The sequence below is a fragment of the Schistocerca cancellata genome, chromosome 2 (assembly GCF_023864275.1).
Source record: "Schistocerca cancellata isolate TAMUIC-IGC-003103 chromosome 2, iqSchCanc2.1, whole genome shotgun sequence".
Lineage (NCBI taxonomy): Eukaryota > Metazoa > Arthropoda > Insecta > Orthoptera > Acrididae > Schistocerca > Schistocerca cancellata.
In genome coordinates, this window is record NC_064627.1 from 284,533,604 (window position 1) to 284,677,782 (window position 144,179).

General features: G+C 40.6%; 1 protein-coding gene across 1 annotated transcript; it reads left to right on the top strand.

Annotated features, from left to right (window-relative positions):
- The first annotated feature begins 8,417 nt into the window (after positions 1-8,417).
- LOC126153279 (uncharacterized) lies at positions 8,418-72,240 on the top strand. The gene is made up of 15 exons (XM_049916061.1): positions 8,418-8,463; positions 11,188-11,304; positions 11,452-11,567; positions 25,821-26,636; positions 43,046-43,627; positions 46,305-46,697; positions 50,841-51,353; positions 52,160-52,570; positions 54,801-57,224; positions 61,332-62,294; positions 64,088-64,297; positions 64,705-64,827; positions 65,299-65,465; positions 68,231-68,445; positions 70,226-72,240. Exons 1-15 carry the CDS (start codon positions 8,418-8,420, stop codon positions 70,639-70,641), a joined length of 7,512 nt encoding a protein of 2,503 aa, XP_049772018.1. The 3' UTR covers positions 70,642-72,240.
- Positions 72,241-144,179: the final 71,939 nt, after the last annotated feature.

Sequence of the window (144,179 nt, forward strand, 5' to 3'; positions counted from 1 at the left end):
AGAAAAGACATGCTAACACTTTAATTTATATTCAGTTTTAACAATTGTATCGCCCGCATCTCGTGGTCGTGCGGTAGCGTTCTCGCTTCCCACGCCCGGGTTCCCGGGTTCGATTCCCGGCGGGGTCAGGGATTTTCTCTGCCTCGTGATGGCTGGGTGTTGTGTGCTGTCCTTAGGTTAGTTAGGTTTAAGTAGTTCTAAGTTCTAGGGGACTGATGACCATAGATGTTAAGTCCCATAGTGCTCAGAGCCATTTGAACCATTTTGAACAATTGTATCTTCTTCAGAGATGCTTTCCTGGCCAATGCCAGTCTACATTTTATATTCGCCTACTTCGGCCGTCATCAGTTATTTTGCTGCTCAAACAGCAAAACTCATCTACTTCTTTAAGTGCCTCGTTTTCTAATTTGATTCCCTCAGCATCACCTAATTTAATTCGACTGCATACCGTTATCCTTGTTTTGCTTTTGTTTATTTTCATTAGATATCATCCTTTAAGGCACTGTCCATTCCGTTCAAGTGCTCTTCCAAGTCGTTTGCTGTGTCATTCAGAATTACAATGTTATCAGCAAAACTCAAAGTTTTCATTTCTTCTCCCTAACCTTTAATTCCTACTTCAGGATTTTCTTTGGTTTCTTTTACTGAGTTTTCAGTGTACTGATTAAACAACAGCTGGGGTAGGCTACAACGCTGTCTTACTCCATTCACAGTCACTGCTTCCCTTTCATGCCCCTCTTCTCTTACAACTGCCGTCTGGTTTCTTTACAAGTTGTAAATTGCCTTTTGTACCCCTGCCACCTTCAGAATTTCAAAGAGAGTATTCCAGTCAACATTGTCAAAAGGATTCTCTAAGTTTGTGGCGTATATTTTTAATATTTCTGCCGCGGAGTACATGAGTCGTAGCGTGCGAGGTCATCTGGCCACGTAATACAGATCATTCCTACTTCTCGTTAATTATCGCCTTTTAGAAGCACACTTTTGCTTTAACTCATTAGATTCAGTGTCGTACAATTTGCATGTAAAACCTGTAATAAAATGCTGTCATGTCTCCACATGTACAAATAACGTCGTCAGTTAGTCATGATGGGGCGAAGTGTGTTTACTGAATAGCTTAGTTTGAAACACAGTTTAAAACCGTTCTCTTTCTTCTAGAATACGCTTCAACTAGACAACTATTTACTGCGACAGCTGAGTGGTTCAAATGCAACGTCGGTGGCGCGCGCAGGAACTCACCCAGCCGGAGGACTGTGGCGCGGGAAAATTTACGCGCTCTTGAGTTCGTGCTGCGTGAGCGGCCGGCGCGGGCTGAAGCGCTGTAGCCTAGCTAGCGGTTGGGACATTGGCCTTGGTGCTGACAAATGCCGTGTGTACGCTAGCGCAGCCGTGGCGGTTTCAACAAGTACGTAGCGTGCGCCTGCTGCCACTTAACTATGCACAGTCGGGCACTGTCTTGGCGTGTGAAGTTTCGTGTCGTCACACCAGCGGGAAGCTACTAGCTCATCTAGAGTGAAGTACTGCCAGAAAAAAAGCTGCGAAATATTCAGTCAGATCTTGATAAGACTTCAAAGTGGTGCAAAGATTTGCAACTCGCTTTAAAAGTTCAGAAATGTGAAATGTTACAAATATTTTAAAGTAATATTCTGTAACTACAATATTAAAGGAAAATCGAAAAACTGGCAGAAGCTGACCTCTGGGTAGTGGAGTGGCCGCGTGGTTTCAGACGCGTATTGCGCGGCCCCTCCCACCGGAGGTTCGAGTCCTCCCTCGGGCTTGGGTGTGTGTGTGTGTTGTTCTTAGCATGAATTAGTTTAAGTAGTGTGTAAGTCTAGGGACCGATGACGTAAGCAGTTTGGTCCCTTAGGAATTCACACGCAATCGAAATTTTTTGTTAGTTTGAATTCCGGAGAAATGTAGAACACGTGAAGCAGTTTTGACGTAACGACGTCTCTAAGAGGGTAGCTTAAAGAAAGGCAAACCTACGTTTATAGCACTTCTAGAGTTAGAGAAAGCTTTTGACAAAGTTAACTGGACTACTCTCTTTAAAATTCTGAAGTTCGCAGGGGTAAACTACAGAGAGCGAAGAGCTATTTAGCCAATCCGCGATTTTCTTCAGTCTGTATATCGAGCAAGCAGCAAACGTAACCATTGAACAATTTGGAATTTAGTCCAGGGAGAAGAAATAAAAAAAAAAAAAAACATTGAGGTTTGCCGATGACATTGTAATTCTGAGACTGGCAATGGCAAGAAAAGCATTTCTGAAGAAGAAACATTTTTTAACATCGAATGTAGGTTAAAGTGTTAGCATGTCTTTTCTGAAGGTATTTCTCTGGAATGTAGCCATTTATTGAAATGAAACATGGGCGATAAAAGCTTAGACGAAAAGAAAACAGAAGCTTGCGAAATTTAGTGCTACAGAAGAATGTTGAGGATAAGATAGGTAGACCACATAACCAATGAGGTGATACTGAATGGAATTGGGGAGACAAGAAATTTGTGGTCCGCACTAACTTGAAGTAGGGATCGGTTGGTAGGACACGTTCTGATACATCAAGGGATCACGAATTTAGTGTTGGAGGGAAGTGTGGGGGCTAAAAATCGTAGAGGGAGACCGAGAGATCAATAGAGTAAGCAGATTCCGAAGGATGTATGTTGCACTAGTTATTCGGAGATGAAGAGGCTTGCACAGGCTAGAAGACAACAAGACAGGACGACGACAAAAACAACAACATTAAAAGAGTCACTGCTGATATTGGTCAACTCATGCACATACCTACGTGTAACAATTTGTAGGGAATGTAGGCTGACTTACCGAGAAGATAACAGCAATCAGCCACATTCTGTAACATTGTTTTATTTTTATTTAAATAGCGCTGTTACTGATTTCGAACCGACCGATTCAATATCAGGCGGTTTGTTCAAGTTAAGATACAGTTTACATTAGTTTTCCTTTTTTGTTCTCTCAAATGATGAAATTTTCTCGCGGTCGTGGTGTCCACAACTAAAACAAGATGTGAGACAGTGTGTATTGAACTTTAATTGTGCCTCACAACGATTTTAAACGACGTAAACAAATTATTAAAGTGATGCTGGTTTGGCTACGTACGTGGAAAAATCCTCGCCGTTATGTTCCAGTACCGACTACTTGTGTTCAAGCAGCAGCGAAGACTATATGAAGCATTTCTTTTATATACATGAATACACATAATCTGAAGCACCACTCACATACCAAGAAGTTTTAACCACGTGGAAGTACGTATACTAAAGATAGCGATATCACAACCATTGATGATGATGATGATGAGTCCCATACTTCTTTACAGAGCGTAGGGGAGCGACGCGGGAGAACCGCGCCGCCTTACTAGGCAAGGTCCTGTGGAGGTGGTTTGCCATTGCCTTCCTCCGACCGTAATGGGGATGAATGATGATGATATATGTGAATACACATAATTTGAAGCACCAAGAAGTTTAACCACGTGGAAATATGTATACTAAAGATAGCGATATCACAACCATCACAATGCCAAAGTCTTTCAGAGATATTTCGATATAGTGAGAGAAGAAATTTGCAAACTACTAAGATTCTATTATTTACTATTTGTATTGAAATAGGACTGATTAGCAATAAAAAACAAATAAAGGGGCAAATTTGTTATAAAGTGCAGTGAATGTATGTAAATATTACTATATACATTGGAAGCAAAGTAAATGATTAGGGGTAGATGAACATAAATATTACAACTGTGGACGTATTACATAAATGTTATGGTATACGATGTCTTTTCAAAAAATTCCGGAACATTCGTGATTTAGCGCAAATGATGTGTTGCGAAGAAATGGGTTTCACATCCCTGCACACGCCTGTGTTTAATGTGTAACTGCCGGAAGTTTCATTGTTGTATGTCTGTTAGTTATTGTTCAGTGCTGATCAAAAATGGCTCTGAGCACTATGGGACTTAACATCTGAAGTCAACAGTTCCCTAGAACTTACAACTACTTAAACCTAGCTAACCTAAGGACATCACACACATCCATGCCCGAAGCAAGATTCGAACCTGCGACCGTAGCGGTCGCGCGATTCCAGACTGAAGCGCCTAGAACCGTTCGGCCACATGGGCCGGCTTTAGTGCTGTATTGAGTAGAACGTTTTGTCGCAGTTTGCGAATTTCGAGATGGCAGAGTGAAGAGGAACAACGCATCTGCATTAAATTTTGCATGAAACTCAATAAGACTTTTACTGAGTGGTTTGAATATGAACGGAGAGAAGTAACGATGACGCCCTTCGACGTCTGCCGACGACCCTCATGTCAGGTACGTCAACGAAAGTGTGCGGGCCAATCGGAGACCGACTGTTCGAGAGACACACTTGTACTCTGCCCAGCATTACAGTATGATGTTAGTTCCGCCGTAGCCGCCTGTCCCGGTTTACCAGTCTGCCCAGCCTACGACGTCCGACATCTGTAATGGGGGGGGGGGGGGGGGGGGGGGGGAGTGGCCTACCAACTTCACGACGTCTGGACATGGTTTCACCTTGGTTTCACCACGTGTTGAAGACACTCACCCAGGCACTCCTCGAACACCAGACTAGTCGTGCGGTTTCCGAAATGCTCGTGCCGAGCCTTCTGGCGATCATAATCTGCCCTTGGCCAAACTCAGGCCCCTTCTCCACTCTACATACAGACAACACACTCACTGATACTACATACATCTTGCGTATGTCTGACCAGCAGTCATTCCTCGCCAGATGACACTGCTATCGCTTGGACGGTTTATATCGACAGTAGTCTGAGGTCGTAATGTTCTGGATGATCAATAAACTCGTATATCCACTTGCAATTGCAGCTTTCATAAGCCGAGTTAAAGAATGTGCCAGGGAAACTTCTTTAATACTGTCAGTCTAAATACGACTACCTATCAAGTACTGCTGTACGAAATACATATGAGTTTGGCATTACATCAGAAAATGCAGGCGCCTAATGAGGGATGTTGCAGGAGGACAAAAAGGAGAAAAAGATACATTTTTTAGACTGGGTGGCGTAGCTGCATGTTTCCTGATGATAATTTAGCGCTAGAAACAGCGAAGTACGAGAGGAAGGCACACCTATTCATTGTTCGGTCTAGTAACTATGTCGAGGACTATAAATATAACAAATATGAGACGGTACAAAAGCTCGATGAAGCCGTAGTATCATTGAAGACCTCAGTTGAAGCATATTTTGATGCGAACTGCAGGGTTCAAAAACGGTTCAAATGGCTCTAAGCACTATGGGACTTAAACTTCTGAGGTCATCAGTCCCCTAGAACTTAGAACTACTTAAACCTAACTAACCTAAGGACATCACACATATCCATGCCCGAGGCAGGATCGAACCTGCGACCGTAGTGGTCGCGCGGTTCCAGACTGTAGCGCCTAGAACCGCTCGACCACTACGGCCGGCTGCAGGGTTCATTTGGATCTGCTACGAGCGACATGTTTTTAATTAAGACCTTTTTTCCGTCACACAGTGCACTTTTACAATTTCGCTGGCAAGATGGAATTTTGAAATCTCAAACCGAACACAACTGTTATCTGATTTAGATGAATCTTTTAGATGCACTTCTGCTGTCGGCAACTGCTACCGGAGGTTTATTTAGACTTGTGAAAGCGATAGCTTTCATTCGTTCATTGACAAATCCTACTCCACAAATCCTAACATAGAACCTTGTGGGATATGGAGCGAATCAGTTTACACATTAACTTCAAGCCAACTCGGTGAAGTATACAAATAACACATTATGACTAGTGATAATCTACTCTTGTTGACCGTTACAAGGATTACTTCACGGAAAATTGTTACTCTCGAAAAAAATTGCTCTTCCTCTTACGAAATTCAGCTGCTGTCTTTATTTAATACTTCATTACCGAAGCATCTATCTAAAATACCGCGTAACACTATCAAGTGTCTATTTACTGGCAAAGTCTAAACCAAATGTAAACATTAATATTAAGTGGAATTTACATCCCAGAGTCTACAAAACTGGACAAATTCTTGCATTATTTCCTTATAAGATATTCTACAAAATCGTCCCACAGAAGAATGGGAGTTGGTTAGATTAGAGTGAACGTAATTACGGTTTTACGTGGCAAGTTAAATCTGTGTACCAGAACGGGTTTCAAACAGCAGCTGTCCTGTCCGCCATTACTTAATTAACACGAGGAAATCACGAAGCTTCCCAACAAAACTTCAAGGTATGTCAGTTGCTGTTAGTTCTTCTATCATAGCCAAAGTCTAAACAAGACGCTGATCACAACCATATAAATGGGTATGTGAAGTGCACCACAGTTGAAGCCACTCCGCCGACTTGATCATCGATGAAGGTAAACTGAAATGATTAGGACAACGCAAACGTTCAGTCCCCGACCGAAGAAAATTGTTTAATGCTCATTTATAACGTCCTTCACTGAATGTTGAAAACGGTTAAATTTAGCGCCATGGTCCTTCCTATAAATATGACTACTTAATGTTATCTTTCGTTCTTCTGTGCCGACTGAATACAAGTTTCCGTCACGTAAACCTCGCTCGTTTCTCATGTCTGGACTGTTATCCCCTGTCTAACGACTGCGCCGCCTATAGAACATTAAGCTCTGAACAACAGTGAACGGGGAAACAGAGAGAGCAGATCGTGTGAGATCCTTCGTCACGTTTAGCAGCTAGTGGAGACCAAACAGAGCTTCGATCAGGTTGCCTAGTTCTATAAACGCCATGTATTACAACAAAACTGGCTCAGAGGCAAGCGGGAAGCAAACAAAGAAACTGTTTCATGAGATACGCATTCGACTCGGAAGAAAATCGAAGACAGGTAACCAGTTATTTTCCACGTAATTAGAGCCAATTCAAGCGAGGCGCGTGAGACACGCAGGCCCGCATAATTGTTCGTCAGATGTCTCGCTACGGATTTATGCATTAAGTTAAAGTCGTTGATTACCTTCCGCGAAATGAGCGAGGAGGCTTACGCTATTCAGCGTGTGAACAAACAGTTATCGTTGTTGGTGTGCAATTATCACAGTCGCAGGAGAACCAGAAGAGGGTGTTATACGCAGCACTGCGTCTTGAAATTCATTGATTCTAATAACTTTCTGGTCATTCTGTCACATACTTGTAATTAACTAACCTGAATACGAGAAATATGGCATAGTCGAGTTGAAAGATACTGGAGTAACTGTGGTTTATTTATTTATTTCACTACCCACAGTTTAGCCTTATTCTTGCACAGAAAAAAATAAACAAAGTCGTATTCACAAAAATATCTGATCACCTCACTTATGAATTAAGGGTGCTAGCAGGTAGTGAAAATTTTAAAAACGAGTTGGGGTTCATGTATAAAATTTTGTTGTAGATTAAAAATACAAAAAAAATGTACATTTATATAAATGGACGACGTTTAGTCATGTTTTTACAGAGACAGTGTATCACAATTGTAAACCGACTGACTCATAGCGAGTTGTCGCGAATATCGTACACGGAATCTTGAAAATCTCGTTCTGGAGACACCGTCCAGGTAATGGCTAAGCCACGTCTCCGCAATATCCTTTCTTCTAGGAGTGCTAGTCTTGCAAGTTTGGCAGGAGAACGTCTATAAAATTTGGAAGGTAGAAGACGTGCTACTGGCGGAAGTGAATCTGTGAGTCGTACTTAGGGAGGTCAGTCAGTAGAGCACTTGCCGGCGAAAGGCAAGTCTCGGTCCGGCACACAGTTTTAATACGCCAGGAAGTTTCTTATTGAACTGAACGGAATTAAATGGTGTAGTACCTGCATGTCAATGCCACCATTCCCAGAATTTGCGATTTCCAATCTATAGTTACAACACAAATGCATACATGAGAAAAAAGGACCTATTTGGTACCTTCGTCAGAACTTCCCATGTTTAAAGATTTAAATACATGTAAAAAATTCATGAAATTGCTGCTACGGAAAAAAGAAAAACCGCGATAAATTAGCTCGTTGGATTCGTTGTGCGATGATAAAACACAAACAGATCGTGAATATGTTCACAAATTGTGCTACGGGTCGATGTGAAAGCCGGCGGGACGTTCCACGCATTTCACAGTTGCCCGTGCGCCTAACATTGGAGTGGTCGAAAGAAGAGGAAGTTCATAGAGAATGAGTCACACACATGTCGTCGTGTGTCAGTAGTTGCAAGTTGTCGGAGCAGATAAGCTGCAGCGTTTGATAAAAACCCGTGTAACAGTGTGCGTTACTTTTTTTTATCTTAGAATTTCTCAAAGTAGTTTCTGAGTTCCGCCATGCTAATTTTAGCGTATCGGTAATCCGGGATAAAAATAAATTCATTTCTTTTGTCTCCCTGTTACAAGTAGCCCGCGGAGACTGAAGAAACACTGTCGCCAAGACGATTACTTCGGTGACTTTGCGGTAAAGAAAATGTACAACTCTCGAAGTATCGACTACTACTACTACTACTACTGCAGTAAGTATCTGCTATAGTGGTCGATTCGAGTCAGATATGTATCAATGTAGTAGATTGGAAAATGTACATAGTGGGAGGATTAACTTTAACGTATCCTTGATGTATGCTGAGATACCTCAAAGGGAATGTAGGAGGGGTATTCCGACAGTATTTTTTTGTGTGGAGTGCCCGAACCAGATTATCTTCCCACTATCCCCTGCTGGTTTTGTTGTTCTCCGACAGGTAGCGGCAGCAGCGCAGAGTGTTCCCCAATTGCATCTTGCCTCGGCGTGCGTATGAAACAGAAGTGTGTCCATGAATTCCTCACTCCACAACAATGGAGGCACGAATTTCCAGCCCCCGCAACAGTTACGCTAGCATGGAGTTCACTTGCAAATTTGATAGGACTTTCGTATCACATCCACCGTACAATACTGCGGTGGTACCTTCAGATTTCCGCATCCTTCTGTGAGAGATGGACTATGTGACCATCCGTTTTCCTTGACTCATACGCTGTCGTTACAACTATAAGACAATGGATGGCTACAGCTAGTTCAGGTTTTTCCAAGCGCGGCATGCGGGCTCTTGTTCATCGTCGATAAAAGTGCGTAACTGGTGGTGATGACTATGTGGAAAAATGACGGAAATCGTACTGTGATTAACTGCGTTAGTGTGCGTTATGTATCCGCTGCAGCGTCCATCGTCGTCTGACATACAGTAATTAGGCGCATACCCGTTCCGCCTTCACGAAGTTTATGTCCGTTGTTTCCTAGGTTGAGATATGGATATCTCTCCGTCCTTTCGGTTGTAGTACAAAATTTTCTTGGATGGTCTTAATGATCTCTTCGCGTGTTATTTCCACCTCTCTCTATGTTCAATTATTTCTTTCTTATTAGCATCTTTGTTCTACTGTGTAAGAGACCAGCGGAAAAATGCTCCTATCGGAGCTAAAAGAAGGCGAATATTCTTCTGTTCGAAAGACCATTACTAAAAAGTGGGGTACCAGCCAGATGCCTTATTCTGCCTTCTTCAGCACCTTTAAAAATTTTCCCAAAAATATTGGCATCGAAAATATTTGCGCTTTTTTTAACATGCAACTCACCTCATATTCCCATAAGCTCCCCTAAGTGTAACTCACACCCATTAGTCTACCGCTGTAAGTCCTTCCACTCCATCTTGCACATTCTCGCTCACTCATTTATCCCAACTCATTTCATTATCTCTTTGTATCTCTCCGTCCATGTCTCCGGTCTCACAGCCACGGCCTCCTTCGTTTCTTTCCTACTACTGTCTCCTCTAGTTGGTGTCTCCCTTTTGCTCTCTCTTATTGCTTCTCATTAACACTAGCTCTCGCCCACTTCCACTTTCTGTTTCCTCTGTATCTGCCCCAGTTACTGTCTGCTCCACTCTCTTCCTAACTCTGTTCTGCTGTTCTTTCATTGTCAACATGTTTCACTGTCGCTGTGTCCCTCTCTTTCCCTCACACTGCTATTATCTCTTTCGCTCCTTCTATACCGCAACCACTGTCTACTATTTTGTAGTGTTTATTACTCTTCCGTCTCTTTGCCACTGCCACTCTGTCAGCATAAAAAAGCGGGAATATGCCAAAATTTTTGGGTAAAGTTTTAAAGATGCTCTGGGAGGTAGATTGAGACAGCTCGTACCACACTCCTCAGTCACAGTCTTGTAAGAAACAGTAGCACAGTCGCCTTTTTTTGTGCTCCGATAGGAGCATTTTTCTGCTGGTCCCCTTCTTTTCCCAGCTACGGCAGGGCGTGTAACTCATATGAAAAGAACTTTATGGGTCAGTACAGTTTTGATAGTTTACTTCTGTGAAACTGAAATAATGCAAAATTAATTTTACACCTCAGACCAGATTTTACGTGCACAAAAATTTTGCTTGTGCTTCAGTACTACAACATGGGGTTCCAATTACCCTTCTGATGATAACGGAGACACTTGACCGCATTGTTTCTGTGCTACATCAGTGTGTTAACTACGTTTCCGCCAGACATGGAATTTATGTATGTATTTTTTGTCTACAAGTAGGGAAACTTCGCACCTTGGAAACGGATAAAGATATCAAGATAATTTTCAAGACTGTTCGATATCGGGATCTTGGGAAAACGTCGTAAAAATTACACCTATTTGCTATACAAAGCAGTCTTGCAATCCGCGCCTCGGTTTTGATACCCAGAAGCAATGTTTTTGGGGTGTTTCTCGATAACGAATGAAGATTATTGAAAATGGGATGATGGCGTTTCTAGATAAATGCTTGGAGAATATACCGTTGGAATCTGAGCAATTTGCTGCGGTTAATTATTTATATATCTGCTGCCGAAGGCGGAAAAAATGGTGGAAAATGCTTTTTTGGGGTTTTGTCAGGAACTGTCCATTAGCTAGATGGTGCCTCAACAAGACCCTTAAGGAGCACCATAGACCACATGTAATGCAAAAAGAACCAACCAATTTGCGTCCTCCATTTGGCCAAGCAACAAGAAGTGCGAAATATTAAAAAATTAACCATGCACTATATGATGGTTACAGTAAGACGATCCTTATGTTGGGCATGCTCAAGGAATATCCAGAACACTTGATCCTACCTATCTATCACCAATAGAACCTGAGGTACGAGCGCCGGAAAAACAGTTTTTTTCGTTTTGTAACATGTTGGTAGCGCTTGCTGTCGCAGGTGTTCAGATTTCCTGCCGTAAAGTAACGCATGTTTCTCGTTTCCTTCCGCAGGCCTGCCTCTGGACATGGACATATCGTTCAGCAACGTGCTGGAGGACGCACGTCAGTACTTCCAGGGGCTGCCGTCTCCCGCGTCGGGCCCGGGCGCTCCGCCCCCGCAGGCGCCGGGCCAGCAGCCGCCTCCGCAGCAGGCACAACCGCCCCCGCAGCAGGTGGGCGGCACCGCCGCCGCCGCGCCAGCGCCGTCTGGCCAGCCTCCGCCGGCGCCGCCCCCGCAGCAGGTGGCACCGCCACCGTCCGCCCCCGCCGCCGCAGAGCCGCCACCCGTGGGTACACAGTACGACGTGGCGCCCGCCTCCACAGCCGCCCCCACCGTGTTGTCCTACTGGCCGCCCCCAGCCTCCACAGCCACCACTTACCCTCGTAAAAATGTGAGTTTTTTCTAACCTAACCACAGAACTTTATGATGTGACAAGTTTCGGCCGATTAAAAGTGAAATAATAAAGAAAGAGGTGAAAAAAGTAATGGGATACCTCCTAACATCGTGCCATGCTGCCTCTGTAGCCGTCCATAATAACAGAAGTGTTGCCGGTGCCGGATTTTGTACATGAACTGACCTGTCGATTACGTCCCATGTCCGGTGGAATTCATGTCGGGCGATGTGGGTGGCTAAATCATTTGCTCGAATTGTCCAGAGTGTTCTTCAAACCAATTGCGAACAATTTTGTCATCCATAAAAATTCCATCGTTGTTTGGGAACATGAAGTTCATGAATGGCTGAACATGATCTCCAGGTAGCCGAACATACCATTTCCAGTCAATGATCCGTACAGTTGGACCAGAGGACCCCGTCCATTCCACGTAAACACAGGCCACACCATTATGGAGCCACCACCAGCTCGCATAGTGCCTTGTTGACAACTTAGGTCCATGGATTCGTGGTTTTTGCGCCACAGTCGATCCCTGCCATCAGCTCTCACCAAATGGGAACGGGGCTCATTTCAGCAGGCCACGGTTTTCCAGTCGTCAAGGGTCCAACCGATATTTTCATGATCTCAAGAGAGGCGCTGCAGGCATGTCGTGCTGTTAGCAAAAGCGCCCGCATCGGTCGTCTACTGCCATAGCCCATTAACGCCAAATTTCCACGCCCTGCCCTAACGGATACTTGCCTCGTACGTACCACATTGCTTTCTTCGGCTGTTCCACGCAGTGTTGATTGTCTGTTAGCACTATTGGAACTCTATGCAAACGCCGCTGCTCTCGGTCATTAAGTGAAGGCCCTCGGGCACTGCGTTGTCCGTGGTGAGAAGTAATGTCTGGAATTTGGTATTTTCGATACACTCTTGTCACTGTGGATCTCGGAACACTGAATTCCCTACCCATTTCCGAAATGGAGTGTCCCATGCGTGTAGCTCCAACTACTGTTCCACGTTCGAAGTCAGTGAATTCCCATCGTGCGGTCATAATCATGTCGGAAACCTTTTCACATGAAACACCCGAATACAAATGGGAATTCCGCCAGTGGATTGTCATTTTATAACACGATACTACCGCCACTTGTATATTTGGATATCGCTGTTCCATGATTTTTGTCACCTCAGTGAGCATAAATATCCAGTGATGTTACGAAAGCTTGCTGAAAAGTAATTTTGTTCTCATTATTCTTTGAGGTATTGCAATGTCACGCGTATTACTCGGCCTACTTCCCCGCTTCGTTGACCCAAGTTGCAACCCTCTGCCGTTACTGCCTTTGGTTCACTCATCGATCATCTTCCACACTGTCCTGATTTGCCCCATTCGATTTTCAGCTATTTCCAAAACTTAAAGAACTTCGACAGTGTGGAAGCGGTGCAAGCAGAAGTGAGGCTGTGGCTCCGTCAACATTCTACAATTACCATATCAAACCACTTACTGGTTTCGCGTTGGAAGAAATATAGGCATGAAGAATACTGATGTAGAATGATACTAATGTTTGTATTACTGAAAAAGCTTTATGAGGTTCAACATAAAAAATTCGGCACGCTCTCGTAAGTGCCGAAATTCAGTACGAATGGCGTAAATGCAGTGCGACGAGGGAAACAACAGAACACACGAGGTATAACAATAGAACGCTCAAATGTTCTGCTGTGTGAAAAAAGCGAACATTTACAGTGTACACAGTTGTTGATCGACTTCTCTCCACCAAAGTCGGCTGTAGAACCAGTGAAAGGAAGTAAGGGGAAGAAAAGGAAAAGAAAGAAAAGACCAGATCACAGAGAAAATCACGAATGACTTATTTTTCGTCTTGCAGCTGTTTTGTTTGTTTTGTGATCATTCAGTTACTTATTCTGTGATAAAGAGTCCCGAACATTGAATTGTATACTGACCTTGACACAAATATGACGTAAGACTGGTTATCTCGAGGTAGTCTGAAGCGACGTTGATCCTCTAGTTCCAGTTACGCACGCGTTAAATGCGATAAGCACTTCTGAGAGCACAGTCAGCTGGAACACGTACACAGTCTCAAGCGGAATTATGTCTTTCCCAAAGTACTGCACGCAAGACACACGTACGCCATTCAGATTGCCTGATCTACTAATCGTGCCGCTGAGCGGATCTCTCGCGCAAGTAGATTGCACGCCATTCATGCAAGGAACTTGAACGTAGGAATGATATTGTTGATGTCTGTGGTAACGATATAGTTTTGGCCGCACAAAGGCGTGGTCTTTCGTTCTCATTTTAGTATTAAGAGACCATCATGAATCAGACGGTTGGGTATGAAAATAATCCCGGGTCGTTATAATTAAAGTGCAGCTACTTAACGGAAGTCCACTGCAGACTGTACTTATCGTATGGCAGCGGAACTTAGTAGATATTCTAATGCGTTAATACGGAACCGATTTACGATGGAAAAAAATTAGATCTAATTTTGGCTACAAGGATCAGATCTGGCGCTGTGAATACAAGAAAGATGTATAGAAATGTTTCCATATGTAAGGGATTAGGAACGTTACGTGGGCAGGAGGTGTCAAACAAGTGAGAAAGGCGTAATGTTGATTTTATTAATAATCACCTCTTACACAGTTCGTTCAATATAAGCACCGGAGACGTCGACGTAACGCTGCATCCGTAAACCGTCGTAATCAACAGTTGTTCGCAGCAGTTCCGATGAAATCTGAGCAAAGTGTTCCTGTATAGGCCGACTGGCCTTCGTATCAGATAGAGATCTAATGTGCCCCTGTTAAAAGCGTTTTTTAGATATCTCCGTAACCAAAAGTCACATGGATGCGGAACAGGGTCTCTTGCAAGCCGTGCATCTGAAAACCTCTGAAGATAGCCGGCCGCGGTGGTCTAGCGGTTCTGGCGCTGCAGTCCGGAACCGCGGGACTGCTACGGTCGCAGGTTCGAATCCTGCCTCGGGCATGGGTGTGTGTGATGTCCTTAGGTTAGTTCGGTTTAAGTAGTTCTAAGTTCTAGGGGACTTATGACCTAAGATGTTGAGTCCCATAGCGCTCAGAGCCATTTTTTTAGCCACCTCTGAAGATAACACGTCCGTGGAAGGTTGCATTTAGCAGTTCTTCCACTGGGCGAGCGCCATGAGGTGCTGCCCCATGTTGCATGAAAACAGTGATTTCCACATAGTTGCGCTCTTCCAAAGCAGGAATCACACAATGAAGGAGATCTCGATAACGTGCAGACGTCACGGTACACCTGACAGGCCCTCTATGTGTATTCCCTTCAAAGAAGAACGGATCGAGAATAAAGGCGCTTGTGAATCCTCACTCCACAGTCACTTACGGCGAGTGCAATGGTTCTTTGTGCACAACACGCGGTTTACAGTACCTCAAATTTGCCGGTTCTGTGTATTCACTGGGCCCTGTAATGTAAAATTTGCCCCTTCACACCATAGAATATCACCTGGCCACATGTCATTAACTTCGATCTGTACCAGAAACCGAAGAGCAAATTTAAAACGTCGCTGCGTATCATGGGGTTTTAGTTGTTGCACGGTCTGGGTCTTGTGGGGATACCAATGTAAAATAACCGCAAAATATTCTGTACTGTTGACCATGGAATGGATAATTCTCGTGACACCGCACGGGCACTATAACTGTCCAGAGAAGGTGTTGAATAGCCAGTTACGCAACAGCAAGCTCGTCATAACTTCCACCGGGATAGGACACTTTCCTCACACCAAGCTCACCCATGTTTTCTTATCTCATCATCATCTTTAAACAATTTAATGACATGCAACCTCTCCTAAGACATTTCAGTCGTCGATACTCTATACAGCACTCTAATTGCTGACGTTCACATAAAGCAGTTTCACTAACTGTGCACGGCCTCTCTTCTCGATAGCCATACTGTTTACTCACGTTATGGCATATCAAATGACAGCTTGGTTCACACACCGTGATACGAACTGTGTAAAGCGCCAGATTTGCACCTGGTGGCCACAATTGCAACTGATTTGTTTTCCAGCGTGAATCGGTTGCGCATTAATGTACTGGCATATCTGCCAAGTGTTGCTGCCATACGATAGTTACAGCCCACAGTGGATCTCTATGAGTAGCTGCACTTTAATAATTATAACCACACGGTACCAACGAAAACTCGCACTTAAACGGAATGAGCTAAAACAAACTTAATATGCAAGATACAGAATGAAAGAATTCAAAAGTGAGAATATAGTATACCCACAGCAATGCAACAAAGAGCACTGTTGCCCACACCCTTCCTAATTTGGGTCGCTTGTGTCATATAAAAGCTAAAAAAAAGTACACGTGACGTTGGGTGTAACAGGTTTCTAGAGTGGTCAATAAAATTAGTTTTTAATTGTTGTTGCTGTTGTTGTTATTGTTGTTGTGGTTGTGACCGTCGTCGTCCTCGACATCGTCAGTCCGAAGAATGGTTTGATGCAGTCATCCTCTGCATAACTGCCGGAACGTACATCTGCTTGAACCTACTTACTGCCTGTAAGGTTTGGTCTCCGTCTTCAATACTTACCCCTCAAACTTCCCCCATTATCAAATTAGCTATTCCTTGATGCTCCAGGATGGGTCCTGTCAACCGATTCAGTGAAGCTGTGCCATGAATTTCTTTTGTCCCCAATTCTGTACGTCTCATTAGTTATCCAACCTCAACATTCTTCTTTAGCACGACATAAAAAAAAACCTTCTGTCCTGTTCTTGCGTGTGCTGCTTATCAACCATGTTTAACTCTCGTACAAGGGTACACTCCAGACAAATACTTTCAGAGACGACTTCCAACCACTTACTTTTATATTAGATGCTAAAATATTTCTTTTTATTTTCCTGTCCTGATAGCAAAAAGACTTTAGCAAACTTATTTGCTTATTCTAATTTCCTCAGCCGTCGCGTGATTTTATTCGACTAAATACCATTACACTTGTTTTATTTTCATCTTATAACTTCTTTTCAAGACACTACCCATTCCGTTCAGCTGCTTTTCCAAGTCCTTCCTCGTCTCAGGTAGAATTACTGGGTCATCGGCAAACATCAAAATCCTAATTCCTTCTCCATTAACTCTGCTTGCAAATTTTTCTTTGGTTTATTTTACTGCTTGGTCACTATATCAATTGAATAACATGTGGAATAGGCTACAATACCACCACATTCTCTTTCCGATCCTTTTTTTGGCCTTTGGCTCTTACTACTGCAACCTGATTCTTGAAAAATTTATAGATGACCTTCCACTCCTTATCTTTTATATTTGCTTATATTCAGAATTTCAAAGAATACATTCTTCGTTGTCAACAGTTATTTCTGAACCTACAAATACTATAAACGAAGATTTGCCTTTCTTGAGTTATCTCTCAAAAAAAGTTGTAGGATCAGTGTTGCCTCACCTGGTTCTACATTTCTTCGGGACCCAAACTGTCTTTCCCAGGGTCGGCTTCTACCAATTTTTCTATTCTTCTGTAAATAATTCGTGTCATTATTTTGCAGCAATGACCTATTCAACTGGTGGTCTGGTAATAGTCACACCTGTAAGCATTTGTTTTCACTGCAGTTGGGATTATTACGTTTTTCTTGAAGCCTTAGGCTATTTCGCAAGTCTGTATATCTGGCACACCAGGTGGAATAGTTCGTCCATTGTATTTTCCCCCAAGGATCTCAATAATTCTGGGTGCATGCTACCTGCCTCAGCTGCCTGATTTGGACTTGGGCACTTGCTTTTGAGGGGGATCGTTTGAGAAAATAAATGGGTACCGATACATGTAAGCTAACGTAACTCTTACTGTTTGGAAAATAATGGAACCAAATTTTGCACATCTTGTCATTATGTTATTGGCTATAATCTGGATTTGGTTTTTTCAGTTTTTTTTTGTCAAGTAATTTAACTAGGACATTGTTGTATACTTTCAGAACACAATCCAAATCCAAAGAAAGCGTGTGCTGATAGGTGTGAATATTACCGAAATTCAGTTTAACAAGTCATGGTTACAAAATACTAACACGAATTGTTTACAGAAGAATGGAAGAAAACTGGGAGATAGCGACCTCAGGGGAAGAAGACTATTTGAGACTCCGGAGAAATATAGGGACATGCGAGGCAGTGTTGTCGCTATGACTTGTTTTGGAAGATGGTTAAAGAAAGGCAAACCTGCGTTTGTAGCATTTATAGACGTAGAGAAATCTTTTGACAAGGTTGACTAGCATACTCCCTTTGAAATTCTAAAGATAGCAGGGCTAGATTACGGGGAGCGAAAGGCTATTTACAACTTGTACAGAAACTAGACGGCAGTTATAGAAGTCGAGGGGTATGGAAGGTAAGCAGTGGTTGAGAAGGGCGTGGACAGGCTTGTCTGTTAGCACTGACAACAACGCAAAAGCCGCTGCTCTCAGTCGTTAAGTGAAGGCCATCGGGGTGGTATTTCTCGGATCAATCTTGACGCTGTGGACCTAAGAGTACTGAATTCACGAACGACTTCCGAAATGAAATGTCCCACGAGTCTAGTTCCAACTGCCGATTCCGGGTGGAAAGTGTGTTAATTTCCGTCGTGCGCCCACGACCAGGTCAGAATCATTTTCACATGAATCACCTGAAAACAAATGACTCGCGTCCGCTAATGCACCGCCCTTCTGTATCTTGTGCAAGCGACACTATCGCCATCTGTATATGTGCATATCGCTTTCCCATGACTTTTGTAACCTGAGTATACATCCCCCCCCCCCCCCTTATCCAAGGTCATTTGCCAACATCGCTGCTCCTCGTTTCCGCAGAGCTGGTAGAGGGTTTTTGTTGAAGCAAAGAGCTGTGGGACATAATGCTCAAGGCCGCCAGATGAGTGTGAAGGCTGGGGGACTGGACGGGCGAACCGTGAAAGCGGCGCTCCTACACCGCGCCAGCCAGGCCGGCCGCCTCGGCTGCAGCGTGCGCACACGTCTCTCGAATTACACGACCTACAAGCCACGAAGGTCCGAGCAGGGGTTGCGAACCTGCCAGTGGGCGTGTGCAGGCGGTGTTCCATTGTTCATTCAAGTTTCGTCTCATCTTTGACAGCTAGCTCGTTTTGTTGACTTGGTGGGCAAGGGCGCCCGTACAGTTTGTATGGGGAGTTGGGGGGGGGGGGGGGGGTTGGACTTGGGCGTATAGTGTATTTTTATTGTTTTGGAAGACGAATGACAATTTGCAAGTAGCCATAGAAATTACCAAATCCGACCATGTTAAAAACATGTGTAACACTGATTTTTAAACCTATTTATTTTCCTTAGATAAATACATCATGTTTTTCCTTTCCCTGAGAGCTAGAGGGAGGGGGCGTGTCCCCTCTGTTGCTCATACCCGTGCCGTTGTTGGTGGCTGTTAACGCTTCTTTCATCGTAAATTCAAAACTAGTGTAAACAAACGCACGCTCGATTGTTCATCGGCCGCAGTGCACACCCAGTGTTGCATCGCTACTAAAAAATAGGGCTCACTTTTTACACAACAAAACGAACTGCGTAGGGCAGTAGCACCATTGTGCTTACGACCAAAAAAAATATTGAGTGAAGGGGTTCGGGGCGGGGAGGGAAGGTAGTAATAGCGTACATTCCGGTATTGTTACAAGTGTAGAGCTGTCGCACGCTTTACGCCAATGCCTTGCGTAACAATCCCAACAAATAATGGACTCTGCTTTTGTTTGACTATATCGTTCGCACACTTTGACAATATTTATTTGCAGGATAATTTGTACGCATTCACGTTTCATGTAATTATACCATTTGCCATTTTAACACTCGCAATACTTTATGCCTACCTTCTGTGGTCTAACAAAATAGCTAGTCAGCTATAATTTTGAAAAAAAAAGTTATTTGTTTTTAATGAATTTAAACGTTCAGTATTTCGACTTTGAGGACCTTACTTACATATCAGTATCTCTTTAAAATGTGTGTTGAGAGTTACATTCAACAGCAATGAACGAAATTTTCATTTTTAAAAGTTTTTCTGTGGTGGTCATGAAGTAGATAGTATCTATTATTGAACATGCTTTATATTAGTAACAGTGTGCAAAACGGTATTTTTAGATTCTGGACCATTCTCACACATCAGTACGTCTTTAAACAGTATGTTGTTAAGATAATTCAAGAACAATTAACGAATTATGCTTTTTCTAAAGAATTTTTTGCAGGTGGGCATAAACTACCCCACCTAGCCTTCTTGGTAATGCACGATATGGAAAATGCCTTGATATTGCTTGGGTTAATTCTGACGTTAAGTTTTTTCGTAAAAATTTAATACGACTTACCTGTTTTGAAAGTACGTCGTTTCGTTGGTACATGACGATTCGTTTATTCTGATTCTTTTTCAAAAACCAAATCTTGAAGTTTCCTTATTATCCTTGGAAGTTCTGTGCGACAAAAGCTATGGAGTTTTCTTTGCAACACTAATTTCAGAAATTGATGCCTAATAACAACATTTGTCGATATCGTCACTGACTCAGTCGCCTTTAACGGTTCATTTCAGCGCTCACTCCTTTCTCCCCCTCGTTTATTTGCAGTGCAAAATAGTAATTTACTTATGTTTAATGACAATTTTTATTGCTATTATAACAGTTTAATTATACTTTTTCTAAAACAAGTTTTCTTTCCGAAGTATGTTAAATTCTCCATGCCCTGTTGTTTGCTCACCCATATTTTCACCCACAACTTAACTGGTAAGGCATGTAAAACAGCTGTTACAGTGAAAGGTGATTTCCTTTTAGCAGTCGACGCTGTGACAGCTCTCTGTAATGGCTGATTCCATCCAGCTTTCTCAGTCGATCATTCTCGTTGCTGCCTCTATATTACATAGCATGGTACTGCAGCCTCCACGCACCATGGGTGCATGCACATGTTATTATATTCAGCGCCATTATACTTTTTGTCTAGGGTGATCTTGGTGGGCGGGATATTGTTCCACCACGTCCAATCCAAGTCGACACATTCCTACTGAGATAACACGACAATTTCACGATCATAATGTGGTGGCACGCCATCTGGTTGTAAAATAAATTCTCTGCCCATATCCTGTCGTAACTGAGGCTTTAGATAATGTTCAACCATGTCCAGATATGATATGCCAGTAACAGTTGCCTCCGCAAAAAGAAAGAACCGTAAATATGGCCGACCTTGAGCCGGCGTCCTACGTAATATACAGCCCAGTATCGGTGGAACGATTGTACCAATTAATAACAGTTTGTTTGAGGTGGTGGCGTGCTATATCCTGAATTCTTTCTGAAATTTAGTAGCGGATTTGGATTCAAGATGTCATAAACAACACCGCACACGCTCTGCACCATTATACGACTCCATGATGATTGATTGAATAACTCATTCGCGCGTGCCACTTACTGGAAACGTCGGGAAGTAACAGTGTTAGGCTGGAATAAAACTTGAACATATACTGCATTCAGTGCTATGTCAAACATTTCTGTAAGATAGTTACCCTTTTCACAATAAAGGTTGCTTTTGTGTAACTAATTCATAAACACGCTGCATAGTAAAACATTGAAACAAAACATAGCATCGCAGCAAGTGTATTTTGTAACTGGGCTCTTCTTAGTTTGATGTCCAAATTGGGGACCCATTCGAGGTAAGACTGTGTGGCGTTGAAGCCAGCTGGGCTGCCCTGATAGGGTCGTAGTTCACCGTCCTGGGGGATGTGTTGGGCCGTTTGATTTGGAGCCCCACAGACGCAGCTAGGGCTGGGTAGCTTTCCCCAAATGTGGTGATTGTGTTTGCATACGAGGATGGTTTCATAAGTCTGGTAAATTTCCATGAAGGAATTTAACGTTTTTGTTGCACCTTCATGGTTGGTAAGCGTGATTACTCCAAGGATCGTACAGAGAATTTTCAACAATATAACAGCGTACAGCTCACAGTGTTGACAGCCGTCTGAATTGGTAAGTGTGTCGACTGCAATTGAAAATGGGGAAGACCAACTTTCCTGCTGTTATTAAACATTTTCATTTGAAGGGTCGGGCTGCTGCACATATCAAAACAGAATAGGATGAAGTTCACGCAGACTCTTCACCATAATTGAAGACCATATACTTCTTGATTAAAGAATTTAAACGTGGTCGGACAGGCACCGAAACGAAGCGCGCTGCAGCATTGTAGGAAAGTCGTCTCAGAGGAACCACTGACAAAATCCATGATATGATAATGCAATAACGCCGAATAAACATTCGTGAGATTGCCGAGATTGTAGGCATCTCAACTGAGCAAGTGTATAATATCCTGCACGGAGACTTGGACGTGCACAATCTCTGGCGATGTTTAATCGCAATCCGCAAGACCTTTGGCGACGATTTGTAACTCGATGAAACCTGGATCCATCATTACACACCAGAGTCAGAACACAGTCACAACAATTGATAATGCCTGGTAAAAGTGCACCGAAGAAGGCAAAGATCATTTTGTCAGCTGGTAAGGTGATGGCCACTGGTTTTTGGGATTCCCAAGGAATTTTCTCATTGGTTACTTGGAAAAGGCAGAAGCATAACTAGACCCTGTTATGCTTCATTGCTGGATCGTTTGAGACTTGCATTGTCTGAAATAAAGACCAAGGTTGTCAAGAGGAAAGTGCTCTTTCACCAGGTTGATGCACCATCCCACAAATCAGTGATAACAATGGCGATGGTGCTTGAATTGGGGTTAGAACTGGTACGTTATCCACTCTATTCACCAGAATTAGCCCCAAATGACTTCTACCTGTTCCCGAAATTGAAATTTTTGGCTCGCTGAGAAGAACTTTTCACCAAATGAGGAAGCGATAGTTGCAGTCAACGATTATTCTGCTGACTGTGACAGAACCTACTTTTTCGATAGGATGAAAAAGCTGGAGAATCGCTGGAGCAAGCGTGCAGACGTGTTCAAATTATTAGACTAAAGACATTTTTTCCAAAACTGTACGTTTATTACACATTTACATCCACATACAGATTAAATTTGTACATTCAATACTTTGTATGCATGTCTTTGTTCTTAATCAACCTTTGTATCCTCTTTGGCGTAGTTTTATCAACTTTTCACATGACATTTTAATATCATTGTCATGGTACCAGATTTCCTCTAGTTTCCCCATGAGATCTTGTTTGGTGGTTACTGTAAATTTCCTTATTCTCTGTTTCACAATAGCCCATAAATTTTCGGTTGGGTTTATATCATGGCTAGTCTCTGGCCAGGGCAACCCTTTCAGTTGTTTTTCTTCCAAGTACTTGGAAGCACTTTTGGCTTTGTGGCAAGGTGCCCCATCATGCATAAAAATGGCATCTTTATTTGGAAACCACTCATTTATTTGGGGGAAAAGTTCCTTTTCAAGGATTTCTGTATATTGTACTTGCCTCAATGTTCCTTCAACGATGTGTAATCTGCCAGGACCTTTCTCGGGCGTCACATTCCAGACCATAACGGAAGTTGGATGCTTCACACATTGCTGCACGTACTCAGTTTTGAACTGTTCTCCGGGTATGCGACGAATATACTGGCTGCTTTCTTCCATCGCAGTGAATACAGATTCATCACTGAAGCATACCTGAAACATGAGTACAAAATTGAAAGTTAGAAAAGATGAGAATCGTAGCATGAGATCTCAACCGTCCCAAAATTCAAATGTGCGTTTCTTCAGTATCAATAAAACATCACAGTTTCAAGCCAAAACTATCTTTAGAGATCAGAGCAACTCAATTTACCATATCATTGCACATACCTTAGCCCAGTCCTCTCTTGTCCACTCCTGAAGTTGTTTAGCCCACTGCAATCTTTTGGTTTTCGTGACAGGTGTGATTTTCTGTTTTTTCCTTGTTCAGTATCCCTTTAAACCGCATTCAGACAGCCTCCTCCTCACTGTCACAGGTGAAACTTCAACACCCAAACCTTTCAGGTGATGGCTCATGCCATGTTTGTAAGTCTTCTCATTATTCTAGGGCTGATTTTTCTTTTACATCCACATTTTCCTTTCCTGTTTGGCTCGTATTCACCACCTATCTGCACTGAACGTTAGATTCTGCTGACAGTTTTCTGCGATACTCTCATTCTGTCAGCAATCTCTTGCTGTGTATAACGATTTTCAGCAAGAAGTGCTACCACAGCCGAAACTTCCCGAGGTGAAACGTCTTTTGTCTTCCCCATAGCCTCACTTTCTTTGGAAACTCCACGATTTATTCCTATAGCTGAAAACATGCTATACAATGTCTTGTTAATGTAGCAAGAAGTTGATAGAATAAATAACAAGCTGAAGTACACCACAGAAACATAAAACATTACTGTAAACACAGTTTTAAAGCATGTACACAAACAACTAACACTAACACTATTTGAAGGGAAAATGACAAATGTTACGAACTGTGACAAATTCTGTGACCTGCGAGTTGCTTGGAATGGAAATATCGTGGCATCAATCAAAACAAATCAATAATTACACTTTTCTCTCCTATTTTTACACCAGAAAACTTAAAGAGTATCGAAAATAATCGTTTAGTGTAATAATTCGAGCACATCTGTATGTATCTCGAAGGAGACTATGTCGAGAAGTGAGGTTAATTGCTTACGACTTATCAAACCACCCTCGCATTCCATGCCCCGTGCGGAGTCTGTTTACGCTTTTCCATATCTGTATTTGAAGTACAAACCTGATAGGTTTTTCAAATTGATTGTTATCGTCACGGTTCTCAGGGAAGGCACTATCGCTCCAGCTGTCGTGCCATTTGATGTCCCTGCTGAAGTTTGTTGCTACGAGTTGTTGGGCCAACTCGGGACGTTTATAGAGCGGAGTGGAATTATTTCGAAAATTTTGGTTATTCGTGGACAGAAAGTGGAGAGACCAAGTTACATCACTGGCCATTAAAACTGCTACACCAAGAAGAAATGCAGATGATAAACGGGTATTCATTGGACAAATATATTATACTAGGACTGACATGTGATTACATTTTCACGCAATTTGGGTGCATAGATCCTGAGAAATCTGTACCCAGAACGACCACCTCTGGCCGTAATAACGGCCTAGATACGCCTGGGCATTGAGTCAAACAGAGCTTGGATGGCGTGCACAGGTACAGCTGCCCATGCAGGTTCAACACGATACCACAGTTCATCAAGAGTAGTGACTGGCGTATTGTGACGAGCCAGTTGCTCGACCACCATTGACCAGACGTTTCAAATTGGTGAGAGATCTGGAGAATGTGCTGGGCAGGGCCCTGTATCCAGAAAGGCCCGTACAGGACCTGCAACATGCGGTCGTGCATTATCCTGCTGAAATGTAGGGTTTCGCAGGGATCGAATGAAGGGTAGAGCCACGGGTCGTAACACATCTGAAATGTAACGTCCACTGTTCAAAGTGACGTCAATGCGAACAATAGGTGACCAAAACGTGTAACCAATGGCACCCCATACCAACACGCCGGGTGATACGCCAGTATGGCGATGACGAATACACGCTTCCAATGTGCGTTCACCGCGATGTCGCCAAATCGGAGCGTCCATCATGATGCTGTAAACAGAACCTTGATTCATTCGAAAAAATGACGTTTTGGCATTCGTGCACCCAGGTTCGAACTGTTCGTGCAGATGGTTGTTGTCTTGCAGACGTTCCCATCTGTTGACTCAGGGATCGAGACGTGGCTGCACGATCCGTTACAGCCATGCGGATAAGATGCCTGTCATCTCGACTGCTAGTGATACGAGGCCGTTGTTATCCAGCAAGGCGTTCCGTATTACCCTCCTGAACCCACCGATTCCATATTCTGCTAACAGTCATTGGATCTCGACCAACGCGAGCAGCATTGTCGCGATACGATAAACCGCAATCGCGATGGGCTACAATCCGACATTTATCAAAGTCGGAAACGTGATGGTACGCGTTTCTCCTCCTTACACGAGGCATGACAACAACGTTTCACCAGGCAACGCCGGTCAATTGCTGTTTGTGTATGAGAAATCGGTTGGAAACTTTCCTCATGTGAGCACGTTGTAGGTGTCGCCACCGGCGCCAACCTTGTGTGAATGCTCTGAAAAACTAATCATTTTCATATCACAGCATCTTCTTCCTGTCGGTTAAATTTGGCGTCTGTAGCAGGTCATCTCCGTGGTGTAGCAATTTTAATGGGCAGTAGTGTATTTTGGGCACACTGTAACAGACGATGCGGAGGAATGCAAAACGCGACATTGACTCGGGACTGAACTTAGGACGGAGAGCGATTGGTTGGGTGTGTGCCGTAGGAACACCGGTACCTGAGCGCGGCGCCGTCCGTGACGACGAGCAAGCAGCAGCCGACTGTGTATAACGGCAGCCGGCTGTCTGCGGAGCACGCCGCCTTCCTGCACCAGAGCCGCCAGCAGCAGCAGCAGCAGCAGCAGCAGGCGGCGGCGACCAGCCACAACCTGCCGCCCATCGCCGCCCTGTCAGGCTACCGCGGCGCCGGCGCGGCCGTGGGCGCAACCTCGCAGCAACAGCAGCAGCAGCACGCTTCCTCCGCAAGGATGACTTCGGGGTCGCAGAAGACGTCGCAACGCAGCCAGCAGCAGCAGCAGCAGCAACAGCAACAGCAGCAGGCGGAGTACGCGGCGCAGCAGAGCCGCTACCTGCAGTACCGCGCCGCCGCCAGCAAGTACCTGCCCGCCGCGGGGGCGGCCACCACGCTGCCTGCGCACACTCCGCAGCAACAGCAGCAGCAGCAGCCGCAGCCCTACATCAACTACCCCACGCCGCCCTCGTCCGGCTCGAGCCTCACTTCCCAGCAACAGTCACAGACCCAGCAGCCGGTCGCGCAGTCCCAGCACCACCCACACCTCCACCAGCAGCAGCAGCAACAGCAGCAGCTGCTGCAACACCACCACCAGCAGCTCATGCAGCAGCAGCAACAGCAGATACAGCAGCAGCAACACCTTCAGCAGCAGCAGCAACAGCAGCAGCACTACGCGTACCTCGCCCAGCACCAGGCGGCTGCCCACCATCAGCAACAACACCACCAGGCGTCCCAAGAGCACCTCAAGGCCGTCGAACAGCAGCAGAGCAAAGCTCGCCAATATTCACAGGTTGGTCATCAGCTTTACTGTCTTCCTCTTCAGTCCCTAGCTGTAGCAAAAGCCGTCGACACTCGGGACGTGCGCGCAGATGAAATATCCAGTGGCAGTTGTCGCCGTTATTTGGCTAGCAGACCCTACATTTTGTTCACGAAAATGGACGCACGTGGAATTCCTATGTTAACCGTATTAAAACGCGCATTTACTTTCTCGACCATACGCTAGTCAGGTTGTTCTGTCTTTGGTGTACATAATTAAAAACATCAATTTCCGTGAACATGTAATAATACAAAAATAAAGATAAATTTCCAGTCAGTATGGTCATCAACTTATAGAAGTTCACCAAATCGAACAAACTCACTCCTGACAGAGAGCACACTTATATTTACATAACGTCAAATATTACAAAAATTGTTACTATTCTCAAGACCTTTCAGAAAATCGCGAAGGTAAAGAAAAGTATACAGAAGGACGCTAAACTTCTACCGCTCCACTCTCGCTTTCGTAACAAGCCGCCACAACAAACTACGCAATACTGACCGTGTATTTTATGTTACAGTCTCCTAAAGGTTTTAACCGCCCTAATGCTACTAATTGACATTTAATTATAACAAACCGTAACAGGACAGACACGTTTTAATGAATCTTCAATGGGTCGTTGCCTTAAAACGGCCTACTCCTATAACACGCGAGTTACAACGCAAAAATAACTAAATACGAAAATTATTTAACCACCAATACTACGTTTTCCGATGTTATATTATAACAAATCGCACCAATAACGATTCGTTCTCGAGACGTTCAATGTGCTGGTGTTTGGAAACAGCATGTATTCTGGGTGTACCGTATAACATAAAACCCATAGAATATGGGCTTCTACTGGACGCGACAAATACAGTATAGCGTCTTGCCTTCTGCTTGGTTCTACTTTATGTGGTACGTTGCCGAAATATTGTAGAACTTGTTTTGTGTTTCAGCGATATAGGGGAAAAGATGCATTGTTACTCACAGTAAACATGACAAAAAGACTGTTACATTTAGCTTTCGGCCAAAGCCTTCTTCAGAAAAGGAAATACACACACACATACACACACACACAAAAGCTTTACTCTTCTCACGTCCTTTCTTTCTCTTCGTTCCTGTGTTTGTTCAACTTCCGGTTTGCTTGCAAGGTAAGTGTAATAGTCTTTTCGTTATGCCTGTCTACAACTCGACGTGTCATCGTTAAGGTACGTAGCAGCCTTATCCTTTTCATTATATTGTTGATATTCCAGTCTGGAGTTTCCATTATTTTATTTTGTGTCTCACGTGACTAAATGCGTGACTAGCGTGAAACAGCAGGAATTGACCTCATATGAGCTTTAGTTAACTTACTCCGTATGCCGACGACTTTTCGTGTCTGAATGAGGATGGGGATTAACATCTAGTGTCTCACGTGAAGTAGTTGTCAGACCATTTCTTTTAACGGAAAAAAAGTTAACAGCTGAGACTCATACGCTGCTAATAGTGAGCGAGCATTATAGTTTGACTTAAATTAGTTTGCAGTTGATGTTTGAGGTCCAAAGTGTCAACATTGTCACTAACGAGTGCTGTGTGCATGCGATAACCACAGCCTCCATGTCCTACAAAAATCACGTACAAAATCCGAAAATTCGGGTATTGTGTACATCTCTATATGCTTTCTAAGTAGTCTGTTCTAAATTTTAAATGAGGCGAGAATTTACTTAATTTTTTTAGTGTATTAAGTTTTCCTTTCCGAGAAACGGTTTTAAACTTATCGTATCTCGAAAACGAAACCACTGAAATACGTTTCTTCATTGATTAACAAAGTAACTCACTCAGCCACGCATCTCTCCAGAGTTGCGTATTGCATCGTATTTACTAGGGTCCAGCTCTTGAAAACGGCATTGTTTGTAATTTTATCAGTATTTTTTTCTGACCAAGTATGAAGTTTGAAATCACTAACTCTCATACAAAAATTATCACTAAATTCCAAAATTTGCATATGATTGATTTCTCCAGCATCTCTCAGCGCACAATAAAATCTGTTCTTAAGTTTCGTCTTTTTTTCTCCCAGATTAGGTGGGATTTTTACACCCGAAAAAATTTCCTACTCGAGAATTGGGAGGCACAGTGCTCTGCATAGCGAAAATTGCAACACAGCCAAAAATGTCATGCTACCATTGTGTAGCCCGCTAGCTGTCAAGTGCCAGCTTCTTCTAATCTGACTGTAGAGCAATGCATCCACTGGGCGAATCCGAGCGAACGGTTCTCGTTGTGCAACACTCGTTTCTCAGCCGGCTCATCTTCACTGAGGCAGTGACATATCCTTCGAGCACGCTTCTGCGACGTTAGGCGACGCACTATCGGCGCGGGTCACGTAATGTGATCTGGGGTATCAGTCACCTTCGGTAACTTCCGTCAAGCTGTGCGAAGTTTATTCGCCTTACACGAAGAATTTCGAACACAAAAGCTAACCTGGGCTACATAATGAGCTGTAAGTCTATGCCGGTCACAAAAAAGACCTAGAATGTTTACAGAAATGCAAGTTCATTTTGAAAGTACAATACGTTAAGGGGTGCTTGAAAATGTTGAAATCTCTCTCGTGAGCACGAAGAGACATAACTTACTGAATTACACCTAGGCACCTTAAATCTTCATAGAAATACACGCTGATTTTGAATGTTCAATACGAAAGGAAGGAAAAAAGGATGAAATTGTTTTCTTTCTGATACTTAACATATCATCTCTGACACTAACCTTTTCCAGTCGTGATAAATTTTATTTACTAATTCTGGTTCCGTCAGAAGAAGTTTATCATAATAATTGTAAATAACTGCTGACACTGATAAGTACGTCCAAATATGGACATTATTTCATATGCGAATTTCTGGTATTTTAATACGATGGTAATTACATATTTATAAGATCTAGGCAGACAGATGATTTTAATACGTTACAAAACAACTCCTCAAAAGGATGCATACAGCACTTCGGTAAAACTTCGACTTTTGTACTTTCGAGTTACGGTATTAGTAACGTGTTCATATCGTCTGATAAAGAATTTCTAAGGAGGAGAGTATGGAGTTATCTATGACTTTGGTGATATGCGTTTTCATTGCCGTGTGTGCAGGCCAATACGTCGACCCACCTGGTGTCATGACGTAAAATTGTAGTTGAGCAGTACACGACACGAACTATGCACATTGTTTATAAAATCCATATATATTTCGTCCGTAAGGCAGTTACGTCACACCAGTTGCGCGTGTGCTGAAGCTCAACGTACACAAGTGAAGGTGTGCTAGCTACCCTGATGCCGAGTTTCACCAAGTCCAGGGGAGCAATGTAGCATAGCGCTGTGGATTTAGTACCGTGTATTTCAGATTACCGCGTCTATATTACTTTTAACAGCTTTCAAAGAAAAATAAACCAATAAATCCGCAAGGTGCCAAAAGTTTTGGTGTTCACGTGCTCTTACACAACAGGCGTTCCTGGTTCAAATGGCTCTGAGCACTATGGGACTTAACTTCTGAGGTCATCAGTCCCCTAGAACTTAGAACTACTTAAACCTAACTAACCTAAGGACATCACAAACATCCATGCCCGAGGCAGGATTCAAACCTGCGACCGTAGCGGTCGCGCGGTTCCAGACTGTAGCGCCTAGAACCGCTCGGCCACCCCGGCCGGCAGCCGATCCTGGATTTAAATTAGTGTGCAGCAGAGAAACCCGCGAAAGAACCCGTTACTGCCCTCCCCACTCTTTCAGGAAAGAAATCCTAGCTGCTTTTAGCATCCTCCCCTAACTCTTAAATGAAATCGATAGGTTTATGATTCAAATTTAATGGAGAATATTTCCGCGACTGAAGTAACAACTTTCACCAGTCGCTCGAGCTACGTTCTTAACGTGTGCTGGCAGTCCATGCGGATTTCCGGACGCTACAGCCTAAACTGCCAACATTTGCCCACTTTTAACCACAGCAGCAGCCGGACTGGGCTAGTCGTGTGGCGCATGCGCACGAGACACTTTCCTTTGACCACGTCTCTCGACCCCGTCACGGCGGTCATCTCATGACGCGACCATATGAAAGATGGACACCTTAAAACATATAGTGTATCATACACATTGGGGAAACACCCGACATCACACCTTTGTGCATCGTTTGGCCCTTACTAACACAGTGGTGAACCTCACCATGACAGTACTCTGTCGTAACGAGTTGTGTCACGTTATGCTTTGACGAACGTAGTGAGTGGAGAAGAGTTTTGAGTCGCTTTGTGCATTCTAGGGTAATGCGTTTCATGCAAACGGGCAAGTAAAGAATAAAGGACGCAGGAGCGACAGCAATAGAAAGTAAATTGAGGTGGGGTGTAGACGTCCTTGGCGGCTGCGTGGTGCTTATGCAACAGCGTGCTCGGCACTCTCTCTGACGGGCGCCGACCCGCCGCCCTTGTTCTGAGACTGTTTCATCTATATGAGCGTCCCCTTCTCCTCAGAGCTCTGGCTTTGGCGGGCGCGCTTCATAGGCACCAACACTTGTTTGACTTCGATGACTGCATCATGTTAAACTGCATATCAATGTATGTCTGTATAAGTCAGCAAGTGACATATTTATATGGAGTGCCCAGACTCACTGCGCTGTGTGGTATCAATTTCTGTTTCTTTCTCTTTCGCGATGGATCTGTCTCGGATGAATTGCTATTATCGAGTGACCTGAGGTATATTTTGGGCTACATTTTTGTTATTATGGAACACTGAGCATGAATTGCTACTTACGTCTATATTTTCTCTAGATCACTGGTTCCCATCCTGCAGTAATTACCCTCCGAGGGTAAAATAAAATTTTCTGAGTGGTAAAAAACAAAAGAGTTCTGTGTTTCGGTCACGAAACTTAATTTTTTCAAAAGGTTGTTACTGTTATCACTGTTTTGTAAGACCCTGCAACGCTCTGGCACTGGGCCAGCGTCCAGTGCCAATGTTCAGACGCACTTCTACTCTGGCTAGTGTTAAAGCCTGATGTTAGTTCCGCCACAGTTCGCCGCCACTCCACTTTTGCCCAGCCTGCGACATCCGACATCTATACGTGTTTTGGCCTTCGTTTCGCCACATGTTGAAGACACTCTCCGCAGTACTCCTCGGACACCCAACAAGTCGTGCAGTTTCCGAAATGCTCGTGCAGAGCCTCCGAGCCATCACAATCTGTCCTCGGTCAAACTCAAATAAATCGCGCGGCTTCCACATCCTGCACATGGACAGCGAGCACACTGATACTACATGCACTGTGCTTGTGTCTGACTAGCAGTCATTTCTCTCCAGGTGACAGCTGGTGTCGCCTGGACGCGTTTGTATCTACATCTACATCTACATCCATACTCCGCAAGCCACCTGACGGTGTGTGGCGGAGGGTACCTTGAGTACCTCTATCGGTTCTCCCTTCTATTCCAGTCTCGTATTGTTCGTGGAAAGAAGGATTGTCGGTATGCCTCTGTGTGGGCTCTAATCTCTCTGATTTTATCCTCATGGTCTCTTCGCGAGATATACGTACGAGGGAGCAGTATACTGCTTGACTCTTCGGTGAAGATATGTTCTCGAAACTTTGACAAAAGCCCGTACCGAGCTACTGAGCGTCTCTCCTGCAGAGTCTTCCACTGGAGTTTATCTATCATCTCCGTAACGCTTTCGCGATTACTAAATGATCCTGTAACGAAGCGCGTTGCTCTCCGTTGGATCTCCTCTATCTCTTCTATCAACCCTGTCTGGTACCGATCCCACACTGCTGAGCAGTATTCAAGTAGTGGGCGAACAAGCGTACTGTAACCTACTTCCTTTGTTTTCGGATTGCATTTCCTTAGGATTCTTCCAATGAATCTCAGTATGGCATCTGCTTTACCGACGATCAACATTATATGATCATTCCATTTTAAATCACTCCTAATGCGTACTCCCAGAAAATTTATGGTATTAACTCCTTCCAGTTGCTGACCTGCTATTTTGTAGCTAAATGATAAAGGATCTATCTTTCTGTGTATTCGCAGCACATTACACTTGTCTATATTGAGATTCAATTGCCATTCCCTGCACCATGCGTCAATTCGCTGCAGATCCTCCTGCATTTCAGTACAATTTTCCATTGTTACAACCTCTCGATACACCACAGCATCATCTGCAAAAAGCCTCAGTGAACTTCCGATGTCATCCACCAGGTCATTTATGTATATTGTGAATAGCAACGGTCCTATGACACTCCCCTGCGGCACACCTGAAATCACTCTTACTTCGGAAGACTTCTCTCCATTGAGAATGACATAGTATCGATAGTAGGTCGGTGGTGATAATGTTCTGCCTGATCAGTGTACAGGGTTGGTGATAAACTCAGAGCAGGGCAGTGCAGGGGACTTGGAATCGAGAAAAAAATTCCAAATAACCGTGCGTCAGAACTGTAGAGCTACGGCCATAAAACGACAGCCCATCATCGACGAGCGCGCCGAAGTTTACCCGGTATTGTCTGTAGTGGAGTCGGCGAAAAATCCCTGACAGCCGGCCGCAGTTGCCAGCTTCCCAGCTGTGAAGCGCAAACTGCCGCAAGCGCTGACAAATCAGCTTCAGAGCTGCAGTAACATTGGGGCATTGTCATAGAGAAGAGTAAAAGTTCGGGTTACGAAATTGGCTGATCTATAAGAGCGAAGCAGCCGCACTATCCGATTGCAGCTGCTAGGAATCTTCTGTCGCTGAGTCTACAGCGGTCGTGCTGATTTGTCCGACTAATACACTGCTATGTTAAGCAGTGATAGTTGTGTTCCAGTACTCTTGCTGTCAATCTTGTAGCTAACAGGCAGAAATATCTTAACATTTGCTGTAATAATGAGTTGAGAAAAAAAGCGTGTTTAAAATTATGTTCTTTTTTTCTTTTTAAACATTGTCGTAGTTTTCACTTATCGATGAGAATGTACTTGTTAGAATAAAAGTTCATTCGAGCTCTCTTCACATCAGCAGCAATAAAGATATGTGGCTTTCAAGAGTGATTAACAACATTTCACTTTACAGCACCACATGTCAAATATCTTACTCCAGCGCGTTTTCGTCAATACAGCATGTTACCTTAATCCTGCTCGGTAGTCCTGTTATTTTATGAAATACAATGTGGCGTGGAATAGCGGGGTACTCCTGTCTTTTACAATATTTTTCGCACAGCTATTTGAATGGAGAAATTTAATGATGGATATACGTAAATTCTACTGCTTTGTGTTCTTTATTTATATCAAAACAAGGAGAGAAACAATATTTACATTAAAAAATCAGAGAAGCGAAACAAAGCACTAAACTGATTAAAAACTAAGGTCTCGAAAATTAAGTACATAGCTTTGGTAATTAACACTAGTGCAATTGTACGCTTTAATGTCTGTAGTACAAAACTGAGTTGAAGTATTGAAGGAAATTTCTATTTCAGTCCATTTCACATACCCTGAACTTTAGTTGATTTTCATTCGTTGACACGCTCTAAGCGGGATGAACAGCTGCAGGCTGCACAAATTTTTTGTTGCAATTTAGACATACAACTTCACTCTTCTTATTAGATAATCGAGTACACAGGGAACATCTCTTCCATTTCGTAGTACCAGCTCGTAGCCCTACAGATGCCACAGTCTTATTCAGACGAGCCTCTTAGTCCTTTAGGCTAAATCTTCCATTTAGATGTGACTCTCACATATGCCTTGAAAGACGTCTCAGGAAATCAAGTCCGTAGAGTGAGCTATTGTCACTGAAGGATGAGTGAAGTAATGTGAATTTACACCAGCAATGTTGAGAATTCCAAAAAACACTGCCATTAGTCAACGACAGGCGCGCCTAATAGTTGAAAAGGTAATACATGTTTTATGTAATCCATCAACGCCTCCTTTTATTTGAGTGTGAAACAATACAATGTGTGGTTTGCCGGTTTCATTGTAATTGCTTTGGCAGTGATGCATGGACAGCCTTACTTTTCCTGAGCACATAAGAAACAAGTATAGTACAATGATTTTCCTCTCGCCGTTAAAATTTTAGCAATTTACATCAAATCAGTACCATTCGTGCCATGTCACTGTAATAGACTCAAGAGTTCAGTCTCGCAGCTATGTGCGGTCAAGGTGCTTTTCGCTTACTTGTAAAGTATTGTTTCGTTCGGAAACAGCTGTGTCGTCGGAAAATCCAGTTTCCTCATTAACACTGGGCGACACCCGTCTGAATAGCCTTTTCTGTCTAGAGTAGTGTGCTGTTAACACAGCCGCTATTCGTTGTGTGTATTTACTTCCGTCGCTGCTACTGAAACAGAACGAGAAACTCAGCTGGACTATTGACGTCGGGCTTCTTGCATTTGCAGACATGCCCGTTCGAGTATTCCAATACGAGGAGCCGTGGTTTGTTGATATTTTCGCAACGAGACAGTTTCGAGGGCATTCAGTGGTCGAGTTGGCCTTCTTCGTCGGACCTTCTTCCTAGTAAAAAGAAGAAAGGAGAAAAAAATGATGAGAAGTTGTAACAAGCTACAGTTTTATAGCACGTGCTGGATGGTGGCAAAGTTTCGCTGTCACAGTGTAAATGCATACATATTGTGGAAAAGTGAATGAAGTGCAGTACCAACAGGCCATCACAATAGAAGCAGACAGGTGGACACTAACAGAAAAAAGCCGCCCATACTGTCGCCCAGCACCCAGCGTTATGCTAGAAATAGATATTTATTTTCCGGAAAACCATATGAAAATAAACCTGAAAAGATTCGAAAACCGATTCATGGAATAATAAATAACTATTCAAAAAAGTGACTGTTTGCAGTTTTTGATATTTACATTCAATTAACAGTCACGGGTTCTACAATATCCATAATGGATAAGCTTAATAAGATGAGAAGTTATTACTGTATCTGACTACCTATGCAGAGGTGCTGGATCCAGTCTCCGACAAGCTTGTGAGATTTTACTGTGAAAGGACTGTCTGCAACAGTGTTTTCTCAGCCTTTTCACACGAAGTGTTTGAGTAAATTAGCAGTGACCTCCAAGCAATTTAAAGGACGTCAATTTAAACGTGTGCTCAATTTAACGCATCTTCTGAATAGAGTCTATAGAAATGACCTTCCATCGTACAATGATTGCTGTTTGCTGACGATGCAAGCATGGTAATCAGACCAAGCAGAAACAACATCTAGGAGCAATAAATGAAATGTTCGCTAGTATTGTTGATTACTTCCCGTATTGAAAATATTATTCACTCAGTTCTGCACAAGGCAAGATCAGTAACAATACGGTACGGGAATAAAAAGGGAATATGTACAACTAATTGTTGAAAATTTTTGCGGGAGCATATCGATCAGAAGTTCAATAGGACATGACATATATATCGTCTCCAGCGCTTGAGTTCAGCAAGATTTCCCCTTTGTGTAATTGCTGATTTTGGCGATGAAAGAATTGTAAAATTACCGTACTTTGCATGCACCCATTCATTGATATCGCTTGGAATAATTTTCTCGTGTTATTGCACACAGGGACACAAATTTTTATGTGGCCGAGCGGTTCTAGGCGCTTCAGGCTGGAACCGCGCGGCCGCTACGGCGCAGGTTCGAATCCTGCCTCGGGCATGAATGTGTGTGATGTCCTTAGGTTAGTTAAGATTAAGTATTTGTAAGTTCTAGGGGACTGATGACCTCAGGTGTTAAGTCCCATAGTGCTCAGAGCCATTTGACACAAGTTTGTTGATATTACGTGGCATAATTTTTTTATGTTATTCTACACAGAGACGCAAGGCAATCATTCAAGGCAGATGTGACGACTTGCAGAACATTGCCAAAATACTGTCTCCAAACTACTCTCAATCTCTTCAGAAAGGGACGGTTTAAAAGCGCAGGCACGCCAATTCCAGCGCCTACTCTCAGCATACATTGCTCTTGACTAACTGTCCAACAAAAAAATGGCTCTGAGCACTATGGGACTGCTGTGGTCATCAGTCCCCTAGAACTTAGAACTACTTAAACCTAACTAACCTAAGGACATCACACACATCCATGCCCGAGGCAGGATTCGAACCTGCGACCGTAGCAGTCGCGCGGTTCCGGACTGCGCGCCTAGAACCGCGAGACCACCCCGGCCGGCTAACTGCCCATCTGTCACTAATTCCCACTACACGGTCAAAGAAGACACGGCACGGCTTGTTGAGACCAAGTTCAGTTTTACAGTTGCTATTCTGAAGAATATGGTCTCACAATGAAATAGGTATGTTCGTTTATATTTCCTGTTGTTGTTGTCTTCAGTCCTGAGACTGGTTTGATGCAGCTCTCCATGCTACTCTATCCTGTGCAAGCTTCTTCGTCTCCCAGTACTTACTGCAACCTACATCCTTCTGAATCTGCTTAGTGTATTCATCTCTTGGTCTCCCTCTATGATTTTTACCGTCCACGCTGCCCTCCAATGCTAAATTTGTGATCCCTTGATGCCTCAGAACATGTCCTACCAACCGGTCCCTTCTTCTTGTCAAGTTGTGCCACAAACTCCTCTTCTCCCCAATTCTATTCAATACCTCCTCATTAGTTATGTGATCTACCCATCTAATCTTCAGCATTCTTCTGTAGCGCCACATTTCGAAAGCTTCTATTCTCTTCTTGTCTAAACTATTTATCGTCCTTGTTTCACTTCCATACATGGCTACACTCCATACAAATACTTTCAGAAACGACGTCCTGACACTTAAATCTATACTCGATGTTAACAAATTTCTCTTCTTCAGAAACGCTTTCCTTGCCATTGACAGTCTACATTTTATATCCTCTCTACTTCGACCATCATCAGGTATTTTGCTCCCCAAATAGCAAAACTCCTTTACTACTTTAAGTGTCTCATTTCCTAATCTAATTCCCTCAGCATCACCCGACTTAATTCGACTACATTCCATTATCCTCGTTTTGCTTTTGTTGATGTTCATCTTATATCCTCCTTTCAAGACACTGTCCATTCCGTTCAACTGCTCTTTCAAGTCCTTCCCTGTATGAACCCAAATGCATCAATTGAAATATAAAAAATTAGTATTTTCTGCGCCAGAAGAGAGGAAAAAGGGTGAAAAATCAAAGTCTGAAAGATCTCCACTCCAAGTAATCCGATCTTCCTAAACCTATGGTTGCAACAAAGCACTAAGTGCAGTCAAAGAATTAAGAATGTAGCAGTCCAGTTGGCATGGCTGCACAGAAGTTTGTCAAACTTCTGGGGCAGGATAAGTTTCGTCTTGGTTTCTAGACTGTTAAGAGTCGATTGTACCCGGCAGTTTTTGATGTTTTGGATGGCTACCAACATTCGTCTTGTCGAATGCTGGGCTGTGTTATACTTGAAGAACTCAAAGAATATAGATTTCAAAACTTTTTATGGATCTTTATAATTACAGCAGTCATTTATTTTCTATAGAATCCATTTACATGATCAGATGCGAAGTTTTGTAAGCAAACGCTGTTACACGTATTATAAGTTGAATAAGCGTTTTTAAAGTTTATTTCCTGTTTCTTCATTTTGAGGAGAATTAATTAATGGCATTTTTGCTGGTTATTTTGGTTTATTATTAACCAGTAATCAACTGGAATTTCTCAAGTTCTCTGACATCAAATATGGCAGTTTTGTATCTTACCCCGCCTAGCATCAGTTTTGCGGACGTCAATGCCTGCTCTAAGGGTAATGTCGTGTGTCCGTCCTCGATCTTCTTGTAGGCAGTTGTTTAAAAAATTGGCGTATTTACAATAGCCTCATAGTTCATTTGCCTTGTAATGAAGTTTGTTGTGTAGAATCAAGGATAGTCTGAAAACAATAGTAACGTTCATAAAATAACTGTAGGAACAAAAATAGCCTCCACTATCCTCAATTCAACCTTATTCTTGCTCAGAAAGGAGGTAAGTACGTCATCATAAAAAAATATGTGACCACCTTTTCTTGCGAATTTAAGATGCGGGCAGAAAATGAAAGTTTCAAAAAGTAATTTAAATCATTTCCTCTTGACAACTCTCTCAACTATAGAAATGAACTTATGAATGGAGGGCTATGTAAGCGGTTAGGTAATACTTAGCATATTTTGTATTATATTAAGATAAAACAAGCAGCTATGGAATTGGCCAGCATGTACCCATGTTTTCGCAGAGAAAATGCAGATTATTTGTAGACCTACTGACACTTGAATTGAGTTACGCCAACTACGCTTTCGCATCTTAGCGAGTTGTCATGAATATGATCCAAGGGGCAGGCAGATATCTGAACTAAACTAAATTCGGCTCGATGACAGCCGCTTCCTTGGTGATTCGCTCTGAGGAATCCAGGTGGCCGCAGAAATCACTAGCTTGTACCCGCTCCCTTCTTTCATCGTAACACAACACAAGCACGATACTACATACGCCCATTAAGATCATCTACACTCAACAGATACACTGAAGGCACAACTCTCAAGAGTTCGCGAAGGAAAGTTTCCTTTGTGCTCAAAGGACGGAAAACACCAGAATTAGGTGTCTGAACTTGTTCCCGGGGTCTCCCAGCCAGTCACGTCTTTTAGCTCTCTGTTTCTGAAGACTGTTGCTGTACTTAAGCTAGTAGTTAGTGATCGGTGTAACAGTGTAGACCTGTAACATTATGCCGTCCATATTCGACTGCGCCTGGGAAGATGACTGTTTATGGTATAAAATAAACAGTTATCTGTACCAGTCACTTTTATTTTCTAACCTTACACTGACATATTCAGATGGATTAGTGAGTTACATTAGGATTCCTTTATTTTGATGTAGCCAGCTGTCCTGTCTTAATCTTCGTTTTGGAGATATTCCAGGAAAAAGAACACTGAGGTCGTTATAAATACACATTTGTACTATGAAATGACACACAAACATTAAGCAAAAAATTGTTTTGTTGAAAACTTGAAATGCAGCTTACTTGTTTCGGGTCTGCGTGCTATTCAGTGACACAAATGTATAATTGTAACAATCCTGAGCGTTCTTACTGTTGGAACATCTCCGAGATGAATTACAGCGGGCTACAACGAGAAAAATAAATTCGACAGTAACCCACTGATCGACGGGGTTTTAAAGCACTCGAAACGCGTTGTGAAAGAAAGTGAAATAACTGTTTATTTTTGTATCAGAGTATGTCTTAATACCGATCCCAACAGATTCTTGTCATGAATACAGAAACTTTCGTTTGCTCAAGATAAAACGGTATTTACTCATGTGAAGAAGAGAAGAACAATAATTGTGAAAACAGACAACAATGCCTTCCGCGTCCCCGTTTTATTTTGTAATTGTGAAATTACACAGTAAGTACTGCGTATTTTATCGACCCAAATTCTTTAAAAAAAATCAGGACAGGCTTTCATATTCTTGCTTACGCGCACTGTAGACTATTTTGTGGTAAGTTCCTCGCGACCAAACTGTGGAGGCCATCGGTCCCTAGGCTTACACACTACTTAAATCTAACTTAAACGAATTTACGCTAGGGACAACATACATACTCATGCCCGAGGGAGGACTCGAACCTCCGACAGAGGGAGCCGCGCGAACAGTGGCAAGGCGCCCTAGACCGCGCGAGGCTGTAGACAATTTCGTTAATGTAGCAGATCCTAGTAAAGCAATATTGTTCGTCTCCTGGAATTAAGGAGACTTTTGATAGAATGCATCGTTCGGGGCATGTACATTCGTCAAGAATGGCTTTAGGACGTTTAGAAAGGAAGTCGGAAAAAAGTGCAAAAAATCTGCGGGCAAAGTATATTCCACACCAACAGTTTATCTCTGTGATTCGACAATAATTTGATGCTACAAAGTGATGTCATATGTTATCGTAAGCAGTTAGTTTCCAAGTTCAGATAATACGATTGATAGGCGAGGTTCTCAGGTGTCAGTAGTATTGTTTGCGAATTGATACTGATCTAGATTAGGTAGCTCCTGTAGGCTGACGTCAAATGTTCCACACCTGTCAGAGAAGAGAATTAGTTGTGTCACAGCTGTGACGCTCAAAATGAACAATATTGTTCGCAGCGACATGATTCTGATAGGGGCAACGGGCGGAAGCCGTTATTATTGGCGCCAATCCCGTACCCCTTTATCATTACGTCATATAGCCGTATAACGAACACAGGCATTGCAGTAATACATAATCATCGTCTTACATTATGGGATTCGACAGCTGCTTGTTCCTCAGAGTAATTAAATCATTAAAAATCGTAAGTCATCCTTTACCTTGTTTACAACAGAGTAAACTGCACAACAATGGAGCCCTTTTCTATACTTGGGATTGTTCGTGACTGCCGAAATGAAACGTTGTTTATGTCAAGCAAGACCTCATCAGTGCTGTACACACAAGAGAGAATTACCAGTACAAATTTTGTACATTTGTAAAAGTTATGCCGGACATTTCAAGGTATGCATTCAGTCCATAAGATGTGGAATCTAGTAGTAATGCCTGCGGACGATATTAGTTGGAAGCCTCGGATCCAGTCTCTTGTATTGTAAGCATTAAGAGATACCGATATTCCAGGAAGCCCAATTTGCAATTTCCATCTTTTGTATAATTTTTTTTCCTGTGTTACAATTTTTTGCAAATGTAGTTTATGATGTCCTAACTGCACAATAATGACCTGGTGGGCAGTAATAGTTCCAACGTAAGTTTTTTTGCAAATCGTACAGTGATCAATAACAAGGTGTTACCAGACAAAAGCTACGCTTATGTTGAGTCAGGTCTTGAGAAGTTTTGAAAATGGTTCATAGTTGCTGCTTTAAATGGTCGGGAATGTAAAGTAGTGCACTTCACAAAATGCAGAAACATATCATTTTCTGACTACAATATCAGTAAAAAGCTATTCGAATCAGTCGACTCGCGTGTACTTGCAGGTGTAACAGTTGGCTCAGTTGTAGTAAATTAGTTGGCAAACTTCGGTTCATTGGAAGGATTTTGAAGAATATTAGTCGATTGTGTGGGACCCATACCAAGTAGGATTAACAGGCAATATTGAATGCATAGAAAGAAGGGCACCACGAATAGTCACAAGTTTGTTAGACTGGTGGAAATGCTGAGAAGCTAGAACTGGCCGCTTCAAGAATCAGTATTAAATGAGGAATTTAAGAATATTCTGCTGACCTGTATCTATTGCTCCTGTAGGGACTGCAGAGATGAAGTTAAGACTAATTAGGCACGAGATGAAGTTAAGACTAATTAGGCACTATATGTGCAGAGATATGTAAGTAGTTATTTTTCCCGTGGTCTATAATTACACAAATGGAACGAGAAGAAAACCTTGTGATATAACGGCAAGTATCCTGTGACAGTGGATGTTGATGGAGATGCATTCTATTCTTTTTGCAGCACCACATTCTCACTGTGCTGTCTCTGTTGTAAGTAAATGCGGAGAGTTATTAGGCAAGCTGCTTGCTGTCTGCCCCCCCCCCCCCCCCCCCCCCACACCACCACCACCACCACCCAAGTTGCAAACTGTTTTCGTGTACAGTAGCTCTTTTTTGAGCAACTACATACGCAACTGATATGTTGACATATTGTTGAACTTATTTTGTGAGTTGATAGCTGTTGGAAATAATGTTAGAAATAACTAATTCCACCCACGTATTTGTTTAAACTCAGTGGACAATAAATTCTAAGTGCTGGAGACAGAAAGTAGTTTAGTGATGATGCCTTACGGGACCGTTAAATTTTGTAAGAATTTGCCATGACTAGTGCCAGCTTCATGCACAAAACTATTTAGTGAATTCATTTTTCCTTTAAGTAGGCTGTATTTATTCACGAAATAGTCTATATATCTACCACAGTCAGCAGATTTTGGACTTTTTTCCCACTTCTCCTTTGTTTGCACTGTGCAAAGTAGTGTGCATTCATCAATGTCTTGTGCATTGTACGTACTACACGGTAAATGCATACTGAAACTAATTTTATTGTGTTCTCTTACCAAAGTGTGTTGTGTGAGACAATGTTTGATCAACATAAAGGCCGAAATAATAATAATAATAATAATAATAATCTCATCAGTAGAGATGTAGACACTCTTAATAAATACGGCCTATCTAAAGAAAAAATATCAGTAAATAAATATAATATGTTTGTATGGCACATCACATTTATTGATGAATTGACTTAAAATCATAGCTGGTGGTGGTGTTGGTGGTGGTGATGATGAAAGTGTTATTTAATCTGTTCAGGTTAAAGATACTGAGATTCATCATACTTTAAAACACTTTTCCCCTTGCATGCTATCACTGACTTTAAATCTTATTACGGTATCTTCAAGTATTTCAAAAATATTTAAGTTAACATCGGCAACTCGGCCTGACCATTGGCTTTATTTACATATGAGGTAGTTAATTTGTATTTTCTGCATTACCATGGTCTGACGTTTTCGACACACTGATGTTAATTGTTGAATGTTGTGCTGACAGGCATACTACGAAGCTACACGTCCGCACACGAGTGCCATCGTGTCAACAGTGCTGACCAATGGCCACCAACACCAGCTTCAGCACCAACACCAGCACCAGCACCAGGTGCAGCCGCAGCGCTCGGCATCTGCATCCTCGTCTTCTTCGTCATCGGCGGGTGGTGCGGTGTCAGCTGCCACACCCACCCCTGTGGTTGCGCCAGTGCCAGCACCTGCACCCCTTATCCCATCCGGCAGTCACCAGGTCGCTCCCTCTCAGCAGGTCCAGCCGGCAACGCACGCGAGCCGTGCCGGTGCAGGAGCCCGCAGCAAGCGTGAGTCACCACTGGACCTGTCAGTGAAGACAGTGCGCCAGTCGGCCGACTCCACTGCCAAGGATGACCCCGACCTGGCAGCGGCTCTGCACGGTGCCAAGGTGCAGCTGCCACCCCTGCAGCTGCCCTCCAGTGTCGCTTACCCCACCATTGACCCTCGTGGGCGACAATCTGCTGCACACAAGGTCGACTTTGTGCCCAACTTTGGTTCTGCTCAACACCCACACCACACTTACGATGCACAGCGTCTCCAGCAAAACCACCTCCAGGTAACAGCAAGTTCTCTCGCTCAATTATTCTCATCTATATCAGAATCGCCTAGGGGTTGGCACTTGCGAGCCAAGGCAGTTAGTGCTTTTGGTGCAGAGATCGTGGATATAAAACAGTCTTGCTTGCTGGGGACCAGATCTGGGGCTTTAAATTGCTTTATGTGACACACAATTTGTCTGTGAGTTTTGGAATAAACCTTACCTAACCACAGTTTGTGCATAACTGTCTCAAACATGGATCGTAACTTTTGTCTTGCCTCATAGCTAAATGAGAATCCTTTCTTATGTAACACTTGCAGTTCCGTACACTTTCCTTTTCTGCAAGCACTTTTATGGGAGCAATGTGTTCACAAATGTTTGTGCAATTAGGATGATGTAATGTACTTAGTAAAGGATGGACTAAACATTTTTTCGCAATTAGGATGATGTAATGTACTTAGTAAAGGATGGAGTAAACATTTTTTTGCTGTTTGTTTATATATTGACCACATATAGGCTACTTAAAATTCAGAATTTAAAATTTGTTGTCTAGCTGTCGATTTACACTTTTTTTTTTTTTTTTTTTTTTTTTGCAAATGTTAGCTGTTCCTAACATGATTATAATACGTTTTATAAATATGTACAAACAAGCATAGTTTGCATATGGTATAAAGAGCATGTTGCTAGAGTATATTTATATTAGCTTGTTCTAGGCCGTATAAAATACTTGGGTTAGCGTACATTCCACGGATTTGCATGATACTGTATTCGATTGTCAATTTTAAGCGTTATATACCAGTTGTGGCTTTGAACATTCAAATAGGGCATTGTATTAAAAATTAGAAAAATATGTGGGATGAAAAATTTCAGGACACTCACTGCGGGGATGTAATTTTGATTCTGTAAAGCTTTCCTTTCTTTACAGGATGTAATAGCTCGCATGTTACTAATGAAAATACGACAATACACAGACTGTTGTAATGACCTGTATTTCTGTTGTTAACATAACAGTGCCTAATAACCTGTTAACGTCTTCAGTTTTCTTACAAAATTTCATTTTCTTGTGCCATAATTTTTAACGTGCATAAATTTTGCATAACATAGCTTTCGTTGCTCCATGTACATTTGCTAGACCCCAAACTGTGAATTTAATCTCTGTCAAGTTTGCATTTTTTCTAATACTGCAATTGGTGTTCACTCTGAGAACACTTCTTGTGAGTGTAAAATGCTGAATTATATTGCATTGCATTTTGTGTTAAACCGTAGAATTGTGGATGAACAGAAGTGACAGAAAGAAATGAGATATCCTCAAGCATTGTGGTATTACTAGCATTTGGGTTGATGAATGCGTCATTGCGTTTCATTTTTCTGTTGCAAACAGAATTGTAATAAAAAACTGTATTGCTTGATGATTGTTCTTGTTTCTGTTCGTTCTTATCTGTGCACATAATGTAATGAGATTGAATAGAGAATCATCAGAATGATGTGGCCGCTGCAGTCTTCAAATTGAAGTCTTGAAATTGCAGTACATTGATCAGTACTGAATGTCTTTCAATCAATATTAGCCTTAGCTAGCTGATGACACCCTGTTTAATGTGTCTCATGTGCGCAGTAAAAGAGATTACGAGTTCCTGTACACCAACATTTCAGTGATCTTTTTTAAATGATTTTGTGATGCCTACAATTGACATTTTCTTTATTGGATGTATGACTAAAATTTTGGCTTAGTGCCATTTTCAAGTATCTAATATGCAAGCATTACTTATTGAACGCATTAATATTGCTTACAGATTAAATGTAACAACACATCATACCCAAACATAGGCTGGGAGGATTATATAACAGAAGATTTTACTCCTCTGTTGTAGTTATTGTATTTATGACTGCATGTAACAGCCATAAAATAAATTGGAAACATTTTTCATTATTATCAGGGCATTTTACTTTTCAGCAGTTTTTGAAAAGCTCTATATAAAGTTAATGTCTTTAACATACATTACTAGGAAATATAGCTTTGCAGCAACTACTGATTAGTAATGTGCTCTCATAACAATGAAAAAAATTTTTGAATTTACTTTATGACTATAACATGCAGTCATAATTACAACATAGTAGCAAAGAGGTATTAACAAATGTTGTATAAAGTTAGTTATATGTCTCCTAGTATATTTTGGGATATGACTTGTTTTTATATTTAACTCATAAGTGATATTAATGCATTCAGTGTACAGAGTTTCAGTTTTTGATACCTGAAAATAGGCTAAAGCCAAAATAGTACAATTTTACATCCATCAAAGAAAATGTCAGCTGAAGGCATCTCAAAATCATCTAAAACGTTCATCATAGCTATGGACCCAGTCAGAATGAAGATACATTTCAATGATTGTTAGTTTCACATGTCACGTTTGGTTTGGTAGACATAGACTTCCTAAATACTGTATTGTCTGCAAACTAACACTGGCAGTGGACATAAAGCGTAACTGTTCACTTTTATGTGATTTCTGTTGATTCATCTACACTGGTCAGCCACCATGCTTAAGAGTCGTCTAAGAGTATTTGACTGGTATGCAATTGTGTTTCATTGTTGATGGATGCAGCATGTGGTTTCCATCAGGAAATCGGTGTATTATTTCTCCTCCATAATTATGTTATTTATTGTAGTGGGTGTTCTTACCGTGTGTGCTTGGTGTTCTTTTAGAGCCGTAACAGTTCCCAGCATCAACTGTACAGTGCACAGCATCAACAACAGCAGCAGCAGCAGCAGCAGCAACAACAACTTCAGCAGCAGCAGCAACAGCAGCAGCAGCAGCAGCAGCAGGGTAGTGGAACCCTTCCTCACATGGGAAGCTTCAAGAAAGCCGCTGCTGCTTCTGTTCTCCAACAAGCCAGTTCTGCTGCTCCATCCTCAGCTTATGAGTTGAACAAACAGTCCCACTACTACGGGGTGCAGGTCCCACAGCAAAGGGCAGTGCCATATTCTACACCTGTTTATCCTGGCTATGATTCCTCTAAGAGGGCAGCTACTTCTGTTGAATCCTACAGTCGCACTGAGTATGGGACTCAGGCAACGGGTGTGGCATCCTATGCACAGGTAATGTGAAGTTTGTTATATCTGTTGAGGTTTGTACTTTGTATGGAGACCACAGGCATAGGCTACTTCATTTGACAGTTGCATCGTAGATCACATTCATGTAATTATTCCTGTAAGGGGCAGTCAAATGAAAATGAGACAGATGGAAAAAAGTTAGTTAACTGTTTGTTATTTCAAAAGAAATTGCATTTATTGTAACACATTTGCCCTCAGTGAGACAAGATGGTCAGTGCCATCATGGAAAATTTTTTGTGGTTGCCTACGGAACCACGGTTGTCCTCAGATGCGCACCTCTTCATCTGAAGCAAATCAACGGCCATGAATGCCTTTCTTCAAGGCTAAAAAATATTGAAATTGGATGGGAAGAGATCAGGACTGTATGGAGGATGCGTAGAGGGCTTCCTAGCAAAACTTTGCACCATACTCGAAACAACCGTGATGTGTGTGAGAGTTGTTTAGAGTATGCTGCAGAAGTTTTGCTGGGAAGCCTGTACACATCCTCTGTACAATCCTGATATCTCCCCATCTAATTTTCATATTTTTGGAGCCCAAAGAAAGACAGTTGTGGCCAACACTTCGCTTCGGATGAAGAGGTGAGTGCCTGTGTACAATCATTGTTCCATAGGTAAATGCAAACATTTTTCCATGAATGCATTGACAGACGTGTCTCACAGTTATAGCAATTACTTTGTAATAATGAACATACTAAATTTTTTCCCATCTATCTCCTTTTTGATTGACTGTCTTTTATAAATTACTACACAGTCTTCATTAAAATAAAACCTCCAACTTCCTTATGACTTGTATTCACATCTTTTTGGCTTCCCATCACATGCTGAACTGTGCAATGGTTACACTGTCTTCATTGTCATTTTTTACTTTGCTTTAAAAGTCTTCATTCCTATTCCTTTCATTGCAGTACTTTCTGATGTGAAATTTACCTTTGTCAACATGCATTCACAATCAGTCAGTAATTAACAAAATCCCGCATTATCAGAGTATAATTTTTTTTATTCCTTAAGAAGTTTAAATCCATTTCTCTTAATATTGTTTTGACATTGCTGAAGAATTCTTCCATACATACAGCACCCCAACTGCCAACTTTTCTCTCCTCTTCTGAGCAAATATGTTGTTCAGTATAGTGGTAAAACTTTTATTTTCTTTAAAAATGGATTAAAAACAGTCTTGACTACAATAAAGTATTTATTTGCAATGGTTACTGGTCTCGATCAGAATGTGACCATCTTCAGCCCAGTTATACCATGATGGTAGGTGGTAGCAGAGAACAGAGCAGGTCTTGTGACTCCATGAACATCAACTGCAGTTGACATTTGTGGAGTCACAACACCTGCTCTGTTCTCCACCGCCACCTACCATAATGTAATAAACAGTTTGAAGATGTTGCATTTTGACTGACACCGATAATCATTGTGTATAAACATTTATTGCAACCAAATTTATTTTTAATCCATTTTTAAAGTATTTAGCCAGACTGGTGTTGTTTGTGACAAGAAATGTTTTCAAAAAATTACTTTTAATTTGCTCTTGCACTAACCTCAGTCCATGGCTTGATTTCCTCAATCACCAGTGCTACACATTCTATCCCAAATGTTCTTTTATGTTGTATAGTTTCGTTTTCTTTGTACAACAAACTCTATTTCATAACTGAGTTCATGTTCGTTTATAGGACATTTGTAAATTATTTTTGTTGCTTTTTTAATGTACTTTGTTCATTTGTTGCTTGATGTTTTCCTCTGTTGTGCAGTTGGCACTGGCTGTAGAACTGAGAGATACAGGACAATTCAAAATGAATATAGCGATTATAAATGGCTATAACCATTTAAAGTGTGGCAGTACACTGATGAGAATGACAGAGAATGCAATATTTTTTGCATGCCTTACAGGTGTGCTATATGATTCCCTTTGATCACACAAACAACATCTAATTGACTATGCATTTCATACCATACAGTCTGAAGCTTAAGTGGAGTAGCCAACTCAAGCACATTAGAAATAAAAGTTTTGAGTTTATAATTGTTTCCACCGAAGGTTGTATCAATATCTGTCTCATACCCCCTTACAAAGACTAATGAGTAGGTGCAAAATATGCATTTGAGCGAATATATATGTGAACTTGGCCTGAAAATGCAAAATTGCTAAATTATTTAATAAAATAGTGAACTGTATCTAGATAAACTATTTTATCAGAGTAATTTAAAATAGCTTTATTTTCTGTGTATAAATATCGCAAATGAAACCAATTTTTGGTTACTGGTATTGCACGTCATCTGGCAAAGCCTAATTTGGAATGTTAATGTGTATAAGAAAGTGTTTGCAGAATAAAAAGTGTGCAAATGCAAAGATGTACCAGTGTTTTCAATGCCTTGCTGATCGTGGGCAGTTGAATGGTCTGTAAGATACATGCCACCCAGTGCAACATGGGACTCAACCGTGGGATCTGGCTCTCAGAACAAAGAAATTCATAAGTTTGCCTGCTAGCTAAATTTATAACTTAGTATAATGTGGACACTTTAACGTGACAGCTGTAGGTGGCATGTATTGCGAATTGTGATTGCATCAATCATTGGGAGAGGCAAGCCTGAATTACCTCTTTTATGACACTGCCAATCTCAGCAAGCAGTTGCGTGGTAGCTGTTACCAAATCTGTGTGTTGTGTGGTGCCCGTTGTTTTCTTCTGTTATTTTGAAATGAATCAAGAGACTAATCCTGTTTCATCACCGAGTTTTTCATCACCAAGTTTGATTACGACCCTCACCACACCACAAGGAATTTGTGATCCCTATGACTGTGTGTTAGTTCTGCATTCGCAGAAACACTGAACATGTGTGTAGGCTATTTATTTGCACTTTGCAGTATAGTGATTGCAAAACAAAACCTGTTGGCATACGTTGACTACACTGAAACTTTTGCGTAATGTACGAACAGAGTTTATTTTTGATTCTACTTCTATGTTACTTACTTTGTTGGTTCTATCTGTAACATTGTCATATATGGATCATATGCCCACGAAGGGTCGAAGTCAATATTCTACAGATTTTGTAATTATTAAATTGGGTGGGAAAAGAAAAATGTTGAGAAAACATCTTAAGTCAGAGAATGACTGAGAGTTCACAAGTGGGACAATGCTGCCGTTTCTCAGTGGAATCAAACATTTGTCGAAAGCTTCAATAGAGCCAAAAGTAGAAAACAGGCAATAACCATTTTGGAAAAAAGCTGTTGAAGTTTTTGCAAAAGTAAACATTCCAGTCGAAAAGCTTGGGGATCACTGCTTCTTCTTCTTCTTTTTCTTTTTCACCAAAAATAGATGCTACATTTTCAGGTTGCCGTTCATGAGTATCAGGTCTATGGATCTGGGTGGCCAAGAGAACAGTGTCATCATTTTCAGTGCGACCAGTGTAACAGTTTGGAAGACATTAATTTAAAAGTATGAACCTTCATACTCTTATGTGGTGGTGCTCTATCTTGTGGAAAGATGTACCCCATGAAAACCATATCAAGCTGTGGCATCAGCCATTGTTCAACCATGTCCATCTGTACGGAATCTGCCTTTTTCATGTATGATATGGAACTATTCACATAAATATCACCACTTGTGCGTGACTTGTGATTCAATGCGCTTTACCAACAATTGAAATTTCAAACTTTTGTTTACATTATCTGTACTTATTATTGATGTATGACTTCACATTAAATAGCTGTATTTGTTTGTAATCGTTATAACCATTTTGAATTGCACTGTACCTGTGCTTGATAGAGATTGAATAGATTTTGACTCAGCTAAATATATCATAGTATAATCCTGGCAAATGTCAGTATGATTCCTGACTTCCTGAGTGTGCTGGATTACAGTATTTTTATTGTTTAAGTTTTGCTTTCGGTATCAGTAGTGTGGAAATATTTTGATAGATGCATGTCCATAAATTCATTGTTTCATCCTTTCCTGCATGTTTGAGAATTGAGTAAGATGAGAAATGATGCTAGATCTCATTAATGTGATGACCAAAATTATTTATTGGCAAATACAGCACTAAAGTTTGTTAGTTCCACTTTTTGTCGTTAGTGTTCTCAAGAGATGTGTTTCAAGTGGTGGGAATAACACTTGTAAATGTTCTTTCTTTTCAGGCCAGAGATCACTCGGCCACTACAGGCCAAAAACGTTCCTCATGTTCATCCGTGTCAGACACGCGGCAGCATACGGTAGCTAAAGTTCCTCGCCTGGACTCTTGGAGGACTGCCATCGAGCAGCAGATAGAGCAGCGTATCCATTCCTACAATGGCCCACGACAGCAGCAGCAGCAACAGCAGCAGCAATCTCAGTCAGAGATCAGTCTGCAACACCAGGTGCAGATGAATGGCAGGCACAACTATCCTCACCACAACCATGTTGTCCAGTCTCAACAGCAGCATCAGCAGGCACAACAGCAGCAGCAAGTGCAGCAACAGCAGGTGCAGCATCAACACCATCAACAGAATGTGCACCAGCAACCTGTCATGCCATATGGCGGTATTGGACCTAACTACCAGTACCAGACAGGCCACTCACTGCAGAAGCTTTTGGCTGGATCACTGCCACAGGCACAGCACCAGCAATCATTGCATCACCATCAGCAGCAGCAGCAACAGCAACAGCAGCAGGTTTGTTGACTCTTGTAATTGAGACAGTTTAATAATGCCCAAACTGGTAGCCTTTGGTGGTATGTATGCCCTTGACTATGTTTGTGTTATGCAGATATGTATGTATTAACATGAGAAACTTGGATCATACTGCTCTCCACAAAAACTTTTTTGGATGCCCACCTCATAATTATCATCAACTTTTAAATGAAAGGGAAAAATTAATTAAAATGTCTGTTTCTGTTTTCTATATCACATTATTATAGGGCTGCCCTCTATTTTATAGTTTAGTGGGACACACACATTGCAAAATGTTCTATGTATATGAAGAGAGAGAGTATTTTGTTATTTGAATTAGTATAGGTGGACATTTTATTTTACCATATTTTAAATATTTTGTCTCAGTATTTTATGCAATGGTTTTAATGACCACCTTATCAAAAACCTAGAAACAGTACACCAGCATACCTAACCAATCACAACACTGTGATTCAAGTTTGTCTTAAATATGTTTTACTGTTTTGTTGTACTTCCAAAGAAATTCCTTCATTTATACCTCTCCATACTTGTTTTTCTCTTTGAGGTGTTGCTGAAATGTTAATTCAGAGACTGTAAGTCCTCACGTACCCACTGAAACAAGTAGTATTTGGTAATTTTAATTCTTGGTGATCCAAAGATTTTGCAGCTTTCTCTAATCATTGATAGATTACTTGAGTACTTCTGAAAATGTGAGATGCAATACTGAGTGGATTACGTAAAATTAAACATACTGTAGCAGTGTTAACTGGTATTTAATTCATTTCACTTAAAAATATTTTTATGAACAGGTGAGAGCTTCGGCTCCTATGACAACTGCCCAGGGCATAGTTGACAAGCACGTGATAAGCATATTGCGCACCAGCCTGGAAGTGAAGGAAGCTCGTATCAGTCAGCTGCAGAATCAACTACAGCAGAATAGTCGCCAGGCACAACAGCTGCCACCACCACCATCACAGCAGCAGCAGCAGCAGCAACAACAGCAGCAGCAGCAACAACAACAGCAGCAGCAGCAGCAGCAGCAGCAGCTCCGGCAACAACAGCAGACTCAGCCATCTGCACAGATGCAAGAACCTCCGGGTACCTACAAACTGCACCTCCCTAAGGCAGTTGATTCGGTCTGTCTTGATCACACTGCAACAGAGGTTGACCACACAGCTGCAAGCCTCGCAAGGATACGCACAAAGGCTGAACTGAAGCAGGTATGGAGTGATAGGATTAGTGCATTTGGAATTTCAACTAGGTGTGTCTTAATACACCTGAGCAAAATGGGGAGTACATTAATGGGCTGAGAAGTGATGTAATTTAATGACATTTGAGTAAGTTTTATTCAGTTTTGATGGATTTCACTTAATTGATTTAAGTCTCTATCTGATTTCTTCATTGAGTCATTTCTGTACGTAAGAAGTATTAGAAAGATGCTATCACTGCTCTGCCTTGTCTGTTCATTCAGACCCTTAATCCTAACATTACTGGTAAAGTTTTTATTGCAATAAATAAATAACTCAGATTGACATTCTGGGACTAACTTCTACCATTGCAAATTTAATGCAATATTTTGTAATCTGTACTACAGTTTTTTGAGCTACGTAGTTCTGCTTTATTTCCAAAAACTGTGGCACAATTTCAGTGTTTGTACATTTGAGCATCATTATTACTTTGCTCAGTGTAGTGGACTACCAGCACACATGCTATATTACTGCTCATAAAAAGAGGAGAAGTGTTTCTGATATACAGAAAGCAATGGCTAATAAGATTTCTGACAAGGCTCTCATTACTTTTGGTACACTAATTTGTCAGCTGATGTTCATGATTGATTGCCACCCAAAAAGGTTTAGAAGTGACTAAATTTTGTTCTATCGCTGCACTGTGAAAAGGGCTGACAATCTCAGCATCCTACCTAAAATGAGTTGTTGTGGGTTTTGTCAAATTGTAGTTGTTAAAAACTATGGAAGGTTCTATATTTAGGCTTGCAGTATGTTTGGGATTAGCTTGGGCAGTTCTAGTTTTTTAACACTGTCCAGGGTTGAAAAAATATCAGGGATTGAGAATTTTATGACTGGTGAGGATAATTTCTTTTTAGACCTATTTGTTCGACATCTCATTTTAGATATTTTGTTATGGTGGTGCCTCTCCACTGATATCAGTGGTGAGGCAGGGTGGTTTCACCACCAACTTCTCACATTTGGCAACACAACAGGGGCAATGTGATGTTGTTTTTGTGTGAAAAGGAACTCGTCTACAGATTTTTGATCACTTTATCTCTATTCCTTTTCTGTCTCACCATTCAAGGATTTGGAAAAGAAAGTGTGTGTATGTTAACCTGCTGGGGTTTAAGAATTGTGGAGGACTTGTTCTGATAAAGTAGTATGTTGCAGCGAATAAATTAATGAACTGAAATTGCCTAATGTGATTTAGAAGAGAGTGAACTAGTTGTGGATAATTCAAAAACACAGTGTAGGTTGTGGTCAAATTCTGAGAAAGTACTAGATACTATTGAAGAGAAGTTGAAAGACATTTTTAAGGTGTTTCAAAAGGTAGATATTTCATGTTGCAATATTTCTAAAATGGTTAAGTTAGTGATTTCTTTGCATGGGACATCTGCTCCAGTTGAGAGAAAGTTTTTTTTCAGTTGTGGGGAATATTTGGTCTGTGGGAATGGGTAGACTTTCTATACTTACTGTTAAAAATGTACAACGGGACTGAAAAATGAAAGGCCTATATTAGAATTTATTTGAGTATCAGTTCAGCTGCTGTTCTCTTGCAACGAATATGGTGACTATAGCGATTTTTTAGTGTGCTTGAATTTCAGTCTGGTGGCTTGATATTACTGAATTTGTCATTTAGGAAATCTCATCTGTCTGCAGTCTTTAATTGGTTTAAGGAAATTAGACATGAAAGAAATTATCTTGTTAATTAAATAAAACCTCTTTCCTTTCTCATGTAAAATAGTCACATCAGTTCATAATCTTGCTTGGAATGCTCTAGGGTAGAGTAATAAAAGATCGATTACTTCCACAGTTCTCACCAGACTTTACATTTATGTGCTCCTTTGAAAGTAAAAGGCATCTTATTGACAATCAGTTATCAATAATATTGAAAATAGTTTGGAAATAATGTTTGATGATGACTGGAATTCTGTTGTATTTTTACGTAAGGAACAGTCATCCGAATATTCAGAAAGTCATTACATCATCCTAAAATAACAGCTAAGTGATTGAGGAGTTACAGTGAATTATAATTGTCTATCTTTATTGGGTGGCTAGTTGTGGCTGGTATGGTGGCTTTTGTGTGAGTGTGAATACCAATGAGTAGTCAGGTTTTACACTCTTTGAGGCAGCTTGAAACTTCTGCAATAAGTGTGCCAGATTCCAATTCTCTTGTAACAATGTGCTTTGCTGTTATATATTGATATAAGTTCTTTGGTTCTAGGTGGGTCAAAACTTGGAGCAGCAACTACAGTTCCGTTCACCAACACCAGGCAGTGCGACCAGCTCAGCAGGCCCTTCTCCTCGCGGCACTCCACAGCTGTTTTCACCTCCACCCCCACAGCAGGGCAGCCCACCGAAGTTAACACGTGAGCGTGTGCCTCCAGCTACCACACCCACTTCGGGTCCACCACGTCGACGGCTGTTCAGTCCTCATGATTCATCTTCCTCGTCAGGTGGACATATGGGAGAAGACAATCATGGAACTTCTCTTGCGAGTGCCCGTAATGATCCATCAGGCTTACGTTCCTCCTCGGAGACTTCTGTGTTTGATTTCCGTGACAGCGACAGTGATAGTGAGATGCCCGTGCTTGAGAGGCAGACTCTGGACGAACTGCGGCGAGACCGTAAATCGATGGCCAATAGTGCAAAAGCAGCAGGGCACCATCTGTATCATCACCAACATTATAGCCAACAGCAGCAACAGCAGCAGCAGCAGCAGCAACAGCAGCAGCAGCAGCAGCAGCAACAACAACAACAACAACAATTACAAGTACTGCAACAACAGCAACAGCAGCAACAACAGCAGTTGCTGCAGCAGCAAGAGCAGACAACAGATGAAAATACTGATAAGGTTAGTGCTGATAACACAGCAGCTGAATCTGCTGATCCAGAGTGGTCAAACACCTGTGAGCAGTTCCTTGAACAACTGCGTTCAGGATCTGGGTCAGACCGTGTGAAACGGAAGGGTCCTTCCAAATCTCGCAGAAGGTATGCTATTGGTCCACTGGCTGGCCTGGGCAATATTATACGTGGTGGGAAGAATGAAGCACCATACTTCCAGATTGATACCCAGCAACCACTTCAGGCATATACCGTGGAACCTGCAACAGCTGCTGTTACTGCTGCTGAAGCAGCAGAGGCTGAGGGGTGCGTTGAGCGTGTGTTGCAGGTTGAGAATATTCTGCAGATACCGCCCGAGGAGCTCGAAAGGGTTGAGCAGTCTGAAGATGCCGACGACAGACCCGATAATGATGAAGAGGGTATAACTGTAGACGTCGAAGGTGAAGATGACTCTGTCGCTCCACCACCGTCACTGCCCCCAGAAAGACCAACTCCTGTGGAAGATCCCATCAGAAGTGAATATAGGATTGTCAATGATGGTGTGATAAGGTTAGTCAAACTGGTAGAGAGGAAAGTACTACGTGAGGAAGGTATAAACATTCCCAGTGATAAGGAATCGAGTGGGAAGTCGGGTAGAGATGGGTTTAGGAAAGGTGGGAAGGACAGAAAATCGATGAGAGATGGTACTAGGAGAAAGGATGAAATGAAGAAAATGAAGGAACCAAGGAAGGTGAAACAGCACTGGAAAGCTGTAATGAAACAGACTTTGCAACAGCCAGAAGACCAGCAACAGGGAGAGCTCAGGAATGACACAAACGAAACAAAGGTAGAGGTAGTAGAAGAGCAGTGTGCACAAGTAGGAAATGAGGAAACTACATCTGTGAAAAAGTGGCAGGAAGGCGACAATAAAATTTCAGGAAAAGAAGCAACAAAGAAGAGAACGAAATCAGACATTTTGAAGATTTCAAAGGTGCCAAAAAGGAAGTCAGAGGAAGGTGATGATGAGGTAGATGTTGAAAGAGATCAGAGTAAAGATGTTAAAAAGAGTTTAGAAGCACTCAGTAGAAGGAAAAGTAGAAGCGAAACATGTGCACTGAAGGAAGATGATGATGTCAAGCCATTGAAAGATAAGGATATAAGACCAGACACAGAAGGGACTGACATGGTAGAACTTAAGACGGTGACAGCAGAGAAGGATTCTAAATTGGCAAATGAGAAGACAGAAAAATCTGATGTTAAGGAGGAGAAGGTGAGGAAACTAATAAATGAGAAAGAAAGCTCACTGACTGGTTTGAATAATCGTGGTACTTTAATAGTGAAACTTGAAAAGGATTTAACAATGATAAAGGTGGAAAAAAGTACAGTGTCTGAACATGAAGAATGTGATTCTGACGAAGATGCACCATTAGTTGCACGGCAGCGAGGTCGACCACGGAAAAGGCAGCTACAGCAGCAGAAGGATTTGTTGAGATTCCACCAACGACCCCGAAGTGCTGGAGCTATTGACGAGAAGGATGGTGAGGACGAGATCAGTCTGGCTGAGATGAAAGCCCGCCTGGGGCTTGGTGGTCAGCGCGATGCCTCTGTTGCGAGTGAGGCTGCCACCAGTGTAGGAGGTAGCATTAGCCACAGCAGTAGCAGTGGCTCAGAGGATGAGACGGCCAGTGAGCCGCCTAGGACACGCCTGCGATCCAAAGATCCCCCTGTTGCTCCAGCACCTCAGCAGCACCAGAAGAGACAAAAGAAACGCAAGAAGAGGAGGAAAGGCCTGCGAGGTGCTCAGAAACGACAGCAGCAGAAATCAGTAAGTAAATTCATCTCAGTTCTCTTATTAAACATTTTTCACACATACACATATTTGACTGAGTAGATATGATGGATGATTCCTGTACTTGATAGATGAATCCTATACTTGGTATATTGAATAGTCATATTTCTGTGGCAAAGTAATATTGTATTTAACAAATTAATTTAGGAACAATGATACAAAAAGTGAATCTCCAACAGAGTTTCATTTTGTAATGCGATGTATCAGACTCAATCTCTCTCTCTCTCTCTCTCTCTCTCTCTCTCTCTCTCTCTCTCTCTCTCTCTCTCTCTCTCTGTGTGTGTGTGTGTGTGTGTGTGTGTGTCTCCCGTAATTCACAATTGCAAATATTTCTTTTAGTCCTTCTTATTGACCAAATAATAGCATTTAAACATATCTTTAGGTTCTTTGCTTTATTTTTTCTTTGAAGAGAAAGATAATCGCTTTGTTTCCAAAAATTAGTAAGTTTCATTAGTTGGAACGCCCTATCTCGACAATGTTAAATTTAGGGACTTGGCTTCCCTGTATTTCAGGAACCACTGTAGCCATTGACATGAAACTTTTACAGGACATTAAACTGTATGTTCTTAGTCTACTGAACTACAATAATTGCATTTCAGCCACTGCTTTTGGAAATACAATTTTTTAATTACTCGGTTAAAATTTTGTTTTATCCTAAATAATTTTAATTATACAAAATATTATGTTCTTCGTTTAGTTCAGTAGACTCAGGATATGTATGTTATTACTCCCTCAAAATTTGAATATGCTACTCAAAGTGGTTTCTGAGATTTAGGGGAAAATGTAACAGAAAAGGTAAATTTTCAGGAACGGCTTCTGAAGTTTCAAAATACTGGCAAGCTGCCTATTGGCTTCTGTCTCGGGTTCTTCGGCCGACGTTCATCTAATGATTTTTCTGACGTTTCGCCAGCACGAGTGAACTGGAGCTGAGCTTGCGGGCGTAGACTATATGTACCTGGCGCACCGGAAATGACCGCGGAGAAGCCCTCGGACGTTGGCGCGCCAGGTACATATAGTCTGCGCCCACGAGCTCGGCTCCAGTTCACCACCGGCAATGGATGGTGAAGCTTTGACAATGCCAGCCACTCGTGCTGGCGAAACGTCAGAAAAATCATTAGATGAACGTCGGCCGAAGAACCCGAGACAGAAGCCAATAGGCAGTTTGTCAACAAGTGGCCACGAAAGCCTTAACAATTTTGTTTCAAAAGACTGTAACTCATTTTTAAATGTGCTTAATTTTTTTATTTTTAGTCACTCACCGTGCACCATAGGCCTACTGTATATCATCCTCTTCATCTTTCTCCAGTTTTTTCTTCTTTCCTTCTTTCTGGACTCCTTAGTGGCCCACTGTGCTGCATACCCTGCTTTATCAATGCGAACCTTGTCCATCTGTTCAAGTTCCCTGGTGCAGTTTGATCCAGGATTAATTCCCATATGCTGTAGCACTTTCACCCTACCAATGTTGTCATAATTAAAAGTAATAACAGCATCACTGACCCCCACTTTAGTGTCTTCATTCCAACAAAAACATTTTTTGGTAAGTGAGTCCATATAAGATTATTGAAAGACTCATTGGGATTTTGAGTCTGACCATGCAGGCACTTCTCCAGTAATTCAGGATTTGCCAGGTCTCTGTCAATAGGTTTTATGATATCTGTGACTGCTGTTGGGTGGAATGTTTATGACTATGAACTGTTTTGAGTAGTGGGCATTGCAGTTATTGTACCATGAATCAGGTCCAGGAGGACAAAGGTGGTGTACTGGTTTTTTGTCAGTTGACAGTCTGTGGAAGAAGATAGCTCATACTGCCTGCTTCATTTTCAACAAATCCTCAGTATTATTTCTAATGGCCACCCAATAATACTGCTATAGTTCATCAGTCATTTTGTCTGTCAGCCTGCCACTTATGGTTTTACCATCAGAAAGTTTCTTGTCTCTCAAACTTTGTTTCAACTTCCTCAAGCTGGTGCCCATTCTCTTCGTGACATGACCAACGCATTCCAGTTTTGTGATAATCTTCTCACCATAAGGCTGAACGGCTACTACAGTGCTAATGTTTTTGATTCTCTATCACCTAAGAACTTAGTGTAACACAAACCCCTTTCGTTCACAGATCAACTAAATATTTCAATAGCTGCAGAGGCCTCCTTACAACCACTTGTTCCTTCATAATTTCTGTCATAGGTGTTTCCTTCTTCATTCCATGATTTACACTTATAACAATGTATGGTTAAAATCTGGAAATCTATTACCTGTCCAGTACCCACACTGGTCATTGTAACAACAGAATCCTTAGAACAGTTGCTGTGCTTCCGCAAAGTGCCATCAAAAGTTACTGGCTTGTCAGTCATATCATCATTTATTTCAACAGCTTCGTTTGCAGCACCCTTCATTGACTCACATACAACAGATTCCACAGCAGTTCCAATAAATCTTGCATACTTGTCGATTTTACAAGGTATGCGTGGCATATACATTACAGCACACATTGTTTCTGCTGCAGTGTGTCCTTTGCCAATAGCTCTCAATCCATAAAACCACCTAACATTTACTACAAAATAATCATCTTTACACTTATCAGAATTCCTAATTGAATGAGTATATTTACAACTGACACAATTAATGATCAAGTTTCCTGGCTAGTACATTTGATACTTCACTGTCTTCATGTAAACTAACTGGCCCTCCACATATTTTACGACACACACATTCACCTAACATCCTCGTTAGGATGTGTAAATCTGTCAGAGTATAACCTAACCTACCATTTTCATAACTTTCATTTTGAGAAAACTGTGTATCACAGTGTTTTATTTTAATCTTCGAAGCACTAATGTGTGTTTCTCTTGATACTGATGAGTTTGCCTGTATTTCATTGTCTGTAACTTCACAAGCCACATGTTGAACACAATGTTGCTCTTCATTTGAAAATCTTTTACCATGAAACCCATGTTTCTTAAAAACACTTCATTTTGGAGTCGTACTTTACTTTTTAAGAGATTTACCAATCTATTCGTCACTTTTCCTCGGAAAAACATTAGCACTTCTACATACAACGCATTTTTATATTATGAAACGATACAATACTGTTTTTGACAGTGCTACCAATACAAACACGTAATTTAACCTTTATAATTCAGCAATCCACAGCCTCCTATATAAAAAATTACTGATTTTATTAGATCTTGAAGTAATGCACATAAAAATTTTAACATTTTCAACCGATGTAGATTATATTTAAAAAAATAAAATAAAATGTGTCCCATGTGAGTTTATAAGGAAAATTGCAAATTTTATAATGAGATAAAAATCCGAATATGTGAAAAAAAAATTCTGTTGTAAGTCCCCTTAAATACTTGTTTCATTAGCCTACACACATTTTTTAAAAAAATGTTGCCATTTACCTTTGGAAGATGTAAAATATATGATACACCAGTCTTCATATCAATAAGCAGTTTGACTTTAGAAATGTCATATAATTCTGATTTCATCATTTTGTTGCACGAACAATATTTCAAAACTGTCTAAATGATGATATTATGCTGATTAGTGGTAATGAACTTTTTTGACTGGACCAGCGCTTAAATATAATGAAAAAGTTTAGCATGAACAACTTTCCCAACAGGAGAGGCTAGAAGACTGATTCATGTTAAAATTGAATGCTGTTGATTCATTTTAGCAGACAGCAAAGTAATTTAAGTAATTTACATACTGTTGGACTATTAGGAAATACCATTAGAAAAATAAGTAAAATACGTGTCACTGATGCCTTCTCTATATCATAGAAAATTGGGAACATAATATTGGAATTTGGGTCTTGTTGACAATAGCTTATAGGCCTCAATTGTTTCAACCTAAGGCATGGTAAGTGGGATGCAGCAGTTTCTGTATCTGAATACTCTGATGACCAGTATTAAAAATATTGTTTCTGGAAAAAAGTGAAACATTTTATTTTAATATCCCGTTGATGTTTAGGTCATTAGGTGAGAGCCATTTTGCAGTGTGATGTTTCTGATTTTGTTGTAAGCAGTTCTAATTGTCTTTACATTTGATTAATTTGCTGCGTATGTTTTGATGTTGCAGGCGACAGGCAGTGAGTTTCGACCTGGTTGGGAACAAGAGGTGTACAGATTTAAGCAGTCCCTGAGAATGCCGCCATCTCTGATCAATATCCCACGGCCACCACGTTCAGCCTCATTGCCTGACCTTGACAAGCAACGTGCAATGTCCCCTTACACTGCAGACAGTTGTTCAGACTTAGACTCGCGCTCCAGTTGGAATCCCCTCCCTTCCAGTGCTGTGTCGACAAAATCCTCACCAGTTAATGCGAGTGCAAACAATAGTGCATGCACTGAATCAGCAGATGTGTCTTCAGCAGTTACACCAACACCACCATCTTCATCAAGAGCTACTGGTTCTGGAAGCTCTATCGCTGATGTTTTGGCAGACCGTTACAAGCTACAGAGAAAGACAAGAAAGAGGGGCGCAGCACAGAAAGTTGGTCCCCGCCTCATACCACGCCCTGCCAGCAGTGGCCCAGAGCTACTACCTTCGCCAACTGTTGTCCTTATTCGGGAAAAGGACCTTTCATGTTCTTCATCGCCATTACCTTCCACTACGTCCGCATCTACAGTGTCCAAGTTTAGCAAAAAGCTCAAGAAAGGTTGTACAGGAGGCAAACAAGAAATAAAGAGCAGTGAAGAAACCCTTGCCAACTGTGTGCTGCCCAAAGCAGCACCTACAGACTTCCATCAGGCATTCCGCCAAAATGGTGGTATTTTGGGTGATCGATATGCCACGCTAGTGTTCAAATCACGTACTCGCACCGAATCACGTGTGATGCGTCGACGTGCTGTCATCCGGGAAGTGTTCGGTGTGGACGAGCAACGACCTGCTTCTGCGCCTCCAGTCCCTGGTGCTGGGCACAACCACGAACGGAGTGCTGCACTCATCCGAAGTAATAAGGCTGTACTCAACTCGAAGCGCCGTCTTGTCCAGGGTCGTGTGCGCAATCATGACTTACTGCGTGTACTGGCTGCCAACAAGGTATTTTTATCACCTGTGTTTTTTCGTGTATTCCTTCAATAATGTTTCGTGACATAATGAGACTTTGTATTTCAGATAAATATAATGTTAGTTTGTAAGTCATGACTTATTGGTGCAAATTTTTATTAAATTGTTCTTCCTTAACAGCAGCACATACTAATTGTTGGGTGGTTGTGAATATTATATCATTGAAGTACTTATGTCTGTTGCAATATTTTAAATTTGCAGACTGTTTACTTCTTGCATCGTATAATTTTCTCATATCTGTGTGAGACAAGTACCTATTCCTATGATGGAAAAAATATTTTCTTCTTTGAATGGAATGATAGCAAAATTTCCCCACCAGTGAAAGTTTCACATTTGTTAAAGACTGTTCTTATTAACCTGGTAAGAAGGAATAATTAAAAATTATGGCCAACTTTCATGACACATTTCTCGTCTTTAAAAAATAATTATGGTGTGTAGAGAATGGGTCTGCGAACACTTTGTTAGCGTGTGAGAAGCCATTTTCTACAAATCTTCATATTGCTTTAATCTTGGAAAAACACAGGAACATATGTAATACAAGAAACTCTCTCTTACATAAAATGTTGAAAATGGCTTCCATTAATATTGATGCATACACCAACATGTTGCTGCATTGAGTCCTATATGTAGCCCAGCAAAGACTGCAACTTGCTTTAAATGTATAGACATGTAAAATTGGGCACAGCACAAAATGCAGAAATGTGATATCCTTTATCCAGAATGTCAGTGAATTACAGTTGGAATCAGTCAACTCTTAGAAATACATGAGTGTAACAGTTTGTGTGATCATGAAATGGAATTATCACAAAAGCTCAGTTGTGACCAAAGCAGGTGTCAGATTTTTAATTGTTGGTTGAATACAGGGGAAATGCAGTCATTCCACAAAGGATGTGGTTGTACAAAACATTCGTGTGACCCATCCTAGAATATTGCTGGTATCAGATGGTACTAACAGGGGATACTGAATGCACACAGGGAAGAGAAGCTCAAATGGTCATAGGTTGTTTGACTTAATGGAGAGCATCATGGAAATACTGAAAAACCTGACATTGCAGATGCTTGAAGATAAGTTCCAGTTATACCATGAAAGCCTACTTACAGAGTTTCAAGATCAGTATTAAGTGGGTAATCTAGGAATATACTGCAATCCCCTGAATATTGCTCTCCTAGGGACTCTAAAGGCAAGATTAGATTAACTGCAGCAAACAAAATAACGATATTTAAGCAGTCATTCTTCCCATACTCCATACATAAATGGATTGTGGACTGCAAAGTGTGCTACAAAGAGAAGTACCTTCTGCTGTGCATCTCACAGTGATTTGCAGGGTAATGGATGTAGGTGTAGATTATTGTATATGTTTTCATTGTGTTCCACAATACAAGTACAGAGTCTGTAGTGTTCACATAAACAATTGATGGTATGTGTATGGTAGTTAACAAAGTGACTCCCATGTCAGCACAAGCAATGAGTTGCATGTAATATTAACTTTAGTGAAATGGAACATGAAACATGGGCATTGAGCATAAGTACTGCATTTTAACCAGTCATAACCAGTATGGCATTATGAATATTACATGTAAGAAAGTGTTTTACGTGGTATATCGATAAGTTTTGTTCTCATGATTAATGTATGACAAATAGTTGCAGAAAATAAGTTCTAACATGAAAGTAAAGTGGCTCTGGATACATGTATATAAAATAAGACACATTCAGATAATTAAGTTCATCCTTTGTTACCATATTTATAAATTCATGTTTCATATAGGTTTCACAGACAGCAAGTGCTGGTAGTGAGCATGACGAACAGGACAAAGACGCAGCTGATGAAACAGCAAGTACCTCAGGCTCACAGAAGCGGCCAAAAATTAGAACTGTACGCAGGAAATTCCGTTCTGGGTTTGATTATATTCGGAAGAAGAAGAAAATTCAGAAGAGGGAAAATACTGAGGCAGAAGCTCCAAAGGATAGGAAAAAGGTAGATAATACTATTGCATTCATGTAATATCCAATTGTATTTATATGTTTAAGCTTGCAATTAAAATAAATGTATTTGATATAATCCTGATCAAAAATTGAAAGCCTTTTTCTGTCGTTCGCATAAACTGTGGTAAAGGACAATATTTTAACAAGTTTTTTTTTTTTTCTGTTTGAGTCAGAATGTTTCATTCTTTTTGGCCTATGAAATTTCAGACCCATTAAAATAGCAAGGGGAAAGAAACAGAGGTAGTAAACTTGGTAACTCCGGATATCACCTTCGTATGACTCGTGAGCAGCCCTCTTCTTGTATTTTCAGCAGCTCTATATAGAGTTTTCAAGTGGTTTTATATTTTAAAAACTTCCATCATATTGTGTCATTAATAACAAAAAAATGTATCTTTTCAGGGCCCTATTCCACGGCCAAGCTGGCAGTCTGTCCAGGACATAATGAATGAGATAAAAAGCTGGGTAATTAACAAAGGTTTGGGAGAGACAGTGCTGCATCGAGCTTCCAAGTTGGGCTACACGGTAAATTCACATTTAATATTAATATACTGAGAAAACAATTTTAAATGTGCATGAAATTCAAAAGTTTTACTTAAAGATGGACTTTAGATTGACTGAAGTTGCCTGCCAGGCAAGTAACTGGAAATTTAGTGCTCGTACACAGATTTCTCAGGAACCAGCTCTCTTAAATTAACTTTTTAACTGTGCAATATCACGTGAACTAAAATAACAGAATACAAGCACAAAGACAAATGGCATTTACTGTTCCAAAGGAGTGGACACCTCAGTTCCCTGTTTAAAAGGTGTAGGCTACTGCTTTTTTGACTTGCACTGTCATCTGTATATGACTGTGCAGACAGTAATAACCAGGTGTGCTTCAACTCAGTGTTAATTATGTTATTGTCAGTTTTAGATTTTGTCATCGTCTACATATTTATTCTGCTTTTTTTATCTGTTTCGCTTTACTTATAATGTGTATTTCATTTTGTGCAGGATATAGTAGCGTTTTGTTTGGAGAAATCTGATAATTCTCCATCTCCTGAAGACAATGCTCGCTACACACCTCTTCATGAAGCTTGTCAAAGAGGTCATTTGGACATTGCACGACTGTTGCTTATGTATGGTGCAGATGTTAGTGCCAGTGCATGGGGGGGCTACAGGTATGTTTATTAACATGATATTCTATCTGTCTGCCTTCCAAAACTTATGAAGTGTCTCACTTTCGTTTTGGTGAAAAATTAGCATCAATGTGTTTCTTAGTAAGTGATAAGATAATGTGGGGGAAGAGGATGAAGTGCAGATAAAATAATTTTTCTATAGAAAAACTTTACAATTTTCTTCTGAAATGGTCTTTGCTTGTTTCCTTCATGTGGGTTTATTTAAGCTTTCAACAAATGATTGTTTCTGTTGAGAAGTAACAGCTATTTCTCACCTCATTCTTTGATTTGAAGCATTTGACTATATTATCTTTTTCCTCCCACTCAGTTTGAAAATTACAAAATCTGCAGAATACAGATTGTGAATTTGTAGTATAGAGGCCCTTATTAATATATTGCAGAGCCCTGTCTTGTGGGCATTCACAGCCATGGTGACCCAATCTTGACAGTGCTACAGATAGAACTGACCGGATAGATGAAGAGCCTAAACCTACTCTATTTGCACTTTCAGGCTCTCAGTATGGTCGAAATCCCTACTGATTTGTTTTTCCAGTTTCTGTAGTTTCGACACCATAATGTGACAATTGGTTGCAGGCTTAAACAAGCAATAACTTAAACCACCCAAGATTTGAGGTATGAAGCAGGGGAACAAGCCCTGCCTCCCTCTTGTAGGGTAGCCAGCTTACATCTGCATTATGTTTCTCTGCAAAATCAGAACTGTCACTAGCCATAGGGATCACTCATACCTTCTGCTAATGTGATAGCCGCACTCGAATTCCGTGATGAACTATGATTAATTTCTTTATTCATTTCAAAATAAGGAAAGAAAACAGTGCACAGCTCAAATCAAAGCAGTGTGCTCAAAGCATTTGGTAAAGGATACTGTGCAATTACTTGATGAGATTGCCTGCATTGTAAATGTGATAGTTCAGGGCTGACTGCTACCAGTATCTTATGCAGCTAAAAGTCAAACATCATTCATCTAAAACTCACACGTGAAGTGTCTCGATAATACTAACATATTTCTCCATTGTGAAATGCTAAGTCCCACTGTAGTGGACTGACAAGACAGCCAGTCCACAGTGACGGGTAACCGAAAGGCACGCGTACACACACGCCGACTGGCGTGAAGTCTGGGACAGGATACGTATGAATGCACTAAAGAAAAGTACGTATCGTCTGTTTACTTAACTTTTAATTCCATCATTGTGGTACATCGCTCTTGACTATACAAATGAGACTCTCTCCAGATATGGTTAATGGCGCCTTGCTAGGTCGTAGTCATGGACTTAGCTGAAGGCTATTCTAACTGTCTCTCGGCAAATGAGAGAAAGGCTTCGTCAGTGTAGTCGCTAGCAAAGTCGTCGTACAACTTGGGCGAGTGCTAGTACGTCTCTCTAGACCTGCCGTCTGGTGGCGCTCGGTCTGCAATGACTGACAGTGGCGACACGCGGGTCCGACATGTACTAATGGACCGCGGCCGATTTAAAGCTACCACCTAGCAAGTGTGGTGTCTGGCGGTGACACCACACCCACACTGCCATAAGCAGTGTATATCTTACAGTGACCATTCAGTCGCCCACAGTTGATGTGACACCAGAGCATAACATAGAAGCTCACTGATAAATCTTGTTATCATGCAGACATGTGTGTCTTATTTTCTAATCCACAATCTCTTTCCAGTTGGGCTTCACCAGAAGTTGTGCAATACGAATAACTCAAAATTGGTTACTTTATTGAATTTCATATGCAGAAAGTAAAGCTGTTTCAAACTATATTAAAATAATTCATCTGGGTATAGTTTTCTAGGAAATAGAATTTATTGGGTAATTTCATGTTTTCTCATTTTGAAGCAGAATTCACACCTAAATTTGTATTTATTGCCAATGCTAATTTTTCGGGTCCATACTTAATTATCTTATCATTCAGATTTGTGTTCGTTACTAGAAGCAACTCGTATTAAACATAATGCCTGTGTGTTGTAGATTATACAAAAAAGAGTGTTACTTTTAATGAATTTGAAATAAAACTGCAAGAGTTGATAGATTTAACAGGAAAAGCTGATTTTGTTAGTATTAATCCTGTATTTATATGTTACTGATGAAGTGAGTGGGAAGAATAACATTCAATTTTTGCAATGTTTCTTGCATTACAATAGTCAGATACTTTTAACATGTATCTGCATTCAAGGAGGGAACACAAGTAGTAGTGTAAGATGTAAGGTATTGATTGCGTTTGTGGGGCTGTAACTCTGTGGAGTTGCCTGGAAAAATATAAGCGCCCTGAGGTAGCTCAACTAAACTCTCTGGACCTGCAGTTAGTTCACTGTGATCGATATTTGTGACAACATGCTTTCTATCTTGTAGGACAATAAAATATATTTGTATGAAATTGTATGACCTGTTAGTTTTATTATATGTAACTACTATCCCAAATACTGAACTTCCAACACATTGATTGATTGTTACTTTCATATCATTACTGTTGTTAATAATTGTTCTGCTGACATTATTGTCTGAACAGAATATGAACATATTGTAAATATTGTCCTGAATTAGTCTTTTGCGGTGAACTTTGCACATTTCCTATCTCGCAAGAAGTTTCATAGCTTTTTGCCTTGAAATATTTTAAAAATTAGCTTATTTACTTCAAGGGGAAACATCGTTTGTTACAATATTTCTCTTGTAAGAGATGTCTCTCTCTCTCTCTCAGCAATCTATAAAATTAGACTTATGCTTGCAAAATATGTATAAAACTCTCTGTTCCAGGCCACTTCATGAAGCTGCAGAAAATGGTCATGTTGAAGTTGTTCGGCTGTTGTTGTCATATGGTGCTGATCCTCTTTTGGCAACATATAAAGGGTTGACTCCTTTACGGCTAACTACTGATGAGCTCTGCAAACGATTGCTTTCTGAATATCTTGCTGATGTTCAAGGAATATCTGCACCAACATGGAACTTTCTAGGAGCTGCCCAATGTACTGGTTAGTACAAGTGTCATCTTGAAGTACTTATATGCCCCCCCTCCCTTTTTTATGTTTTAAATGTCTGTGTGGGGATGAATTATTACTCACACAATAGAAAAGTGTTGAGCAGCATATTGACATAGAGTATAGATAAGGTGATCAGTGTCTGCTGGCTACATGATCTGTTACTTTGTCCAAAAGCTCAGTTAGCTATTTGTCTTTTGTATTTGCCTGTCTGTTGGTCAGTGCCTCTTCTGTTCTCAAATTATTATATTTAGGGTGTATGCACCCCAAAGACAACTGGGAGATCTGGGAAAAATATGGGAATTTTTTCATCCGGGACAAAACTGGAAAATAGTTTGGAATTCTTGAGGACTCCGGTAATTTCTCCTCTTTTAGTTTTCAGTTAAATTTCTGTGAAAGAATTTGACTTGAGCCCCCTACTGTAAAATCATACTGCAACAATAAACCATAAACTTGAACAATAAACCATGAACTAGAGAATAACACCAAAATAAAACTTTAGTTGCAAAGAAAATGCACTGTTTACAATACAAAACACAGTACACATACAAGCGTCTGCCAACAGAAAAACGTGTCAAAGACTTTAAGACAAAGATTATGCAGTACTTTGTAACAGCAAAGTGCTTTCGGTGAGTTTGACACCACAACCGTCTATGTTTCTAACAGGTCATGGGAAAATATTGTGAATGTTGGTTTGAGAAGCATTACTTAGTGAATTTCCTGGTACGCAAAACAAATTATGTTACGTGTGAGAATGTGCGATGAATTTCTTAAATCGTGGGTTGTTTGACTCAAACTTAACACTTTGAGGACCAGTCACGTAGAGAAATTTCAGGCCCAGATGACCAACCACATATGCATTTAAAATTTTACTAGTACACTCATATTTGATGTACCTTAAAAGGTAACACATGCTAAAAAAGACCAATCTTCAAGGTTACTTTCTCATATTTAGTTCTTTCAAAGATTACAAATTATGCAACAGCAATGGCAAAATGTGAGTTCTTGAACAATTTCATACGTAATTGGCTTTGCTATGGAACAGTCTGAAGTGCTCGATGGAATATGTGTTCAGCCTGGTAACCCATGAAGTGTTCAGTGCACAGCAGTGAAATTTACAATCATGTTTGTCAGAAATGTTCAGCTGCTGCAATTTAAGCTGTGCTCTTATAATCCTGCTTAACCACACACACTCAGAAAAACAGCAAAAATATTTTGATGACCAGTATTACATGTGAAAGCTTAAATTTTCTTGAAGAAAAATATCATATAGTAGCCATATTTATCAAAGCAAGAATATATTTTGGTGTTCTGTTTTTGGAAAGTACTGTGCTTTATTGGTGAATCAGTATTTATACTTTTGTAATATCGAAATATGCAGTGTACATGTTGCTGCACATTAAAGATCTTTCCAAACTGTGTTGTTTTTGCTGGGAGTGCCAGAAAGTTCTACACCGGTGTATAAAATCTTTACCATTCTAAGGATTGATACTTTTTACAGTTCTGAGGAAAAGTATATTGTCACTTAACAATGAAAAAATGTACTTTAACCTGTGGTATGGAATAAGTGCATTTTCACCCGGAAAAAATTAACTGGGAAATCTGGGAAATTTTTTTCTTATCCATATATATATTCCACCGGAGATCTTCCATTGTTCTTGTCATTTACATGACAATCTCATTTGTTTCAGATTTTCTTATTTTATTCAAACAGATAATGAATTCATTTTATTTTATATGCTTCTTTTCCACTGTGAAAACTTCTGTTTTGTAGATCCTCTACATGCGGGCTATGATCCATTGGAGGACGTGCCTACTTTCGACCCTTGTTCAGAGGATGAAGCAGAGATTGAATTTGAAGTCAGTGAGCAAGTCCTACCTGCATTGTACAGATTGCACGGGGAACCTGCGTTGGAGCGCTGGGTTTTACTGCAAGATCTGGCTGCTGTTCTGCGCATAAAGTCGAGAGACACACTTCTTAGACAGTTGAGTCCTGATCCTACAAAACCCTCACCTGCTCGTGCTTTGTTGCGTGAATTCAAAATGGCTGACTTCCTAGAACAAGCAAAGTGCTGTCAGCTGGTGGGAGGTGGTGAAAAATTTAATGTGAGGTCATCAAAGGTGGCCCTAGTGAAGTACAATGATAGGGTGCGGCAGTTACTCGGTGTTGAGAAGGTGTTTATTAGGTGACATCAGGAGGAAGCCGGTGAATGTGACATTTAAGTGTTCCTCTAGAACAAGAGTTGTGTGACTGGGATAGCACTGTATTTTTACCTTCAAAAATTGAACTCTTTAAGTCTGCTTAAGGAATCAATGAAATGTGCAATTACTTTCAAAGAGGATTGTTGTGATGATGAGCTTTATAATTTTGGTTCGACTGCATTGTCCAGAATGGTCATGGTCTTTTGCACTTTCATTTTTTGTAGTATATTTATTCTAAGAACTTGTACAGGCCTATTTATTATAAAGATTATGTCAGAGAAATTGAAAATTATTTTATATCAAATAGACGTATAAATTATTTATTATATTGTAAAGCAGTTTGATTTTATGTAAAGTGTACATGACGTTCTATGCTTTGGTGCTATGAAAAAAAAGAGTTATATAGTTTTGTGTGGAAAAAAGAAAACCTTAAAAAATCTTCTATAAATGGTAACCTGGTCCTCTGTGAAAGTACCTTGGTGCAATAGAAGTGAATGTGACATTATGTTCACTGCTGTAAGGAATTTATATTGTTTGTGTACTTAAAATGAGTATCAAAAGTTTTAATTAATGTGAATGTTATAAAAGCTTGTGTGAGTAGTTACATAGAATAAGTATGTAATGGTTGTTGTACATGTTTCAGTAGCATTTCTATCGAAAATTTAATTGATGTAATTGTAAAAAGTAATTTTATGTGAAGTCATCTCAGGGAACATAATAATAAATATGGACGTTGTAAACAATAAAAAGTCACGCTTAGAATAGTATTGTATACATTATAATCATAGAAAATGTTTAAAAAAGAGAAAGCTGATCGAGTTTGTGATTTTAATCATATTTGTCTTTGTAATTATTTTAGGAAAGAGATGTTTTATGTGAGATAATAGCATTCATTTCAAATGTGAAAATGTGGTGACATCTTCACAGTCCATTTACTATGTGTAAAATATTTCAATTATTATCATTGGAAGAATAGTGAGATAGTGCTTAACAAGCAAAGTCATTGGTGCATTATTTCATAACATAAAATGTTTGAATGTGTTTTAAGCCTTGAAACTATTGCTGTTGTGTATACTGTACTCTAGCATTAATTAATTACTTCAAAAGATACGAAGGAGTCATCTGTGATGAAGTTGAACGGGGAGTGCAATGCTTTTTTATGTACATCATGATGGTATATCTCCTTGTTATTTTTTGTTCCAGATTAGGAATTACTGTGATTGTGTGTTTGTCAGAAGCTTGTGAAGATGGTAGTTTGTACTGTAGTGGGAATTATATAACATGTCATTTTTCATAGTATTTTATTAAAGGAATGTATTTTATATATGGATTTCTGTTACTTATAGTAAACCAGAGATGCTAAAGGTTACTGGATCTGTTTCTATCTCTCTGTGTGAAGAGATTTCTTTTACAGAATATGTTGTACACTTATCACTTTTCCTGGAAATGAAGAGAGATATTACAAACAGTGATGTTCTGATTATAACAGTATCCAATTTCACTTTAGTATCTAAAATCCATTAAGTGTCCAAAGAATTTTGAATAAAAGTTTTGCAGACTTGAGATACAATGTCTCCTACATTTTGACCATACTTCACAGTAAAATGTGGCAAATAATACATTGCCGTCATTTTATCATTTTCTGCATCTCTTGAGAAGTCCATGACATACATGGTAATACAACACACTTGAAAGAATAAATTAATTCATTTCAATCTCCTTCTTTTTTCAAGGAAAAAAATGTGTTTTTATGACCCATATGGGATTAAATATTGAAAAATTCTAACTCTGTGTTTCAGAAAAACTTCATATAATTGCAACAATATGGTCATGGTCAGTTTCCTTGAAGCAAGACAAATGACACAGAACCAGTGTGATGGGTACATGTACTTTATTTCCTTGTCCATTATTAGTGTTGTGGCTCAGGACTCAGTAAAAGACATGGTTACAAGAACTCTACAGTTTTATTAGGTCATGGTATGACAGTGTAAACAGAAGTGGAACAATACAGTGAAGTGACAGGTAAAGACTATTTAGTGACATTTACAGGCTGGCGGCCGGAGACAATGCACAACAATATATAAAGTCTATTCACTGAGAGCTTGGACGACTAAGCTCGTTTCCAGAGAAAGCATTCGGTGTTCACGTGATACGTAGGGGTGTGGAAAATCCTTGGCGCACGGTTTGCAGCTGGCGCCGTTCGGCTGGCTGCCAAGCTGTCACAGCGGACCATGAGAAACCTGGGCAACAATGTACGAAATAAATTTAACAATAATGTTAAAATAATGTTAAACAGAGTTCATTCCGTCGAAGCAGATTTATTTTCATTCAGGTTGCTAACAAAACGCTCCATTCAAACACAATTAATTGTTAATTTTAATAACAACACCAGTAATAATAATGACAAAGGACGAAACAAGGTTCACTCTGTCGAACTTGAACTGTTTTCATTGAGGTTTATAACAAACCGCTCCTCTCTCTCTCCTCTATAATGCAGTCTAATTTCCACATTTGAGTTTCCACTTTTTCTATGACATGGAGGACGCACTTGTTTTAATCCTCTGCAGTCACTGTTCTTACTGCTTCATCTAACAGTAGTTTAACTTCGGCATTTTGTATGTTTTGTTTTTCGCTGCAACATAGCCTTTGTATCTGGCCCACACTAACTCGATGGTGTTTAACTCACATTGGTACGGAGGAATTCTGAGAACAGTTTTCCCTGCATTCTTCGCCATTTCATCTATTGCGTATTCGTTGTGCGCTGTTCTGTGATTTTTAACTATTATCTAAAAGTTCTGTCTTCAACACACTGTCTTCAAAATCGAAGTTTTTAGATTTTAGCCACTCTGATATTTCGTGCTTATTGGAATTCGCATTGGGAATTTCTACGGAATGGTACGGCGCGTTATCAAGAACAATAACTGCATTTTCCTGAAGCCGAGGAAGAACAGCTTGAAACCACTCCTCATGATAATCTCCACTTTCCTTGGATTCAAAAGCCCACAAACATCCTTCAACGAACCCTGCTTTGCTGCCAATGTGTGCGATAATCAGACGTTTCCCTTTACCTGATGGGCCATTGCTTCCGGTGGATAATCTGGACAGAAACACTTGTTTTGAGGAATTTATAGTGTCATCTACCCAGACGTAACTTTTGGGTATGTCCTGCGTTCACCCACGTCTCGTCCAAATAGTAAATGGGTCTGCCTTCATCTCTCAACCGTTTAATGGTTCGAAGATAACGCCGCCTCCATAAAATGATGTCATCCCTGTCTATTAGCATGCTATCGCGCCCACGCCAGACATATTTGAAATTCATTTCTCTCAATAACTTATAAAATGTAGTTCTCCGAAAATTGCCCAGATCTGCATCTTCGTTCACGACTGTAAGCACTTTGTCATTTGTTGGCAATTCGTTACGAAAAAAATATCCGTGTACTTTCCTTCGTATCGCATTTCTGTCGAAGTCGTCAACACTTTCAGAAAGTTGCTGTCATAACTTTCCTTTCTTGGGAGACTTCAAAGGGTGTGTGGCCTTGTACTCACTTATCACACAATACACTGAAGAACGTTCAACACCTGTAGCTGCAGCTGTTTTCGAAACAATGTCACTCATCGACTGCTCTGGATGTAACAGTTCCGTTTTATACACATTAAGCACCATGTGCTTCTCAGAACTACTTAATGATTTCTTCTTTGTTCACTTCTTTGGTGGACTCAGAACTGACACGTCTACCTCGCTCGCTGAATCCGTGGATTACATAATGAGGACAGCTGTATGTGATGCTAATGAAATAAGACACCATGCGATGCTATTGGATGCGCACATAAACAGTGACTGCTCAGCGTGACTACAAAAACATATACTTACTCTAATAATCAACAACTAGTCTTTCAAGCATCTTTACAGATGAATTTAAAACTTAAGATATCCTGAAATCGCCGCTGTACAACACCCACTAATGAGCTCACACCTGCAACTGAAACGGCCACACTGACTGAGCGCCGCGCCTGTGAACCGCACAATGCATCGCTCATGAAGGACAAACGGTTGCACCCATCGCATTCAAACAAACTACAAAATTAAATTCAAACCTTTCTGAAACTTTTCTCGCTTACACCCCCACAAAAAAAATTAAAGGGGAAGAGTTTGTCGCTTACTATATTTCGGATGATGATTTGGTAAAAGTTTCGCATCAGACGTGAGATTTTAATTTATTACCTCACTATTACTGACTCTATTGGGCAGAAAATTTGCAGACGTCATCAACATATAGTACTGAAGGCAATTATAAAATTATTTTGCTGTGCGACACACAGTTTAGGAGATATGGCATGATAAATATAGAGTAACGCGAGAAAACAGCTTTTCCTGAAAGCTTAAGTATTTCTCTTTTTCAATGACAATAAATTATAATGTAATGTAAAAAAAAAGGAGTTGGAAGGTAGTTCTCGGATCACTTTATCATGTTCAGGTGCCCAATTGTAAAAAACACGACTTTCATTTTTTAATTTCTGACGCCCGTGCCTTGTACACCCCTCGACGGCAGCGCTGTGGTCACGTGCCCCCGTGTTTACAGTACGTCTCTTGTTTTGGTGAATGGAGTGTAGAGCAATTGCCCATCGGGGCTGCTAGCAATTGGCTGCAGACAACTAAGGTGCTGGACCATGATGGGCGACCTCTGGTGGGCACCTGGAGCAACTGAATAGTGTGCTCACACATACACACACACACACACACACAATGCTTCCACCTGTCTGAGGCAAGAAGCCATCTTGGCTGAGACAAGAAGCCATCTTGCTTCAGTGGCTAGTGTGGAAAGGAAAATGGTAAGGAAAGGAGGAAATGTGATGGAAGGACAGTGCTTGGATGGAACTTCAGGGGTGTGCATTTTTCCACTAGGGAAGACATTGGGATTAAAAGAGACAGTACCGGAGGAAGCAAGACTACAGAAGAGAAGAAAGGAAACAATAATGTGAACAAGCAGGAGTGGAAAATTAAAAGAGGAACTGAGAGGTGTGACACTTCATGTTGTCACACAGAATATATGAGGAGCCTGCACAAAAACCGTGAGCTGCCATCACATTCAAAATGGCTACACCCATCGAATGTGCAGCATGCTGATGTTCATATGCCACAAGCATATAGATTCTTGCTCCCAGAGTAGAAATCCATGCAATATAGGGTAATAGCTGATCTGGAGATGTATGCTCCCATATAGTAGGTTTCATGGGCTTTAACATATTATACATGGTCTTCAACTGCTGCTCTACCAACAGATTTATGACCTCATGACTATGGAGGTCAGCACCCTGTACCATTGTAGACGTTTTGGATGGCTAATTTGTTTCATGTGAATCCCACATGTCTTGGTATCCAGTAGAATGTCGTCTCATTCCATAGACATTTTAGTTGAAGGATGGCCTAGTTTCTCTGTGGGGGAACACTGAACAGATACAGAGGACATGTATACCAGGTACATCACTGTGAGTTTCCACTGCTTGGGGCAGCACATCCATCTCAGCGCAGAGACTGGCTTCAGACATGATCTTGCAGTGTGTACGTACTTTAAGAGGACTCTTGGTAAGGTGGCTGATGGGATAAGTTAACACTTTAATGGCTGATTAAGAACACACCATCCTTGTAAGGATGATGTTTTTGAGAATTGTTTGCCCTCGCCATAAATCCCCCTGTCGGCTTATCATACTTTTGTGGATGATTGATTTCAGAAGTGCCCGCCATGGTATCTTTTCACACTCTGTGATTGATCTGCATGCATCTGACTGGACAATCGCTAGTTTTTCTGCAGATGGAAGACATATGGACTGACACTAAATACAGAGCTTGAAGGGATTTCAGTATCTTTTTGACCACCGTGCAAGAGATTCATCTAGTCACTCTTCATTTTCAGTACCCCCCCTCCCATGGCCAATAAGGTGTCACTTTTAAGGTATTCAATGAAAACAATCAGCAGTTTTTGACAAACTGAGGTAACTGGATCTAAAAAAATCTGCTCACAAAATGGCGGCAGAACACACACATAAAAGATAACAATTAGACAAGCTTTCTCCTTCTTCAGGCAGATTGGTTGAAGGGGAAGGAAGAGGGGTGAAGGGAAGGACTGGAGAGGTCTAGAAAAAGTCATAGATTTTTGGAAAGTCATCCAGAACTGCAGGTCAGGGGAGACTTACTGGACGGGATGAGAAAGAGAGACTGATTGTTGGGGACAGCACTGGACGACATTTCAAAACCTGAGAGCTTAAAGTGGAAGACAGGATAATATGTAAGGCAGAGATTACTGCTTAAACATCGTGCATGAATTAATATGAATGAAAAGCTAAGCGAAATGAATGTAACAGAGGAAAAAAATGCTTTCTGAGAAAACGTTTCACATCAGGAATTTCTGGATCAGCCTGGACTTAATTTCTGTTAACTAGATGCCAAAAGAATTTTATTTCTTGGGTGGCAAAGAGGCACTTTCTCAGATTCAGGTGAAGACTTGTGCCACAGAAACACTTCAGCATATCTGTTAATTGATGCTGATGCTCTTCAAATGTCTTTAAGAAGAAAATACGTAATCTACATAGGAAAGACATCATTCATTTCAGATGTTAACGTAAGTTGTCTATCATGGATTCAAAGGTGTCTGGAAAATTACACAGATCAAACAGTGGAAAACAGAACTGTTGAATCAATCTCTTCCCAGTCAGCTTCGATCTGCTGGTAGCCAGTATGTACACTCATAGTAGAGAAATGAGTCATTCCCATCAGACAGTCCAAGGTTTCATCAGTTTGTGGTAATGAGATGTACATCCTTTTTGATGATTTTGTTCAGTTGCCAGTAATCTACACAAAAACAATGTAAGCCATTTTTCTTCTACATAAGGACCCCAGGATAGGGCCAAAAACTCTTTGACTGCTGAATGATGCAGCGTAATGTCCATTTCCTTCTGAATATGTGCTGTGGAACTGGAGACACACCTATATGAGCTTTGGCTGAGGGGGGGATGACTCCCATGATATGATGTTTCACATTCAGTCATCTGGTATGCCTCACCTCCACTATGGACCTAAATCTGCCCAAAAATGTATGCACAGTGGTTGGCCATAGACACGGGTTCACATGTAGATGCCGTGTTTCTTGACTTCCGCAAGGCGTTCGATACAGTTCCCCACAGTCGTTTATTGAACAAAGTAAGAGCATATGGACTATCAGACCAATTGTGTGATTGGATTGAGGAGTTCCTAGATAACAGGACGCAGCATGTTATTCTCAATGGAGAGAAGTCTTCCGAAGTAAGAGTAATTTCAGGTGTGCCGCAGGGGAGTGTCATAGGACCGTTGCTATTCACAATATACATAAATGACCTGGTGGATGACATCGGAAGTTCACTGAGGGTTTTTGCAGATGATGCTGTGGTGTATCGAGAGGTTGTAACAATGGAAAATTGTACTGAAATGCAGGAAGATCTGCAGCGAATTGACGCATGGTGCAGGGAATGGCAACTGAATCTCAATGTAGACAAGTGTAATGTGCTGCGAATACACAGAAAGATAGATCCTTTATCATTTAGCTACAAAATAGCAGGTCAGCAACTGGAAGCAGTTAATACCATAAATTATCTGGGAGTACGCATTAGGAGTGATTTAAAATGGAATGATCATATAATGTTGATTGTCGGTAAAGCAGATGCCAGACTGAGATTCATTGGAAGAATCCTAAGGAAATGCAATCCGAAAACAAAGGAAGTGGGTTACAGTACGCTTGTTCGCCCACTGCTTGAATACTGCTCAGCAGTGTGGGATCCGTACCAGATAGGGTTGATACAAGACATAGAGAAGATCCAACGGAGAGCAGCGCGCTTCGTTACGGGATCATTTAGTAATCGCGAAAGCGTTACGGAGATGATAGATAAACTCCAGTGGAAGACTCTGCAGGAGAGACGCTCAGTAGCTCGGTACGGGCTTTTGTCAAAGTTTCGAGAACATACCTTCACCGAAGAGTCAAGCAGTATATTGCTCCCTCCTACGTATATCTCGCGAAGAGACCATGAGGATAAAATCAGAGAGATTAGAGCCCACACAGAGGCATACCGACAATCCTTCTTTCCACAAACAATACGAGACTGGAATAGAAGGGAGAACCGATAGAGGTACTGAAGGTACCCTCCGCCACACACCGTCAGGTGGCTTGCGGAGTATGGATGTAGATGTAGATGTAGATATTCTCAGGCATTGTTACTCAGTCAAGATGAGACGTATTGGTGGCTGGATAGTAGAATTATCTGATACATAGTTGGTAATGGAAGTGTAGCATGATTCTCTATCAGTGTCACTGATACGATATTCCTGGACTGGTTTGGCTGATCCTACATACATATCCCTAATGATAAGTTGCAGGTGTTTATAGGAACTGGTGTCCCAGAGTTCTCCTTGTTTACTTCTGATGGTATCATCATTGGTGACCTATAGATTCTCTTGTGTGGCTGAGAACTCTTTCGCACTTGACTAGAACCTCTCTTGCTGATGCATGGCAAATGTATCTTCAACAATAGACAATCATTCAGAGAAACTATTTTTCAACCATCAGCACAATGTCTTTGGTGGTGATAAGCATCTGATGTAACAGAAAATGATGCCCCACATTTGACTAGTGCGTGGACAGGATGGGTGTCAATGACGACATCAATGTGATTTCCCAACACCTTGGAACACCGTGGCAAGTAATGTCTATCGAGGAGCTTCATCTGCAGCAGACTTCCCCTGATGGTCACCTTGTTTGTTTCTCTCGATTCCAGCAGCTAAGAGACTGGAGTCTTTGGTGACAGAAAACAAATGCAGTGAGCAGTAGATAAATACAAGGTGTTATTCAAAATTTTCGGGACTGGTGCTGCTATCTGTTGAAAACCTTACCTTTGGACTAATCACTCTTGAAATACACTGCTGGCCACCGTAAATGCAACACCAAGAAAGACAAGAGGTAGCACAACAAAATTTATTTTGTAGATAACATGTTGACCAAGTATCAAATGATTACGTTTACAGTCGTCTGTGACATGTGGTTCCTGCCAGAATCAGTAGCCAGAGTAGCCGCCATTGTTGGAGATCACCGCTGCCACACGTCTCGGCATTGAGTCAAAGAGACGTTGGATGTGTTCCTGGGGTACAGCAGCCACAGCAGCTTCCACATGTTGCCAAAGATCATCTGGTGTGGCAGCTGGGGATGTAATCTGGGTCACTCGTTGAGCAACCATGGACCACATGTTTTCTATCGGCGAAAGATCCGGAGAGCAAGCCGGCCAGGGAAGCAATTCAATCTGGTTATTGACCAAGAACCTTTGGACAATGCGTGCCACGTGTGGTCGCGCATTATCCTGTTGAAATATGGTTGTGGCCGAGCCCTGAAGGTAAGGAAGGACAACTGGTTCCAGCACCTCGGATATGTAGCGCCGGCTATTTAAAGTACTGGCAATGCGTACTGGAGGCATGCGAGAGTAGTATCGAATACCGCCCCATACCATAATACCCGGTGCAAGACCAGTGTGGCGGTGCATAATGCAGCTGTCCAGCATCCTCTCTCCACGGTGTCTCCACACTCAAATCTGACCATCGTGGTGCTGCAGACAGAAGCGTGCCTCGTCAGTAAAGGCAACGTCATTCCATTCTGCCATCCACATCCGTCTGTCATCACACCATTGGCGATGGAGACGTCTGTGGTTCTGCGTCAATGGTAGACGAAGCAATGGACTTCTTGCGGACAGACCACCCTGCTGTAAACGGCGTTGAATGGTACGCGCAGACACTGGATGATGCGTTACAGACGCAATGTGCTGTGCTAAGGTTTGGGATGTCACTGAGTGATCCGTCACTGCCATATGCACAATTTGCCTATCAGCATGTGCAGTGGTGCACCGAGGTGAATGCAATCGACCACATCGATCCGTCATACCCTCCTGCATCCAACGGTCACATATCCGCATTACAGTTGTTTGGTTTCGTCCAACACGACTAGCGATTTCTCTGTATGATAATCCACAATCTCGGTAAGCCACTATCCTTCCTCTGTCGAACTCGGATACTTGATCAAAAGAAGTTCGCTGTTTCCTACGAGGCATAACTGATCGTCTTGTGAAACAACCACAAGGTAAACACACGTGCCGAATGTACACTCATTGAAATCGCCAAGCCCTAAATGGCGCTATGAGGTGGCACCACAGGCACGCGTGATGTGCGTCTGCGCTGAAATTCTAATCAGTTGCATATCTCATCGCTGCAAACTCATGGTGTAAATTTCACTTGATTCGGATGCTTCCTTCAGGGTGTTGCATTTACGGTGACCAGCAGTGTAGTTCCCATCCGAATGTACACACTGGTCCCTGCACTTCTGCCACTGGTCAAACATTTTCTAGAAGTCCTGTTCTTTGAGGGTATTTATCACCACCAGCAGTGAATCCTCTCTAGAGTGTCGAACCAGAGGTGGATCATCAGAAGTGGTGTGATGAAGGTCCGTGCACACTTCCACACGCTGTGCCTTCTGATCCATCATAAAATCGCCACACACCATACACAGAGTATTACAGAAATCACTGTGAACACGCAACACATCCTCCCAGCAGAATGCCACTCCACACCAAGCGGTGCAAAGATCTACTACTCCTACTTTCCAGGTGGCAGCACCAGTCCTGAAAATTTTGGATTCCGTCTTGTACTGACCGTGGTACAGTGATGGGCTTTGTATCACTATTCAGCTCTAATCACCTGCAGTTGCCTGTTATGTACTGAATTGTTCTGTTGTTTGACTTATTGTAGCAAAGTAATAGTCAAACACTTCTTCTTTCTTTCCAGTAGCATATGACAATCAAAGTGCCTGCAGTGGAAACAGGCTGGTGTGTTATCCTCTATTCTCCAAATGCCCATCTGTCTGTGCAGTGATAAAACTTGTGGGGAGGCCAGTTGTATCTGTCTCACTGAGTACGTTGGCTGTGTCTGATGACTGCTGCATTAACTCCAGCAGGTTCTGTTCTGTTTGTCCATTTGTTCTGACCTGTAGAGATTGGTACAAATGATCAACATACTTCTTCTTAAATTGGCAATGCTACTTCCTCCTGGCTAGATTCAAGATTCAATGCTACTGCTTCCAACCATCTACATTCAGTATTAAAAGATGTCATAAATTTTTATCCAGCATATAGAACAGGGGCCACAAGCTGAAAACAATACCAGCTCCAACTACTATTTTATTTTCAAACACCGTGACTGGTTTCAGAGTCTGTCTGTGAACCTACACAACACTAGGCTCAGAGCCACTTGAAAATGGCCATTGCTACTAAATCTCACTTTGGCATTTGAAAATAAAATTGTAACTGCTGATGTTAGTTGTCTCCAGAATATCATAAACCCTCGTATCTCTTCTTTGACTATTTGTTGCATCAAACAATGGAAGCTCTAGGTTGGAATATCAACAATATAAGAAAAGGGCAGATTGCTGCTCACCACAAAGATGCCATATTGAGTTTCAGGCAGGCACAATGAAAAGGACTGCTACAAGTTTGCTTTCAGCCAAAGCCTTTTCCAGAAGAGAAAAAAAATACACACACACACACACACACACACACACACACACACACACACATTCATACAAGTAAGCACACATCATGCACACATAACCGCCATTTCTGGCAGCTCGGATCGGAATGTGTTGCTTTGATAAGTCTCTGGGCAATGGCTAATGCAGATTGTGGGAACTTAGTTGGCTTTCTCACACTATCTCCCACTGCAGTACTCGCAACTGCTGATTGCGAGATTCGTAATGGCTTACATTTTGGATTTGCTTGAAAAGTCCACTGAGAACATTTCTAAGTGTTACTTGGTATTCACTTGGCTGTGAAGAATTTTCTCACATTATCTCCCACTGCAGTACTCGCAACTGCTGATTGCTAGATTCATAATGGCTTACATTTTGGATTTTCTTGAAAAGTCCACTGAGAACATTTCTAAGTGTTACTTGGTATTCACTTGGCTGTGAAGAATTTTCTCACATTATCTCCCACTGCAGTACTCGCAACTGCTGATTGCTAGATTCATAATGGCTTACATTTTGGATTTTCTTGAAAAGTCCACTGAGAACATTTCTAAGTGTTACTTGGTATTCACTTTGCTGTGAAGAAGGCTGCAGCTTAACAACAGGCCCATTTGTTCATAATGGGGAGGTCTTTAAGCTCTCAGTCAACTTGTCAGTATCCATCAATCTTTAAAAGGGATACTTCTTTCAGAGTGAAAAACAACGCTTGAGAATCATATCAGTCTGCCTTCTATGGCTTTCAGAAAAGTCTCATGATAACTGCATGTGGCTTTAACTGGACCCATTTTGTACAGAGCATTGGGCTGCAAAGTATTACAGTAGCCATTGGTAACTTGACAACCTGTACAATTAGAGGAATGTACTGTTTGTATGTGGTTTCCTGCCTGTGAAAGTGATAGTTATCATGCAGATTTGTTGAAGCCATGGAGATATTGATAACTGAGATATCTGGCATCTCCACGAAACTACAACAAAGAATCTGGAATCAAGTACCAGTTATGAGAGCTGGCTCACTAACAAGAAATAACACTTCATACTGAAAGATTGTTTACTCAGTACACACGAATTACATATGGGAGCTGAATTGCCTGCCTCAATGGAGAGTGCTCCCCTATTTATATATGATGTTCTAGTAAATTCTAAAAATAAGTAGGTTTCAGAACATTTCAGAAGTTAAAAATCATAAAATATAAATAACTGGAGGAGGCTTGAATCAAACTGGTGACACTGAAGGTACCAGCCAGCGTCTAGAGCTGCTACATCATGGCAGGTAATATAAAGCACGGAGCAATACTGTGTGAAGTTGATAACTGAACGCCATGCAGAAGCATTCATTCATTCATCCATTCATTCATCACACATTGTATTCTGCAAATCCCATCATGAAGGAGAACATTCAAAAATCTGTAACAAGTCAAGTTATACATTAATGGGGAGAAGCCATGACTGTTGGCTACTTCTGTAAAGTATACTGACAAATTATGACTAGCACAATTTCCTCAAACTGAAAATTTACTTGTAGGTTACTTTATATATGTATGTTATAAAAACAAGTACTTTGAAAAAGCTGCTGCTCCTTCTCCTGTTCTACAGAGGTGCTGTTAAGTAAAATGAAGCATTTATGTAACTTTACACACACCACAATCAGCTATCTATGTACTGGCAAAATGATGATGTATCTAATACAAAAAGTAGAGGTACAAAGAATTTACACTCTTGAGTCAAAATATTCTGATAAATTGTGGGAGTGTCTAATGAGGCATTCTTTTACTTTGTTTTTAAATATTTGAGGATGTTCTGTTTCCTGCCCAATGCCCACTGGCTACCTGTCTGAGACTTTTACACCAGAATATGAAACTTATTCTGAACTCTAGAACGGGATGCACAGTCTGTATGGACATTATTTCTACTTCTAGTATTGTGCTTACAAATTGCTGAGTTCATTCTAAATTTCTAAATTCACTCTTTCTATCAGCCTCAAATGTCCTTAGAGAGCATTTGAACTGGCATGTAAATATAAGAATTCGTAGATCCCTGAAGAGGCTTCTGCAAGATGTTCAGCTATCAACTCCACACAATACTCTTAATGCACACTTCTGTATGCCCCAGAGAAGATTATGCCACAAGAAAAAATCAAGTGAAAGTATGGTAGCAGTCCTTTAGAGGTCAACATTGCTGTATCCAGTGAATCAGATCTTGATACATGTGATCAAGTTTGCGTGGGCCCACCGCCAGCTGTGTGAAAATCACCATGATTACATCACGAACAGTGCTATATGCCAAGGACAAGTCTTCCAGTGCCACATGGTGCCAATCGGCTTCTTCCATCCCAAAATAAGCATGTGAACATGCCTACTGTCACTTGCATGTCCTCACCATTCAATCCTCAGACTCCGTGATCCAGCTTTTATAACTGTAATCACCACTGTGAGGGACTTAGGCTTTGCAAGGATTACTGTGCTACCTGAATTCTCACCTACAGCTCCTAGCTGACTACACCTGACCTTGATTTCTAGTGTTGTACTCGTGTTCTGCATAACCAGTGTGTTGCACTTAATAAACAAACCTTGAACCACAACTCAACAAACACAGTGGGAGAGATATATGTATGCAAAGCAGGTAGAACTCTGCTTTTAGGGTAACTTATCCACAAGCGGGTGCCACCTCAGTTTATTATGCATTTGGATATTCAGGAACCAAAAACAAAGAAATAGTGGTTGCTGGTGATTTCAATGTAGATTTCCTTAAAGACTCTCCCAATAAGAACTTATTTGAGTTAGTAACACTATCATTCAACTTAATTCCCACTGGAAAGTTCACCACTAGGGTAGCCAATGGCTCACAAACAGCCATTGATAATATCTTTATAGAAAAGTCCAATGAACAAAATTATATTACAAAACCAATATTCAATGGCTTCTCAGACCATGACATGCAGTTGCTTCTGTTAAATGTTAATACTGAACAGGATATAAAATCTGTTAAATCTGAGCTCAAGAGGGTAATCAATAAGCCAAAACTTGATTATTTTAGGACACTCCTCAGAGACATTCACTGCACTGATGTTTACAGTGCTCATGGCATGAATGAAAAAAAAAAAACGCTTTTGCTAATAAGTGCTTACCTTATTTGAACACTGTTTTCCCCCAAAACTTACCAAAGTTAGAGCAAAGTCTACAAACAAGCCATGGATTACTCAGGGAATAGGGGTATCTTGTAAAACAAAAAGAAAACTGTATCTGTCAATCTGAAACAGTTCCGATGTATAGCGCATTACAAGAAATACTGCAAAATATTAAAGACCGTAATACGGACATCAAAGCAAATATATTACAAGGAAAAGATACTCATATCAGATAACAAAATAAAGACAATATGGGATATAGTGAAGGAGACTGGTAGAACCAAACATGAAGAGGAACAAATAGCATTAAGAGTAAATGATACATTGGTGACAGATGTGTATAGTGTTGCAGAACTTTTTAACAAACATTTTATAACTGTTACTGAAGAGATTGGGTTGTCAGGTTCAGTAGATGCTGTTATGGGATACCTCAGACCAGACATTTCAAGTAACTTCCACAATATGAATTTGACCCTCACTACCCCAGCCGGCATAATGTCCATCATAAAATCTTTAAAATCAATAACAAGTTAATTAATCAAGTTAATCAATAATCAAGTTAATTAAAGAATGTGATTCTGAGCTAAGTAACATATTAAGATATCTGTGTAACCAGTCATTTATCAGTGGAATATTTCCTGAATAGCTGAAATATGCTGAAGTTAAGCCACTGTTTAAGAATGGAGATAAAGAAATAGCATCAAATTTCTGTCCAGTTTCACTGTTGCCAGAATTCTCAAAAATTTTAGAAAAAGTAATGTACAATCGGCTTTATAACCATCTTATCTCAAATAACATACTGTCAAAGTCACAGTTTGGATTTCTAAAGGGTTCTGATATTGAGAAGGCTATCTACACTTACAGTGAAAATGTGCTTAAGTCATGAGACAAAAATTGCAGCAGCTGGTATATTTTGTGATCTGTCAAAGGCATTTAACTGTGTAAATCACAATATCCTTTTACATAAATTAGAATATTACAGTGTAACAGGAAATGCTGCAAAATGGTTCAAATCTTATATCTCTGGCAGGAAACAAAGGGTGTTATTAGGAAAGAGACATGTATCAAGCTATCAGGCATCATCCAACTGGGAACTAATTACATGTGGGGTCCCACAAGGTTCCATTTTGGGGCCCTTACTTTTTCTTGTGTATATCAATGACCTTTCATCAGTAACATTACCAGATGCCAAGTTCGTTTTGTTTGCCGATGATACAGACATCACAATAAATAGAAAATCAAGTGTAGTCTTAGAAATATCAGATAATAAAATATTTGTGGACATTAATCACTGGTTCCTAGCCAATTCTTTGTCAGTAAACTTTGAAAAAACACACTACATGCAGTTCAGAACTTGTAAGGGGTGTCCCACGAGTATATGTCTAACATATGATGACAAGCAGATAGTAGAAGTGGACAGTATTAAATTCTTGGGATTACAGCTTGATAGTAAATTCAACTGGGAGGAGCACACCATAGAACTGCTGAAGCATCTTAACAAATCTCTATTTGCAATGCGAATTGTGTCAGACATAGGGGACTTAAAAATGAAAAAGCTGGCATACTATGCTTACTTTCATTCGATGTCATATGGGATTATTTTTTGGGATAATTCATCATGCTAAGCTAAAGTTTTCTGGGCACAAAAACGTGCAGTAACAGTTATATGTGGTGTGAATTCAAGAAAATCCTGCAGAAGCCTGTTTAGGGAACTAGGGATACTAACTACCGCTTCCCAATATATTTATTCCTTAATGAAATTTGTCATTAAAAATATATCACTTTTTCATACCAACAGCTCAATTCATGGAATCAATACTAGAAATAGGAATAATCTTCACAAGGATTTAAAGTCACTTAGTCTTGTACAAAAAGGTGTGCATTATTCAGGAACACACATTTTCAATAACTTGCCAGCAGCCATAAAAAGCTTAACAACCAATGAAATTCAGTTTAAGAGAAGCCTAAAGGATTTATTGGTGGCCAACTCCTTCTACTCCACTGATAAATTTCTCAGTAAAACCACTGATTTGTGTGTGTCTAATTTCAGTGCAGTAATGTGTTCATTGTAAATAAGTATTATAGTAGTTGTATTACATGTTTATTACCTTATAAATAAATAAGAAAAACTTTTTTATTTTAAATTCAGTGCATTGGTGTTTGCAAAATGACTCTTTCTTATAGTGTTCATTAAAAAATGACGATCATTCCACTTGGGACCTGTGGAATGGTACATCAGCTTGTTTGTTTTAGTTGTAAATATTTGTCATGTATTATTGTTTTTCTGACATGTTCCACATCCTGGAGGACCTCCTCACTACGGATCAAATGGAATGAAAGTAAATCTAATCTAATCTAATCTAATCTTCACACATGGGACTTTGTCCAGTGTGTCCCCATTGATCTCTACTTCTGGTAGCTGTAAATAATTTTTTTTTTTAGGAATTTCTAAGACAAGTTTTGTGAGTTAAGGGATAAACTGTTGGTGGCAAAGCAGTTGTAAACTTGTTCCATTATTCTCCTGGCTGTGTCTTGTATGAATGTATTTGGATCCTTGATCAATATACTTGTGCAACCCACTGACTTCCCTGGTAGGGTAGTTAGATTTCTGGTATGCACTTATATGCACAGTCTGCCACAGTCTAGGCAGTGTTATCATTTCCAATATCCGTGCTCACGGTAGTGCTCAGCAAACGATTACAAGAAAAATACACACACAATAACATACATTAGCAAATATATACATATTTCAGTTATACTTGTAATAAAATGTTCCTGATATAATCAGGCAGTTGTTACATATTAGATACACACAGTTACCCTTATATTATAATGAGAAACAGGAAAAACATTTAAAATAAAGGAATAAGAGTATCTCATATTTCCTTACATTAGCATTACATAACATCATTAATAATCAGATTAAACTAAGGGGATGGAAGCTGTTTAATACTACTGCGTACATTTAGTCAAAGTACTCACTTATCAAAGTCAAATTACAAAAAAATTTTCCAAATGTTATTTAGCATTTCCCAGAAGTACCATTTTACTAATGTTAAATCCTGTCAGGACATTCAAATACAATTGATTGAGTAGCAAAACATTTTTCTCTAGCACATCACTATTTGAGATAATCAGCATCAAAACTGTAAAGACCAAATTTGCATAGAATGAAACACCAAACACACAGCCATATATAGTCAATACTTTATCAGTGTATTAGTATTTAAGAACATTTTTCTTCAGTATTGCCATAAGTTATCTTCCTAATACTAAATGTTGCTTCAGTTAACCCATATGCTTCACCATAGCAAAAAAAACCATATTTGTCTGTATCTCATTAATCTTATACCATTTACTGAAGCCTGTTTACTTTACCAACCCAGTTATCTAGAGGAATACATTCACAAAAATTAAGCTACTGTAAAGTTAGGTTCCCTAACTAGCACCACTTCACATAATATTTCTTATTAATTATGATTATTACTTCTCTATTAGCTATACTTCATTTATTCCATTATACTTCATTATACTGTCACTTCCTTAATACTACATACCTCATCAGATAACAAATAAATGCAAGCTTTGCTTAAAGTACAAAAAAGTGACTCTAAGGAATGACAGCCACAGTAACCAACCATAATATTATAGGCAAAACTCCACTTTCCAGTTACTGGAATCATTACCTCATTTGATGCCAACACATTCTAAACTGAGGTCTGAATCAAGACACAGATATGAATGTTTTCTTTATTCCAGAAGCATTACTATAGGCAACTATGCTGGCCTATCAAAAGCCTGATTAAATACCTTTTGCAGCATGGACATGCAGGAAGAGAGTCAGTGAGGTGTTGAAAGGTACTGACAAGGATGTGTTGATAAGTCAGCTGTAGTGTTGTGGGCAGCTGCATCAGGTTTCTCAGTTGAGGATCCATGGTGCCATCAGCCTGATCAAGGTGGTCCCACACATTCTTGATTGTGTTTAAATCTGGCAAGTTTAGTGGCCAGAGGAGTATGGTAAACTCACCTTGGTACTCTTTGAACCATGCACACATGCTGTGAGCTATGTGACATATTACATTGTTCTGCTGGTTGATACAATCGTGACCCAGAGAAACAAACTGCATGCAGGGGTGGACATGGTCCTCAAGGATAGAGGCATACTTGTGTTGATCCATTGCACCTTCCAGAATGATGAGATCACACAGGGAATGACACAAAGACATTCCCAAGACCATAACACTACCTCCTCCAACCTAGACACTTCTGATAGTCGTTGCAGGGTGTTTGCTTTCAGTCAGATGGAGCATACAACTTGATACATCTGTAAAGGCCACCTGTCACCACTCAGTGGATGTCTGATTGTGATATTGGTGCGACAATTCCATTATTTTCATTCATTTCCTTGATGGCCTGCACCAATAGTAACTAATTTCCTCATTTCCTGACTTTTCATGCACTTTGTGATTTTCATCACAGGTTCTTGCCTGATGTTAATTTGTTCCATCAACTTGCAAATGTTTTTCTCTTTCACTTTACAATAATCATAGGTGAAGCCCTCTTCATTTCATCCACTACCTGACTGTCATCTACTTCATTATATAAAGTTGAATCTAAACCTGATGTAAACTCATTACCATCATAAGGTTCACTTTTAATTTTTGTGACTTTCTCCCTGTCTTCAAACACACCTTGTCAGAAGGCTATTTCTTAAAGTTTACCATCTGATCATCACTATCAAATGCTGGCTTGTAGCTCACTTTGGCAAACAGTCATTCACATTCAAATAACAAATACACTTTACTTTCAAATTAACAAATGAAAACTCTAGGATGTAATAATAACAGTTTTATGAGAAGGATACTGCTACTCACCATATTGTGGAGATGTTGAGTGACAGACAGGCACAACAAAAAGACTGATGAACAAGTAAGCTTCTGGCCAACAGGCCTTCTTCTGAATTAGGTGACATACACACACATTCATGCAAATAGAACTAACACACACATGACCACTGTCTCTGATTGCTGAGGCGAGACTGTGAGCAACAGTACAACTTGGGAGAAGCAGTCTGTTTGGTGGGGGCGAGGAGGAGGCTGGTGCAGAGAGGGTCAGGGGGAGGGATAGCAGGGCAGTGGTAGGGGATGGTAAAGTGCTGCCTGTGGGAGCATACAGGGACAAGGTGGAGAGAGGATAGGCAGCTGGGTGCTGGGAAGTTATGTGGAGGGAAGGAGGTGGGGAGTGGAAAAGGATTTGTTGGTGGTATAAAAGGCTGCGTAGTGCTGGAGTGGGGAACAGGGAAGGGGAGTGGAGAACGAAGGACAGTGACTAACAAAAGTTGAGGCCAGGAGGATCACAGGAATGTAGGACATATTGTAGGAAGAGTTTCCACCTTCCTAATTCAGAAAATCTAGGGGTGGTAGGAAGGATCCAGATGGCACAGGCTTTGAAATGAACATCGTGTTGCGCAGCATGCTCAGAAGCTGGGTAGTCCAGCAGTTTATTGCGCACAGTTTGTCGGTGGTCATTCATGTGGACAGGCAGCTTGCTGGATCTGATGCCCCCATAGAATGCAGCACAGTGGTTGCAGCTTAGCTTGTACGAGGTGCATTCAAGTTCTAAGGCCTCCGATTTTTGTTCTAATCAACTACTCACCCGAAATCGACGAAACTGGCGTTACTTCTCGACGTAATCGCCCTGCAGACGTACACATTTTTCACAACGCTGATGCCATGATTCCATGGCAGCGGCGAAGGCTTCATTAGGAGTCTGTTTTGACCACTGGAAAATCGTTGAGGCAATAGCAGCACGGCTGGTGAATGTGCGGCCACGGAGAGTGTCTTTCAATGTTGGAAAAAGCCAAAAGTCACTAGGAGGTGTGTAGGTGAGTAGGGAGCGTGAGGAATCACTTCAAAGTTGTTATCACGAAGAAACTGTTGCGTAACGTTAGCTTGATGTGCGGGTGCGTTGTCTTGGTGAAACAGGCACATGCGCAGCCCTTCCCGGACGTTTTTGTTGCAGTGCAGGAAGGAATTTGTTCTTCAAAACATTTTCGTAGGATGCACCTGTTACTGTAGTGCCCTTTGGAACGCAATGGGTAAGGATTACACCCTCGCTGTCCCAGAACATGGACACCATCATTTTTTCAGCACTTGCGGTTACCCGAAATTCTTTTGGTGGCGGTGAATCTGTGTGCTTCCATTGAGCTGACTGGCGCTTTGTTTCTGGATTGAAAAATGGCATCCACGTCTCATCCATTGTCACAACCAATGAAAAGAAAGTCCCATTCATACTGTCATTGTGCGTCAACATTGCTTGGCAACATGCCACACGGGCAGCCATGTGGTCATCAGTCAGCATTCGTGGCACCCACCTGGATGACACTTTTCGCATTTTCAGGTCATCATGCAGGATTGTGTGCACAGAACCCACAGAAATGCCAACTCTGGAGGCGATCTGTTCAACAGTCATTCGGCGATCCCCCAAAACAATTCTCTCCACTTTCTCGATCATGTCGTCAGACCGGCTTGTGCGAGCCCAAGGTTGTTTCGGTTTGTTGTCACACGATGTTCTGCCTTCATTAAACTGTCGCACCCATGAACGCATTTTTGACACATCCATAACTCCATCACCACATGTCTCCTTCAACTGTCGATGAATTTCAATTGGTTTCACACCACGCAAATTCAGAAAACGAATGATTGCACGCTGTTCAAGTAAGGAAAACGTTGCCATTTTAAGTATTTAAAACAGTTCTCATTCTCGCCCCTGGCGGTAAAATTCCATCTGCCGTACAGTGCTGCCATCTCTGGGACGTATTGACAATGAATGTAGCCTCATTTTAAAACAATGGGCATGTTTCTATCTCTTTCCAGTCCAGAGAAAAAAAATCGGAGGCCTTAGAACTTGAATGCACCTCATAGATCACATGACTGGTTTCACAGGTAGCCCTGCCTTTGGTATAGGTGATGGTTGTTATCAGACTGGAGTAGATGGTGGTGGGAGGATGTATGGGACATGTCTTGCATCTAGGACTATTACAGGGATCTGAGCTATGAGGCAAGGAGATGAGAGCAGGGGTTGTGTAGGGATGGACCTCTGCCACAGTAGTATTCTGCCTCCCACTGAACCTACAGCATATTCTCCTCCATTCCTGCACAACCCCTGCTCCCATCCCCTTGCCTCATGACTCAGATGCCTGTAATAGACCTAGTTGCAAGTCCGTTCCTTTAAACCCTCCTCCCACCATCTACTCCAGTCCAGTCGCAAGCATCACCTATCCCATCAAAGACATGGCCAACAAACTGTGGGCAAGAAACAGTTGGGCCACCCAGTTGCTGGGCATACTGCCCAGTACAACATTCTTAATTTCAGTGACTGCTTCACAGTCTGTGCCATCTGGATTTTTCCTACGAACAACAGCTTTTCTGAATTAGGTAGGTGGGAACTCTACCCACAATATATCCTACATTCCTGTAATTCTCCTAGCCTCAACCTTCCTTCACCCACCTATCCCCTTCCCTGTTCCCACTCCAGGACTACACAGCCCTTTATTCCATCAGCACATCCAGTCTTTTTCCTTCTCTCCTTTTCCAGTCCCCACCCCTTCCCTCCATCAAACTTTACAGCACCTAGCTGCCTATCCTCTCTCCACCTCATCTCTGTATGCCCCCACAGGCAGCACTTTACCATCCCTTACCACTGCCCTGCTGTCCTCCCCCTCCACATCCCTGCCCCAGCCTCCTCCTTACCCCCACCACCCAGACTGCTTCCCCTGCTCCATTTGCATGAACGTGTGTGTGTATGTCATTTGATTCAGAAGAAGGCCTTTTGACCATGAGCTTCCTTGTTCATTAGTCTCTTTGTTCCCTGTCTCTGTCTGTGACTCATCATCTCCACTGTATGGTGAGTATCAATCTATCCTTTCCAGAATATTGTAAATACCTCCAAATTATCTCCACACAGTCACTACTGCTGTCGAAATCCATCTCAATGCTCCTCCTTGTAACTTTCACATTAACCCACTCGTACTTCCAGGGCTTTCACTGCAATATTTACATTCAGCAACACTGTGTTACTGGTTCCTCATTGACTGTCATTGAAAATGGCATTGGTGGTAACATCAGACAGTCATGCCTCCCCCTCCCCCTCTCCCAATTGGTTGAAGTATTCTCTGCGTAATGGCACCTCCTTCTTTCTGTATTTCATGCACTAAAATCTGTGCTGTCCCAGAAATTGTTTATTTATTGCCCTATTTGCCTATTTGCAGTCTAAAAATAATTTTAGTTCATGTATGCAACACAAAAATAAAGGGTGTTTCAAAAAATGTTTACAAACTGGCATGGCACATTGGGCATACAACAAAGATTAGTAATCACATAGGAACTGGGGATTGCAAATGCTATGGGAGGGCACTAATGGTCATGAAAGGGCCTTGCTATACAATTTATTTATTTATTCATTTATTTACATGTCAAGTTCTGTAGGACCAAATTGAGGAGCAAATCTCCAAGGTCAAGGAATGTGTCAGTACATGAAATTACAACATAAAAGTAATAACAGATAAAAATAAATGTTCATGAATCTGAAAAAAAAGTCAGTCCATAAGTTTAAGTAAATGCTATCAGCAATACAGTAAGAATCAGCTTAATTTTTAAAGGAATTCCTTGACAGAATAGAAGGAGTGACCCATGAGGAAACTCTTCAGTTTTGATTTGAAAGTGCATGGATTACTGCTAAGATTTTTGAATTCAAGTGGCAGCTTATTGAAAGTGCAGCAGTATACGGCACACCTTTTTGCACAAGAGTTAAGGAAGTCCGATCCAAATGCAGGTTTGATTTCTGTCGAGTATTAACCGAGTGAAAGCTGCTTATTCTTGGGAATAAACTAATATTGGTAACAAGAAATGACAATAAAATATTCATACTGAGAGACCATTGTCAAAATACCCAGACTCGTGAACAGAGGTCAACAAGAGGTTTGTGAACTCACTCCACTTATTGCCTGAACTGTCCATTTCTGACCAAAAATACCCTTTTAAAATGGGAAGAGTTATCCCAAAATATAATATCATATGACATAAGCGAATGAAAATAAGCAAAGTAGACTAATTTTCGTGTCGAACGATCACTCACTTCTGATACCGTTCGAATAGTAAAAATGGCAGTGTTAAGTCTTTGAACAAGATCCTGAACATGTGATTTCCATGACAGTTTACTATCTATCTCAACACCTAGAAATTTGAACTCTTCAGTTTCACTAATCATATGCCCATTCTGTGATATTAAAACATCAGATTTTGTCGAATTGTGTGTTAGAATCTGTAAAAACTGAGTCTTACTGTGATTTAGCTTTAGTTTATTTTCTACAAACTGTGAACTTAGGTCATGAACTGCACTATTTGAAACCGAGCCAATGTTGCACACAACTTCCTTTACGACCAAACTAGTGTCATCAGCAAACAGAAATATTTTACAGTTACCTATAATACTAGAGGGCATATCATTTATATAAATAAGGAACAGGAGTAGCCCCAACACTGATCCCTAGGTCACCCCCCACTTGACAGTACCCCACTCAGACCCCACATCACAGCTGTTATCAATGTTGTGAATAATGACCTTTTGCTGCCTGTTGCTAAAGTAAGAGGTGAACCAATTGTGAGCTACTCCCCGTTTTCCGTAATGGTCGAACTTCTGGAGCAATAGTTTGTGATCAACACAATCAAATGCCTTAGTTAAATCAAAAAATATGCCAAGCATTCAAAACCTTTTGTTTAACCCATCCAATACCTCACAGAGAAAAGAGAATATAGAATTTTCAGTTGTTAAACGACTTCTAAAGCCAAACTGTACATTTGACAGCAAATCGTGTGATATAAAATGATAATAATAATAATAGCTTTATTCAACATTGAATGGTACACTGCACATGTACAAAGAAACAGTAATGATTAAAGTTATTTGTACAATACACAAGACACATTCTTCTGAATATGTCATTAATTCACAAAAAAATTACAATGAGATGTTTACTGATTTCTATTCACACAATTTCACAAAGCATTTGTTGTTCTTCATATAAGTATGGTACTCTTCTAATGTGTAGAAAGGGTGTTTTACTAAAAATTTCTTAAGCTCAAGTTTCAGTTTAATTGTAGGAAGAGCCATGACTGCTCTAGGCAGTGCATTAGCTAACTTTATACCTGCATACTGAGGCCCCTTTTCGTAAAGTGCTGTTCTGTGGCTACCAATGTAAAATCTTTCTTTATTTCTAGTATTGTACTGGTGGTAATCTGAATAAGTGTTTGAGTGCAGTCCTTTCACAAGCAATATGGCTTTTAGAATGTATGTGTTTATAACAGTTAACACCTCTGTTTTTGGAAACAAGTTGCGACAAGATTCCCTATATTTTGCTCCACGGATTATTCTCACACCCCTTTTTTGAAGAATGAGTAGCTTATCTAGATTAGCTTTGGTTGTTGCTCCCCAAATTTCAATACTGTAGTTACAAGTGAGAGGAGAAAAGAGCATGGTATGCAGTCTTTAGGACTACAGTGTCTTTACAGAACTTGCTAATAGTGCTGATTTCAAATATACTTTTTGACAACTTAGTTGCTAGGGAGTCAATATGTGTGTCCCATTTCAGGTTGCCTTGGATTGTTACACCAAATAATTTTACACTAGACTCTTTCTTTACCAATTCGTTTCCAATGTATAATTTAATTTCATTATTCAAACTATTTTTGTTAAACTCCATCAAACATGTTTTACTGGTGCTTACATTTAAGTGGCTTTCATTAAAAACTGAACAATTGCTTTTGTCACATTATTACACTCAGCCTCTAGTTCATTACATGGTATCTTTTTACACACAATGGACGTGTGATCAGAATACAGAACAATTTTGGAATTTATAGTACAGTATTTAATATCATTTACATAGATCAAGAACAGAAGTAGGCCCAACACCGAGCCCTGGGGCACACCATATTTTATGCAAGTGATCTCTGATTTGTAGACACCACTTTCCATTTTAAGAAGAACAAACTGTTTTCTATTGCTCATATAACACATTATTAGGTCATAAGCAGCGCCTGTAATGCCCATGTTCCATAGCTTGTGTAATAGGATGTCAACATTCACACAATCAAAAGCTTTTTTCAGGTCTAGGTATACACCTGCCACATGTTCCTTGCTTTCGATACCCCCTAACACCTCTTCAATTAATTGAGCAGCTGCAGTGCTAGTTGATTTACCTTTTAGGAATCCATTTTGATTTTCAAACATCAGGTTGTGTTTGTTAAGAAAGTTTATAATCCTGTTGTATATAACTTTCTCAACTATTTTGGAAAAGACAGGAAGGATTGAGACTGGTCTGTAGTATTCTGTTTTGTTGTTGTCACCTTCCTTAAAAATTGGGGTTACCTGTACTATTTTTAGTCTGTCTGGAAAGGTGCCTGATTCTTACTATATTGTTGAGTGCTACAGACAGAGGTACAGAGACATTTTGGCTACAGGCTTTTAAAACATTAATATTTAGGCCATCATTCCCAGCTGAATTAGAGGGTTTTAGAGAGCTAATTATGCCCATTATTTCTGCGCAGTTTGTGGGGGCTAGATATATACTATGGTCACATGTATTACCTTTAAAACTGCAGTGCATGTTTTTATGTTTGTCATTTATGGCTTCCCCTACGGAAGAAAAATATTCATTAAAAATATTTACAATTTCCAGTTAGTCTTTTATGAGCATGCCATTGTCATTAATAGTAAAGTCCATACAGGATTTGTCATTGCAGGTTCTAAAACTGTTTATGACTACCCAGATGCCAGCAGTTACGTTGTGTGAGTTTTGAAGCTTATTTGCAACATAGTTGCTCCTGGTCTGTGTGAGTAAGTCCTTATAGTGTGCTTGATGTATTTTGAAGGCTTCCTTTAGCTCAGGAATCTCCCTATTATCCAGCATTGCACTGCGGAGTAGCATTAATTTTTCTCTAGCTTCAGTGACATTACTATTTACCCAAATATTTTTGTTTATATTTTTTGTTTGTTTCCTTGTATCTTTATATACACAGCCTTTTCAATAACTCTTGCAAACACTGATGGCATAGAAATAGGACTAAAATTATCTACATTATCCCTTTCTCTCTTTTTATAAAGCGGCTTTACTACCAAGTACTTTAATCGCTCAGGAAACTGACCATTCCTAAAGTAAAAATTACAAATATGGCTAAATACAGCGCTAACATGTGCAGGACTGTACTTTAATATTCTGCTAGACACTCCATCATAACTATGAGAGTCCTTAGTCTTCAGTGATTTAATTATTGACCCAATCTCCATCTTGTCTGTATCACAGAGGAGTATTTCAGACATCAATCTCGGAAAGGCATTTGCCAAGAAAGTTATATGATTTCCTGTAGAAACTAAATTTTTATTTGATTCACCAACAATGCTCAGAAAATGATTGTTAAATACTGTACATATATCTGATTTATCAGTAACAGAAATATTTTTCCTGCGCATTGACTTTATATAGTCAACCTTGTGCTGCTGACTAGACACTTCCTTCACAACTGACCATATGGTTTTAATTTTATCTTGTGAATTAGCTATTCTATTTGCATACCACATACTCTTTGCCTTCCTAACAACATTTTTAAGAACCTTACAATACTGCTTGATTGTGACTACTTCTAACATTTTGATATAATTCCTATTTTGTTCTACATGATATCCTTGTCCCCCACTAGTCAGCCACCCGGGCTGCCCATTACTGCTAGTACCCCATTTAGAATGTTCTAATGCAAAGCAACTCTTAAAGAGCATGAGAAATGTGTTAAGGAAAGCATTGTATTTACCATCTATGTTATCGGCACTATAAACATCCTGCCACTCTTGTTCCTTGGCAAGGTTTAAAAAACTCTCTATTACTTTTGGATTAACTTTCCTACATAGTTTGTAATTAAATATGACATTAGTTTGAGTACAAAAGCCTTTTAGTGTTAAAATTTGTGCATCATGGTCTGAAAGTCCATTCAGGCTTTTACTAACAGAATGCCTATCAAGTAATGAAGAATGAATAAAAATATTGTCTAGGGCTGTGCTACTGTTCCCCTGCACCCTAAAAAACACAGTCTGCATCAGATCATATGATTTAGGAGATCTACCAACATCTTTTTTCTTGCAACATCATATACAAAATTTATATTGAAGTCACCACATATAAATAATTTCTGGTACTTCCTACAAAGTGAGTCATGAACCCTCTCTAGCTTGAGCAGAAATGCTCTGAAGTTGGAGTTAGGGGACCTATAAACAACAACAATTAGAAGTTTAGTTTCACTAAATTCAACTACCGCTGCACAACATTCAAATATCTGTTCAGTGCAGTGTTGTGATACATCTATGGACTCAAATGAAATACTGTTTTTTTACGTACATAGCCACTCCCCCACCCCGCATGGAACTCCTTGAAAAACAGCCAGATAATCTGTAGTCTGGTAAAGGAAGTCTCTGAGTTGTCAAATTATTTAAGAGGTGCTCTGATATACCAATAATTTCAGAGTCAACATCTATAAGCAGTTCACTAACTTTATCTCTAATACCTCTTATATTTTGACGAAATATGCTAATTCCTTCTCTACTCGGAAACATTACATCCTCAGAAGGTGAGCCATTAGTTAGAGAGACTTCCTTGAAGCAGGTATACCCATCAGCTGACTTCAGTCTAAAAAAGGTGCAGCCCTAACACCAACTACTGCAGGAATTTTTCCATGAGTGACACCACCACCACCCACTACATTGTTACCTATAAGTTTAGCCAGCCTCCCCTTCCCATACCGATAGAGGTACAGGCCATTCATAGTGAAACCCAATCTACTGATAGATGCAACTGGCACCACTGAGATATGGTCCATGCCCTCTGCCATCAGCACCCTCCCCAGCCCCACATTAACGCACCTAACGGCCGCATTAAGGTGAGGTCGATCATGATCTGAAACAGTTGCACGAAACGCACATTAGTGCCACCAGTTTGAGTAGCTATCTTAACTATGTCACCACCTACATCGTATTCCCTGTCCCTATCATTACCTGATCCTAGTTCGTAAAATTCTTACATAACTCCCCTATGCTGTCAGTCACCTGAGCCAACCCTGCACTAGGCTTCACAATGCTGGTGACCTGGTACTCACTCCCCAACAGTTCCTGCAACTGCTGGCCCACATCTCTACCATAGGAACTACCTGGCAGCAGAACTTTCTTCTTTCTGCTAGACTTTGCTACTAACCTAGGCATCCTAATTGCTGAGGACTGCTGCATGTTCCCTACATCTACAGCTACACGAGGCTCCTCTCCACTCATCTCTGACAATTGGTCATATCTATGTACGCAAAGTAAAAATGTCTGAATACCTCCTCTTCCTAGCTCCCTTCTTGCCAACTGCCAGTTCCCATTCCCCACCACTCTTCACCCTCCTCAACCTATCTAGTTCCTCCTTTACGCATTGTAACTGCACCTGAAGGGCACAGATATTACGCTCCTGCTCCTTTATCAACTAATTTCTACTACAGATTCTGCATTCCCTGGAGAGGATCTCACTAAAATGACCTCTGTCTTCCCCACTGCATTCCCCCCCAATGAAAATACTGTGAACAAATCCCATACCGTATCCCGCTACTCACAAACCTACAACAGAGCCCACACTTCTCACTCATGGTAAAATTTTGCAGTTACTGAAAAAAACTACATATCTATGTTACCAGAGTTCAGTTACACCAGTAGAACTATTTAAGAACTAACAATAATGGTCTCGAAATTCTCTACCTACTAAGAAAGCAACTACTTGTATTAATACTACTACACCACAGCTAATACCAATACCAACAAAACTTCACAAAATTATTAGCTAAAACCAAAAAATTCAAACAGCCACTGGAACACTAAGCAAAGTTAAAACACTGAATGAAAATTTTACTGAAATAGTTCACTAGAAACAATAAGAAACATCAGCTGAAAACTAAGCATGAAATTTACTATACGACTTCAACGCACAGAAAACTCTAAAAAACACAGTGAGCGAATGATTACAAATGTTATTAAGTTGTTATTTCTCCACAAATGGCACACAACACCACTGAAATCTATTAAATTTAATAACTGTATTACAGAGCACAAATAAGTTTGTCAGTACTTTGCTTTATATCTGCTACAGCTGCAGTGCATGCCGCAAAATGTTATGGGCAGAGCACATAGAGACCATCGCCATTCACACCGTGGAAGTGTTGGGTACATATACCACAAAATGACTGAGATGCATTTGATTTGTAGTGCAGCCACCTGCAATGGATGACAAGCTGTGCGCTTGTATCATTTGAAATATGTCGATAGAAAAGTGTCACACCACACATTATTTGCCACCCTGCATTGCTGACTGTGCAAAACTGGTCATTCCACATGCACAAGGTGGATACTGCCCGCCAACTTACAACACAGACAGCTGTGGTGGAAGAAAGTGTTCTCAAAAGGATGCAGCATATGCTGTTAACAAGTACGGAGGTGTATTACATGCCACTGATATCCCCCAACACTCCATCTGGCACACGGTATACAATTAAACACTGCATCCATTTCATTTCCAACATGTCCAGACATCACAACTGGGAGACTACAACAAGTGCATGGATCTGCATGGTGGTTTCTGCAGGAATCCAATGCAGGCTGAAGCTTCACAGTGATGGTCCTCTTCACCGAAGAGGCTTCGTTTTCACTCAAGGGTGTGATGAACGCTTACAGCTTTCATACATGGGTGGATGTGAACTCACATGATACGTGTTTGCATGCCCCACAACGAAAATTTACCCTTAATGTGTGGGCTGGCACTGTTCGATTATTACAGCAGCAGGATGTCTTTGAGAAACACTAGGTATCTTTGAGAGTGTGCACCGCACTGATGTCAGGCATGTCTTGATGCATCTGGACAAAACTCCAAGCATTTCCTGTAGTGGGCATCCACTTATAGCATGTGACTAAGTAACTGAAACACCATTTATTAGTCCCAGAAGGCTTTTGCGACTCCCGGTTCCTATGTGATTACTGATTCTTGTTGTATGCCTGATGTGCCATGTCAGTTTGTAAACATTTTTTTGAGTCACCCTGTATATTTTACTGTTAAATAGTCACTCCATACTTTACATAAATAGTTCACAGTCACTTTTGTTCTATTCACTGTTTCACTGTTTTATGTGAGTTATTTAACACAATGCTTTCACTGCCGAGTGCTCCAAAACCACAGTGCACCAAATGTAGCAGAACAAACCTGACACAATTTATGTCAAAGGCCTTGTGGTACTGATTTCAGTCCACAGATGTTATGAAGCTGCAAAAATGTTAATGGCTATAGGGAGGTTTCCACTCAATAATATACAGAACTCAACAGTTTTAATTTACTGATTGACATTTTTCTTTCCTTTAACAGACTTCATCGAATGGTAACAAGTTCACAGATATAAAAGAATAATTAGTGCACACATCAGGATAACCCTTACTGTACCCAAAACTCTCATTGGAGAAGTTGAATATTCAATTTTGGCACCAAAAACTCAATTCACATTCACATAAAATCAACACAGATTGTATAAAATACTGTCCTATGGTGATTAGATAATTAGTACATTATTAGAAAGTTGAAATACTTAGCTTTAAAATGTTATGTGGTACTACATGGAATGCCAATTTGCTCACCAAATTGTAAACATCTTGAACTAAAATGTTAGTATCAGTTAATTATATTTTATAATTATGAGTGCTCTAATCAAAATTAATTATGACAATAGAATCAAAATGAGAATATAATAATAAATTCCAGTGAAATTAAATCTAAATCAGAACTTGAGATTTGTAATTTAGTTTTAATTACATTTTACATGTAAATTTTCTCTGAATAATGTAACTGAGTCATAGCCATTTTTATTTTCTTAGTTGAATATGACTAATGAGGATGGCTTTATTTCATCCATTTGATCATCATGCTTAGGTAAATAATTTATTATGGAGCTCATATGTGTTCCATTAAAGGCAGATGGATTTAGAAATAAATTATAAATTGCTGTTTAATTATGACCTTATACTTCTGTTGGGAATGTTACTTTGGGTATCAAGCCAAAGCACAGTAATTCTTTGTGCTTTGACCAGAACTATATAAGACAACACCCATACTGAAGCCTCCACACACAATTATCTCCCACTTTTTTCTACTAAGTCTCAGTAGTAACCCCTCTAATTGCTAAATGTAAGTTAAAACATTATCTGAATATAATAGAGGGAAACATTCCACGTGTAAAAAATATATCTAAAAAGAAAGATGATGAGACTTACCAAACAAAAGCGCTGGCAGGTCGATAGACACACAAACAAACACAGACAAACACACAAAATTCTAGCTTTCGCAACCAACGGTTGCCTCGTCAGGAAAGAGGGAAGGAGAGGGAAAGACGAAAGGATTTAGGTTTTAAGGGAGAGGGTAAGGAGTCATTCCAATCCCGGGAGTGGAAAGACTTACATTAGGGGGAAAAAAGGACAGGTATACACTCGCACACACACACATATCCATCTGCATATACACAGACACAAGCAGACATTTATTGACCTCACATTTGCAAGCTAGGATGTCTATTGTCAGGTGGACACCATTTCTTTGATTAACGTTCACACTTATGCTTGTCTTGGTTCCCCTGACTTTTCCCCACCCTACCATATATGTTGGCTGTGCATGGTGACAGTTTGATCCCCACAAATGTCAATTCACAGTCAACATGGCATATAAAATGTTGTATGACTGATAAATCTGTTTGTTGTCGCTAGTGACTCAGGTGGAAACATTTTTGGTTGGATGCCTTCTCACTGTATGGATTCTCCATCCTGAGAGATTCAGGTCATTTCCAACATAGTTCCCTTCCAGGACCTCAATGACTTCAGTACTATCTCCGTGCCTCTATTTGAGCTTGGCCTGGAGTGCAACACCTATTTCCAGGCTCATATCTCCTTATGTTGAGATGAAATGGCCCATTTATGCCAAATGTGGCCTATTTCTGTGGCTCTTAAACAAGAACTCAATTACCTCCATGAATCTGGAGCCACTGAACTTGTTAAAAGTAGTGCTTGGGCCACACCTCTAGTAGTGGCAAAGAAAACCAATGGCTCTCTCCAGCTATGTGGAGGCTTAAATCAACAGTCAATCCCCAGGTACAAGTGGAAACATACACCATACCATGTCCAGGGGACCTCCTCACAAAGTTTGTTGAAGATGAATATTTTTCTAAGATCAATCTGGCCAAAGCATATTTGCAGATGTCAGTGGATGAGGAATTTCAACACATTATGTTCATTGACACCCACTTCGGCTAATACAAATACAAACATTTGCCCTTGTGCTTCTCTTCTGCTCTGGCAATCTTCCAGAGATACCTGGAATAGTTAACCATGTCCATTCACACTTGTGCAAACTATCTTGATGACTTCATTGTCACAGGCTCTACACGTCAGGACTACCTACACAACCTTCATACCCCCTTTATTGCACTGCATGGTGCAAGGTTAGAGGGACCCCCCCTTGGGCGAAACGATAAAATACCTGACGGCTTACCAGAGAGGACATTATCATCGTTGATAAAGAACGTCCGTCCTCAGAGACCAAAAACAGGAAAAGTTAACGTAATATTGGTAAACTGCAGGAGTATCCAGGGCAAGGTTCCTGAATTAGTATCTCTTATTGAAGGAAATAGTGCGCATATAGTATTAGGAACGGAAAGTTGGTTAAAACCGGAAGTGAACAGTAACGAAATCCTAGACACAGAATGGAATATATACCGCAAGGATAGGATAAACGCCAATGGTGGAGGAGTATTTATAGCAGTAAAGAATACAATAATATCCAGTGAAGTTATTAGCGAATGCGAATGTGAAATAATCTGGGTTAAGCTAAGTATCAAAGGTGGGTCAGATATGATAGTCGGATGCTTCTATAGACCACCTGCATCAGCAACCGTAGTAGTTGAAAGAAGTTTCGTGATCATACTATTGTAATAGGGGGAGACTTCAATCTACCAGGTATAGAATGGGATAGTCACACAATCAGAACTGGAGCCAGGGACAGAGACTCTTGTGACATTATCCTGACTGCCTTGTCCGAGAATTACTTCGAGCAGATAGTTAGAGAACCAACTCATGAAGCTAACGTTTTAGACCTCATAGCAACAAATAGACCAGAACTTTTCGACTCCGTGAATGTAGAAGAGGGTATCAGTGATCATAAGTCAGTGGTTGCATCAATGACTACAAGTGTAATAAGAAATGCCAAGAAAGGAAGGAAAATATATTTGCTTAACAAGAGTGATAGGGCACAAATCGCAGAATATCTGAGTGACCACCATCAAACGTTCATTTCTGAGGAAGAGGATGTGGAACAAAAATGGAAAAAATTCAGAAACATCGTCCAGTACGCCTTAGATAAGTTCGTACCGACTAAGGTCCAAAGCGAGGGGAAAGATCCACCGTGGTATAACAATCATGTATGAAAGGTACTACGAAAACAAAGAAAGCTTCATCATAGGTTTAAGAGTAGTCGAATCATAGCTGATAAGGAAAAGCTGAACGAAGCGAAAAAGAGCGTAAAGAGAGCAATGAGAGAAGCATTCAACGAATTCAAACATAAAACATTGGCAAACAATCTAAACAAGAACCCTAAAAAGTTTTGGTCATATGTAAAATCGGTAAGCGGATCTAAATCCCCTATTCAGTCACTCGTTGACCACGATGGCACCGAAACAGAGGACGACCGAAGAAAGGCAGAAATACTGAATTCAGTGTTCCGAAACTGTTTCACTGCGGAAAATCGTAACACGGTCCCTGACTTCAGCCGTCGCACGGACGCCAAAATGGAAAATATTGAAATAAACGATATCGGAATTGAAAAACAACTGCTATCACTTAGTAGCAGAAAAGCATCCGGACCAGACGAGATACCCTTAAGATTCTACAGTGATTATGCTAAAGAACTTGCCCCCTTTCTATCAGCAATTTATCGTAGATCGCTGGAAGAACGTAAAGTACCTAGCGACTGGAAGAAAGCGCAGGTCGTTCCCATTTTCAAGAAGGGTCATAAATCAGATGCGAATAATTATAGGCCTATTTTGCTTACGTCAATCTGTTGTAGAATAATGGAACATGTTTTGTGTTCTCGTATTATGACATTCTTAGATAATACAAATCTCCTTCATCATAACCAACATGGATTCCGCAAACAGAGATCATGTGAAACTCAGCTCGCCCTATTTGCCCAAGAAATTCACAGTGCCGTAGACACTGGCGAGCAGATTGATGCCGTATTCCTGGACTTCAGGAAGGCATTTGATACGGTTCTGCACTTACGTTTAGTGAAAAAAATACAAGCTTACGGAATATCGGACCAGGTTTGTGATTGGATTCAGGATTTCCTAGAAGAAAGAACACAACATGTCATTCTTAACGGTTCAAAATCTGCAGATGTAGAGGTAATTTCGGGAGTACCGCAAGGAAGCGTGATAGGACCTTTATTGTTTACAATATACATAAATGACTTAGTTGACAACATCGGTAGCTCCGTGAGGCTATTTGCAGATGACACGGTTGTCTACAAGAAAGTAGCAACATCAGAAGACTCGTACATACTCCAGGAAGACCTGCAGAGGATTAATGCATGGTGCGACAGCTGGCAGCTTTCCCTAAACGTAGATAAATGTAATATAATGCGCATACATAGGGGCAGAAATCCATTCCAGTACGATTATGCCATAGGTGGTAAATCATTGGAAGCGGTAACGACCGTAAAATACTTAGGAGTTACTATCCGGAGTGATCTGAAGTGGAATGATCACATAAAACAAATAGTGGGAAAAGCAGGCGCCAGGTTGAGATTCATAGGAAGAATTCTAAGAAAATGTGACTCATCGACGAAAGAAGTAGCTTACAAAACGCTTGTTCGTCCGATTCTTGAGTATTGCTCATCAGTATGGGACCCTTACCAGGTTGGATTAATAGAAGAGATAGACATGATCCAGCGAAAAGCAGCGCGATTCGTCATGGGGACATTTAGTCAGCGCGAGAGCGTTACGGAGATGCTGAACAAGCTCCAGTGGCGGACACTTCAAGAAAGGCGTTACGCAATACGGAGAGGTTTATTATCGAAATTACGAGAGAGCACATTCCGGGAAGAGATGGGCAACATATTACTACCGCCCACATATATCTCGCGTAATGATCACAACGAAAAGATCCGAGAAATTAGAGCAAATACGGAGACTTACAAGCAGTCGTTCTTCCCACGCACAATTCGTGAATGGAACAGGGAGGGGGGGATCAGATAGTGGTACAATAAGTACCCTCCGCCACACACCGTAAGGTGGCTCGCTGAGTATAGATGTAGATGTAGATGTAGAAGGCTCAAGTGCTGCTTACAAAAATGCCAGTTTTTTCAGGAGCAAGTGGTATAACTTGGACACTTGCTCAACAAAGAAGGGATCCAGTCCACTGGCCACAATGTTTCTGCCATTGACTCTCTACCCCACCCACATAACTTAGAGGATCTGCAGCCTTTTTTTGGGAAAGGTGAATTTTTATTCTAAGTTCCTTCCCCTGGCAGCCCAGATTACACATCTGCTCAACAAGCTGCAAAAGAACCATGTTCAGTACAGATGGCCAGCTGCCTGTGAGCACGCTTTCTCATGGTTGAAGCATCTTCTGCACACAGCACCCTGCCTTTTGCCCTTTTCACTGTCACATCCACTGGCTTTGGCTGCTGATGCTCCTCCCTATGCCAATGGTACAGTGCTGCTCATAGGAACAATGATGGTACCGGGGAACTGAGTGCCTATGCAGCCAAGATGCTGACACTTGCTGAAAAGAATTATTTGCAGATCTAAAAAGAAGCTGTGGCAGTCATCTTTGCCATTAAGAAGTTCCATGTTTACCTATTTGGGACCAAGTTTACCCTTATTACAGACACAAACCACTGATCGTGCTCTTTGGGCCCCATTCTCAGCTTCTACAGTGGATGGTACAATAGCTCCTGTGTTGGGCACTCTTCCTCTGCTCCTACAATTATACCCATCAATACAAGCCCACAGCACAACACGCTAATGTGGATGACATCATCCCATCTAAATGTACCAGTCATGAATCTTGCTGCTCTTCTTTGGAACTTCTCACTCTCTTGAATCAGATTCAACTGGTAAGGGTCCCAGACAGGTGAACAATACTGTAAGCCTGGACAAAGTAACATATTGTAAGCATTTTCCTTTGTTGAAGGAGTGCATCACTTCAGGATTATACCAATAAACTGCAATCTAGAGTTCGCCTTGCCCGTTACTTGTGTAATATGGTCATTCCATTTGAGATAATTTTGAATAGTGACACCCAGATACTTGATGGATATTACCACTTCCAAAAACTGGGCATTTATTTTACACTCATACATTAATGGAATTTTTGCCTTGTTATATGCAGTAGGTTACACTTACTAATATTGAGAGATAACTGTCAGTCATTACACCGCACATTTATTTTCTGCAAATCCCCACTGATTTGTTCACAACTTTCATGTGATAATACTTTCCTGTAGACTACAGCATCATCAGCAAACAGTCTAATGCTGCTGTCAATATCATCAACCAGATCGTTTATGTAAATTGTAAAAAGCACTGGACCTATTATGCTACCCTAGGGCACACCTGAAGTTACGCTTGTTTCTGTTGAAGTCACCCCATTCAGGATGACATACTGCTCTTTGTTTGTTAGAAAAATTTCTATCCAACCACATATGTCATCAGACAGAGCGTAAGCGCGCACTTTTTGGAGCAAGTGACAGTGCATACTGAGTTGAACACCTTTCGAAAGTCGAGAAATATGGCATCAACCTGGGAGCCAGTATCTAGAGCCTGATGTATATCATGCACAAAGAGGGCCAGCTGTGTGTCACATGACCGCTGTTTCCTAAAACCATGCTGGTTTCTGCAGATAAGCTTCTCAGAGTCTAGAAAGGTCATTATGTCTGAACACAAAACATGTTCCATGATTCGATAACAAATCAATGTCAGTGAAATTGGCCAGTAATTATGTGCAACTGATTTTCTACCCTTTTTATAGATTACCATGACCTGGGCCTTCTTCCAGTCCCGTGGAACTTCCCGCTGTTCCAATGATCTCTGATAGAAGATAAGAATGGTGCTATATTTGTAGCATAGTCAACATACAATCTTACGAGGATACTGTCTGGGCCAGATGCTTTCCTGGTGTCTAAGGATCTTAACTGTTTTACAATCCCAGATACACTAAACACTATGTCAGCCATCCTTGCATTTGTTCGATAATTGGAAGGAGGAATAGTGCTGCAGTCCTCTACCGTAAACGAGTTTTTGAAAGCTAGGTTTAAAATATTGGCCTTCTGTTTATCGTCATCCATTACATTACCCGTACTGTCAGCAAGAGAAGGTATTACATCAGGGAGCAGGGGGGGGGGGGGGGGGTGTTGTCTGGTGGGTGATAAAAGGTTCCAATTACCATTTTATGCCCACACCAACACTGAGACTTGCCCAAACAATCTCACATGCAGCTTCAGTTTCTATCTCAGTGGATTTGAGTTTCTTATTTACTGCAGCAAATACATGACCTCCATTTCCTATAAGCCTATCCTTTTGATATAAATTTAAATTTTTCCCAAAACTCTCACTGCTATCCATTTCAGGTTTCAACCAGATTTTGGTACCTAGTATTATGTGGGTACCACTGCTTTTCATGAGCACTTCAAACTCTAGCATTTTGTTGCGAATGCTTTGGCGATTAACTGGTAGGAAGGGAGGGGGGGGGGGGGGGAGGGGCAACACCTTACACTTATACTTCTGGGTCTCCTACAGCTGTTGCTGGATGGAGAGTCTTTTAATCTAAAAACCCTTGTGTGGATCCCATCCATTGTCAGCTATCTTGGTAGTAGCCTCTGATGTGTAGTGCACATCTTACTTAACGTGTACAGTGACCAGGCAGTAAAGGAAACCAAGGAACACTTGGAGGTGAATTAAAGTTGAGGAAGAAGAAACAAAAACTTTGAGGTTTGCTGGTGATACTGTAAATTTCATCAGAGATGGCCATGAACTTGGAAGATTAGTTGAACAGAATGTATAATCTCTGTTGATCCATTGTGGATATGGGACAGTGGCTGGCGACTTATTAACCATTGAAAAATCACAAAATACCTGTATGTTTCAGAATTTATTTTATTTAGACAACTAGTTTTGCCATCTCATTAATATCATCTTTAGGGTCCTATGAACTCCACAACAGACACGCAGATTTATTGACAACAAAGAAAACACCTCAAAAACAAATTCAGAGAATCTAGATATTGATGGCTCCAGTAATGCAAATATTGATGTATCTGTCTGTATATAGTGCATAGGGGCTTGAAGATGGCATTAATGAGATGCTGAAACTGGTCATCTAAATGAAATAAGTTCTGAAAACATATGGCTGTTGGGCAATTTTTCTATGGTAAAGAAAATATAATGTCTTGAAAAAAATTATGAAAGGAAATCAAAAAGGCACTGCTGAGGGAATTACATTAGGAAATGAGACACTAAAAGTAGAAGAGGGGTGTTGTTATTTGGGTATAGTAACTGATGATGGGCAAAGTTGAGAGGATGAAAAATGCAGACCTCCAATATGAATGATACTTCTCTGAAAAAAAGAGCAAGAAAGAAAAAAAATGTTAACAGTGAATGTAAACTGAAATGACATTAGTCATACCTCCCAATATTATGTTGGACCTCCATTTGGCTGGTGTAGTACAGCAATTCAACATGGCATGAACTTAACAAGTTGTTGGAAGTCCCCTGCAGAAATACTGAGCCATGCTGACCTACAGACATTTGTAACTGTGATAGTGCTGTTGGTGCAGAATTTTGTACATGAACTGACTGCTCAATTATGCCCCATAAATGTTCGATGAGATTAATGTTGGGTGATCTGGATGGCCAAATCATTCACTCGAGCTGTCCAGAATGTTCTTCAAACCAATCATGAACAGTTGTGGCCTGGTGACATGGTGAAACATCATCCATAAAAATTTCATCATTGTTTGTGAAAATGACATCCACAAATGGCTTCAAGTGGTCTCAAAGTAGCCAAACAGAACCATCTCCAGTCAATGATTCTTTCAGTTAGACAAGAGGATCCAGTCCACTCCTTGTAAACACAGCCCACACCATTATAAAGCCACTAACAGCTTGCACAGTGCCTTCTTGACAACTTGTGTCCATGACTTTGTGGGGTCTGTACCACACTCCAACACTACCATCAGCTCTCACCAACTAAAATTGAGACTCATCTGACCAGGCCATGGTTTTCCAATCATCTGGGGTCCAACCAATATGGTCACAAGCCCAGGGGAGGGGCTGCAGTTGATGTTATGCTATTATTAAAGGCCCTGGCATCAGACACCTGCTGCCATATTCCATTAACATCAAATCTTGCCACATTGTTCTAACAGATATGTTCGCCATAGATCCTGCATTGATTTCTGCAGTTATCTCATGCAGTGTTGTTTGTCTGTTAGCACTGAAAACTCTGTGCAAATGCATAGTGGACTTGGGGTAGCATCTTTGCCTAGTAATCAAAATGTCTTGGGGTCTGATCACATCCTTTGTTTAAATTTTGAGTGAAATCTATCAACAATGGCAGCTCAAGACTTCCAGCATAAGTAGTCACCTTTGTTCTGCCAATGGCTCAAAGAGGTGGGAGGACCAGAAAGAGGCTCAGGATCACTCTCTTGTCCTGGAATGGGAAACTGCCCCTAAAAGGCAGAAGAATCAGCAATGATCAATGGCATGAGGATGCAGAAGGCAGTGGAAACCACTGTATTAAAGACACATAATGTGCATCCACAGTACATGGAGACTGCAACTGAAATGGTACGATGCTCTCTCCATTCACAAAAGACTCCAGATTGTTCCCAATTAAACTGTCTAGAAAGGGGACTCCCAACAGAGATGTGGTCTTGAGAAAATGACTGAATAAACATTACATTCCATCCTGGATTTTCCATTGTTTCAATGAAAGAGTAATATTTTATGAGTCAGAGCATGGAAAGTCAATAGTTTCAATGTTGTGAGGAAGCTGGCAAATCTGAAAAGAGAAATACAGAGATTCAAAATAGATATTGTGAAGATCAGTGAAGTGAAATGGAAAGAAGATGGGACTTCTGCCAGATGATTACAGGGTAATATCAATAGCAGCAGAAAATGCTATAACTGAAGTAAGATTCATTCTAAGTAGGAAGGTAGGGCAGGGAGTTAGTCACCTTGAACAATTTAGTGTTAGGATTATTCTCATCAGAACTGCCAGCAAGTTCAAGTATACATGCCAACATCACAAGCAGGAGACGAAGAGACAGAGAAAGTATTTGATGAATGTGTAATTCATTACATAAAGGGCAATGAAAATCTAATGATCCTGGGTGACTGAACTGTGATGGTAGGGAAAGGAATAGAAGGAAGGAAAGAAGATAAGGGTTTAATGTCCTTTTGACATTGAAGTCATTAGAGATGGAGCACAAGCTTGGACTGTTTCAAGGATAGGGAAGGAAGTCAGGCAAGCCCTTTCGAAGAAACCATCTTGGCATTTGCCTAAAGTTATTTAGCAAAGTAATGGCAAACTAAATCTGGATGGCCAGACATGGATTTAGACCATCCATCCTCCTGAATGTGGGTCCAGAGTGCTAACCACTGCACCATCTTGCTTGGTAAGGAACAGAAGACACAGCTACAGGAGAATATGCACTCATTAATAGGAATGAGAGATGAGAAAGACTAATACTGTTCTGCACTAAACTTTAACTGCAGGTATTGGAATGTAAGGCTTACACAAAAGTGGGTAGAGACTCAGACCACAATTCAGTAATGATGAAGAGTAGGCTGATGCATAAGAGACTCGTTTGGAAGGATCAATGTGGAAAGAAGGGGAATACTGAATAATGGGAAATAGTGATGTATGTATGAAGTTCTCTTAGGCTGAAGATACTGCAATCATATGTTGAAGAGAATGAACATTTCTAAAAAGGGCAGTCACAGAAGTTGGGCACACAAATACAGATGCCAGGAAGGCAACTGGGAGGATCCCTTAGGTAACAGAAGAAATACTTCAACTGGTCAATGAAAGAAGGAGGTGCAAAACTGCTCAGGAAAAGACAGGAATTCAGCAATACAAGTCACTTAGGAATGAAATAAACGTGCAGGGTAGCAAAAGTGAAATGGGTGCAGGAAAAATGTGAAGAAATAGAAAGAGACATGGTCATCAGATGGAAAGAAATGGCATATACAAAAGACAAAACAACTTTTGGTAAAACTGAAAATAAAGGAGTCAATGCTGAGAATGCAAGAAAACTCCACAGTTAAACACAGAGGAAAGAGCAGACAGGTGTAAAGAATACCTAGAAGGCAACTCTCTGATGACGACATAAAAGAAGAAGTGGGAATCTATAAAGATGACTTAAGTGATCTAGTATTACAACAGAGCTTTAGAAGACTTGCAGACAAATTAGGCAAAAGGCATAGACAACATTCCTTTTGACTTCCTGAAATAACTGGGGAATGTGACAACCAAATGACTATTCAAGTTAGTGTGTAGAATGTATGAGACTGGAGACTAATGACTCAACTTTCAGGAAAATATAATCCACACAATCCCAAAGATATCAAGGGTGAAAAATTGAGAAAACTATAGTACAATCAGCTTAAGAGTGCATGCATAAAAGTTGCTGAAAAGAATAACATAAAGAAGAATAGAAAAGAAAACTGAGGATATCTTAGATGATGATAAGAAATATAAATAAACATAACTGGTCTGGCCTTGGCAGCCAGAGACTGTGGTCATGTGTGTGGAGCCACATTTGTGTTAGTGTATGTGTATGTTGTCTAATTCTGATGAAGGTCTGTTCAGCTGAAAACTTTGTTTGACAATCTTTTTGTTGTGCAAATCAGTGACTCAGCATCTCTGCTATATGGTGAGTAGCAACTACACTTTTCACAATATTGTCTGTATAATAAATCACCTTGAGATGGAAAAACATCTGTCCATGATTCAGCATAGTTTGAGAAAGTATCACTGAATGCAAAACTTTCTCACACTATGGATGAAGGGCAACAGGCAGGTTCCATATTCCTAGATTTCCAAAAAACATTTAATTTGGTGCTCCACAAAAGACTGTTATCAAAGGTACAAGCATATGGATATGAGTGTGGCTTGAATATTTTTAAGGAATAGAAACCAATATATTATACTTGATGGCAAGGGTTCATCAGAGACAAGGATATCATCAGGAGTGCCCAAGAGAAGTGTGACAGGACTGGTATTACCTTCTATATACATAAATGATATGGTGGACAGGGTGGACACCAATCTGCAGCTGTTTGCTGATGGTGCTGTGGTGTAGAGGAAGGTGTCATTGTTGAGTGACTGTAGGAGGATACATGGTAGCTTAGACAAGATTTCTAGTAGGTGTGATGAATGACAGCTAGCTCTAAAAGCAGAAAAATGTAATTTAATGCAGATGAATAGCAAAAGCATACCCATAATGTTCAAATACAGCATTAGTAGTGTACTGCTTGACACAGTCACATTGTTTGAATATCTGGGCATAATGTTGAAACGCGATATGAACTGGAACAAGCATGTAAGGATTGTAGTAGGGGAGGTGGATGGTCAGCTTCAGTTTATTGGGAGAATTTCAGGAAATTGTTTGTCATCTGTAAAGGAGATTGCATATAGGACACTAGTGTGGCCTATTCTTGAGTGTTGTCTGAGTGTTTGGGATCTGCACCAGGTCAGATTCAAGGAAGACATCAAAGCAATCCAGAGGCAGGTTGCTAGACTCCGATTAAAATTACATTGTGACTAACATTTTGGCAAGTCAAGTGTCAGGGTCCAGCCAAGTTCCAATGTTGTTTCTTTCTCAAGTGCAACTTGCTCACAGTGTCACTGGTTTTCTTGGGATGTGCAGAACCTTGTGTAGCATGGCTGGCTGCATGGCTGCAACACTGCTTCCCTCCACTGGAGTGTGTCAATCACAAAGTAATTTTAATCAGAGTATAGATTTTGTACCTATAGGTTTTAAAAACATGCAAGTATTATGGAGATGCTTCAGGAACTGAAATGGGAATGCCCAGAGGGAAGGTGACATTCTTTTTGAGGAACACTGTTGAAAAAACTTAGACAACTGTCATTTGAAGCTGACTGCAGAATGATTCTACTGCTGCCAATGTACATTTATGTAAGGACCACAAAGATGAGAGAAACTAGAGCTCATATGGAGGCATGTAGATAGCTACTTTTCAATCACTCTGTTTGTGAGTGGAGCAGGAAAGGAAATGACTAGTAGTGGTACAGGGTACCGTCCACCATGCACTGTACTGTGAATTGTGGAATATGTATATGAATGTAGACATAGAGGATGGGTTTGGCTTTAGGAAAGGTAAAGGCACAAGAGAGACAGTTCTGACAGTATGCTTGATAATGGAAGCAAGACTTAAGAAAATCAAGACACCTTCATAATATTTGTTGACCTACAAAAAGCATTTGACAGTGTAAATTGGTGAAAGATGTTCAAAATTCTCAGTAAAGTGGGTGTAAAGTACAAGCAATACAATATGTACACTGTACAAGAACCAAGAGAGAAAAATAAAAATGGAGGACTATGAACAAAGGGCTCAGACTAGGATGGGATGTAGACTTTTGATCCTACTGTTCATTCTATACAATGAGGAAGCCATTGAAGAAATAAAAAATCTGTTCAACTGTGTGATTAAAATTCAGGGTGAAAGAATATGAATGATAAGATTTTCTTATGACATTGCTATCTTCAGTGGAAGTGAGAAAGAATTACATGACATACTGAACTATGGTAAATGAACTGTCTACTGAGCACAGAATGTTGACTGACATTAAACAAAATAAAAGGAATGATACAAAACAAATAATGCACGAAGCACACCAAGAGTCATGGGACTCATTCATAAATGTCTTAGAACATGGTGTACACGGTAGACAGCAATGTGCATACAGAGTCATGAAAGCCCTGAACAAGGAAGAAAAAAACACTGCTTCACTGAACATTATACCAATGAGCAATAGATAAATCATTATACAGGCTCATGGTGTACACAGAAGATGAAAGATGACACTGGGGAGAGTATGTACTATGGAACAGTAGATCCAATTAATGGAGGAGCTACAAGAGGTGTTGAAAGGCATGAAGAACAGGAAAGGTACTGGAATAGATGCAATAACACAGAACTAATTAAATATTTCCTCTAAAATTAAGTATTGTTCAGCCATGGCAGCCTATATGAACACAGGCTAATTGGTGGGTAATTCCCAGTGTTGATACGATATTTTACTAATGGCTGCTTTGTCCTTTCTCCGCTCTGGATTTGGGAGTATCTGAAAACTGTCACAGAATGGCTAATACTCAGAGATAATCCACAGCCAACCAGCAGGTTAGGTTGTAAATGACAAAGTGACAGGCTTTTTTTAAATGCCAACATCTCTCTGCAGTAATTTTTGAAATACATAAGGATATGGCATCACCTGGTGCCATTACATTTTACTTGCCCTCAAAGACTGGGGCTACAGAGAGAGGCTCCCTAACAATTTTTAGTCATCAGTTTTTATTCCACCAGTTGTTCTGGGGTTAAGTGGTACTTCACTTAGTTCTCTGTGGGTCCAAGAGAATGGCATGTCACTGGGCTCTTTTTCAATGCCATCAATAGGCTAGTGGTCTCTGAAGTGCTGCTAGTCACCCCTGCACTGTATGTTGACAATGTCTACATTTGGTACAGCTCTCAGGGTCTAGCCTTGGCTAAATACCAGTTCCAAGGCACCATATTACAGGCCTTTGTGTTACCCCTTCCCATTGTTTCCAGTTCTCTCCTGCCAAAATGCCGGTCATGCACTTTTGTCATTGTACCATGGTCCGTCCTAACCCAGAACTCTACTTGGCTACCCAGCACTTGGATGTCGTTGCATAATCCCAATTTTTGAGACTTCTCTTTGATGAGATGCTGATCTGGTTGTCCCATATTCGGCAAGCTTAACGCTCTCTGCTTGCTTCCCCACTCCCCCTGGGGTGCAGATCCTGTTACCATCCTTCATATCTACCAAGCTCTGACCCACTTCTGCTTGGACTATGGTTGCCAGGTTTATGGCCATGAGTCACATTCGGCTTTGAAATTGTTAGACCCAATACATTATCATGGAGTTCTAACAGCCACTGGAAAATTTTGGACTAGGCCCGTACACAGTATCCTTGCTGATTTGGGGATTATCCCTGTACAGTTTTGATGGTACCAACTATTGCTCAACTATTCAGTCACCATTTGACAATGCTGATCATTCAACATATCCTATTCTTTTTGCATGTGAGGGGAATCAACCCCCTGAAACCTGCCCTTGGATGGGACTACCAGTTGGAATGCATCTCACAGCCCTCTGCCACAACTCCATCTACCCTTTCTTAGAATGTGCTCCTTGTGTTTTCTTGCTCACCCTGTCTTGGTTGGTACCCATGCCATGAATTAAAATCAATATACTGGTATGCAAAACTTAAGGATAAAAGTAACTTTCAAATGTAGCATCATTGCTAAGTAATGTAGCTCCACGAAACATGCACCGTACATAGAAAGAACTGCTACAATATAGCACAGAAATTAACTGAAAGAAATACACAGAGAGATGAACAGAAATGATACTTTTATTCAAAGACAATAAATATACTGAAGTCACTGTAATTTATAATGGTCCAAAGGATATTATGAAAGGTGGGAGATGGTTCTTAATAGTGTGTGTGATCACCACAGATGGCAGTGTATGCTCTGCAACATCCTACCAGGCTGGCTACAAGACCAGTAAGGAGATCTTGTCGTAGGGCATTCCATTCCTCCACCAGGAGGAAAACTGCTGGATGGTGGTTGGTGCAAGTGGTAGTGTTGCAGTATGCCTCCACAACACATCCCACAGATTCTCGATGGTACTTAAAGTAAGGGAATGGACAGGCCAGTTCCTCCACCAAATATCTTCTTGTTCTGAGAGCTCCTCCATCTCACTGTTTGATGTGGTCATGCATTGTCATCCATAAAAATGAAGTCAGGGTTGAATGCATATGAGGAAGGAGTGCAGCATGTTAACAATATTGATGAGTCAGTATACTGTGTTCAAAGATTTGGAAGACCCTTGACCCTGCCTCCTTTGCCTGCTCCCTCCACCATCCCTGTTTTCCTATGTTTTAATTTATTTTGAGAGGTTTACCTCGTTTTCTGCCACATGCTGTTCCCTGTTTTAGGAGTAGCACTTGTTTGATTAGTGGATGCTGTCCTCCTCTTTAATTCTTTAAGTATGATGGATTGAGGGTTGGACAGCTGTTGGATGGTCTGGCCCATTGCATGCAGAGCCCTGGGGCATGCGCAGGCCTTAACTATTTATCTCATTTTGTTTTATTACTAATGGTCCATGTGATGTACATTGTGTTTTCAGCCTTTTCCCTTTCATTTTTCTGGATCTGTTGACTATAAGACATTATTTGCTCTAAAACAGTCTTCATCCTCTAATGCGTTAGTGGGGGTAGGATGCAGAAGGGTTTCTCTCAGCATGGCTGAGCCCTGGGTGACTATCTGTATGCTCCAATCTACATCTGATCCAATCCATATACTTTGACTTCTCCATATATTGGTTTGCAGCTCTGGTATCAATATTGTCTTCAGTGCCTCACATTAACCACTGCTACATACTTTTTTCATCCAAGCGCATTCCTGGTGGATGTCACTGTCTCCAGGCAAATGAATCCTTGACTGAGGACTGAGCCAAGCATTTTATATTTCAGCACCAGACATCAGTTTGCAAAGAACCACATTTTAGACGAGCTGGAGACATGGTGACTAATTGTTTTTAAAATAAGTAATTGCCCAGTACAATCACAACAATTTCAAATGAAATGACAGGTTTTGTCCAGCACTGGCCATTTCTGACCACAAAATACAAACCAAGGTTCAATCACATCACAGTAATGGCATGACTGAATCATGGGAAGTGTTTTATGGTCTGAAGATAGCCACTGCTGTTCGAAACTGATAATTTCATTTGAAGTTATTATGACTGTGCTGGACTATAAATAATTTTCAAGACATCACTTTCACCAAATTGTCTGTTATGGAGTCCATAAAATTTTTTGTTGTTGTTGTTGTTGCTGGTGTTGATTGTTTGAAGCTTTCAACATCTATGTTATTAATGCCCACAAATATTGCCACTAGCTGTGTTGCTAGCAGTGTCACATAATGCAAACACTGACTTATGTTGCACAAAATGACAATCATAGGTACAACCAACTCACACACCAAGAAGAATGTCCTGCAGGAGAACTAGCATTTGAAGGACAGAGGACAACATGTCAGTGTGTTTTCACTGTGAATGTCCAGGATAGATTTTACACCACCCATAAGACATAAGACATCAACCATCACAACACTTCTACTCATGCCAGTCAATAGCAGACTATCATAACTGATCTTTGGGACAAAGCCCATTGCTGTACCCTGGATGAGGTTGTTCCCCAATACTACATCATTACCATTCCCTGTCATCCTACAAAGGTATGACCCACTTGTCTAGCCACCAGAATCAGGAAAGCTAAGTGAAGTGACCATCTATGAATGTGAAGCTGCCACAGATACAAATCCCCCGTGGATGACACTCACTGAGATGTCAGGAAATCTCACTGACATCACCATCAATGGCCAACCTGTCTGTGTGTTAGTCAACTCAGGACTTCCTCTCCTATAATATCAGATACTTATCACATCAGATAAAGACAGCTACATTTCACAATATGAAAGTGATTGTGCTGAAAGTCACAAATGGAAAATATGTTCAGCCAACAGGAAAATGTATAGCAGAAATAACTATCAATCATAGTACACAGCTCTTTCAATTAGTTGTTGTAACACAATGTAATTATAATGTTATTCTAAGATAGGATTTCTTATAGGCATCACCAGCAGTCATAGACTACGGAAGTTCAGATTTCCACAGTGATGAACTTGTTCCAGTAAGCACTCACAACAAAGGTTGTTCTGGCTGGTTGAGTGCCATTGAAGATGTTCTTATCACACCATCATCAATGAGATGTGTTACAGAAATCAATTGAGATGCTTGGTTACACTGTGAAATTTTTGTGGGTTGCATAAATCTACTGGGGCTGACAAGAGAAATTTACATATTAGCAATGATTATAACCGTTACAGCTGGTTGAGGAGAAATTTGGATGGACTATTCAGTTCCATCAATGAAGAATCATGATCTGCTACCACTAAAGACAGACCACCCTGGTAGGGGGTCAAAAGATCCTGAGTTTCGAGAACCCAGCGTAACCAGAGAGCAATCATCCTTTCAAGCAATTTGCAGAGCATTTTGGTGAGGCTAATTGGATGGTAACTATCAACAGAGATTTGATTTTTGCCTGGCTTAAGGATTGGAATGATGATACTATCTCACCATTGTGAAGGAAAGACACTATTGAGCCAAATACAGTTAAATATACTAAAGAGATGGCCAGATGTCCTGTCCATACAGGCCGAGACACTTGCATGTTTGCAAGAAGCTGAGAGGGCTATGCCCATCGTAGCACAAATACTGGCAAGGTCTTCCATACTGAACAAGCCTCAGTGGAAGAACCAGACAAAGTGGGTACCACAATGTTCCATCTCTCTCCTATCTACTCCCATAGTCCTTCCTCAGTTCCCCAAATACCCAACCAAAAGTGAGATTTGACCCATGCTGAGGGATACATGGCACATGGGAAGGAAAATGTGTCATTAATGAAGCCTCAGGGATAGCAGGAGACCTTCAGTAATTAGCCTTGTACCACAGGGGGTTCCATCATGTCAACTGACTAGGTCCCCGACCCTCGAGGGACTAACAAGGAGAACATGGGAAAACAAAAACTGATGGGCTTGATGAGACTTCAAACACCAAAGCATCAGGATTGGAACCAGTGGAAGCTGTTTCTGCTATTGGATTGGGTGACAGACCAGACTAAGAAGTGGAAACAGTTATTGAGCTGTTGAACCAAGTCAAGATCATATCCTTTTCTGGGGTGAGAGGGGGAAACTTCGCAAAGAACAGAAAGAAAAGGAAGGTACAGAATGGCTTCCTAAACATAAATAAAAGGAATTAAAAAGTCTTGATCTCCAAAAAATGTCTGTCTCAGAGTATGTAAATAGAAATGTACCTTGGTGGTGCATTTCTGAATTCAACTGAAGCAGATAAGAAGGCTGTTCAACCTTGCAAGGGAGAAATGACAATGGATAAAATATCAGGAGGCACTCATCAAATACAACCTTGCAATCAAGCATGTGAAGCTAGCTTCCAGGAAAGTATTCTGTGAGCAAATGGAAGCTCCTTGTACTAGATGTCATAAAATCCTCACCAGAACACCAACTAATCCAGGAGGCACTTTAAGGAAGGAGGACAATGCGTATACAATGACAGCGAGTGAGGTGCTGGAAGCGATCCTCAAGACTCGCTTCCAAAATGCACTGTGGCAGTTAACACAGACCAGGAATCAGTCCTTGAGATACACTGGTTTACAGGTAATCAAAAGGAAAACTAGGAACCTAGTGGTGAATGAACTCATTAAAGAATTAAATATTAGAGGCTACTATTGCTGAGGATAAGCGGGTGATTGACTCATAGTAATACTTTGCAAATTTGCTAGTATTGTTAGAAGTATGGCAACATGCACACGACATTGTAGACAATTGGTGCAGAAAATACATTCTAAGGGTTAGCCCCAAGAAAATTGTTGTAGTTTCATTTATGAGGAAGTAAATCCAGCACACATACTGGAAATTCTAGCTGCTTGATTAAATCTACCAGTAGAGGTGGCAGTGAAGTATTCAGGGATATCCCTGGATGCAAAGCTATCACGGACCGATCATACAAAGAATATATGTTCTGAGCCTCTTAAGAGAACTCAAAGTGCCTGTGTAAAACTGGGGTCTGGACCCAAGGGGTTATGTACTGGATATACACTACTGTAATAAGACCCATGATCATTTATGGGGCTACAGTATGGTGGATCTAGATTAGATTAGATTTACTTTCATTCCAATTGATCTCTAGTGAGGAGGTCCTCCAGGATGTAGAACATGTCAGAAAAACAATAATACTTGACAAATATTTATAACTAAAGCAAATAAGCTAATGTACCGTCCACAGCTCCCAAGTGGAATGATCATCACTTTTTTAATGAACACTATATGAAAGAATCATTTTACAAACACTCATTTAGTAATATCACATTAATGCACTGAATTTAAAATTTTAAAAAAATGTATTTTTATTTATAAGTTAATAAACATATAATAGAACTACCACAATACTTATTTAGAAGTTATATAATAGAGGGAAACATTCCACGTGGGAAAAATATATCTAAAAACAAAGATGATGAGACTTACCAAACAAAAGGGCTGGCAGGTCAGTAGACACACAAACAACCACACAAAATTCAAGCTTTCGCAACAAACGGTTGCTTTGTCAGGAAAGAGGGAAGGAGAGGGAAAGACGAAATGATGTGGGTTTTAAGGGAGAGGGTAAGGAGTCATTCCAATCCCGGGAGTGGAAAGACTTACCTTAGGGGGAAAAAAGGACAGGTATACACTCGCACACACACACATATCCATCCGCAAATTGGTGTATGTGCGGATGGATATGTGTGTGTGTGTGCAAGTGTATACCTGTCCTTTTTTCCCCTTAAGGTAAGTCTTTCCACTCCCGGGATTGGAATGACTCCTTAACCTCTCCCTTAAAACCCACATCCTTTCGTCTTTCCCTCTCCTTCCCTCTTTCCTGACAAAGCAACCGTTGGTTGCGAAAGCTTGAATTTTGTGTGTATGTTTGTGTTTGTTTGTGTGTCTATCGACCTGCCAGCACTTTCGTTTGGTAAGTCACATCATCTTTGTTTTTAGATATATTTTTTCCACGTGGAATGTTTCCCTCTATTATAATCATATATATAAACATTCCACGTGGGAAAAATATATCTAAAAACAAAGATGATGTGACTTACCAAACGAAAGTGCTGGCATGTTGATAGACACACAAACAAACACTAACATACACGCAACATTCAAGCTTTCACAACCAACAGTTGCTTCATCAGGAAAGAGGGAAGGAGAGGGATGGTGTAACACTGTGCCAAGATGTGCTGGCCATGCACCAAGGCATGTTTAGCCACAGGGTGATCCTCATTACCAACAAACACTGTCTGCCTGTGTCAATTCATGCGAATGGACAATTTGTTGCTGGTCATTCCCACATAGAAAGCTTCACAGTGTAGGCAGGTCAGTTGGTAAATCACGTGGGTGCCTTCACACGTGGCTCTACCTTTGATCGTATACACCTTCCGCGTTACAGGACTGGAGTAGGTGGTGGTGGGAGGGTGCATGGGACAGGTTTTACACTGGGGGCGGTTACAAGGGTAGGAGCCAGAGGGTAGGGAAGGTGGTTTGGGGATTTCATAGGGATGAACCAAGAGGTTACGAAGGTTAGGTGGACAGCAGAAAGACACTATTGGTGGAGTGGGAAGGATTTCATGAAGGATGGATCTCATTTCAGGGCAGGATTTGAGGAAGTCGTATCCCTGCTGGAGAACCACATTCAAAGTCTGATCCAGTCCTATATATAATAGAGGGAAACATTCCACGTGGGAAAAATATATCTACAAACAAAGATGCTGTGTTTGTGTGTTTATTGTCTCTATCAACATACCAACGCTTTTGTTTGGTAAGTTGCAGCATCTTTGTTTGTAGATGTATGGTTCTACTGAGAAATTCGTCAATGGAGTAGGAGTTGGCACCAATAAATCCTTTTGGCTTCTGTTAAACTGAATTTCATTGGTTCTTAAGCTTTTTATGGCTGCTGGCAAGTTATTGAAAATGTGTGTTCCTGAATAATGCACACCCTTTTTTTGTTCAAGAGTAAGTGACTTTAAATCCTTGTGAAGATTATTCCTTTTTCTAGTATTGATTCCATGAATATAGCTGTTGGTTTGAAAAAGTGACATATTTTAATGACAAATTTCATTAAGGAATAAACATGTTGGGAAGCGGTAGTTAGTGCCCCTAGTTCCCTAAACATGTTTCTCCAGGATGTTCTTGAATTCGCACCACATATAATGCTTATTGCACATTTTTGTGCCCAGAAAACTTTATCTTGGCTTGATGAATTACCCCAAAAATAATCCCATATTATGGAATGGAAGTAAGCATAGTATGCCAGCTTTTTCATTTTTGTATCCTCTATGTCTGACACAATTCACATTGCAAATAGAGGTTTGTCAAGATGCTTCAGCAGTTTTGTGGTGTGCTCCTCCCAGTGGAATTTATTATCAAGCTATAATCTCAAGAATTTAACACTGTCCACTTCTTCTGTCTGCTTATCATCCTATGTTAGGCATACACCCCTTACAAGTTCTGAACTGCATGTAGTGTGGTTTTCAAAGTTTAGTGACAAAGACTTCCCCCATGAACCATGGACCTTGCCGCTGGTGGGGAGGCTTGTGCGCCTCAGCGATACAGATAGCCATACCGTAGTTGCACCCACAATGGAGGGGTATATGTTGAGAGTCCAGACAAATGGGTGGTTGCTGAAGAGGGGCATCAGCCTTTTCAGGAGTTGCAGGGGCAACAGTCTGGATGACTGACTGATCTGGCCTTGTAACACTAACCAAAATGGCCTTGCTGTGCTGGTACTGCGAACGGCTGAAAGTAAGGGGAAACTACAGCCGTTATTTTTCCCGAGGGCATGCAGCTTTACTGTATGGTTACATGATATAGACATCCTCTTGGATAAAATATTCCAGAGGTAAAATATTCCCCCATTTGGATCTCTGGGCAGGGAATATTCAGGAGGATGTCATTATCAGGAGAAAGAAAACTGGCATTCTACAGATTGGAGCATGGGATGTCAGATCCCTTAATTGGGCAGGTAGGTTAGAAAATTTAAAAAGGGAAATGGATATGTTAAAATTAGATGTAGTGGGAATTAGTGAAGTTTGGTGGCAGGTGGAACAAGACTACTGGTCAGATGACTATAGGGCTATAAATACAAAATGAGATAGGGGTAATGCAGGAGTTGGTTTAATAATGAATAAAATAAAGCTACTACAAACAGCATAGTGAATGCATTATTGAGGCCAAGATAGACATGAAGCCCACACCTACCACAGTAGTGCAAGTTTATATGCCAACTAGCTCCTCAGATGATGAAGAGATTGATGAAATGTATGATGAGGTAAAAGAAATTAGCCAGATAATGAAGGGAGATGAAACTTTAATAGTCATGGGTGACTGGAATTTGATATTAGGAAAAGGAAGAGAAGGAAATGTAGTAGGTGAATATGGAATGGGGGTAAGGAACGAAAGAGGAAGCCACATGGTAGAATTTTGCACAGGGCATAAGTTAATCATAGCTAACACCTGGTTCAAGAATCCTGAAAGAAGGCTGTATACATGGAAGAGGCCTGGAGATACTGGAAAGTTTCAGATAGATTATATAATGGTAAGACAGAGATTTAGGAACCAGGTTTTAAATTGTGACATTTCCAGGGGCAGATGTGGACTCTGAACACAATGTATCCGTTATGAACTTAAAAAAGGTGGGAATTTAAGGAGATGGGACCTGGATAAACTGACAGAACCAGAGGTTGTAGAGAGTTTCAGGGAGAACATTAGGGAACAATTGACAAGAATGGGGGAAAGAAATACAATAGATGAAGAATGGATAGCTTTGAGGGATGAAGTAGTGAAGGCAGCAGAGGATCAAGTAGGTAAAAAGATGAGAGCTAGTAGAAATCCTTGGGTAACTGAAGAAATTTTGAATTTAACTGATGAAAGGAGAAAATATAAAAATGCAGTAAATGAAGCAGGAACAAATGGAATAAAAACTTCTCAAAAATGAGAACGACAGGAAGTGCAAAATGGCTAAGCAGGGATGGCTAGAGGACAAATGTAAGGATGTAGAGGCATATATCACTAGGGTTAAGATAGATACTGCCTACAGGAAAATTAAGAGACCTCTGGAGAAAAGAGAACCACTTGTGTGAATATCAAGAGCTCAGATGGAAACCCAGTTCTAAGCAAAGAAGGGAAAGCAGAAAGGTGGAAGTTGTATATAGAGGGTCTATACAAGGACAATGTATTTGATGGCAATACTATGGAAATACAAGAGCATGTAGATGAAGATGAAATGGGAGATATGATACTGCATGAAGAGTTTGACAGAGCACTGAAAGATCTAAGTAGAAACAAGGCCCCGGGAGTAGACAACATTCCATTAGAAACACTGATAGCCTTGGGAGAGCCAGCCCTGACAAAACACTACCATCTGGTGAGCAAGATGTATGAGACAGGTGAAATACCCTCTGACTTCAAGAAGAATATAATAATTCCAATCCCAAAGAAAGTAAGCAGGTGTTGACAGATGTGAAAATTATGAAACTATCAGTTTAATAAGTCACAGCTGCAAAATAATAACAAGAATTCTTTACTGACAAATGGAAAAACTGGCAGAAGTGGACCTCGGGGATGATCAGTTTGGATTCCGTAGAAAGGTTGGAACACATGAGGCAATATTGACCCTACGACTTACCTTAGAAAATAGATTAAGGAAAGGCAAACCTATGTTTCTAGCATTTGTAGACTTAGAGAAAGCTTTCGACAATGTTGCCTGGAATACTCTCTTTCAAATTCTGAAGGTGGCAGGGGTAAAATACAGGGAGCAAAAGGCTATTTAAAATTTGTACAGAAACCAGATGGCAGTTATAAGAGTCAAGGGCCATGAAAGGGAAGCAGTGGTTGGGAAGGGAGTGTGACAGGGTTGTAACCTATCCCTGATGTTATTCAATCTGTATATTGAGCAAGCAGTAAAGGAAACAAGAGAAAAATTCAGAGTTGGAATTAAAATCCATGGAGAAGAAATAAAAACTTTGAGATTCGCTGATGACATTGTAATTCTGTCAGAGACAGTAAAAGGCCTGGAAGAGCAGCTGAACGGAATGGGCAGTGTCTTGAAAGGAGGATATAAGGTGAACATCAACAAAAGCAAAACGAGGATAATGGAATGCAGTCAAATTAAATCGTGTGATGCAGTGGGAATTAGATTAGGAAACGACATGCTTAAAGTAGTAAATGAGTTTTGCTGTTTGGGGAGCAAAATAACTAATGATGGTCGAAGTAGAGAGGATATAAAATGTAGACTGGCAATGGCAAGGAAAGTGTTTCTGAAGAAGAGAAATTTGTTAATATCGAGTACAGTGTCAGGAAGTCGTTTCTGAAAGTATTTATATGGAGTGTAGCCATGTATGGAAGTGAAAAGTGGACAATAAATAGTATAGACAAGAAGAGAATAGAAGCTTTCGAAATGTGATGCTGCAGAAGGATGCTGAAGATAAGATGGGTAGATCACGTTACTAATGAGGAGGTATTGAGTAAAATTGGAGAGAAGAGAAATTTGTGGCACAACTTGACTAGAAGAAGGGATCGGTTGGTAGGGTATATTCTGGGACATCAAGGGATCACCAATTTAGTATTGGAGGGCAGCGTGGAGGGTAAAAATCATAGAGGGAGACCAAGAGATAAATACACTAAACAGATTCAGAAGGATGTAGGTTGCAGTAGGTACTGGGAGATGAAAAAGCTTGCAAGGGATGGAGTAGCATGGAGAGCTGCATCAAACCAGTCTCTGGACTGAAGACTAGAACAACAACAACATTTGAACGAGAGAGCAAGAGTAAGAATAGGAGGTGTGATGAGTGAAGAAATTGAACTGGGAAGAGGTGTAAGACAAGGTTGTTGTTTATCACCAACACTGTTCAATATATATCTGGAGGAAATTATTAGTGAAAGTTTTGATAGAAGGAGAGGAGTTTGTATAGGGGGTCGGAGAGTGGAGTATATAAGATTTGCAGATGACATGGTTGTAATGACAGAGAGTGCAAGAGAGATGAAACAAATGTTAGATGACATAAACAGAGAATTAGTAGAATATGGAATGAAGATTAACAAGAAGAAAATGAAAAGCATGGTAATTGGAGGAAAGGGGAGAAAATGCCATATGAAAATAGGGGGAGAGGAATTGGAGCAAGTGAATAACTTCAGTTACTTAGGAAGTGTAATAATGGATTATATGTATTGCTCAACAGAAATTAGGAAAAGAATTGCAATGGCAAAATAAGGATCCAAACAGAAAACAGGAAACAGAAATTACTTTGTGGACCACTAAACAAAGGTCTGAGGAAAAGACTTGCCAAATGTTACATCTGGAGCATTGCACTGTATGGTGCGGAGACCTGGACATTGATGAAGGAAGATGAAAGAACATTGGAGGCACCAGAGATGTGGATATGGAGAAGAATGGAAAAAGTGAAATGGGAAGACTGAGTAAGGATTGAAGAAAAATTAAGAAGAATTGGAGAAAAAAGAAACATGCTGAAAGTCATCAGAAAGAGAAAACAGAACTGGATTGGACATTGTTTGAGGAGGGACTGTTTATTGAAGGAAGAAATAGAAGGAATGGTGGAGGGAAAAAGGGGAAGAGGAAAAAAAAGATATCAAATGCTGGACAATATCAAAGGAGGCAAATATTCAGAAACAAAAAGACTGGCTATGGACAGACAAAAGTGGAAGAGGCTTAACCCATGAAAAGACCTGCTGTAAGGCAGAATATCATACATACATACATACATACATATACATGCCCATTATTTTTTCTTACCCACTGTATTCAAATTTATGTCTGTGTTGTGGTGTAACATCTGTTCAAGGCAGTGAGGTGTAAGGAAGTGTCCAGTTTATTTTGCACAACTACTCTATTAGCAGCCAAAAGGAAGTGGATTTTGAATGGAAACTACAAACTTATGATGAAAAGGTGACAAGTCAGCCAAATTCACCACCAGAAAACAAGTCTGGTGTGTCATACATAGCATTAGTCACCTTATGCATGTCACATGATAGGAATCTCTTAACAATGCACCAATCTGTACACCTGGCGTGTGTGTGAGATATGTCTCCTTGCCCGATGTAGGCGTTTGTATGAATGTGAATGTGTTCACTCCCAAGGAAATGATGAAAACATAGTTTGTCACTGAGCTATGAGAAATGGACACAACAAGTTCACAATCACTGGGTCTCTTAAAACATACGTTTCTACAGTTTTTGAAGATGCATTCCATTTTGGAAATTTTGATGCATGAATTCCTTTGTTGTAGCATAGTTCACACCCATTTATTTGTTGTTTTCTTTTGTGTGAGACATCTATGTGGTATCTTGTCTGTTTTCACTACTCCTCACATTTACTTGCAACAGTAATGTATTCTTACCACAGGACTCATATTCTATAACCAATGCATAGTATGACAACCACCATGACTACAGAAAGAGAACAAGCATTTCAATAACACTTTGCAATCCACCATCATACTGCACTTCTTCCACACTGCTCTCTGTTGCAGTTTTTGTGCTTAGACTGTTCACTGTTTCTATTTCACTTTACTTTCACTGTTGAGTTTACCCTCTTCCTGTTTTCATGCTTCATCTGTGTTCAGTTTTTGACAGGTTGTCCAGTGGGCCATCTTACCACTAAATCTGAGGGGACTGCAATGGGGACTTTCCCTTGTCAATATCCCATGACTTTTGTCATCATAGTGTACAGGTTATACCAAAAAGCTGCTACTTTGAAAAAGGCTGGTACTTCCTCAGTGATACTAGACAGCTACTGTTTATCTATTACTGGTGCAGGTAGCTTAATATTTACTTAGTTACAATAGTATTTTCCAAAGAAAATATGGATAGTTACCTACATTTACAGATACTGAGTCCTATTTACATTACATTGCCACTTGTCATGCAGGTTTATCATGAGCACTGCTATTTCCCATGAAGCTAAGAGAACTTTCCAATCCTTCATTGCAGATAGATTTATTGAGAAAATTTGTAGAAATAGTGCATAATGAGGTATTAGATTTTTAATTTTCTTTTGATGGTAGATATTCCCAACTCATTGTTTTATAATTTTGTCTTTTCACAGAAATGCTGAGGAACTTGAACTCAGTAATTAAATCCAATATGAAAAAAGCTGCACTTGTGTTAAGTCAGCTCTTGATAAGATTTCAAACTGGTGCAAAGATGGGAAACTTGCTTTAATTGTTCAAAAATGTAAAATTTTGCACTTTGCAAAATGAATAATATGTAGTATCCTATGACTGCAATATCATTGAGTCACTGTGGAAATAGACAGACCCCTACAAATACTTGGGTTATCAATTTGAGGGGTAATGAAGTGGAATGATCATGTAATTCATAAAGACACATAAACAAAAACTAGAAAATACAATGAAGGGAATGTACCTCAATGCACCAAAAATGAGACAATTGTACTTCACATTTATGTCCAATTATTCAGGACAAACTTAATGAATCACAGTACTGGCATGATCAAACTAACTGTGGCTTACTCTATATTAAGGAGCACTGGTTAAATAGTTTACCTATAGAATTGTGTGTCCCATTTAGATACCGATCACATGTTATTGCAGAACAAACATTGTGCCTGGTGGGGTCTCAGTGTATGTTAGAGACAGTCTACATATGAAGTACTTTATAATAGATCCTAAATGTATGTGTCTAGAAGGCGTATTTGAAGCAGCAGCAGTGGCACCACACACATAAAAAAGTTGTAATTGTATAACTCTATCAACCACCAGAAACTGATGAAGAAAACTTTCATGGATAACCTTAGTAAACTAATAATATTAGTTTCAAGATACATACATCTCACACTTTTCATATCTGGTAACAGTAACATAAACATACAGGGAAAAAAAGAATATATCTCATTTAATAAATACAATAAAGTCACTTAATCTCTACTGCATCAATGAACAACCCACAAGGATAGGAGCATGCTTAGACAACATAATAACCAGTGAGCATAGAGATGATGTAGAAGGCGGTGTGATTGAATAAGGAATATCTGATAATGTCTAAAAATAAGACAGTCACTTTTTGTGTACCAAAAGTTTTGTAAAGTACAGAATGCTAAATAAGAATAAATATTATGAAGGTACTAAGAATCAGTAGACTGGTCCCGTAAATTGCCCACTGAAAGAACTATTGATGGATGCACTACTTTGTTTGTAGATATTGTACAACACATACTAAATGGCAACTGTTCAACATCTATATGAAAAATATTAATAACACTAAATGTAGATCACAAAATACTAAAATATGGTATACTCCAAGGCAGAATTCTTTAATTCTTATAGGGAATTAGCAACTTTTTGGCTCAACAGTTTAAAAGATAATCAGGGGGCTTGATTTAAAGTTATTTTTTCTCTGCCTTCTAATAAATTGTACCAGCCAAAATGCAGCTCCGCTGTGAATGCAGTTCTTGAACAAAGGATGAATTGGCTGATATTTGTAAGCAGCTGGAAGTCATCCTGTTTCTGTCAAATGATTGGTAACTGCTGTAAATTGGTGTGTTCAAAGACCACCTGAGAGTCTTGTAACTGTGATACCGATACCAGATGTACCTCGAGTACCATCCTCTCCTGTGGGTCCTGTCTCCTCCACAGAAAGTACAGAATCTGTCATTACTTATCCACTTGACTGCATGTGGTGTGTCAATAATAGATCTAGGCATCCAGTACAGGGTCGACGGGACCAGGGAGGACTCAAGGTGTTGTACCAATCCCCTTAACCAACAAGTTTGAGGTGCTCTCTCTCACTGAAACAGAAACTGAGCCAGTGGGAGTCACTTCACATATTTTGGGGAAACCTGTTTTGTCCAGTGTCAAGAGGAGGGAAGTGCAAAAGGATAGTGGCCTATTAATAATTAGCAATTCAAATGTTTGGCAAATGGTGGTACCCCTTGGGGAAATGGCAGCAAGGGACAGGAAAGGACACAATGTGCACTCTGTGTATGTGCCTGGGGCCTGTTCCAGCAGCCATTGAGGGGGCAGGATGCAACCAACTGTAGATTGTGGTACACATTGGAACAAATGATGCCTGTCATCTGGGCTCTGAAGTCATACTTGGGTCATTCCAGCAACTGGTGGAGAGGGTTGAGAAGACCAACCTTGCAAATGGAGTTTCAATGAAGCTCACAATTTGCAGCATTGTCCGCAGAACTGATCGTGGCCCATTGGTTCTGAGTCGAGTGGAAGCACTGAATCAGAGACTTCAAAGGTTTTGTGACAAGCTAGGCTGTGATTTCCTGGACTTGTGCAGTAGGGTTGAGAACTGTGGGTCCCTCTAAAAGCGTCAGGTGTGCACTGCACATCAGAGGCTGCTACTCAGGTAGCTGACTGTGTATGGGGTGCACACAAAGGTTTTTAGATTAGGTAACTCTTCATCAAATACAGATAATGGTAGCTTTAGGAAACCAGAAGTATAGTGCGAGATCGAAAGAAATGCCTCCCACAGGTAGGAGTATTAAAATCCTAATGGTAAACTGCTGAACCATTCAGAACAAAGTGCCAGCGTTTGAAGTACTCATGAAAAGCAGTGAAGCTCAGACAATACTTGGTACAGAAAGCTGGTTGAAACCTGAAATTGATAGCAGTGTAATTTTTGAGGACTTGGGAAATGGAGGTAGTGTAATTGTTGCAATAGACAAGGAACTCAAATCCACAAAGATAGAAACTGAAGCTGCATGTGAGATAGTTTGGACAAGATTTAGTGTCAGGGACAGGCATAAAATGATGACTGGATCCTTCCTGATGTAACCAAGAATATTAAAGAAAACCTCAGTTCACTTGCACGTATGTTCCCCAATCATACAGTAATCACTGGTGGAGACTTTAATCAGCCAACAATAAATCGGGAGAATTACAAATTTGTTAGTGGTGGGGGTGATAAGACATTATGTGAAACTGTACTAAGTACCTTCACTGAAAACTACCTAGAACGGATAGTTAGGAACCCCACTCGTGATGGAAACATACTGGATCTAATGGCAATGAACAGACCTGACCTCTTTTAGGATGTCCACATCAAAATTGGTATCAGTGATCATGACATGGTCATGGCAACATTGATTTCCAAAGCACAAAGTGTAACTAAACCAAGTAGAAGTGTGTGTATATAAAACAAAGTGTAGGGTAATAGATAGAGATGCTGAATGAAATACATTTGGCTGTCAAGAGAGCAATGTATGATGCCTTCAGTGATAACCACAACAGAATATTGTAAAATAATCATTCACAGAACCCAAAGAAATTCTGATTGATTGTAAAGCCTGTTTTTGGTACCAAAGGTAGCATCCAGTCCCTACCAAATGAGACAGGAACTGAAACTGAAAGTAGAAAAGCAAAAACTGAAATGCTTCACTATGTTTTCAAATGTACCTTTAGACAGGAAAACCCAGGTGAATTGACCTTGTACCACTGAAAAGATATATGAAATAAGTATTAGTGTCAGGGGTGTTGAGAGACATTTGAAATTGTTTAAATTGAACAGTGCTCCAGGGCTCAATGGAGTCCCTGTCTGAGTCTGTATTGAATGTCCAGTTCTTGGAAAAGAGCATACCTCACATCCATCTACAGGAAGGGTAGTAGTTGTGATCCACAAAACTACCATTCAATATCCTTGACATCAATTTGTTGTAGAACCTTAGAACATATTCTACGCTCAAAAATATTAAGTTATCTTGAACAGAATGACCTCCTTAATGCCAACCAGCATGGATTCTGAAAACATCAATCATGTGAAACCCAACTTGCACTTTCCTCACATTTCATACTGGAAGCTTTTCATCAAGGCAGTCATGCAGATACAATATTTCTTAATTCCAGAAAAGCATTTGACTCAGTACCACACCAACATGTTTATAGTCAAAAGTATAGTCATATGGGGTATCAAGTGAAATGTGTGACTGGATTGAGGATTTTCAATAGGGAGGACACAGCATGTTATCTTGGGTGCAGCATCAACATCAGATGTAAAAGTAACTTCAGGTGTACCCCAGGTAAGTATGTTGGGGACCCTTGCTATCCATGTTGTATATTAATGATGTTGCAGACAATATTAATGGTTACATCAGACTTTTTGCAGATGATGCAGTTATCTATAATGAAATACTGTCTGAAAGAAGATGCATTTCAGTCAGATCTTCATAAGATTTCATAACGGTGCAAAGATTTACGACTTGCTTTAAATGTTCAGAAATGTAAAATTGTGCACTTCACAAAACAAAAAAAACATACTATCTTATGACTATAATGTCAATGAGTCACTGTTGGAATTGGCCAATTCATACAAATACCTGAGTTTAACAGTCTGTAGGGATATGAAATGGAATGATCACTCAGGTCCAGGTGTGAGTAAAACAGGTGGTAGACTTCAGTCTATTGGTAGAATACTGGGGAAGTGGAATCAGTCTACAAAGGAGATTGCTTACAAATCACTCATGTGACCCATCCTAGAATATTGCTCAAGGGTATGGGACCCATACCAGATATGAGTAACAGGGGATAATGAACATATACAGAAAGCAAAAAAGGCAATACAATTCCAATGGACACTGATGTATTAAATGAATACTTTGTAAACTGCACAGGCTTCCATCATTCAAGCTGCAACAACAGCTCAGTCACTCAGGTACGTCTACCTCAAGCAAAAAATACAACTATATTCTCATGTTCTGAAACTCTAAAATTGCTCCCACAATATTAGCAAAGCAATTAACAGGTTTCAAAATCCTAAACCAGAGGTCTTTTTTGGAATGGGTAACTTTGTCATAAAGAAAAATAATGCCAATGATTTATTTATCTATTCAACAGAATTGTGGCACATGGGCAGATGGTATTTTTCATGAAGCTCTTAAAATCATGGTTACCCTCCAGGTGTTTAAGAAAGGAGAAAGACACTTCCCTAGTAACTACAGGCCAATCTGAGTTGTTCCACTTTATCAAAAATAACTTAAAGCTGTACACATAAACAAATATATGATTATTTTGAAAATATGAGGTTATTGAATGCAAAATAGTTTGTCATTAGATTAGATCTGTAAACAGTAGGAGAGTAGAAAATCTGTTAGATATTGTATATGGTGGTGTTGGAAAAATATCAGCTATGTGTTTTACACTTACAGACTGGAGCAAAGCCTTAAACTTGATGTCACATGAGACTATATTAATATAATTAGCTCACTATAGCATTAAAGATAAATCATTAGGTATATTTAGAACCTATCCAACTGGAAGGCTACAGCAAGTATATACAAATAATCAGGCAACATGGTTGTTGAAAATAAAATGTGTAGTACCATAGGGGTCAATTCATAGACCCCTTCTCTTCATTGTTTATATAAATGATTTCTCAAGTCATATACCATTTGAAAATGTGCTGTAAACTGATGATGTCACACTGATAATAACCGGTAGAAACATAAAAAGTGTTTAAAATAACAACAGAGAAATAATCAAGATGACTAATCGTTATGAGAGGTCCATTAACAAGACAAAAACAGAAGAACTACATTTCTATCTCAGAGCAATGAAACCTGATAATAAGAATGGGAAATTACTTGGACTTGTGGTTGATAAAAGACTGTCTTAGGATGGACACATAAAATACTTAAGCAGCAAACTAGCAAGAGTACTATTTTTGTTACATACATTAAGAAAAAAATGTCAGTAAGAACTATTGTTATACTGCATTATTCCAGTCACATCTGCAATACGGAATACTGTTGTATGAGAAATATCAGTTGTAGAAGTATGAAACCAGAATTTGGTTGCAATAATTACACATCTGTTGTCTGAAACTGATAAACAATATTTTATTCAAAATAATCTCCATGGCGGAGAAGTTGAGTAGGTGATTGTCCTTCAAGCTCATCTGCTTAACTACATGCTTCGAAACTTTGAGGAACAATTTGGTTGTCATGTATCCAGATTGGTTAGCGAATCCAATACTACCATTTGGCCCACCATCCAGAAATTTGTCTTTCATATGGACTCATGGAAAAATGAACACTGACCGTATGGCCATCCCACCTCTCCGGCAGGCTGAGGATGAGGGATGTTGTGAAAGAGGTGACAATGAAGCCCAAACCTTACAAATGTTGACAGATGATGAAGAAGTGAGGTCTGGTGATTTTGTTTTGGTTCATTTTACCACCAAGAAGACTTTAAATATTATTTTGGGCAAGCTGTGAAAACTGTTGGGGAAGAGAAAGTGTATGTTTCCTATCTGAGGAAAAAAGGATCTGGATTTGTATTCTCTTTTGTCCCAAATGAGTCAATAGTGGAGAGATCTGATATTATTTGTCTCTTCTTTTCTTCAAAAACAACTGGGACACAAAGGCATGGTAGGATGCTGCAGTTTAATGTTAATTTTGGAAAGTACAATATTTGTTAAAAATAGCAAAAAAATTCTTTAGGTTAATATTGGTGTTTCACATTTATCAAGAATAAATAAAACTTTTTTTGGGAAACTTGGCTTTATTTATATCAAAAACATGCTGTCCACTTTTACCCCATGATATTTCAATCAATGACCACATATGCCTCACCACGAGGCAAATGTGGGCAGATTGCAGACATCTTCTTTTTTTTTTAGCTGGTAGTCAAAATTTTGAAGATACAAAGAATTGCTTTAATGATTCTAGTAGTGTGAAAACTGGTGAATCCAAAGATACTGAACTGCACAGAGTGGCCGCGCAGTTTGAGGTGCCATGTCATGGATTGTGCAGCCCCTCCCGCCGGAGGTTCGAGTCCTCCCTCGGGCATGGGTGTGTGTTTTCTTAGCATAATATAGTTTACATTAGTTTAAGTAGTGTGTAAGGCTAGGGACTGATGACCTCAGCATTCTGGTCCCTTAGGCATTCAAATTCACAATTCACACACTCACTCACTTACAAAGATACTGAATTTAAAAAAGTTGCCTCAAATGGTTTTTGGATAAAGCATGAACATAAAAAATGTCCACACTAGGCTCAACATCCCCTAATAGATGACACCCATCTGATCCCACCAAACACAGATCATTGTCTTCTTTCTAAAGAGATCTGGTCTTGCAGTGGATGTCGATGGTTTGCCTGGATTCAACCACAATTTACAATGCTTAGGATTCTGAAAATATATCCATTTTTCATCACATGGCACTATTCAATGGAGAAACGACTTTCTTTTGTATCTGATGAGCAGCATTTCACAAGATGTCTTTCATTCAGTTCATGCGCAACCCATCTTCCCACCGAAGAGAAACGGCTTTCTGCATCACATTCAATTGTTACACAAGTTCCTATTGAGTTTGAGTATCATCTTCATCCACAAAGGACTGCAATTCATTGTCTTCGAACTTTTTCTGTGGTTTCCCACTTTCGTCATTTCTCACATCAAAATCAACACTTTTTCAAGCATTCGATGTGATTCTGCAGCAGTTTTCTTCAAATGATAACAAAAAACCAATGCTGTCTGCAAATCGTAGTTTGAGGTGATGAGGCTATGGTCGTTTTGGTTGCGTATGAAGTATCACTGAGCTGTGCCCATCTGAGTTCAGAATGTGCTAGGGGTTTGCATGAAGTTGAGGCGTTGGTGTTGTACACATGTTTTCTGTGTGTAGGCTTGTGTTTGGTTTTTATGTATGTGTTATATGCCCCTAAAGAGACGTGTAAGGGTTAATTAAGGGTGTTTGTGAGAAGTTTCTGGTGGTTCATTTCCTAAACTTTGAATGAGAAAATGGGGTGAAGTTTGTGTTGTTTTGTACAATTTTGTGGACTTGTCTTCAGTAAGTGTGTAAATGGTGGTTTGGCCTATGAAGTCTCTTATATGTGTGTTGGGGACGTATCTACCAGCACCTGAGAAGACACGGAAAACTTTGTTCTGGAGACTTTGTAGTCAGGATAGTGCTGTGTCTGATGCCATAGACCATATCTCTGAGCCATAAAGGATGACTGAAAGTATGAGCTGGGCCAGAGGAGGAGTTTGCACTGAATGGCGAGTTGATGATCAGGGGGCCTAATTTTAGGGGTGAAGTAGATCACCTGACATTTGGCAGGATTGATCTTTATTTTCCATCGGTTGCACCACTGCATTATCTTATCAAGATGTTGTTGGAGGTGGTGGTGTATGAGGAGGAGGCTGTGACTGCTTCTGTATATGGCGGTGTCATTTGCATAGAGAGCAATCTCTCCACCAGTCTGCCTAGGGATATAACTCGTAAATATGATATAAATGACAGGACCTACAACGAACCTTGTGGGACTCCTGCAGCAATCCATCATATCTGATTGGACTTTTCTCTGTTCCTTATGAAGAACTGACGTCCTGTAAGGAAGGAGTCGATGATCCAGATTATGTGAACTGGGCAACCTATCTGATCTAGTTTGTAGGTTAGACCATTGTGTCAAATGTGTTGAAACGCTTTTTCTGTGTCCAGGGACACTGCTCCTGTTGCTTCTCTCCTTGTATTGGCCAGACAAATGTGTTCGACCAAGTGAAGGGATTGTTGGATAGTGGAATGCTCAGCATGGAATCCAAACTGTTCAGGCACAAGGATATTGCTTTCAGTCATAAACTGACAGAGGGGTGAAAGGATTATTAATTCTAGGATTTTACTCAGGCCAGTTAGGAGAGAAATGGGCCTGTAGCTTTCGGGAAGGAGTAGTTTTTATTGGATTTGGGTAGGGTGATGACCTTTGCCGTTTTACATGCAGAGGGGAAGTATGTGAGTTTCAAGAAAGCATTATAAATGCTTGCTAGATAGGATATGGCGGGAGGGGGAAGGTGTTTTAGGAGTGGGGTGCGGATGCGGTCGGGGCTTTGTCCATGTCTCCTTCCATCTGAAGTGGGGGAATTTCTTCCATGTGCTCTTCCACCAATTGGGTATATCTGTCCCAGTTTGTGATCATGTGTGTGTTTGCCATACTCCCGGCATTGTCTTCAACACTGACTAGATCCAGCATGACAGGACTGTGGTCGGAGTTCAGCTTGTAGTGCACTGTGGCCACCACATCAAGATCAAAGTTTTTCGCGAAAAAATTATCTAAGATATCAGAATTTCTGTCCGTGTTGCCAGGAATGTGTGTGGGCTCATCTGGGGCGATGACACTAAGGGTGGCATGCCCCTCGACGAACCCCAGCAAAGTCCTGCCACTTGCATTCTCAGCACAACAGCCCCAGGCTCTATATTTCAAATTTAGGTCCCCTTCCACCAATACACGATTGCCAGCCCCACATAGAGCCTGAAGATCTTGTACAGAGATATGTGAAGTGCTGGACAGAAGGGGGGGGGGGAGGGGGTGATGGTAGGTCAAAATAATTTGCCAAAGGTTTTAGCCAGTTTTGATTTATACACCAGCAGCCTCATTACTTTGAGTCTGCGTGAGTTCCAAGGAGTGGAAGCACATTCTGCCCTTAACCAATCCCACTGTCCTGCCGCCTGGACGGTCCAACGGTCGTACTGGTGGATGGCGTAATTTCTGACAGTGAATCGGTTGTCAGGCTTCAGGTGTGTTTTTGTCAGACACATAATATCAATGGCCTGTGGTCTAGAAAGTCTTCTAAAACAGTTTTCCTGGTTTTAACACCGTTGGCGTTCCATGTTGCTATTTTTATTATTCTGGACCTAAAGGGATCCATCGAGGCATGTCATCAATGTCACTGCTCCTTCGGCAATAATCATAAATTTTAATAGGGCATCAGGCACAGCTCAGAGATTTGCCAAGATGTCCTTAAATGTGTTAAACAGGGTAATGAGGCTGAATCTTGAAAACAGTTGCCACAGCTCTCTCAGCTCATTGAGAAACGTTGCCAGTTGAGTGCTGTGTGGTAGCATGCTCAGTGTCCTGGGGAGGGGAGGGCTGAGGTGGTGGGGCGGGAGGCAGCCAGGCGGCAGCGGGATCGGGGCACGTGGTGGGGGAAGCGCAGGATGGGATTCAGGCCTGGGCACATTTGGTCCGCTGCTTTTCACATCAGGAGAGCTCTTACCTGTGGCTGTGTCTGTGGGTGTAGAGCTTGCGGCCGTTGTCTTGGCTGCAGTAGTAGTTTGCATGGATGACTGCAGGGAACAGCTCGCCATCAGCTTCAGTCTAGTAGGGCTGCAGCTGTAGTTTGCTGGATGGCTGTCGCCACAGAGAGCACATTTTGCTGGAGTGTCCCGTTTCTTGGTACATGCCTTACTGAGGTGGGGGCTGGCGCACTTCGGAGGTTGGTTGCAGTTTTCGGCAGTGTGAAAGAGCTGCTGGCACTGGTGGCACTATACAGGGCCTTCAGGCTGCCGATATTTTTCAATGGTTATGCCACAGTGCAACAGGTGTTTGATTGTATATAGTTCGTGGTTCTGCTGGGCAGGGAGGACACACACTTTTTGCGACCTTCACCTGGTTTTGCCGCATCAGAAGCGTGTGTTTCTTATTTGACCTCTATGACTTTAAATTTGCAGAAGATGAGGTCTGCCTTGATTTCTGCTGGGTCAGTGTCGTGAGGGAGCCCTTTAATCACCTCATTGAACGTGTCTTGCTCTGTTGTCAGATAAGTGTAATGGGGAATGTTGTTCATCTGGAAATAATCTTTTATCGTACTATAATCAGGAGGTGTGGAGGCCTGAAATTTTGCCGATATGCCCCTACATGAGGTGTTGAGGACACCTTTTAACACTAGCACAATTTCTTTCATTATTTTCATGGTGCCATTTTGGAGTGTGGCAATAATGGGGGGTATCTTTTCCCTCTTCTGTTTTGGCTGGGACCCTGATGTTGAGGGTTGATCCCTCTTTGCCATAATTTCATCCTCTTCTGGGGATGAAATCGGGGCAAGGTTTTGGAAGTGGTGATATTGGCGACTACAGTCTCCTCACCCAGCTCCATGTCATCTCCAGTAGTGGAACACTCCCAAGCAAGCCGACAAGGAGCTGGATGCTTTGTTGCTGGCATCATGTCTGTGTCTGTTTGTTTGCATGTTTTAGCTTTAGTGATGTTTGTGAAGGGATGGCTGCAGGAGCCCAGAGACTGGACGCCACAGCAGACTGGGGCTTCGGATTTACCCAGTGTGTTTGCAATAGCAGTTTCCGAAGTCAGACCGACACTGTCAAGGGGCTCTGGTTGTTCATTCGTTGGCACCGTTAGGTTTCCCTGAAGAGCGCTAGCCCTAGCATAGAAATCACAGGGGTATCCAGGTAGCACCACAGGCCCTGATGTAGGAATTTACCAACTCTTGGAGGAGCAGGGAGGGTGCCCTGTGACAGTTTCTGACTGGGACACGTTGGTGGCAGATCAGACGGCTCAAAACAAAAACAGCCCGACTTCCATGGCCACCGTGCTGCCAGTAGACTGGCAGCAGCTTAGGCACAAAGAGATCACATCCAGATCTTCACACAACAAATTTGCCACGCACACACAAAGCATGTGTTTTTGCACACAACAGTTCAGCTGCATTGTGTATATGCAACGCACATGACGACTTTTGCTTCGCTACGGCCAGCAGCACAGCATCCACCCATCACGAGTCCTTTCCCTCAAATGGGTTCGAGGGACATGTTTACGGGTTTACAGATACCAATGTATGGAGCTTGAGTTACTATGTGGTGACATTAATTGCCAGACATTACAGGAAGCAGATGGCACCACAGACGTGATCTCACGGGACCTACACTGATGACTAACGCCATCTATAGGGAAATTCCGGCTTCACACTTGTACACCTGTACCATCTATAGGGAAATTTCAGTTTCATACTTCTACACCTGGTACACCAAAGTTGACCTTCAGTTTTCAGTGGCAGAAGAAACCTGTTAGATGCAATCAGGGTTTGCCTCCCAGAGAGACTTGCAGAAGTCAGTTCAGATCACTTAATATTGTGGCAGTCCCCATCCTTTACATCTACAATTCTCTAATTTATGCCAAAGAAAATGTAAACAAAAAAGCCACATGATAGATTTATCATACTCAAGGCTTTCTCACACACACAGTAGCCATACACACACGAGACTGAAGTCCTTCAACAATTTTCAAAAACAGCTCACTTGACTCCCTTACAGAAGTTTAAAGATGTTTAAGAAACTTTGCCAAGTGAATGAGAATTTTACACAGTTGATGAAGTTATGGAGAGTGCTGTTCAAGAATTGTGCTTTTAGTAACTGCACTTTTCAGTAAAATTGTATGTAACAATCACACAATTAGCATTATGCATCTCAAGTAGCCATAAGTAACTGTAAACTGTAACTGCAGGTAATTAAAATGTAAATGTATGTAATTGATATACAATTGTAATTAAGTGTTTGTACTATGTGGAAACTATAAGCTGGCACATGGAATCCCAGTTGTGATCGCTAGCCGATGGCAGCAGTCGGGAGACTTCATGCTGTACTTATTTGCAGATCTTCATTGCCAACTGTGCGGTGTACTATTAGCTGATGTTGATTGCATTGTCATCTGCTTTATTGCTGAGATGTGTTGTCACTGTCTGTGTTTTGTTACATTATTTTCATTGCAATTTTTTTTTTAAATGAGTGCTGTTGGCGGTGCTGGCGCATTGTGAGTGTTACCTTCTACTCCAGTTTGGAAAAGGAAGCAAGTTATCAGGAACTTGTGGAAGCTCAAAACACAGGTTTATGTTTCCTGCACTGCTTACTTACAGCACACGTAGGTGTTGTTTGTTACCCTGCGATGCACCCCACCTCTCCCCACAGCAAAACCGTATCCTCTCTCCTCGCAACCCCCAATGGCAAGATGCCAATTTATAGTTCATGAACTGCGTGTGTATAAAAAAAAGTATTCCAGTAGCTACACATACATGCTAATAAGTGAGCTAGTGTCTGCCATTGTACTCTAATTATTGTATTTTTATTTACTCATAAAGCTGTACCTTACATGCTGACAAGGCCAATTGTATCAAAATGTACTGAGAGGCTGGCTGATAATAAGTATTCTAAACATACACTCAGTTGTAGGTAAAGCTGCAGGAAAATTTGGTTCATTTGTAGGTTACTGGAAAAATACAGGCAGTCAATAAATGCAGATCACTTACAAAACAGTCATGCGAACCAATCTAGAATACTGTTCGAATGTGTGGAGCCCATGTCAAAGAGAACAGAACATATTGAACGTACACAAAGAAGGGCACTATGAATAGTTACAGATTTGTTTGGCTTACAGAAGAGCATCACTGAAATGCTGAAAACGTTGAACTGGTAGATGCTTGTTGATATGCATCAACTGTCTTGTGGAATCCTACTTTCTAAGTTTCGACAACCAGTATTAAGTGTGGAGTCTAGGCACACACTGCAGCCCTGTATGTATCGCTCCAATATGGACAATGACGACTGATTAAACCAATTACAGCATACACAGAGGCATTTAAGGAGTCATTTTTCCCCTACATGACATGCAGTTCCTTCTGTTAAATGTTAATACTGAACAGGATATAAAATCTGTTAAATCTGAGCTCAAGAGGGTGATCAGTAAGCCAAAAATTGATTATTTTAGGACACTCCTCAGAGACATTCACTGGACTGATGTTTACAGTGCTCATGGCATGAATGAAAAATATAACATTTTTGCTAATAAAGTGCTTACCTTATTTGAACACTGCTTTCCCCCAAAACTTACCAAGGTTAGAGCAAAGTCTACAAAGAAGCCATGGATTACTCGAGGAATAGGGGTATCTTGTAAAACAAAAAGAAAACTGTATCTGTCAATCCAAAACATTTCCAATGTTGATGCTATAGCACATTATAAGAAATACTACAAAATATTAAAGACTGTAATACGGATGTCAAAGCAAATATATTACAAGGAAAATATAGTCATATCAGAGAACAAAATAAAGACAATATGGGATATAGTGAAGGAGGAGACCGGTAGAACCAGACATGAAGAGGAACAAATAGCATTAAGAGTAAATGATACATTGGTGACGGATGTGTATAGTGTTGCAGAACTTTTTAACAAACATTTTATAACTGTTACTGAAAAGATGGGGGTGTCAGGTTCGGTAGATGCTGCTATGGATTACCTTAGACCAGACATTTCAAGTAACTTCCATAATATGAATTTGACCCTCACTACCCCAACAGAAATAATGTCCATCATAAAATCTTTAAAATCAAAAACATCTAGTGGGTATGAAGAAATATCAACAAAGTTAATTAAAGAATGTGATTCTGAGCTAAGTAACATATTAAGCTATCTGTGTAACCAGTCGTTTATCAGTGGAATATTTCCTGAATGGCTGAAATATGCTGAAGTTAAGCTACTGTTTAAGAAGGGAGATAAAGAAATAGCATCAAATTTCCGTCCAATTTCACTGTTGCCAGCATTCTCAAAAATTTTCGAAAAAGTAATGTACAGTCGTCTTTATAACCATCTTATCTCAAATAACATACTGTCAAAGTCACAGTTTGGATTTCTAAAAGTTCTGATATTGAGAAGGCTATCTACACTTACAGTGAAAATGTGCTTAATTCATTAGACAAAAAATTGCAGGCAACTGGTATATTTTGTGATGTGTCAAAGGCATTTGACTGCGTAAATCACAATATCCTTTTAAGTAAACTAGAATATTATAGTGTAACAGGAAATGCTGCAAAATGGTTCAAATCTTATATCTCTGGCAGGAAACAAAGGGTGTTATTAGGAAAGAGACATGTATCAAGCTATCAGGCATCATCCAACTGGGAATTAAT

Bases quoted from the DNA above. Each gene is read 5' to 3' on its own strand.
- LOC126153279 (XM_049916061.1), top strand. From the start codon at position 8,418: ATGTACAACTCTCGAAGTATCGACTACTACTACTACTACTACTGCA. The intron at 46,698-50,840 runs GTAATGTGAAGT...CTTTCTTTTCAG, and splicing joins GTGTGGCATCCTATGCACAG to GCCAGAGATCACTCGGCCAC. The intron at 68,446-70,225 runs GTTAGTACAAGT...TCTGTTTTGTAG, and splicing joins AGGAGCTGCCCAATGTACTG to ATCCTCTACATGCGGGCTAT.